The sequence below is a fragment of the Rana temporaria genome, chromosome 4, assembly GCF_905171775.1.
Source record: "Rana temporaria chromosome 4, aRanTem1.1, whole genome shotgun sequence".
NCBI lineage: Eukaryota > Metazoa > Chordata > Amphibia > Anura > Ranidae > Rana > Rana temporaria.
Window position 1 is genome coordinate 13,999,696 of NC_053492.1, and position 137,954 is coordinate 14,137,649.

The 137,954-nt window shown below is 49.2% G+C and overlaps 4 protein-coding genes across 8 annotated transcripts in view; 1 reads left to right on the forward strand and 3 right to left on the reverse strand.

Annotated features, from left to right (window-relative positions):
* Positions 1-4,938: 4,938 nt before the first annotated feature.
* LOC120935261 (uridine-cytidine kinase-like 1) lies at positions 4,939-7,196 on the reverse strand. Its single transcript, XM_040347414.1, has 3 exons — positions 7,172-7,196; positions 5,453-5,609; positions 4,939-5,321 (listed from the first exon to the last, which is right to left on the reverse strand). The coding sequence occupies exons 1-3, from the start codon at positions 7,193-7,195 to the stop codon at positions 5,242-5,244; spliced, it is 261 nt and encodes an 86-aa protein (XP_040203348.1). The 5' UTR covers position 7,196; the 3' UTR covers positions 4,939-5,241.
* A 6,393-nt stretch (positions 7,197-13,589) lies between these two features.
* On the reverse strand, positions 13,590-55,011 carry LOC120935953 (uridine-cytidine kinase-like 1). 5 transcript variants are annotated; one of them, XM_040347985.1, is made up of 15 exons: positions 54,904-55,011; positions 42,517-42,716; positions 41,950-42,056; positions 40,570-40,740; positions 40,405-40,476; positions 39,821-40,010; positions 37,804-37,865; positions 29,969-29,988; positions 21,606-21,704; positions 21,425-21,518; positions 19,848-19,910; positions 19,493-19,615; positions 15,823-15,930; positions 14,104-14,260; positions 13,590-13,972 (listed from the first exon to the last, which is right to left on the reverse strand). In XM_040347985.1, exons 1-15 carry the CDS (start codon positions 54,936-54,938, stop codon positions 13,893-13,895), a joined length of 1,581 nt encoding a protein of 526 aa, XP_040203919.1. In that variant the 5' UTR covers positions 54,939-55,011; the 3' UTR covers positions 13,590-13,892. The 5 variants fall into 5 exon arrangements, with proteins under 5 accessions (XP_040203919.1, XP_040203920.1, XP_040203918.1 ...); XM_040347986.1 differs by having other exon boundaries at positions 42,517-42,632; positions 54,904-54,969; XM_040347984.1 differs by lacking the exon at positions 54,904-55,011 and adding an exon at positions 44,565-44,743 and having other exon boundaries at positions 42,517-42,632.
* Positions 55,012-61,461: 6,450 nt separating this feature from the next.
* SLC30A3 (solute carrier family 30 member 3) lies at positions 61,462-114,656 on the forward strand. Its single transcript, XM_040347987.1, has 8 exons — positions 61,462-61,642; positions 73,787-73,992; positions 74,070-74,216; positions 78,747-78,900; positions 83,439-83,649; positions 87,070-87,175; positions 94,161-94,295; positions 113,939-114,656. Exons 1-8 carry the CDS (start codon positions 61,575-61,577, stop codon positions 114,082-114,084), a joined length of 1,173 nt encoding a protein of 390 aa, XP_040203921.1. The 5' UTR covers positions 61,462-61,574; the 3' UTR covers positions 114,085-114,656.
* Positions 114,657-127,063: 12,407 nt separating this feature from the next.
* Positions 127,064-137,954, reverse strand: part of GTF3C2 (general transcription factor IIIC subunit 2) — an 80,040-nt gene continuing 69,149 nt past the window's right edge. Inside the window, 5 exon segments of the mRNA XM_040347592.1 lie at positions 127,064-127,755; positions 134,559-134,666; positions 137,047-137,114; positions 137,117-137,213; positions 137,316-137,468. Coding sequence (XP_040203526.1) covers positions 127,549-127,755; positions 134,559-134,666; positions 137,047-137,114; positions 137,117-137,213; positions 137,316-137,468 — 633 coding nt within the window. The 3' untranslated portion in view covers positions 127,064-127,548.

Consider the following 137,954-nt stretch of genomic DNA (forward strand, 5'->3'; position numbering starts at 1 on the left):
GTACAGACCAGCGGATCAATCCGTTGGGATGGATTCCAGCGGATAGATTTGAAAGCATGTCTTCAAATTTTTATCCGCTGGAAATCCATCCCAGGGGATAAAAATCCACGGAAACAGATCCGCTGGATTGTACACACCAGGGGATCTATCCGCTGGAGCCGGTCCGCGGATCAATTCCAGCGGATGGATCCTCTCGTGTGTACGGGGCCTTAGAGTTACAGAGTAGGTCTAGTGCTAGAATTATTGCTCTCGCTCTGACGATTGCGGCGATACCTCACATGTGTGATTTAAACACCGTTTTCATATGCGGGCGCGACTTCCGTATGCGTTTTCTTTGCTGCGCATGCTCACGGGGAGGGGGGGCGCTTTAAAAAAATTTTTCCTTATTTTTTATAATATTAAATTGTGTTTTTTTTACATTTTGATCACTTTTATTGCTGTCACAAGGAATGTAAACATCCCTTGTGACAGCAATAGGTGGTGACAGGTACTCTTTATGGAGGGATCGGGGGTCTAAAAAACCCCCGATCCCCTCCTTTGCACTTCAAAGTATTCAGATCGCTGAAAACGGCGATTCTGAATACTGTGTACTTTTTAAAATCCGGCGCCATTGGCAGCCGAGAAACCCGGAAGTGACGTCATGACGTCGCTTGCGTGTTTTCAATGTGGACACTGAATCAAAACCGTTTACGGCTTTGCTTCAGAGCGCGCCTGGATGATGGAGGCGCCGGATCGGGTCTCCTGGTGGGACGGGAGGCCCGGTCAGAGCGGCGAGAGGCGGGGATGTCCCCTCCCGCTCCACCGGCATAACAACCGAGCGGCTTTTAGCCACATCGGTTGTTATGTTTGGATAGCCGATCGCCGGCTCTAAACAACGGTACCTGGATGATGCCTGCGGCTGCAGGCATCATCCCGGTATAACCCCCGAAAGCCGAGGACTAGATCTAGAGCGAAACGTGTCAGCTGTCCAGGTTTTTGGTTCGTGTGCTGTGACTTGTGCTGTTCCCAATTCAATAAAGGCAACCATTGTTCAGAGAGCGGCTGTCCAGAAACATCCTTTGTTCCAGCCCCCTCAATTGCTCATGGGGTTTGGGTACAGTCCTTCTTGGCCTACTAACCGTAGCAACCGATTTGGATAAAGACACCTAATGCCCCATCAGGGGTGTCAAGAAAAGGCCCAAAGCATGGAACTAAACCCTACGAAAGGAGATTCTTCAGGCACATCCCATCACCTACGGACACTAGCTAAAAAACTGGGGCTTAGCTGAACTAGGAGGGGTTGTCTGGGATTCCTGTGTCTGTCCCCCTGAAGGTGGCAGCATAACCCATATAGTCATGAATATGAAGTCCTCTCTGTCCTGTGGTTTAGGATTAGGATAATAGTGTGCGACTGTGCTGGGGCATTCGAGTGTAAGCTCCTCTGTCCTGACGGACTCCATGTTCTTTGTGCAGCACTACAGTATATGTCAGAGCTATGTAAATGTATAACAGTGAAAGAAAACTTTGTAAAGCAGACAAAATCAGCAGGAAGCCAGACATTTCTTAAAACATCTTTAATTCATCAATAGAAAGTTGCTGGAAAGGGGACAGTTATGGCAATGTATGATTGGAGGATGAGAGATGCCGCACCCCATGGGGCGATGCGGCACCACAAAATGGTATTATCAAAAGGCTGAAATCGGTGTATAACCAGGAGGAGAGCTGCAACGTTATATCACAGGAAGATGTGGAAGTATCGCTGGTTAGGCATCTCGCTGCCCTCCACAACATCGCTGAGGATTCTTGCCGAGGCATCGCCGATTTCCAACCAGTAAGAGAGACCTCTTGTGCTGCACCCAGAAACCACCGCTACACCTGCAGAACACCAGACTGCACCGGCAAAACCACATCGGTGGCTGCAAGGCTTTATAAAGGGACCAGTCAAAACCATCTGGTAGCTGACAAATCAGCTGACTACCAAACCCGTTTCTAGTGCCAAAGCACAGCACACCCTCTCCAGCCTGGGCACCCCTCTACAGCCCCAAACACAGTGCTGGCACGGAGACCGAGACCCCCCCTACAGTTCTCACCCTGATACCGACACCCTCTTACAGTCCCAAATATAGTGCCGCCCCTGAGACAACCGACTACAAGAGATGACTCTAGTGTTGCAGCACAGCTCTCTATTACAGCCCCCCCCCCCAACATGGCACCAAACCAGACACCGACACCCCTCCAGCAGCCCCGGACCAGACACTCCTCTTGCACCCCAGACGCCGACACCCTTCTGCAGCCCCCGCACCAGACGCCGACACCCTTCTGCAGCCCCCGCACCAGACGCCGACACCCTTCTGCAGCCCCCGCACCAGACGCCGACACCCTTCTGCAGCCCCCGCACCAGACGCCGACACCCTTCTGCAGCCCCCTCACCAGACGCCGACACCCTTCCGCAGCCCCCGCACCAGACGCCGACACCCTTCCGCAGCCCCCAGACCAGACGCCGACACCCTTCTGCAGCCCCCGCACCAGACGCCGACGCCCTTCTGCAGCCCCCGCACCAAACGCCGACACCCTTCCGCAGCCCCCAGACCAGACGCCGACACCCTTCTGCAGCCCCCGCACCAGACGCCGACACCCTTCCGCAGCCCCCAGACCAGACGCCGACACCCTTCTGCAGCCCCCGCACCAGACGCCGACACCCTTCCGCAGCCCCCGCACCAGACGCCGACACCCTTCTGCAGCCCCCGCACCAGACGCCGACACCCTTCTGCAGCCCCCGCACCAGACGCCGACACCCTTCTGCAGCCCCCGCACCAGACGCCGACACCCTACTGCAGCCCCCGCAACCAGACGCAGACACCCTTCTGCAGCCCCCACACCAGACGCCGACACCCTTCTGCAGCGCCCGCACCAGACGCCGACGCCCTTCCGCAGCCCCCAGACCAGACGCCGACACCCTTCTGCAGCCCCCGCACCAGACGCCGACACCCTTCCGCAGCCCCCGCACCAGACGCCGACACCCTTCTGCAGCCCCCGCACCAGACGCCGACACCCTTCTGCAGCCCCCGCACCAGACGCCGACACCCTTCTGCAGCCCCCGCACCAGACGCCGACACCCTTCTGCAGCCCCCGCACCAGATGCCGACACCCTTCTGCAGCCCCCGCACCAGACGCCGACACCCTTCTGCAGCCCCCGCACCAGACGCCGACACCCTACTGCAGCCCCCGCAACCAGACGCAGACACCCTTCTGCAGCCCCCACACCAGACGCCGACACCCTTCTGCAGCGCCCGCACCAGACGCCGACGCCCTTCCGCAGCCCCCAGACCAGACGCCGACACCCTTCTGCAGCCCCCGCACCAGACGCCGACGCCCTTCCGCAGCCCCCAGACCAGACGCCGACACCCTTCTGCAGCCCCCGCACCAGACGCCGACGCCCTTCTGCAGCCCCCGCACCAGACGCCGACACCCTTCTGCAGCCCCCAGACCAGACGCCGACACCCTTCTGCAGCCCCCGCACCAGACGCCGACGCCCTTCTGCAGCCCCCACAACAGACGCCGACACCCTTCTGCAGCCCCCGCACCAGACGCCGACACCCTTCTGCAGCCCCCGCACCAGACGCCGACACCCTTCTGCAGCCCCCGCACCAGACGCCGACACCCTTCTGCAGCCCCCGCACCAGACGCCGACGCCCTTCTGCAGCCCCCACAACAGACGCCGACACCCTTCTGCAGCCCCCGCACCAGACGCCGACACCCTTCTGCAGCCCCCGCACCAGACGCCGACACCCTTCTGCAGCCCCCGCACCAGACGCAGACACCCTTCTGCAGCCCCCGCACCAGACGCAGACACCCTTCTGCAGCCCCCACACCAGACACCGACACCCTTCTGCAGCCCCCGCACCAGACGCCGACACCCTTCCACAGCCCCCAGACCAGACACCGATACCCTTCTGCAGCACCCTTCTGCAGCCCCCGCACCAGACACCAACACCCTTCTGCAGCCCCCGCACCAGACGCCGACACCCTTCTGCAGCCCCCGCACCAGACGCCGACACCCTTCTGCAGCCCCCGCAACCAGATGCCGTCACCCTTCTGCAGCCCCCGCACCAGACGCCGACACCCTTCTGCAGCCCCCGCACCAGACGCCGACACCCTTCTGCAGTCAAGAAGGATTACTCTAAACCCCAGTCCTCCAACGCACACGCCCTTTTAGGAACTAACAGGTGCTGGCTCTGCAACGAACTAGGAAGAAAAAATCCTGGACGGCCTCACACCGTTGAAAGCATCTTTATTGATATCTTGTGTAGCAGATGAAATCCAATACAGTAACTTCATGTTACAGAAAACAGGAAAAGCTACCGACGCGTTTCACACCGTATGAAGGTGCTTAATCATAGCACCTTCATATGCTGCTATGATTAAGCACCTTCATACGGTGTGAAGCGCGTCGGTAGCTTTTCCTGTTTTCTGCAACATGAAGTGACTGTATTGGATTTCATCTGCTACACAAGATATCAATAAAGATGTCTTCAACGGCGTGCATCCATCCATGTTTTTATTTTTCTTCCTACCCTTCTGCAGTCCCCGGACCAGACGCCGACACCCCTTCTGCAGCCCTTGGACCAGACACTGACACCTTTATTCACCCCCAAATACAGTGCCGCACCTGATATTACCGACTTCTAGAGATTATTTTAGTGCCATAGAACCGCCCTCCTCTACAGCCCCCCAAACACAGTGCTGGCCCTGATACCAACGCCCCCCAAACATCGTGCCGGCACGGTTACTGAAAGCCCTCTAGCACACGGAACATAGAGTTGGCCCTGAAACTACTACTAGAAGGAATTCCAGTGCCAGTGCACAGCACCACTCTACACCCTCAAACAGTGCCAGACCCGAAACCGACAAAACAAGGGGCTGGAGCGAATACTACAAACTACTAGAAGTTATTCAAGGCCCATAGCACAGCATCACTCTATAGCCCTGAACCTGACACCACTTCCAGGAGTCAATGGGCACCTCTTTCAGGATGGCAGCCTCAGCTATTACAGGCATTCATTTGACAGGTTCTCTTTAAAGCCGATGTTATGAAGGTTCCGACCACATAAAAGGCCCACGGCATGACGGTTCTGGTATTTCTGTCCTCTCCGCTCCAGCTTCAAGATTCTCCAGGAGAAGTCAAGCAGAGTAATAAATAAGGGTGAAGCACAGGGCGAGCCTGGAGGGTGGCGGGGGGTACGGACTGCCCTGCTTCTGCGCTCAATAGTCCATTTCACACTCTTCACTGTCACACCATTCAGACGGAGTGTCTGTGCCGAAGAAGCGGTCCCCGAAATTACCTGCGGAAGAAACATTGTACGTTATAGAAGACTGGCCATAAACCAATCCACGCACTGTAGAGCAAAGAAAATGGGGGGGGGGAGGAGCTAAATCAACGACTACCCCCTCCCCCAAGCGAGTGGTCACTCACCGATGCCCGGGATGATGTGGAATTCCTGGTTGACGCGTTTATCCACAGCGGTGGTGATGATTCGCACTCGCGGGAAGGCGTACGCCACCGAGTGTACTCCCATCTCCGCCATCAGCAGTGAGAGTAAGAAGATCTTCTCCTCCTGTACGTCGTGATCCTGTGGACAAGACACACGTATGACATATAATACCAGACACTGGGATCTATACACCTCGACCAATCTAGGGAATATCGGTACCAATCACTAATTTCCCGGGATGATAAATATACCCATATTCCTATTTAACCACTTAAGCCCCGGACCAATATGCTGGCTAAAGACCCAAGGGGTTTTTACAGTTCGGGACTGCGTCGCTTTAACAGACAATTGCGCGGTCGTGCGACGTGGCTCCCAAACAAAATTGGCGTCCTTTTTTCCCCACAAATAGAGCTTTCTTTTGGTGGTATTTGATCACCTCTGCGGTTTTTATTTTTTGCGCTATAAACAAAAATAGAGCGACAATTTTTAAAAAAATGCAATATTTTTTCCTTTTGCTGTAATAAATATCCCCCAAAAACATATATAAAAAAAAATTTTTCCCTCAGTTTAGGCCGATACGTATTCTTCTACCTATTTTTGGTAAAAAAAAAAAAAAATTGCAATAATCGTTTATCGGTTGGTTTGCGCAAAATTTATAGCGTTTACAAAATAGGGGATCGTTTTTTTGCATTTTTATTTTTTTTACTACTAATGGCGGCGATCATCGATTTTTTTTTCGTGACTGCGACATTATGGCGGACACTTTGGACAATTTTGACACATTTTTGGGACCATTGTCATTTTCACAGCAAAAAATGCATTTAAATTGCATTCTTTATTGTGAAAATGACAGTTGCAGTTTGGGAGTTAAACACAGGGGGCGCTGTAACATTTAGGGATCACTGTGTATGTGTTTACTAGTGTAGGGGGGTGTGGCTGTAGGACTGACACCATCGATCGAGTCTTCCCTATAAAAGGGATCACTCGATCGATGCGCCGCCATAGTGAAGCACGGGGAAGCCGTGTTTACATACGGCTCTCCCCGTTCTTCAGCTCCGGGGAGCGATCGCGACGGAGCGGCTATAAACAAATAGCCGCGCCGTCGTCCCGGATCGCTCCCCGAGCGGACCCGACCTCCGCATGTACCGGGGGGGGGGGTCCTGATCGGACCCCCCACCCACGTCTGGGCAGGCATGTACAGGTACGTTGATGTGCCTGTCCGTGCCATTCTGCCGATGTAAATGTACATGAGGAGGTCGGGAAGTGGCCAAATCCTCATAGAGACCGCCCAGATATTTACCCCTATAAAATCAGACCATCTTTATGCAGCTTAGTTATGGACAGATGTTAATTGTAGAGAACTATTGACAATATTCTCTTAATTTGATTACTCAGGAATTAAAATATAAATGGGCAAGAAGAATATACAATATATAAACTAGATCCTTCATCCCCCTAATTATTGCTCTAGCCTTTTTCCCTGAGCCCCACAGCAACTAAGTAGCACACAGTGTTCTACACACACAGCTAGATCTGACGTCCATATCTGTCCCCTCCTGGAGTGGCGATAGAAGACGGGGCCATATTTATTCCAGAACACTGGAGGTCAGAGAAGCAGAGATCTAGGACAGCTAGTACTGGAGGGGAGGTTTGGACTGACCCTGTCACAGACGCACCACACACCCAGAGCGTCCCCTTACCAGAAGAACTCGGATTGCCATCATCGCCGCGATGGATTCTTGATCACAAAGGATTCTTGATCCTCCCTAGAGATGCACCCTCAGAGATTCCACCATAAAGGATTCCCGATAATCCATAGAGATATCTCCACAACAAAGGATTCCTGATCCTCCGTAGAGATGCCTCCTGGGAGGATTCCCCCACCAAGGATTCCTGATCCTCCCTCACAAAGGATTCCTGATCCTCACTAGAGATGCCTCCTGGGAGGACTCCACCACAAAGCATCAGGTCCGGCACTATATTTGTGGGTGAATAAGGGTGTCAGTGTATGGTGCGGGGGCTGCAGAAGGGGTGTCCGCGTCTGGTGCGGGTAAGGATTCCTGATCCTCCCTAGAGATGCCTCCTGGGGGGACTTCACAACAAAGCATTCCTGATCCTCCGTAGAGATACCTCCTGGGAGGACTCCGCCACAAAGGATTTCTGATTCTCCATAGAGATGTCTCCACAACAAAGGATTCCTGATCCTCCCTATAGATGCCTCCTGGGGGGACTCCACCCCAAAGGATTCCTGATCCTTCGTAGAGATATCTCCTGGGAGGACACCACCACAAAGGATTTCTGATTCTCCATAGCGATGCCTCCTGAGAGCACTCCACCACAAGGGATTCCTGATTCTCCATAGAGATCTCCACAACAAAGGATTCCTGAACCTCCGTCGAGATACCTCCTGGGAGGACTCCACCACAAAGGATTACTGATCCTCCCTAAAGATGCCTCCTGGGTGGACTCCAGTACAAAGGATTCCTGATCCTCTGAGGTTTCCTCCTATTGAGGATGTTGCCTGGACACCTCAACCTTCCACAAAAGGAGAGTAGGGGATCGAAAGCACCCATGTTTGAGTCACAAGCTTGCGAGAACCCATCCTCTCCCGCACCTTTGCGAGAACCCATCCTCTCCCGCACCTTTATTCCTGCACAAATCCACAGCTTGCTTAATCTGTAGGCCTGTTATACCCCAATGGAAATGGCCGAGAGGGGTATAGGCAATACAGAACGGGGAACTGTAGGGAATGCCTGGACATCTGACGCATTTCGCACTAGATCTAGTGCTTAACCATAGCTATGATTAACCGCTTCCCGACCGCCGCATGTATCTACGTCGGCAGAATGGCACGGACAGGCACATTGGCGTACCTGTCGGGGGTCCGATCGGGACCCCCCCCCCTGGTACATGCGACGGTCGGATTCCCGCGGGGAGCGATCCGGGACGACGGCGCGGCTATTCGTTTATAGCCGCTCCGTCGCGATCGCTCCCCGGAGCTGAAGAACGGGGAGAGCCGTATGTAAACACGGCTTCCCCGTGCTTCACTGTGGCGTTGCATCGATCGAGTGATCCCTTTTATAGGGAGACTCGATCGATGACGTCCATCCTACAGCCACACCCCCCTACAGTTGTAAACACACACTAGGTGAACCCTAACTCCTACAGCGCCACCTGTGGTTAACTCCCAAACTGCAACTGTCATTTTCACAATAAACAATGCAATTTAAATGCATTTTTTGCTGTGAAAATGACAATGGTCCCAAAAACGAAAATTCGGAAATTCGTGAATTATGAATTTTCAGATTTACGAATTTTTTATTTACGAATTTTCGAAAATTTGAATTTACGAATTTTCGTATTTCCGTTTTTTTTACGAATTTCGGAAATTCGGATTTTCGGAAATCCGAAAATTCGAATTTAGAATTTTTCGAAATTTCGAAAATTGAAAAAATGTTTCAAATTTCGAATTTTTCAATTTCCGAATTTCGAATTTTCGTATTTTCGAAAAATTAGAAATTCGAAAATTGAAAATCGTATTTCCGAATTTTCGTATTTCCGAATTTTCGTATTTCGAAAATTGAAAAATTTGAAAGTCGTATTTCCAAATTTTCGTATTTCCGAATTTTCGTATTTCGAAAAATTTGAAAATCGAAAATTGAAAAATTCAAAATTCGAAAATTGAAAAATTCGAAATTCGAAAACTGAAAAATTCGAAATTACGAAAATACAAAATTTCTCCATTTTCGAATTTAAATTTTTTTCACTTTTCCAATTTTTCAGAAATTTTTCAATTTGAAAATTGAAAAATTCGAAATTTCGAAAATTGAAAAATTCGAAAATTGAAAAATTCTAAATTCAAAAATTCGAAATTTTTTCGAAAATTGAAAAATTCGAAAATTAAAAAATTCGAAATTCAAAAATTGAAAAATTCGAAATTTCGAAAATTGAAAAATTCGAAATGTCAAAAATTCGAAATTTCGAAAATTCGTAAATTTCCGAAAATTCTTTTTTTTTTTTCGTTTCATTCGTTTTTTGCTTTTTCGGAAATCCGAAAATTTCCAGAATTTACGAAAAAAGCAAAAAATGAGAAAAAAATATTGTGTTTTCAAAATTTACGAATTTACGAAAAAATTAAAAAAACGAATGAAACAAAAACGGATTTTTTTTTTCGAATTTCCCGAATTTACGAAAAAATAAAAAAAACAAAAATAACAAACGAAAAAAACGAATTTTTTGGCAGTGCACATGTCTACTTTTAGCCACATCGGTTGTTATGTTTGGATAGCCGATTGCCGGCTGTAAACAACGGTACCGGGATGATGCAGGCATCATCCCGGTATAACCCCCGAAAGCCGAGGACTAGATCTAGTGCGAAACGCGTCAGCTGTCCGGGTTTTTGTATTGTGTGCTGCGACTTGTAGTGCTGTTCCTAATTCAATAAAAGGCAACCATTGTTCAGAGAGCGGCTGTCCAGGAACATCCTTTGTTCCAGCTCCCTCAATTGCTCATGGGGTTTGGGTACAGTCCTTCTTGGCCTACTGACCGTAGCAACCGATTTGGATAAGGACACCTACTGCCCCATCGGGGGTATGAAGAAAAGGCCCAAAGCATGGAACTAAACCCTACAAAAGGAGATTCTTCAGGCACATCCCATCACCTACGGACACTAGCTAAAAAACTGGGGCTTAGCTGAACTAGGAGGGGTTGTCTGGGATTCCTGTGTCTGTCCCCCTGAAGGTGGCAGCATAACCCATATAGTCATGAATATGAAGTCCTCTGTGTCCTGTGGTTTAGGATTAGGATAACAGTGTGCGACTGTGCTGGGGCATTCGAGTGTAAGCTCCTCTGTCCTGACGGACTCCATGTTCTTTGTGCAGCGCTGCAGTATATGTCAGAGCTATGTAAATGTAGAATAGTGAAAGAAAACTTTGTAAAGCAGACAAAATCAGTAGCAAGCCAGGCATTTCTTAAAACATCTTTAATTCATCAATAGAAAGTTGCTGGAAAGGGGACAGTTATGGCAATGTATGATTGGAGGATGAGAGATGCCGCACCCCATGGGGCGATGCGGCACCACAAAATGGTATTATCAAAAGGCTGAAATCGGTGTATGACCAGGAGGAGAGCTGCAGCGTTATATCACAGGAAGATGTGGAAGTATCGCTGGTTAGGCATCTCTCTGCCCTCCACAACATCGCTGAGGATCCTTGCCGAGGCATCGCCGATTTCCACCAGTAAGAGACCTCTTGTGCTGCACCCAGAAACCGCCGCTACACCCGCAGAACACCACACTGCACCGGCAAAACCACATCGGTGGCTTTAAAAAGGGACCAGTCAAAACCATGTGGTAGCTGACAAATCAGCCGACTACCAAACACGTTTCTAGTGCCAAAGCACAGCACCCCCTCTCCAGCCTGGGCAGCCTTCTGCAGCCCCCGCGCACCAGACGCCGACGCCCTTCTGCAGCCCCCGCACCAGACGCCAATGCCCTTCTGCAGCCCCCGCACCAGACGCCGACACCCTTCTGCAGCCCCCGCACCAGACGCCGACGCCCTTCTGCAGCCCCCGCACCAGACGCCGACGCCCTTCTGCAGCCCCCGCATCAGACGCCGGCACCCTTCTGCAGCCCCCGCACCAGACGCCGACGCCCTTCTGCAGCCCCCGCACCAGACGCCGACACCCTTCTGCAGCCCCCGTCGACACCCAGACGCCGACACCCTTCTGCAGCCCCTGCACCAGACGCCGACACTCTCCTGCAGCCCCCGTACAAGACGCTGACACCCTTCTGCAGCCCCCGCACCAGACGCCGACACCCTTCTGCAGCCCCCGCACCAGACACCCTTCTGCAGCCCCCGCACCAGACGCCGACACCCTTCTGCAGCCCCCGCACCAGACGCCCTTCGGCAGCCCCGCACCAGACGCCGACACCCTTCTGCAGCACCCGCACCAGACGCCGACACCCTTCTGCAGCACCCGCACCAGACGCCGACACCCTTCTGCAGCACCCGCACCAGACGCCGACACCCTTCTGCAGCACCCGCACCAGACGCCGACACCCTTCTGCAGCACCCGCACCAGACGCCGACGCCCTTCTGCAGCACCCGCACCAGACGCCGACGCCCTTCTGCAGCCCCCGCACCAGACGCCGACGCCCTTCTGCAGCCCCCGCACCAGACGCCGACACCCTTCTGCAGCCCCCGTCGACACCCAGACGCCGACACCCTTCTGCAGCCCCTGCACCAGACGCCGACACTCTCCTGCAGCCCCCGTACAAGACGCTGACACCCTTCTGCAGCCCCCGCACCAGACGCCGACACCCTTCTGCAGCCCCCGCACCAGACACCCTTCTGCAGCCCCCGCACCAGACGCCGACACCCTTCTGCAGCCCCCGCACCAGACGCCCTTCGGCAGCCCCGCACCAGACGCCGACACCCTTCTGCAGCCCCCGCACCAGACGCCGACACCCTTCTGCAGCACCCGCACCAGACGCCGACACCCTTCTGCAGCACCCGCACCTGACGCCGACACCCTTCTGCAGCCCCCGCACCAGACGCCGACACCCTTCCGCAGCCCCCAGACCAGACGCCGACACCCTTCTGCAGCCCCCGCACCAGACGCCGACACCCTTCCGCAGCCCCCAGACCAGACGCCGACACCCTTCTGCAGCCCCCGCACCAGACGCCGACGCCCTTCCGCAGCCCCCAGACCAGACGCCGACACCCTTCTGCAGCCCCCGCACCAGACGCCGACGCCCTTCTGCAGCCCCCGCACCAGACGCCGACACCCTTCTGCAGCCCCCAGACCAGACGCCGACACCCTTCTGCAGCCCCCGCACCAGACGCCGACGCCCTTCTGCAGCCCCCACAACAGACGCCGACACCCTTCTGCAGCCCCCGCACCAGACGCCGACACCCTTCTGCAGCCCCCGCACCAGACGCCGACACCCTTCTGCAGCCCCCGCACCAGACGCCGACACCCTTCTGCAGCCCCCGCAACCAGACGCAGACACCCTTCTGCAGCCCCCACACCAGACACCGACACCCTTCTGCAGCCCCCGCACCAGACGCCGACACCCTTCCACAGCCCCCAGACCAGACACCGATACCCTTCTGCAGCACCCTTCTGCAGCCCCCGCACCAGACACCAACACCCTTCTGCAGCCCCCGCACCAGACGCCGACACCCTTCTGCAGCCCCCGCACCAGACGCCGACACCCTTCTGCAGCCCCCGCAACCAGATGCCGTCACCCTTCTGCAGCCCCCGCACCAGACGCCGAAACCCTCCTGCAGCCCCCGCACCAAACGCCGACACCCTTCTGCAGTCAAGAAGGATTACTCTAAACCCCAGTCCTCCAACGCACACGCCCTTTTAGGAACTAACAGGTGCTGGCTCTGCAACGAACTAGGAAGAAAAAATCCTGGACGGCCTCACACCGTTGAAAGCATCTTTATTGATATCTTGTGTAGCAGATGAAATCCAATACAGTAACTTCATGTTACAGAAAACAGGAAAAGCTACCGACGCGTTTCACACCGTATGAAGGTGCTTAATCATAGCACCTTCATATGCTGCTATGATTAAGCACCTTCATACGGTGTGAAGCGCGTCGGTAGCTTTTCCTGTTTTCTGCAACATGAAGTGACTGTATTGGATTTCATCTGCTACACAAGATATCAATAAAGATGTCTTCAACGGCGTGCATCCATCCATGTTTTTATTTTTCTTCCTACCCTTCTGCAGTCCCCGGACCAGACGCCGACACCCCTTCTGCAGCCCTTGGACCAGACACTGACACCTTTATTCACCCCCAAATACAGTGCCGCACCTGATATTACCGACTTCTAGAGATTATTTTAGTGCCATAGAACCGCCCTCCTCTACAGCCCCCCAAACACAGTGCTGGCCCTGATACCAACGCCCCCCAAACATCGTGCCGGCACGGTTACTGAAAGCCCTCTAGCACACGGAACATAGAGTTGGCCCTGAAACTACTACTAGAAGGAATTCCAGTGCCAGTGCACAGCACCACTCTACACCCTCAAACAGTGCCAGACCCGAAACCGACAAAACAAGGGGCTGGAGCGAATACTACAAACTACTAGAAGTTATTCAAGGCCCATAGCACAGCATCACTCTATAGCCCTGAACCTGACACCACTTCCAGGAGTCAATGGGCACCTCTTTCAGGATGGCAGCCTCAGCTATTACAGGCATTCATTTGACAGGTTCTCTTTAAAGCCGATGTTATGAAGGTTCCGACCACATAAAAGGCCCACGGCATGACGGTTCTGGTATTTCTGTCCTCTCCGCTCCAGCTTCAAGATTCTCCAGGAGAAGTCAAGCAGAGTAATAAATAAGGGTGAAGCACAGGGCGAGCCTGGAGGGTGGCGGGGGGTACGGACTGCCCTGCTTCTGCGCTCAATAGTCCATTTCACACTCTTCACTGTCACACCATTCAGACGGAGTGTCTGTGCCGAAGAAGCGGTCCCCGAAATTACCTGCGGAAGAAACATTGTACGTTATAGAAGACTGGCCATAAACCAATCCACGCACTGTAGAGCAAAGAAAAGGGGGGGGGGGAGGAGCTAAATCAACGACTACCCCCTCCCCCAAGCGAGTGGTCACTCACCGATGCCCGGGATGATGTGGAATTCCTGGTTGACGCGTTTATCCACAGCGGTGGTGATGATTCGCACTCGCGGGAAGGCGTACGCCACCGAGTGTACTCCCATCTCCGCCATCAGCAGTGAGAGTAAGAAGATCTTCTCCTCCTGTACGTCGTGATCCTGTGGACAAGACACACGTATGACATATAATACCAGACACTGGGATCTATACACCTCGACCAATCTAGGGAATATCGGTACCAATCACTAATTTCCCGGGATGATAAATATACCCATATTCCTATTTAACCACTTAAGCCCCGGACCAATATGCTGGCTAAAGACCCAAGGGGTTTTTACAGTTCGGGACTGCGTCGCTTTAACAGACAATTGCGCGGTCGTGCGACGTGGCTCCCAAACAAAATTGGCGTCCTTTTTTCCCCACAAATAGAGCTTTCTTTTGGTGGTATTTGATCACCTCTGCGGTTTTTATTTTTTGCGCTATAAACAAAAATAGAGCGACAATTTTTAAAAAAATGCAATATTTTTTCCTTTTGCTGTAATAAATATCCCCCAAAAACATATATAAAAAAAAAATTTTCCCTCAGTTTAGGCCGATACGTATTCTTCTACCTATTTTTGGTAAAAAAAAAAAAAAATTGCAATAATCGTTTATCGGTTGGTTTGCGCAAAATTTATAGCGTTTACAAAATAGGGGATCGTTTTTTTGCATTTTTATTTTTTTTACTACTAATGGCGGCGATCATCGATTTTTTTTTCGTGACTGCGACATTATGGCGGACACTTTGGACAATTTTGACACATTTTTGGGACCATTGTCATTTTCACAGCAAAAAATGCATTTAAATTGCATTCTTTATTGTGAAAATGACAGTTGCAGTTTGGGAGTTAAACACAGGGGGCGCTGTAACATTTAGGGATCACTGTGTATGTGTTTACTAGTGTAGGGGGGTGTGGCTGTAGGACTGACACCATCGATCGAGTCTTCCCTATAAAAGGGATCACTCGATCGATGCGCCGCCATAGTGAAGCACGGGGAAGCCGTGTTTACATACGGCTCTCCCCGTTCTTCAGCTCCGGGGAGCGATCGCGACGGAGCGGCTATAAACAAATAGCCGCGCCGTCGTCCCGGATCGCTCCCCGAGCGGACCCGACCTCTGCATGTACCGGGGGGGGGGGTCCTGATCGGACCCCCCACCCACGTCTGGGCAGGCATGTACAGGTACGTTGATGTGCCTGTCCGTGCCATTCTGCCGATGTAAATGTACATGAGGAGGTCGGGAAGTGGCCAAATCCTCATAGAGACCGCCCAGATATTTACCCCTATAAAATCAGACCATCTTTATGCAGCTTAGTTATGGACAGATGTTAATTGTAGAGAACTATTGACAATATTCTCTTAATTTGATTACTCAGGAATTAAAATATAAATGGGCAAGAAGAATATACAATATATAAACTAGATCCTTCATCCCCCTAATTATTGCTCTAGCCTTTTTCCCTGAGCCCCACAGCAACTAAGTAGCACACAGTGTTCTACACACACAGCTAGATCTGACGTCCATATCTGTCCCCTCCTGGAGTGGCGATAGAAGACGGGGCCATATTTATTCCAGAACACTGGAGGTCAGAGAAGCAGAGATCTAGGACAGCTAGTACTGGAGGGGAGGTTTGGACTGACCCTGTCACAGACGCACCACACACCCAGAGCGTCCCCTTACCAGAAGAACTCGGATTGCCATCATCGCCGCGGCCCCCGTGGACACCGTGCTGTCCATCAGAATGACATAATCTTCACTGATCTCCTTGGGCAGTCGCAGGTAATGGAGCTGCAAAGAGAACACAGAGAGGTGATGAGAGGGAGAAAGGAGGAGAGGGGAGGAATGGAGGAGAGGGGAGGAATGGAGGAGAGGGGAGGAATGGAGGAGAGAGGAGAAGTAGGAAGAACTGGGGAGTGCAGAACAATATAAAAAAAATGGAAGGAGAAAGGGAAGATAAGAGACGAGAGGAAGAGAAGAGAAAAGAGACGAGACGAGACTAAGAGAAGAGAAAAGAGACGAGACGAGAGTAAGAGAAGAGAAGAGAGGAGACGAGACGAGACGAGAGTAAGAGAGGAGACGAGACGAGAGTAAGAGAAGAGAGGAGACGAGACGAGAGTAAGAGAAGAGAGGAGACGAGACGAGAGTAAGAGAAGAGAGGAGACGAGACTAAGAGAAGAGAGGAGACGAGACTAAGAGAAGAGAGGAGACGAGACTAAGAGAAGAGAGGAGACGAGACTAAGAGAAGAGAGGAGACGAGACTAAGAGAAGAGAGGAGACGAGACTAAGAGAAGAGAGGAGACGAGACTAAGAGAAGAGAGGAGACGAGACTAAGAGAAGAGAGGAGACGAGACTAAGAGAAGAGAGGAGACGAGACGAGACGAGACGAGAGTAAGAGAAGAGAGGAGACGAGACGAGAGTAAGAGAAGAGAGGAGACGAGACGAGACGAGAGTAAGAGAAGAGAGGAGACGAGACGAGACTAAGAGAAGAGAGGAGACGAGACGAGACTAAGAGAAGAGAGGAGACGAGACTAAGAGAAGAGAGGAGACGAGACGAGACGAGAGTAAGAGAAGAGAGGAGACGAGACGAGACTAAGAGAAGAGAGGAGACGAGACGAGACTAAGAGAAGAGAGGAGACGAGACGAGACGAGAGTAAGAGAGGAGACGAGACGAGAGTAAGAGAAGAGAGGAGACGAGACGAGAGTAAGAGAAGAGAGGAGACGAGACTAAGAGAAGAGAGGAGACGAGACTAAGAGAAGAGAGGAGACGAGACTAAGAGAAGAGAGGAGACGAGACTAAGAGAAGAGAGGAGACGAGACTAAGAGAAGAGAGGAGACGAGACTAAGAGAAGAGAGGAGACGAGACTAAGAGAAGAGAGGAGACGAGACGAGACGAGAGTAAGAGAAGAGAGGAGACGAGACGAGAGTAAGAGAAGAGAGGAGACGAGACGAGACGAGAGTAAGAGAAGAGAGGAGACGAGACGAGACTAAGAGAAGAGAGGAGACGAGACGAGACTAAGAGAAGAGAGGAGACGAGACTAAGAGAAGAGAGGAGACGAGACGAGACGAGAGTAAGAGAAGAGAGGAGACGAGACGAGACTAAGAGAAGAGAGGAGACGAGACGAGACTAAGAGAAGAGAGGAGACGAGACGAGACTAAGAGAAGAGAGGAGACGAGACTAAGAGAAGAGAGGAGACGAGACGAGACGAGAGTAAGAGAAGAGAGGAGACGAGACGAGAGTAAGAGAAGAGAGGAGACGAGACGAGACGAGACGAGAGTAAGAGAAGAGAGGAGACGAGACGAGAGTAAGAGAAGAGAGGAGACGAGACGAGACGAGAGTAAGAGAAGAGAGGAGACGAGACGAGAGTAAGAGAAGAGAGGAGACGAGACGAGACTAAGAGAAGAGAGGAGACGAGACCAGAGTAAGAGAAGAGAGGAGGGGAAGAGAGGAGACGAGACGAGACGAGAGTAAGAGAAGAGAGTAAGAGAAGAGAGTAAGAGAAGAGGAGACGAGAGGAAGAGAAGAGAGGAGAGGAGGGGAATAGAGGAGGAGACAAGAGGAAGGGAAGAGACGAGAGGAGACAAGACATGAGGATGGGAAGAGGAGAGGAGAAGGGAAGAGACGAGAGGAGACAAGAGAAAGAAAAGAGAGGAAGAGAAAGAAAAGAGAGGAAGAGAAAGAGGAAGAGAAAGAGGAAGAGAAAGAAAAGAGAGGAAGAGAAGAGAGGAGGCGAGAGGAAGAGAAGAGAGGAGGCGAGAGGAAGAGAAGAGAGGAGACGAGACGAGACGAGAGGAAGAGAAGAGGGGAAGAGAGGAGAGGAGGGGAAGAGAGGAGAGGAGGGGAAGAGAGGAGGAGACAAGAGGAAGAGAAAAGAGGAAGGGAATAGGAGAGGAGACAAGAGGAAGGGAAGAGACGAGAGGAGACAAGACATGAGGATGGGAAGAGGAGAGGAGAAGGGAAGAGACGAGAGGAGACAAGAGAAAGAAAAGAGAGGAAAGAGAAGAGAGGAAGAGAAAGTAAAGAGAGGAAGAGAAAGTAAAGAGAGGAAGAGAAAGTAAAGAGAGGAAGAGAAAGTAAAGAGAGGAAGAGAAGAGAGGAGGCGAGACGAGAGGAAGAGAAGAGACGAGAGGAAGAGAAGAGACGAGAGGAAGAGAAGAGAGGAGACGAGAGGAAGAGAAGAGAAGAGAGGAGACGAGAGGAAGAGAGGAGACGAGAGGAAGGGAAGAGAAGAGAAGAGAGAGGAGAGGAGACGAAGAGACGAGAGGAAGAGAAGAGACGAAAGGAAGAGAAGAGACGAGAGGAAGACAAGAGAGGAAGAGAAGAGAGGAGACGAGAGGAAGAGAAGAGAGGAGAGGAGACGAGAGGAAGGGAAAAGAAGAGAAGAGAAGAGAGGAGACAAAGAGACGAGAGGAAGAGAAGAGAGGAGACGAGAGGAAGGGAAAAGAAGAGAAGAGAAGAGAAGAGAGGAGACGAAGAGACGAGAGGAAGAGAAGAGACGAAAGGAAGAGCTGAGACGAGAGGAAGACAAGAGAGGAAGAGAAGAGATGAGAGGATGGGAAGAGAGGAGAAGGGAAGAGAAAAGGATGAGAAGAGGGGGAAGCGAAGAGAAGAGGGGGAAGGAAAGAGAAGAAGAGGGGAAAGGAAAGAGAAGAAGAGGGGGAAGGAAAAAGAAGAAGAGGGGGAAGGAAAAAGAAGAAGAGGGGGAAGGAAAGAGAAGAGGGGAAGGGAAGAGAATAGGGGGGAAGAATAGAATAGGGGGAAGGGAAGAGAATAGGGAGAAGGGACGAGAAGCGTGGAAGGGAAGGGAAGGGAAGAGAATATAAAAAAAAAAAAAATAGGAGAACATGTTCTCTTTCTAAGTCCGTCGGAATATCCAATGAAAAAAATTCCGATCGTGTGTACGAGGCATAAGAGAAAGAAAGGAGAGGAGAAAAGGAGGACAAGAGAGTGGGAAGAGGGAAGAGCCGGCCGGTTAATGGACGGTAACCCTGCTGACTAGACATATGACGCATATCTGAATCTCTGATCTGTGGGACAGACATCACTCAGAAGGGCAGAGTCTCACAAAATGGTCAATTGCCCCTCCCCCAACTCTGATTTTATGAGACCCCCATACAGGCTGAGATGTCTATACGATACACCCAGTACAACGAATTGGTTTATGATGGTACAGCATTGCATTCTTTATTGACAGCAACTCCAACAGAGGGCTTTTCTTCCCGATACCTGCAGGATATGTAATAATGCAGATGTGACAGGTTCTCTTTTCACCCCCCCCCCCTCCCCCGGGTCACATGTCTGAATATAGCAAAGTGCCATGTGTGAAGGGACGGTTTGCTGGCATACACCCACCTCGGGCTCTCCTGTGTTGTGATTGGTCTGGATGAGGATTTTGCCCAGGCGAATGTCTTTACACACTGCGGTCAGAGCCTGTTCCATGGTCTCCCCGGCCCGGAGGATGGACACCCCTGTGATCTGTAGGAGGACATAAAGAACAGTCAGAGCTCAGGGTGACCTATTGTCCAATGGGGAGCGGCTTCCAGGCCCTATGAGCTCCATACACTTACCATGTGGTCACTCCCTTTAGCACACACATACATTAAAGCCATTTCTTATACACACAAGGGAGGCAAACACTGAATATGGGGGTAATATGGAGCTCAGCAGTCACAACCCCAGTTTCTGGCTTGTGATTGGTTACACTCACCCTCTGACGATGGAACCTCTTCCCGTGATACGTGGTGCCCTGCGGGGTCTCCACCGTCACCAGCTGAGAAGAGAGACATTTGGCGTTATGCAACAAGATATGAGAAGGGGATAAACCCACCATGACACTTCCATACAATGATAGGGGGGTGCAGAGCCAGAGAACCCTGCTAGGGGGAGCCACACGCTGTGGAATTGGTGTTGGGGTGCGAACACCGCAAGCAAACTTATGCCCGCGTACACACGAGCCGAGAAAGTGAAGTTCAATGCTTCCGAGCATGCGTCAAATTGTTTTTCCGAGCATGCGTCGGAATTGCTACAGACAGATCGGATTTTTTTCCGTCGTAAAAATGGAGAACCTGGTCTCAATCTTTTGTGGGCGGAAATTCCGACAGCAAAAGTCCGATGGAGCGTACACACAGTCGTGATTTCCGACCAAAAGCTCACATCGGACTTTTCTTGTCGGAATTTCCGCCCACAAAACATTGAGACCAGGTTCTCCATTTTTCAGACAGAAAAAAAATCCGATCTGTCTGTAGCAATTCCGACACGCGAAATTCCGACGCATGCTCGGAAAAACAAATTTGACGCATGCTCGGAAGCATCGAACTTCACTTTCTCGGCTCGTCGTAGTGTTGTACGTCGCCGCGTTTCTTGACGGTAGAAAGTTCAGAGAACTTTTGTGTGACCGTGTGTATGCAAGCCAAGCTTGAGTGGAATTCCGTCGGAAAAACCAGCCAAGGTTTTTCCGACGGAAATTGCGACCGGGTATGCGCTCACACGTAGAATAGGGGGATGTACACACTGGCCCGGATTCAGAGAGCAATTGCGTCTGCGTAACCATAGTTACGCAGCGCAATTGCTTACTTGCGCCGGCGTAACGAGTTCTCCTGATTCAGAAAGCTCGTTACGCCGACTGCAGCCTAAGATATGCGTGGCATAAGGCTCTTATGCCCTCATATCTTAGGCTGCATTCTTACGTTGGCCGCTAGGTGGCGTTCCCGTTCTGCTCAGCGTATAGTATGCAAATTGCATACTAACGCCGATTCACAACGTTACGCGAGCCCTGCGTACGCAGTTTACGTCGTTTGCGTACGGCGGTTTTAGCGTAAGGCAGCCCCTGCTATTAGCAGGGGCAGCCAATGCTACGTATACCCGTCGTTCCCGCGTCTTGAAATTTGAAATTTACGTAGTTTGCGTAAGTGAATCGTGAATGGCGCTGGACGCCGTTCACTTTGAAGCAAATGACGTCCTTGCGACGTCATTTACCGCAATGCACGTCGGGAAAGTTTCCCGACGGAGCATGCGCTTTACGCTCGGCGCGGGAACGCGCCTAATTTAAATGATTCCCGCCCCCTACGGGATCATTTACATTAGGCGCCCTTACGCAGGGCATTTTTGAAGAGCGCCCACGCAAATTACGTGGCTACTGCTTCATGAATGAAGCGTAGCGCAAATAATTTGCGTAGGCGCAGGGGAAAAAGGGTACACTGCGCCTCCCGTAAGGAGCGCGCAGCTGTACCTGAATCTACCCCACTGTGGAAACGTAGTGCGTGTATTGCTCAGAGCACCACTTACATTAAGAGGTAGGAAGGAGAGAGCGTGCTCAATGAGAAGACGCATTAGGCGTTTGGAGTAGAAGATGAACTCATCTCGGTTGGTGTCTTTGTTCCTGGAGAAGGGGGGAGACAACAGGTAAGTACAAGGTGATAATGGGGGGGGGGGGGGTAATTTCTAGCACGGATGAACCGGTTCTCACCTGATGATGGTGTGCATTCCGCGCACTTGAGGCGTTTTCTGGAGGACACTTAGGGTTTCGGGAAGAGGCTGCCCCTGGTGGGCGGAGGCCAGAGCTGCCCTGATAACAGGAGAGACATGGAGGAGATTAGGCCCGATAACACACTGAAATCCACAGCAACCTCCCACCCACAGTCACCCTGCAAAGGGGAGGGGCTGAGAACACCCACGGTCTGTTACGCGGCCCCTGCGCCCACACGTGCGCAGAATGCTAACAGAGCGTCTAGCGCGCGGGAAGCAAGACAACGAGGCATGCTGGGAAATCCAACTATGCGCAGCTTTATCACACACTGCCCGACTCCACTGTACGCATTTCACACCCAGCGTCGTAGACGTGTACTCAGCAATCTGATTCACCCTCGTCATTCTCATACTGCACTGCAAATAAAAAAATTACCGTATATACTCGAGTATAAGCCGACCCGAATATAAGCCGAGGCACCTAATTTTACCACAATAAACTGGGAAAACGTATTGACTCGAGTATAAGCCTAGGGTGCCAATCTGCATGCCTCACTTTGCCTCACTGCGTCCATGTCCATGCCTCACTGCGTCCATGTCCATGCCTCACTGCGTCCATGTCCATGCCTCACTGCGTCCATGTCCATGCCTCACTGTGTCCATGTCTCACTTTGCCTCACTGTGTCCATGTGCATGCCTCACTGTGCCCATGCCTCACTGTGCCCATGTCTCACTGCGTCCATGTCTCACTTTGCCTCACTGTGTCCATGTGCATGCCTCACTGTGCCCATGCCTCACTGTGCCCATGTCCATGACTCACTGCGTCCATGTCTCACTGCGTCCATGTCTCACTTTGCCTCACTGTGTCCATGTGCATGCCTCACTGTGTCCATGCCTCATTGTGCCCATGCCTCACTGTGTCCATGTGCATGCCTCACTGTGCCCATGCCTAGACTTACATTTAACATGGGAGTCTATGGAAGAGGTGCCCGGCTTTGAATAAAAAAATTACCGTATATACTCGAGTATTAGCCGACCCGAATACCAGCCGATGCACCTAATTTTACCACAAAAACTGGGAAAACGTATTGACTCGAGTATAAGCCTAAGGTGCCCATCTGCATGCCTCACTTTGCCTCACTGTGTCCATGTGCATGCCTCACTGCGTCCATGTCCAACTTTGCCTCACTGTGTCCATGTGCATGCCTCACTGTGTCCATGTGCATGCCTCACTGTGCCCATGCCTCACTGTGCCCATGTGCATGCCTCACTGTGCCCATGCCTCACTGTGTCCATGTGCATGTCTCACTGTGCCCATGCCTCACTATGTCCATGTCCATGACTCACTGCGTCCATGTCTCACTGCGTCCATGTCTCACTTTGCCTCACTGTGTCCATGTGCATGCCTCACTGTGTCCATGCCTCATTGTGCCCATGCCTCACTGTGCCCATGTGCATGCCTCACTGTGACCATGCCTCACTGTGCCCATGCCTCACTGTGCCCATGTGCATGCCTCACTGTGCCCATGCCTCACTGTGCCCATGCCTCACTGTGCCCATGCCTCACTGTGCCCATGTGCATGCCTCACTGTGCCCATGCCTAGACTTACATTTAACATGGGAGTTTATGGAAGAGGTGCCCGGATTTGGAAAAAAAAATTGGTGCTCCCCAGCTGTAGGTCCCCCGGACAGCAAACTTTGCACACTTGTAGATGAGAACGACAGGATCCAGGGTACCTACGGCCGGTACCGGGTCCCCAAAATTACTGGAGAAATGACTGTTTAACATGGGAGTCTATGGAAGGGGAGCCAGAATTTGAAAAATCGGTGCTCCCAGGCCGCAGGTCCCCCGGACAACAAACGTTGCACACTTGTAGAGGAAGAGAGGGGCTACATGTGCGCCCAGTTCGGGGTCCAGGGGACCTACGGCCGGCACCGGGTCCCCAAAGTCCAGGAGATCAGGCGCAAAAAGATGACTCGAGTATAAGCCAAGGGGGGCAATTTTAAGCACAAAAAAAAATGTGCTGAAAAACTTGGCTTATACTCGTGTATATGGTAACTGGTTGATGGAACCATTGAGAATGCATTATTCTACAGGAGACTGTAAGGGGCAACATTTCATGGGGGGGGGGGCTTGACTAATGTTAGAAGAGATGACTACCTGCTCATTAAGTAGCAGATAAGCGTGGTATTACATAAAATGCACCACAGACTGGTAAGCTGCAATGTATTACATATTTTTTTGGTGTTGGGTTTAGATGCACTTCAAATGTTCAGAAGGTCCTACGTGGCATCTGTCCAGGATTGGCGCTTAACCACTTCCCTACCCGCCCATAGTCAAATGACGTCCACAGATGGAATCTCCCATCCTGGGTTGACGTCATATGACGTCCTGGGCTTCCCGGCCGTCTAGGGGGCGCTCGGGACCCGGTGCGTGTGCCCGGCCTCCGCGATTGCCCATGAAACACACAGATCCATGTCCTGTCAGAGGAGAGGAGACCGATGTGTGTTCCCAGTACAGAGGAGCACCGATTGGTCTCCTCCCCTTATGAGTCCCCTCCCCCTACAGTTAGAATCACTCCCTAGAGAACATACTTAACCCCTTCAGCGCCCCCTAGTGGTTACCCCTTCCCTGCCAGTCACATTTACACAGTAATCAGTGCAATTTTATAGCACCAATCGCTGTATAAATGTGAATGGTCCCAAAAATGTGTCAAAAGTGTCCGATATGTCCGTCGCAATAAAAAGTGCATTACTAGTAAAAAAAACTAAATAAAAATGCAATAAAACTATCCCCCATTTTGTAGACGCAATAACTTTTGCGCAAACCAATCAATATACACTTATTGCAATTTTTTTTTTACCAAAAATATATAGAAGAATACGTATCGGCCTAAACGGAGGAAAAAAAATAAATGAAAAAAAAAAAAAAAATTGTGATATTTATTAAATCAAAAAGTAAAAAAATATTGGCCCAGATTCAGGTAGCAATTGCGCCTGCGTAACCATAGTTACGCAGCGCAATTGCTGACTTGCGCCGGCGTAACGAGTTCTCCTGATTCAGAGAACTCGTTACGCCAACTGCAGCCTAAAATCTGCGTGGCATAAGGCTCTTATGCCACACATATCTTAGGCTGCATTCTTGCGATGGCCGCTTGGGGGCTTCCGTTGTGATCTGTGTATAGTATGCAAATTGCATACTAACACTGATTCACAACGTTGCGCGAGCCCTGCGTACGCAAATTACGTAGTTTGCGTACGGAGGTTTTCGCGTAAGGCTGCCCCTGCTATTAGCAGGGGGGCAGCCAATGTTACGTATACCCGTCGTTCCCGCGTCGCGAAATTTGAAAGTTACGTAGTTTAATTGTGTAAGGCGCTGGACGCCATTCACGTTCACTTTGAAGCAAATGACGTCCTTGCAACGTCATTTGCCGCAATGCACGTCGGGAAAGTTTCCAGACGGAGCATGCGCTCTACGCTCGGCGCGGGAACGCGCCTAATTTAAATGATTCCCGCCCCCTACGGGATCATTTAAATTGCGCGCGCTTACGCCAGGCATTTTGCCAGCGCGCCCACGCAATTTACGGAGCTACTGCTCCGTGAATCAAGGGCAGCGCAGTAAATTTGCGGGGGCGCAGGGAAAAAACGTTGCCCTGCGCCTCCGTAAAAAATGCGCAAATCTACTTGAATCTGGGCCATTGTGTTTTTTTCAAAATTGGCACTCTTTTGTTTACAGCGCAAAAAAAAAAAACGCAGAGGTGATAAAATACCACCAAAAGAAAGCTCCATTTGTGGGGAAAAAAAGGACGCCAATTTTGTTTGGGAGCCACGTCGCACGACCGCGCAAATGTCATTCAAAGTGCGACAGCGCTGAAAACTAACAATTGGTCTGAGCAGGAAGTGGGCAAAAATGCCCTGTATGGAAGCAGTTAAAAGCCTCCCGTTTTCATCAAGAGATCAGATTCTAACTCAAAACTTGGCTTGTTTAGGATCTTCACGTGTCAATTTATCGCTTTCTAATATTTATTTCATAGCTCCTCCTCTAAATAACCTTCACTATGAGCAGAGGTTGTTTTCCTTATCAACTGGTGGAGAATGCGGGCAAAATATGGCACACACTATACTCCGTATATTAGAACACAGCACACTGTATATTAGAGTACACACAGGATCATATCATTTTTGTTTTTATATATATGGCACACGGTATACTCTGCATAGCCAAACACACACAGTATCATATGCATTTCATATATATATGGCACACGGTATACAGTATCTCAAAAAAGTAAGTACACCCCCTCACATTTTTGTAAATATTTTCTTGTATCTTTTCATGTGACAACACTGAAGAAATGACACTTTGCTACAATGTTGTGTAGTGAGAGTACAGCTTGTATAACAGTGTACATTTTCTGTCCCCTCAAAAAAACTCAACACACAGCCATTAATGTCTAACAAAAGTGAGTACACCCCTAAGTAAAAGTGTCCAATATTTTGTGTGGCCACCATTATTTTCCAGCACTGCCTTAACCCTCTTGGGCATGGAGGTCACCATGGAGCTTCACAGGTTCCCACTGGAGTCCTCTTCCCCTCCTCCATGATGACATCACAGAGATGGTGGATGTTAGAGACCTTGCGCTCCTCCACCTTCCGTTTGAGGATGCCCCACAGATGCTCAATAGGGTTTAGGTCTGGAGACATGCTTGGCCAGTCCATCACCTTTACCCTCAGCTTCTTTAGCAAGGCAGTGGTCGTCTTGGAGGTGTGTTTGGGGTCGTTATCATGTTGGAATACTACCCTGCGGCCCAGTCTCTGAAGGGAAGGGATCATGCTCTGCTTCAGTATGTCACAGTACATGTTGGCATTCATGGTTCCCTCAATGATCTATAGCCCCCCAGTGCCAGCAGCACTCATGCAGCCCCAGACCATGACACTCCCACCACCATGCCTGACTGTAGGCAAGACACACTTGTCTTTGTTCTCCTCACCTGGTTGCCGCCACACACGCCTGACACCATCTGACACCATCTGACACCATAAATACGTTTATCTTGGTCTCATCAGACCACAGGACATGGTTCCAGTAATCCATGTCCTTAGTCTGCTTGTCTTCAGTAAACTGCTTGTGGGCTTTCTTGTGCATCATCTTTATTTTATTTTTATTTTTTTTTTTTTTTTTTTTTTTTTTCCTTTACTTCAGGTTCCGCCTCCTAGAGTTTCTTTAGAGCGCTCAGCTTTCATTTTGCCGGCCACATAGCGTCTCTATTTGGTTTTACATCATTAGTAAAGGGATACTTTTAATTTGTTTTGTACTCTTTTTTTTTTTTTTTTTTTTTTTTTTTTTTAGTTCCTTGTTTTTTTTTCTAGTTTTTATTTGTTAGTTTTCTTATTTTTGTTTATGTATGTTTTTTTTTTTTTTTTTTTTAGTTTATTATGAGTACAAACACAATGTATTTTTCTATTATATTTCCCCTTCCCTCCCTCCCCCCCTATTGCCCCCCCCCCTCCTCACCAGATATGGCCACTTTATAGGGTTATATCAGGGATTTCTGTACCAGCCCTCAGATTTTCAGCATAGCTCCATGACCTCTTAAATTCTCTCCAATCATCCCATTTTTTGCTTTTACTTGTATCGTTCCCTTCCAGCCCATTCCTTAGATCTTCCATCCTGTATGTCTCTTCAACGGCGTCAATCCACTCCCATATCATAGGGCATTCTGTCTCTTGCCATTTTCTGGGGATTAACCTTTTTGCCGCGTTCAATAGGTGTGGTACCATTGATTCCTTATATCTTCTGAGGCCTATATCACCTCCGTGGAATAGAACCGTCCAGGGATCTTTTTTTATTTTAATTTTTGTTATCTCTTCTATATATTTCAAGATCTTCTCCCAGAAAGTCTTTACTTTAGGGCATTCCCACCATAGATGTGCCATAGTTCCTAGGGTCTCACAGCCTCTCCAGCAGTTTTCAGACTGGTCCTCTTTAAATTTGCTTAATTTGTTAGGGGTTATATACCATCTGGCAATACATTTATAATTCGTTTCTGCCGTTCGGCTATCTACTGCTGAGGAGTGTGTCAGTTTCAACATTTTCTGTAGTTGGGTCCTGTCGTGCTGTGATTTGAGTTCCTTTTCCCATTTTTCAATGAATGGGGGTGTCTCCCTCTCGTCGGTCTGTAGTAGTATCTTGTATATTTTTGATATGGTGCCTTTGGCATTTTCCGTTATACATAATTTCTCCATTTCTGTTAGCTGTTCCCCTGTTCTCACTGGGGATGGTAATTTCTGTACAAACCGACTGAGTTGTTGATATCTCCACTCATTAATTTCCATCAAGGTTTCTTTCAATTTTAACTCCTCGTATGATATCATGTGTCCATCTTTAATTACATCTCCTAGTCGTGCTGTGTCGTTCTTTATCCAATTCCCTCCCACTTGTGTTTTCCCTGGTGCAAAGTATTCGTTATTTTTTAGTGCTATAAGGGGTGAATTAAACTTACTTTCCATTTTTTTATTTACTGTATCCCAAATTTTAAGTGCATTTTTTGTTATTGCGTGTATTTTCGTGCTGAATTTTCTGTGTCTAGGGGGATTCCATATTATCGTGTCTAATCTCACCTTAGATAGTGCGCTCTCTAGACTGACCCACCTTTTTTCTTTGTTGACTCTGGCCTACTCGGGATACCACTACTGCTTCATAATATTTTTTTATGTCCGGCACTGCGAGTCCCCCCTTATTTTTTGGTTGTTTTAAAATCTGTAGGGAGATTCTATGCTTCTTAAAGTTCCATATGTAGTTCATGATAAGTTTTTTTAACATATTAAGAAGCGGCTTTGGAAGGGCTATGGGAATCATTTGAAATTTGTAAACGATTTTTGGCAATAGGACCATTTTACAGAAGTTTATTCTCCCAATCCATGAGATTTGTCGGTTTTTTACCCTTTTGATTTCGCCCTTAATTTCATCCAGTAGAGGTATATAATTGATTTTGTAGATTTTCCTAATTGTGTTTGCCAGCCGGATCCCTAAGTATTTGAGTTCCTTTACCCATGGGAGTCGGAGCACCATTCTTAACAGCCTTTCCTCTGTTCTATTAATATTTACATTTAGGATTTCTGTTTTAGTGAGGTTTAATTTAAAATTTGAGATTTCTCCATATTTCTCGCATAGGTTCAAGAGCTTTGGGATTGATGTTATAGGGTTCACAACATAGAAGAGGACGTCGTCCGCAAATGCAGATAGCTTATGTTCTTCTTGATCAATTTTTACTCCCTCTATGCTTGGGTCTTTGCGTACCCTAGCCAGTAGTGTTTCTAGAGATAAAACAAATAGGAGTGGGGACAAGGGACAACCTTGCCTTGTGCCGTTTTTCATCATAAATGATTTTGACAGGCTGCCATTTACTTTTATTTTTGCCCTTGGAGACCGATAGAGGGCTCTGATCCAGTCCAGCATCCTCAGGCCGTGCATCATCTTTAGAAGAGGCTTCCTTCTGGGACGACAGCCATGCAGACCAATTTGATGCAGTGTGCGGCGTATGGTCTGAACCCTGACAGGCTGACTCCCCACCCCCCAACCTCTGCAGAAATGCTGGCAGCACTCATGCGTCTATTTCCCAAAGACAACCTCTGGATATGACGCCGAGCACGTACACCCAACTTCTTTGGTGGACCATGGCGAGGCCTGTTCTGAGTGGAACCTGTGCGGTTATACCGCTGTATGGTCTTGCCCACCGTGCTGCAGCTCAGTTTCAGGGTCTTGGCAATCTTCTTACAGCCTAGGCCATCTTTATGTAGAACAATTCTTTTTGTTCAGATCCTCAGAGAGATCTTTGCCATGAGGTGCCGTGTTGGATATCCAGTGACCAGTATGAGAGAGTGAGAGCGATAACACCAAATTTAACACACCTTAGTCACATGACTCCGGGGAGAGAAAATGGCTAATTGGGCCCAATTTGGACATTTTTCACTTAGGGGTGTACTCACTTTTGTTGCCAGTGGTTTAGACATTAATGGCTTTGTGTTATTATTTTGAGGAGACAGCAAATCTACACTGTTATACAAGCTGTACACTCACTACACAACATTGTAGCAAAGTGTCATTTCTTCAGTGTTGTCACATGAAAAGATACAAGAAAATATTTACAAAAATGTGAGGGGTGTACTTACTTTTGTGAGATACTGTGCTCTGTATATTAGAACCACGCACGCACACACGTTACTCTGTATATTAGAGAACACACAGTGTCGTATGACAACGGGTGTCATGCTTTTGTGAGAACACACATACTTTATCTCCGCAGTGACACCCGCACACACACACACACACACGTGCAGGACAAGACATGCAGTCGCCCTCACATGTCCCAACGCTGCATCCTCTGGAGTACGACAGGAGGGGAATACGGATGTACAGGAGTCGAAGGTTAAACCCAAGAGGAGAAGAAAGCGTGATAATCATGAATCAAGAAGGACAGGGTAGGACACACCGATTACTCAGAGGATGGGGGTCACTCATGGGGGATGGGCACATGGAGTACACACTGAGGAGTGGAGATGGCGGCACACAAAGTACAGGGTACATGGAGGCGAGGTAGGGGGACACACGAATGTGAAAGAACATGCAAAGTGAAAGAATGAGGCAAAGGTGTCGAGCAAGCCATAGGTAGGTGGTGGTCAGTGTGAGCCATGGTGGTGGCCAGGTGGCAATTTTGACCTATGTTGGTGGAGGGGGGCATGGAATGATCAGTGAGAGTGGTGGTGGGCTGGGGTCAGTGCAAGGCATGGAAGTGATCAGTGAGAGCCCAGGGGGTGGTGGGCAGACAATATGAGCCACAGGAGGGTCTGTGCAAGATTTGGGCATGGCAGTGATCAGTGCGAACCAGGGATAGCGGGTCAGTGATAGCTCAGGGGTTGGTGGTATAATAGTATGAGCCATGGGGGCATAAAGAGTTCAGTGTAAGTGGAGGTGGGCTGGGACAAATGTCTGAGCCATAGGGGGGATCAGTGGAAGCCATGGGCATGCGAGTGAGCAGTGCGAGCAAAGGAGGGATGTTAGTGAGATCCCAGGGGTTGGTGGGCAGACATTATGAGCCATAAGGGAGTCGGTTCAAGCCTTGGGCATGGGAGTGATCAGTGCAAACAGTGGAGGGAGGTCAGTGAGAGCCCAGGTGGTGGTGGGCAGACTGTATGAGCCATTAGGGAGTTGGTGCAAGCCTTGGGCATGGGAATGATCAGTGCGAGCCATTGAGGGAGGCCAGTGAGAGCCCAGTGGGTGGCGGGCAAACATTATGAGCCATAAGAGGGTCAGTGCAAGCCATGGGCATGGTAGTGATCAGTGCGAGCCGTGGATGGAGGGTCAGTGAGAGCTCAGGGGTTGGTGGTATGATAGTATGAGCCATGGGGGCATAAAGAGGTCAGTGTAAGTGGTGGTGGGCTGGGGTAAATGCAAGCTGCGGGAACCGTCAGTCTGAGCCATAGGGGGGGGGTCAGTATAAGCCATGGGAGTGATCAGTGCGAGCATTGAAGGAAGGTTAGTGAGATCCCAGGGGGTGGGAGGCAGACAGTAAGTCATATGGGAGTCGGTGCAAGCCATGGGCATGGGAGTGATCAGTGCGAGCCATTGAGGGTGGCCAGTGAGAGCCCAGGGGGTGGTGGGCAGACATTATGAGCCATTAGGAGGTCAGTGCAAGCCTTGGGCATGGGAGTGATCAGTGCGAGCCATTGAGGGTGGCCAGTGAGAGCCCAGGGGGTGGTGGGCAGACAGTATGAGCCATAAGGGGGTCAGTGAAAGCCTTGGGAATGGGAGTGATCAGTGCGAGCGGTGGTATGATCGTATAAGCCACAGGGGCACAGAGAGGTCAGTGTAAATGGTGGTGGGCTGGGGTAAATGCAAGCTGCCGGAGCAGTCAGTCTGAGCCATGAGGGGGGGGGGGGGGGGTCAGTGTAAGCCATAAGCATGGGAGGAGTGATCACTGCAAGCAATGGAGGGAGGTCAGTGAGATCCAGGGGGTGGTGGGCAGACAGTATGAGCCATGGGGGCAGCACAGTGCGGTCATTGAGTGGTGGTGGGTTGGGGTAAATGCAAGCTGCGGGAGCGGTCAGTCTGAACCATAAAGGGGTCGGTGCAAGCCATGGAAGGTGGTCAGTGAAAGCCCAGGGCGTGGTGGGAAGGTCAGCGAGATCCGTCATAGGGTGTGGGATATGGGGGTAATGGTGGGTCCAAGCTGTTGATAGAGGAACATTAATGTCCTGAGGCGCGACACATACATATTGTAATCTGCTCATACAGCTCACCAAAAAACAGAAACATACCAAGACCCCCACCCCCACCCCCACCCCACCCAGCCGTCCCCATCATCCTACCTCACCGTGATCTCCCGCTGACACAGCAAGGCCAACCCAGGGGTTAAAGGTCACAGCACGCAGGGTCACAAATGTTAGGAAGAGAAAAAGGAGAGAGACACGTGAGACAAGGTGATCAGTTATAGAAGGGGGGACATGCTGGAGGAAGGGGGGGGGGGTGTGATCCAGCATGCACAATACATCTACACTATATAACCTCAGAGGGCCTGTACACAACACCGGGGCCCATAACTGGCAGACCCCACTTCCTCACCAGAACTGGGGCTCCAACCTACATCTAGGCCAAATACCGACCCAAATAAATCAGCCAGGGGACATCAGGGAAGAATTCAGATGAAAAGAGTACCTGCCACCTACTAAAGCAGAGGCCGATACATTGCTATTAAAGAGAACCTGTGCTATTAAAGATATGGCATCTACCATTTCTGCCCTCCAACACTTCAACCCTTCACTACCCTGAGCCCCTACCATCAGATCACCCCTCCAACACTTCAACCCTACCCTACCCGATCTCTACCCTGACCCCCAACCATCAGATCACCCCTCCAACACTTCAACCCTTCCCTACCCGATCTCTAACCTGACCCCCTACCATCAGATCACCCTCCAACACTTCAACCCTTCCCTACCCGATCTCTAACCTGACCCCCTACCATCAGATCACCCCTCCAACACTTCAACCCTTCCCTACCCGATCTCTAACCTGACCCCCTACCATCAGATCACCCCTCCAACACTTCAACCCTTCCCTACCCGATCTCTACCCTGAGCCCCTACCACCAGATCACCCCTCCAACACTTCAACCCTTCCCTACCCGATCTCTAACCTGACCCCCTACCATCAGATCACCCTCCAACACTTCAACCCTTCCCTACCCGATCTCTAACCTGACCCCCTACCATCAGATCACCCCTCCAACACTTCAACCCTTCCCTACCCGATCTCTAACCTGACCCCCTACCATCAGATCACCCCTCCAACACTTCAACCCTTCCCTACCCGATCTCTACCCTGAGCCCCTACCACCAGATCACCCCTCCAACACTTCAACCCTTCCCTACCCGATCTCTAACCTGACCCCCTACCATCAGATCACCCTCCAACACTTCAACCCTTCCCTACCCGATCTCTAACCTGAGCCCCTACCACCAGATCACCCCTCCAACACTTCAACCCTTCCCTACCCGATCTCTACCCTGAGCCCCTACCACCAGATCACCCCTCCAACACTTCAACCCTTCCCTACCCGATCTCTAACCTGAGCCCCTACCATCAGATCACCCCTCCAACACTTCAACCCTTCCCTACCCGATCTCTACCCTGAGCCCCTACCATCAGATCACCCCTCCAACACGTCAACCCTTCCCTACCCGATCTCTACCCTGACCCCCTACCATCAGATCACCCTCCAACACTTCAACCCTTCCCTACCCGATCTCTAACCTGAGCCCCTACCACCAGATCACCCCTCCAGCACTTCAACCCTTCCCCACCCGATCTCTAACCTAACATCAGATCACCCCTCCAACACTTCAACCCTTCCCCACCCGATTTCTACCCTGACCCCCTACCATCAGATCACCCCTCCAACACTTCAACCCTTCCCTACCCGATCTCTAATCTAACCCCCAACCATCAGATCACCCCTCCAACACTTCAACCCTTCCCTACCCGATCTCTACCCTGAGCCCCTACCATCAGATCACCTCTCCAACACTTCAACCCTTCCCTATTAGATCTCTACCCTGAGCCCCTACCATCAGATCACCCCTCCAACACTTCAACCCTTCCCTACCCGATCTCTAACCTGACCTCCTACCATCAGATCACCCCTCCAACACTTCAACCCTTCCCTACCCGATCTCTAACCTGACCCCCTACCATCAGATCACCCCTCCAACACTTCAACTCTTCCCTACCCGATCTCTAACCTGACCCCCTACCATCAGATCACCCCTCCAACACGTCAACCCTTCCCTACCCGATCTCTACCCTGACCCCCTACCATCAGATCACCCCTCCAACACTTCAACCCTTCCCTATTAGATCTCTACCCTGACCCCCTACAATCAGATCTCCCCTACAACAATTCCCTACCCGATCTCTAACCTGACCCCCTACCATCAGATCACCCCTCCAACACTTCAACCCTTCCCTATTAGATCTCTACTCTGAGCCCCTACCATCAGATCACCCCTCCAACACTTCAACCCTTCCCTACCCGATCTCTAACCTGACCCCCTACCATCAGATCACTCCTCCAACACTTCAACCCTTCCCTACCCGATCTCTACCCTGAGCCCCTACCACCAGATCACCCCTCCAACACTTCAACCCTTCCCTACCCGATCTCTAACCTGACCCCCTACCATCAGATCACCCTCCAACACTTCAACCCTTCCCTACCCGATCTCTAACCTGACCCCCTACCATCAGATCACCCCTCCAACACTTCAACCCTTCCCTACCCGATCTCTAACCTGACCCCCTACCATCAGATCACTCCTCCAACACTTCAACCCTTCCCTACCCGATCTCTACCCTGAGCCCCTACCACCAGATCACCCCTCCAACACTTCAACCCTTCCCTACCCGATCTCTAACCTGAGCCCCTACCACCAGATCACCCCTCCAACACTTCAACCCTTCCCTACCCGATCTCTAACCTGAGCCCCTACCACCAGATCACCCCTCCAGCACTTCAACCCTTCCCCACCCGATCTCTAACCTAACATCAGATCACCCCTCCAACACTTCAACCCTTCCCCACCCGATTTCTACCCTGACCCCCTACCATCAGATCACCCCTCCAACACTTCAACCCTTCCCTACCCGATCTCTAATCTAACCCCCAACCATCAGATCACCCCTCCAACACTTCAACCCTTCCCTACCCGATCTCTACCCTGAGCCCCTACCATCAGATCACCTCTCCAACACTTCAACCCTTCCCTATTAGATCTCTACCCTGAGCCCCTACCATCAGATCACCCCTCCAACACTTCAACCCTTCCCTACCCGATCTCTAACCTGACCTCCTACCATCAGATCACCCCTCCAACACTTCAACCCTTCCCTACCCGATCTCTAACCTGACCCCCTACCATCAGATCACCCCTCCAACACTTCAACCCTTCCCTACCCGATCTCTAACCTAACCCCCTACCATCAGATCACCCCTCCAACACTTCAACCCTTCCCTATTAGATCTCTACCCTGAGCCCCTACCATCAGATCACCCCTCCAACACTTCAACCCTTCCCTACCCGATCTCTACCCTGACCCCCTACCATCAGATCACCCCTCCAACACTTCAACCCTTCCCTATTAGATCTCTACCCTGAGCCCCTACCATCAGATCACCCCTCCAACACTTCAACCCTTCCCTACCCGATCTCTAACCTAACCCCCTACCATCAGATCACCCCTCCAACACTTCAACCCTTCCCTATTAGATCTCTACCCTGAGCCCCTACCATCAGATCACCCCTCCAACACTTCAACCCTTCCCTACCCGATCTCTACCCTGACCCCCTACCATCAGATCACCCCTCCAACACTTCAACCCTTCCCTACCCGATCTCTACCCTGACCCCCTACCATCAGATCACCCCTCCAACACTTCAACCCTTCCCTATTAGATCTCTACCCTGAGCCCCTACCATCAGATCACCCCTCCAACACTTCAACCCTTCCCTACCCGATCTCTACCCTGACCCCCTACCATCAGATCACCCCTCCAACACTTCAACCCTTCCCTACCCGATCTCTACCCTGACCCCCTACCATCAGATCACCCCTCCAACACTTCAACCCTTCCCTATTAGATCTCTACCCTGACCCCCTACAATCAGATCTCCCCTACAACAATTCCCTACCCGATCTCTAACCTGACCCCCTACCATCAGATCACCCCTCCAACACTTCAACCCTTCCCTACCCGATCTCTAACCTGACCCCCTACCATCAGATCACCCCTCCATCACTTCAACCCTTCCCTATTAGATCTCTACTCTGAGCCCCTACCATCAGATCACCCCTCCAACACTTCAACCCTTCCCTACCCGATCTCTAACCTAACCCCCTACCATCAGATCACCCCTCCAACACTTCAACCCTTCCCTATTAGATCTCTACCCTGAGCCCCTACCATCAGATCACCCCTCCAACACTTCAACCCTTCCCTACCCGATCTCTACCCTGACCCCCTACCATCAGATCACCCCTCCAACACTTCAACCCTTCCCTACCCGATCTCTACCCTGACCCCCTACCATCAGATCACCCCTCCAACACTTCAACCCTTCCCTATTAGATCTCTACCCTGAGCCCCTACCATCAGATCACCCCTCCAACACTTCAACCCTTCCCTACCCGATCTCTACCCTGACCCCCTACCATCAGATCACCCCTCCAACACTTCAACCCTTCCCTACCCGATCTCTACCCTGACCCCCTACCATCAGATCACCCCTCCAACACTTCAACCCTTCCCTATTAGATCTCTACCCTGACCCCCTACAATCAGATCTCCCCTACAACAATTCCCTACCCGATCTCTAACCTGACCCCCTACCATCAGATCACCCCTCCAACACTTCAACCCTTCCCTACCCGATCTCTAACCTGACCCCCTACCATCAGATCACCCCTCCAACACTTCAACCCTTCCCTATTAGATCTCTACTCTGAGCCCCTACCATCAGATCACCCCTCCAACACTTCAACCATTCCTGATCTCTAATCTGAGCCTTACCAGCTCACCCCTCTCATACTTCATTTCTATACCCTACCCCTTACCACCAGATCACCCTTCTAACACTTCATTCTTCTCTACCTGATCCCTAAACCTAATGCCTTCCTATCAGCTTATCCCTCTAACACTTCATTATCTGGGCACCCACTGCCAGTCTGTTTCTGAAAATACTAGCTTCGCTGTCACTGAGCCAGTACGAAGAAGAAGAAGAAGAAGAAGAAGAAGAAGAAGAAGAAGAAGAAGAAGAAGAAGAAGAAGAAGAAGAAGAAGAAGAAGAAGAAGAAGAAGAAGAAGAAGAAGAAGAAGAAGAAGAAGAAGAAGAAGAAGAAGAAGAAGAAGAAGAAGAAGAAGAAGAAGAAGAAGAAGAAGAAGAAGAAGAAGAAGAAGAAGAAGAAGAAGAAGAAGAAGAAGAAGAAGAAGAAGAAGAAGAAGAAGAAGAAGAAGAAGAAGAAGAAGAAGAAGAAGAAGAAGAAGAAGAAGAAGAAGAAGAAGAAGAAGAAGAAGAAGAAGAAGAAGAAGAAGAAGAAGAAGAAGAAGAAGAAGAAGAAGAAGAAGAAGAAGAAGAAGAAGAAGAAGAAGAAGAAGAAGAAGAAGAAGAAGAAGAAGAAGAAGAAGAAGAAGAAGAAGAAGAAGAAGAAGAAGAAGAAGAAGAAGAAGAAGAAGAAGAAGAAGAAGAAGAAGAAGAAGAAGAAGAAGAAGAAGAAGAAGAAGAACGAATTGCCAGATCTAATCCCCCCTGAAATTGCTTGGTGCTGGGCTTCAGTCCTTGCATTAGTCGGTACAAGCAAGTAAAGCCAAATCAGCATGGCAGCCAGGGAATAAGCATTTTCAGCAATGGAAGCCATCATGTCTTTTTCAGTATCCTCTATTAACTCTCTAAGCCCAGCGTCACACTGAACCCCAGATAAGTACACACTTTCCTTACTCCTGCAGAAAGGGGCACTGAAAGACAGCAGTGCCCCCACACTGCCCCTGGAGGGATGGCACTGCACTGACAGAGGGGTGACTATACTGGGACAGCTATAAGAACACAACATGCACATGCCGGAGAGCAAACAATGACAAGACATTCACCTTCTCTAGCTGACTGTGAACGTGCTGAACAATGAGGTCCAGAGCCACAAAGTTCTCCCCACCTGGAAAAAGGTAAAAGAGAAGAGCCGTAAATGATATACACCGTGCAGATATGCCAAAATATCACACATAGACAGGAGCGGAGAGGACACAGCGGGGCAGGGTATATCAGACAGCGAGACACCTCCCTCTAGTGCAGTGGTCATCAACCCTGTCCTCAGGGCCCACTAACAGGCCAGGTTTTATGTATTACCTCGGGGAGATACAGACTAGAATACTGCAATCACCGAGCAGCAAATGATATCACCTGTGATGTATTTCAGTTATCTTGAAAACCTGGCCTGTTAGTGGGCCCTGAGGACAGGGGTGACGACCACTGTACTAGTAGGCAGAAGTAGCAGTGCACTGGAATTGCATTCCCCCAGATCGGAGATACGGTGTGAGAACGCAGAACACTTGGCAAATTAGACACAAATGTAGACAGTACGCCCGGCAGGGTCCTTCGGCCACCCGGTAAACACTATGCAGAGTCCTGTAGTGGGTCGGCACCCATGGACAGCCCCAGGAGGGCCGGAGCCCCGAATTGTCCCTCGAAAAGCACAGAGTCTATGGAATGATGCATTCTATTGTTGGCCCCCGAGCGCCGGGGGCCCAGGACCGATCTGATCGCGGCTGTGGCAAACTCCGAGTGCGGCCGAAAGTGGCCTAGTGCCATAGGTTCCGCCTTCTGGAGCCTGCAGCACCAATGCCAGGACCATGGGACGCGTGACGCGACGTCCATCATAGCCTGCAGTCTCCAGAAGGCGGGAATTTCAAAATGCAGCCGCCGAACAATATCCCTGCTCGGGCGGGCGGCTCTCCTCTCCTCCTCGGCTCCTCTCTGACAGTGATGAGTGACTGACTGCCTGCTCCCTGCTGTGACCGCACACCACGGCTGAGCTCAGGTAAGTCAGTGTGTGTACGTATGCCATTGTCAGTAGGTCAGTGTGTGTAGGTGAAGTGTATGCAAGTCAGGTAGGTCAGTGTATATAGGTCAGTGTAGGTAGGTCACCACCATCAGTGTATGTAGGTCATGCAGGTCAGTGTATGTAGGTCAGATAGGTCAGTGTATGTAGGTCAGGTAGGTAGGTCACCACCATCAGTGTATGTAGGTCAGTGTATGGAGGTGACCTACAGGTCAGGTCTGCACAGAGATCATTTAATAGATATCGTTGGGAATCAGACGGGGAAAGATGTTATTAGACACGCTCACCTCTCAATATCAAATACGGAGGGATCTTTACACAGGCATTTTGAGGAATCAAAGGTTAAGTAGGCACACTCACCTCTTAATATCGAATACGGTGAGAAATCAGAGGTAAGTAGGCACACTCACCACTCAATATCGAATACGGTGAGAAATCAGAGTTAAGTAGGCACACTCACCTCTCAATATCGAATACGGTGAGAAATCAGAGGTAAGTAGGCACACTCACCTCTCAATATCGAATACGGTGAGAAATCAGAGGTAAGTAGGCACACTCACCTCTCAATATCGAATAAGGAGAGATCATTACACAGGCATTTTGAGGAATCAAAGGTTAAGTAGGCACAATCACCTCTCAATATCGAATACGGTGATAAATCATAGGTAAGTAGGCACACTCACCTCTCAATATGGAATACGGAGGGATCATTACACAGGCATTTTGAGGAATCAAAGGTTAAGTAGGCACAATCACCTCTCAATATCGAATACGGTGATAAATCATAGGTAAGTAGGCACACTCACCTCTCAATATGGAATACGGAGGGATCATTACACAGGCATTTTGAGGAATCAAAGGTTAAGTAGGCACAATCACCTCTCAATATCGAATACGGTGATAAATCATAGGTAAGTAGGCACACTCACCTCTCAATATGGAATACGGAGGGATCATTACACAGGCATTTTGAGGAATCAAAGGTTAAGTAGGCACAATCACCTCTCAATATCGAATACGGTAAGAAATCAGAGGCAAGTAGGGACACTCACCTCTCGGCACCACAATGTCTGCCAGCTGCACAGTGGGCTCGATGTACTGCTCAAACGCTGGCTTCACATACTTATTATACTGCTTAATGACCCCCACAATGTCACGCCCCCGCTCCATGATGTCCCGCTTCAGCCGACGGACTAGCCGAATGTCAGAGTCCGTATCCACAAACACCTTCATGTCCAGCAGCTGAGGAGAGAGAGGAGAACCGTGTTATCAAGGGGAACAGAGGAGAGGCTGACCAAGATTTCAGTAAGAGGATGGCCTCAGGGGGGACAATAGGGAGAGGAGAGGCAGAGGATGACGTCGGGGAGGAGAAGAGGAGAATCACGTCGGGGAGGAGAAGAGGAGAATCACGTCGGGGAGGAGAAGAGGAGAATCACGTCGGGGAGGAGAAGAGGAGAATCACGTCGGGGAGGAGAAGAGGAGAATCACGTCGGGGAGGAGAAGAGAATCATGTTGGGAGGAGAAGAGGAGAATTATGTCGGGAGGAGAAGAGGAGAATTATGTCGGGAGGAGAAGAGGATTATGTCAGGAAGAGATATTGAGCAAGCATTGAGAGAGAAGCGTAGCAGAGTCTCACCTTCAAGAGCTCCTTGTTGGCAAATGACAGGATGCCTTCGAATATGACAACGTTGGCGCCATACACGGTTTTCTGGAAGAGACGAGTGAGAACAGATCTACCTCCATACACACACACACATATATCACATCTGAGCAATCCCAGGAATAAAACCCTCCCTCTCACCCAATCCTTCCTGCGGCTGTGAGTGGTGAAATCATAGACCGGCACCTTCACACTCTTCCCCTTCTTCAGCTTCCTCAGCACATTCACCAAAAGATCAAAGTCAAACGCATCGGGGTGATCGAAATTATACTCGTTCCTGGCGGCCAATTCCTGCTCCTCCTTACTGAGGATCTGCGGAAGGTGGAAAGAGAAAAGTTATAAGGCAAGACATGGAAGAGGGAGAGAGAGGGCGAGACGGGGGACTCGGGATATGGAGATCTTAGGTCTATGCTTCCCTCCCCCAAGCCGGGTCCCCAGGACTGATCCCAGCTCCAACTCCCTGGGACAAATCTCAGCTGTACACTCCTCCCAGCAAGGGATCTGGGGCCGCTCTACACCCGCCCAGCCAGATCTCTGCTTTACACTCCTCCCAGCAAGGGATCTGGGAACGCTCTACACCCGCCCAGCCAGATCTCTGCTTTACACCCCTCCCTAACCAGGACCTCAGGAAGATCTCAGCTCTATGCCATCTTCCCCAGTCGGGTCCCTGGGATACATCTCAGCTCTACGCCTTCCCTCCAGTTGGGTCCCTGGGATACATCTCAGCTCTACGCCTTCCCTCCAGTTGGGTCCCTGGGATACATCTCAGCTCTACGCCTTCCCTCCAGTTGGGTCCCTGGGACACATCTCAGCTCTACGCCTTCCTTCCAGTTGGGTCCCTGGGACAGATCTCAGCTCTACGCCTTCCTTCCAGTTGGGTCCCTGGGACAGATCTCAGCTCTACGCCTTCCTTCCAGTTGGGTCCCTGGGATACATCTCAGCTCTACGCCTTCCCTCCAGTTGGGTCCCTGGGATACATCTCAGCTCTACGCCTTCCCTCCAGTTGGGTCCCTGGGACACATCTCAGCTCTACGCCTTCCTTCCAGTTGGGTCCCTGGGACAGATCTCAGCTCTACGCCTTCCCTCCAGTTGGGTCCCTGGGATACATCTCAGCTCTACGCCTTCCCTCCAGTTGGGTCCCTGGGACACATCTCAGCTCTACGCCTTCCCTCCAGTTGGGTCCCTGGGATACATCTCAGCTCTACGCCTTCCCTCCAGTCGGGTCCCTGGGACAGATCTCAGCTCTACGCCATTGTCCCCAGTCCGGTCCCCAAGACAGATCTCAGCTCTACGCCATCTTCCCCAGGACAGTCCCAGGGACAGATCTCAGCTCTACCCACCCCCCCCCCCCCCCAAGATATAACTTGGCTCTACGATACGCCCCAGCTGGATCCCTGGGACAAATCTGAGCTCTACACCACCCCGGGACAAATATCAGCTCTACACTCCACCCCACCCCCCCCCAAAGATGACATTGGGCATTCAGCCATGTAAAATCTAGAAATAATCCTATAAGCAGACCTTATAGAAGGAGTCCATGGACAGAAGGACCACCCAGGGCACATCCAGGGCTTCAATTATTTTATTGGCTACCGTAGTCTTCCCAGACGCACTGCCGCCGCACAGACCTGGAACGGGAAAAGGAATGATGAGTAAAGACATATAGAGGAAATACTCTGAGTGATGAGAGGATACTCTGAAGGACTATCATATTATATACTATGTTGTACATCAAATAGAACATAGAATATGTTTTTACCAAGCTGTTGTCATTCACAGTCCTTATAAATCTACAGCTTTGAAATAATGTCTGGTAATCCTGCCATGAAGGTCTTTGTTCATGCACTTGCTGTTATAGGGTGACAACGCTCTGTTCCTGTCTCCCAATGGTGCTCCCGTGTTGTCACTAATATGATCAACAGTATTTTTATTTTCCAGCAAAGCAGTTAGGATTAGCCCGGTAAACAAATGAAAAAAATAAAAAAACAAGGCCTGGAGTTTAACCTGCGAAATATGAAACATTGATAATGCTTTCTTTCATATTTCCCTTGCCATGTAAATTGCCTGGTGACCTTCCACCTGACTCACCGATAACGAAGGCCTCCTTGAAAGGTGTGCCAGACTCATTGTACCAGGGTGGGCGCCCGGCGGTGTAAATGGTCCTCTTGCTGGTGCGCAGTAATGGCGGTTCGGTCTTGCTCTGGCTGGTTGTACGTTTTCGAGGAGACAGAGATGGTGTGAGAGGGAGACGTGTGAGCAAAGTGTCCAGCGAGTCTTCCCCGCTGTCACTGCAACGATATGGGAGGAGAGAGGGCGGTCAGTTTATGTTCAAAGATAGCTGCGTGCGGGTCATTTACCCCTCCCCCACTCAAAACATCCCTACACTACTCTAATACCTCCTTCCCTGGCTCCAAAAACAGCCAATACAGAACCTCAAAACATCCCACCGCCCCCACATAGTCAATGCTAAGCCCCAAAACATCCCAACACCGAGCCCCAACACAGCCCAACACCAAGCCCCAAAACATCCCAACACAGCCCAACACCGAGCCCCAAAACATCCCAACACAGCCCAACACCGATCCCCAAAACAGCCCAACACCGAGCCCCAAAACATCCCAACACCGAGCCCCAAAACATCCCAACACAGCCCAACACCGAGCCCCAAAACATCCCAACAAAGCCAACACCGAGCCCCAAAACATCCCAACACAGCCCAACACCGAGCCCCAAAACATCCCAACACTGAGCCCAATACCAAACCACAAAACATCCTGAAAACACCCACACGGTCCATAATGAGCCTCAAAACATTTCCAGAGTCTCACACGGCCAATACTGAGCCCCAAAACATCCCGAATACCCCCACACAGGTAATACAAATGCCCAACACCCCTACATGGCCGATGACGAACCTCAAAACATCCCAACACTCCCACACAGCTAATACCAAGCCCCAAAACATCCCCACACAGCCAATACTGAACCCCAAAACATCCAAACACCACCATGCAGTCAATAATATGGCCCAAAGCCTACCTACACCCCCATCGCTCCCACAGTGAATACTGAGTCCCAAAACATCGCAACACCCCTACACAGCCGATATTCAGATCCAAAACATCTCCCATCACCCCTATGCTGCCACTACCAAACTTTTGAATGCTACTGAGCACCAAAACTTCCCAACACCCCCACACTGCCAATACTGGAGCCCCAAAACCCCACAATGCCAATATCAAACCCCAAAACATCCTGAAAACGCCACAATTCCAATAATGATCCCCAAAATAATCTGAAAACCCCGCCCAGTTCCATACTAAGCTTCAGAACATTCATAGAGTCTCACACAGCAAATAGTGAGCCCCAAAACATCCCGAACACCCCCACACAGTTAATACAAATACCCAGCACCCCAACATGGCCAATGAGGAACCTCAAAACATCCCAACACCCTCACAAAGCTAATACCAAGCCCCAAAACATCACCACACAGTCAATACTGAACCCCAAAATATCCAAACACCACCACACAGTCATTAATGAGACCCAAAACCCACCTACACCCCCCAAACAGCTAGTAATCAGACCCAAAACCTACCTACACCCCCCCCCCTCCAGTGAATACCGAGTTCCAAACATTCCAACGCCCCTACACAGCCGATACTGTGTTCCAAAACATCTCCATGCTGCCACTACCAAACATTTGAATGCTACTGCCCCAAAACTTCCCAACGCCCCCACACTGCCAATACTGACCCCCAAAACAACCTGAAAACCCCACTGAGCCTGAGAACAAATCGCTGGAGTCTCACACAGCTAAGCTAAGCCCCAAAACCTGGGACTGACAATCCTGAGCCCCAAAATATCCAGAAGACCCCAAACAGCTAATACTGATCCCCAAAACCTCCCAAACACCCACACATGGCCAATAAAGAACCTCATAACATCCCAAAACCCCCACACACGCCTTGACTACCAAATCCTAAAAAAAAAAAAAAAAAAATATGACACTGCTATTAAGTCCCTGAATGCGAAAATTGCGATTACTGAGCCCAAAAACACGTCATCACAAAGCTTCACACACACACACACACACCAACAACAACAACAACCCTCCGACTTCTACAGGGTACCTGATCGGGGGCAGGAAAGCAGACCGGGCAGATATAACGGCCCCATAGAAGCAGTCAGAGCCGGACGGGTTCATGCTGGAAGCAGTGGAAGGCTCTGCAGCTCCAACATAAACAAATCTCACAACACAGCGACTCCGACTGCCAAACATAGGCAAGAGAGACATCTGCAACCACAGATAAAAATACCAGATGACCCTCCGCCTGTCACTGCCAAACCCCGCCCTACATGACACCAACGAGCACATGGCTGACTCTAATGACACTACACAGCACATGGCTGACCCCAATGACACCAGAAAGCCCATGCCTGACCCCGACGACACCAGAGAGCCCATGCCTGACCCCGAAGACACCAGAAAGCCCATGCCTGACCCCGACGACACCAGAGAGCCCATGCCTGACCCCGACGACACCAGAGAGCCCATGCCTGACCCCAATGACACCAGAGAGCCCATGCCTGACCCCGACGACACCAGAGAGCCCATGCCTGACCCCGACGACACCAGAGAGCCCATGCCTGACCCCAAAGACACCAGAGAGCCCATGCCTGACCCCAATGACACCAGAGAGCCCATGCCTGACCCCAAAGACACCAGAGAGCCCAAGCCTGACCCCAAAGACACCAGAGAGCCCATGCCTGACCCCAAAGACACCAGAGAGCCCATGCCTGACCCCAAAGACACCAGAGAGCCCATGCCTGACCCCAAAGACACCAGAGAGCCCATGCCTGACCCCAAAGACACCAGAAAGCCCATGCCTGACCCCAATGACACCACAGAGCCCATGCCTGACCCCAATGACACCACAGAGCCCATGCCTGACCCCAATGACACCACAGAGCCCATGCCTGACCCCAATGACACCACAGAGCCCATGCCTGACCCCAATGACACCACAGAGCCCATGCCTGACCCCAATGACACCACAGAGCCCATGCCTGAGCCCAATGACACCAGAAAGCCCATGCCTGACCCCGAAGACACCACAAAGACCATGCCTGACCCCAATGACACCACAGAGCACATGCCTGACCCCAATGATACCACAGAGCCCATGCCTGACCCCAATGATACCACAGAGCCCATGCCTGACCCCAATGATACCACAGAGCCCATGCCTGACCCCAATGATACCACAGAGCCCATGCCTGACCCCAATGATACCACAGAGCCCATGCCTGACCCCAATGATACCAGAGAGCCCATGCCTGACCCCAATGATACCAGAAAGCCCATGCCTGACCCCAATGATACCAGAAAGCCCATGTCTGACCCCGAAGACACCAGAGAGCCCATGCCTGACCCCGAAGACACCAGAAAGCCCATGCCTGACCCCGAAGACACCAGAGAGCCCATGCCTGACCCCGAAGACACCAGAAAGCCCAAGCCTGACCCCGAAGACACCACAAAGCCCATGCCTGACCCCGAAGACACCACAAAGCCCATGCCTGACCCCGAAGACACCACAAAGCCCATGCCTGACCCCGACGACACCACAAAGCCCATGCCTGACCCCGACGACACCACAAAGTCCATGCCTGACCCCGACGACACCAGAAAGCCCATGCCTGACCACGACGACACCAGAAAGCCCATGCCTGACCCCGACGACACCAGAAAGCCCATGCCTGACACCAGAGAGCCCATGCCTGACCCCGACGACACCAGAAAGCCCATGCCTGACCCCGAAGACACCAGAGAGCCCATGTCTGACCCCGAAGACACCAGAGAGCCCATGCCTGACCCCGACGACACCAGAGAGCCCATGCCTGACCCGGAAGACACCAGAAAGCCCATGCCTGACCCCCAACGACACCAGAGAGCCCATGCCTGACCCCCAACGACACCAGAGAGCCCATGCCTAACCCCAACAACACCCGAAAGCCCATGCCTGACCCCAATGACACCACAGAGCCCATGCCTGACCCTAATGACACCACAGAGCAAACTCCTGACCCCACCGACCCCTAGAGCATAATCTTGACACCATACACCCCAGGACACAATTCTGGCCCCGCAGACACCCTAGATCACAATCCTGACCCAAGTGGCACCAAAAAGCCCATTGCTAACCCCCCCCCAGGACACAATCCTGATCTCGCCGACACCCTAGAGCAGACCTGTGACCCTGCTTACACCCTAATGCATACATGAGACCCCGGCATCCCCCCCCCCCCCCAATCACAAAAAAAGATCCCCATGTGATGATTTGGTGACAGGTTCTCCTTTAACCCTTTGCTGACTAGGTCCTTTGACATTTGTTGCTTACAAGTTAAAACCTGTATCTTTTCCTACACAATTTCTTTGAACCCCCAAACACACACATATATATTTTTTTAGCAAAGACCCTAGAGAATAAATGGCAGTTGTTGAATTTTTTTTTTTTTATGTTGCATGTTTTTTTGCGCAGCGATTTTTCAAACACATTTTCTTTGGAAAAAAATACACTTTAATGGATAAAAAAAAAAAAAATTGAAAAAAAATCAAACACAGCATTACCCAATTTTTTGGGGTATAATATGAAAGATAATGTTACGCCGAGTAAATAGATACCCAACATGTCATACAACGCTGTACCCAAATTACATTTTTATAATTTTTTTCCCCACAAATAGAGCTTTCTTTTGGTGGTATTTGATCATCGCTGCGTTTTTTTTTTTTTTGTTAAAAACATTTAAAAAGACAGATTTAAAATAAATAAATAATATTTTAAATTTTTTTTTGCAAACAGGTAATTTTTCTCCTTCATTGATGTACGCTGCACTGATGCGCACCGATAAGGCGGAACTAGTGGGCACTGATAGGCGGCACTGAGAGGTGGCACTGATAGGTGGCACTGATGGTTGGCACTGATGGGCACTGGTAGGTTACACTGATAGGCAGCATTGCTAGGTGGCACTGATTGGCACCACTGGTGGGCATTGATAGGTGGCACTCGTGGGCACTGGCAGGCGGTATTTTTGGGCACAGATGAGGCTGAATTGCCTCTGCGGGACCAATGTCCCTTGTACACAAGCCAGGGATTGACTTTTTTTTCCCATCTCATGACGTCAGCGTGAGGAGAAAAAAAAAATTGCCGATCCTTTGTTTACATCATGTGATCATCTTTCATTGGCTGACAGCCAATCACATGGCAAGTAGCCGGGACAGACCCCTTACACAGATCTGTGATCACCCGAGTCTCAGTGGCTCGGTGATCACAGCAGGGGGCACGCGTTGCGCGTGCAAAGGGAAAGACGTCTATTGACGGCCTCCCGGCATTTGGGGCCCGCGCTGTGCCCGTCATTCGGCTATATCGCGGACCCCTAGTGGTTAAAATTGCACACACTCATAGAATGGGCCACCACTCATCTCTATGAAAAAACCATGCCGACGCCGGAGGGTTACCCAAAGCTACCGATCAGTAACGTTAGCCTGGGAAGCGGCAGACGGGGGCACCTTTCCTGCCGATTCTAAAAGTGATCCTGTGGCAATCCTGCCACTGGGATCACTTTTATGGGAAAGCAGACTCTGCCCGAGGTCGCCTTTAAAACTCATGACGTACGCTTACAGTTAGGCGGTGGGCAGGTTGTTAATGAGAGGTCTCTCCTGTGCTCCACTAAATGTAATGCAGATCCCATGGCATCACATTCTTTCACAGCCTTGGGTAGCCAGTCATCGGAGACCCCGAAGTGACGTCATACAGGTCCCTTCCTGGTCAGCAACAAGAAGGGGAGGAGAGCACATGTGTGTCCGCTCACCTCCCCTCTACCCGGTGGTACCCGCTATGTCGCTCCCAGGCCCGCAGGTGGAGCCCAGGATACATGGCAGGTGGTGGGAACAGCCATTTTGTCCTCAGTGCTCACCGTGCAGCCCAAGGTGGCGATGCTCCGTTCTCCTCCCGCCCAATCACCGGAAGATCAGAGCGGAGCGCCGACAGACCGATACACCCCGCACTGCCCAACGGATACAGGGAGCTGATTTTTTTATACAATGGACTATACCCAAGGTGGATCTGTTTGAGACCCCACCGGAAACCACTAGGCTAGCAGAGGGCTCTCAACTTTCAAGCCGAACTACAACGTCTGCTATTGTTGTCTGATCTTTAGCATTGGTTTTGAGCATGCGTGTTTGTACTTTGGACTTTAGTCTTGTGGACTTCTTGAACATCACTGGAGCGCTCCATCTACCCCCCCCCTCCCGAGAACATCACTTGAGCATTCCATCTACCCCCCCACCAAGAACATCACTGGGTGGCCCATCACTGGGAGGAAGGGTGGACCCGTCACTGGGAGGAAGGGTGGACCCGTCACTGGGAGGAAGGGTGGACCCGTCACTGGGAGGAAGGGTAGACCCGTCACTGGGAGGAAGGGTGGACCCGTCACTGGGAGGAAGGGTGGACCCGTCACTGGGAGGAAGGGTGGACCCGTCACTGGGAGGAAGGGTGGACCCGTCACTGGGAGGAAGGGTGGACCCGTCACTGGGAGGAAGGGTGACCCATCACTGGGAGGAATGTGACCCATCACTGGGAGGAAGGGTGACCCATCACTGGGAGGAAGGGTGACCCATCACTGGGAGGAAGGGTGACCCATCACTGGGAGGAAGGGTGACCCCATCACTGGGAGGAATGTGACCCATCACTGGGAGGAATGGTGACCCATCACTGGGAGGAATGTGACCCATCACTGGGAGGAATGTGACCCATCACTGGGAGGAATGTGACCCATCACTGGGAGGAATGTGACCCATCACTGGGAGGAATGTGACCCATCACTGGGAGGAAGGGTGACCCATCACTGGGAGGAAGGGTGACCCATCACTGGGAGGTATGTGACCCATCACTGGGAGGAATGTGGACCCATCACTGGGAGGAATGTGACCCATCACTGGGAGGAATGTGACCCATCACTGGGAGGTATGTGACCCATCACTGGGAGGAAGGGTGGCCCATCACTGGGAGGTATGTGACCCATCACTGGGAGGTATGTGACCCATCACTGGGAGGTATGTGACCCATCACTGGGAGGTATGTGACCCATCACTGGGAGGTATGTGACCCATCACTGGGAGGAATGGTGACCCATCACTGGGAGGAATGGTGACCCATCACTGGGAGGTATGTGACCCATCACTGGGAGGAATGTGACCCATCACTGGGAGGAATGTGACCCATCACTGGGAGGAATGTGACCCATCACTGGGAGGAATGTGACCCATCACTGGGAGGAATGTGACCCATCACTGGGAGGAAGGGTGACCCATCACTGGGAGGAAGGGTGACCCATCACTGGGAGGAAGGGTGACCCATCACTGGGAGGAATGTGGACCCATCACTGGGAGGAATGTGACCCATCACTGGGAGGAATGTGACCCATCACTGGGAGGAATGTGACCCATCACTGGGAGGAATGTGACCCATCACTGGGAGGAATGTGACCCATCACTGGGAGGAAGGGTGACCCATCACTGGGAGGAAGGGTGACCCATCACTGGGAGGAAGGGTGACCCATCACTGGGAGGAATGGTGACCCATCACTGGGAGGAATGTGACCCGTCACTGGGAGGAATGTGACCCGTCACTGGGAGGAAGGGTGACCCATCACTGGGAGGAAGGGTGACCCATCACTGGGAGGAAGGGTGACCCATCACTGGGAGGAAGGGTGACCCGTCACTGGGAGGAAGGGTGACCCGTCACTGGGAGGAAGGGTGACCCGTCACTGGGAGGAAGGGTAGACCCGTCACTGGGAGGAAGGGTAGACCCGTCACTGGGAGGAAGGGTGGACCCGTCACTGGGAGGAAGGGTGGACCCGTCACTGGGAGGAAGGGTGGACCCGTCACTGGGAGGAAGGGTGGACCCGTCACTGGGAGGAAGGGTGGACCCGTCACTGGGAGGAAGGGTGGACCCGTCACTGGGAGGAAGGGTGGACCCGTCACTGGGAGGAAGGGTGGACCCGTCACTGGGAGGAAGGGTGGACCCGTCACTGGGAGGAAGGGTGACCCGTCACTGGGAGGAAGGGTGACCCATCACTGGGAGGAAGGGTAGACCCGTCACTGGGAGGAAGGGTAGACCCGTCACTGGGAGGAAGGGTAGACCCGTCACTGGGAGGAAGAGTAGACCCGTCACTGGGAGGAAGGGTAGACCCGTCACTGGGAGGAAGGGTAGACCCGTCACTGGGAGGAAGGGTAGACCCGTCACTGGGAGGAAGGGTAGACCCGTCACTGGGAGGAAGGGTAGACCCGTCACTGGGAGGAAGGGTAGACCCGTCGCTGGGAGGAAGGGTAGACCCGTCGCTGGGAGGAAGGGTGACCCATCACTGGGAGGAAGGGTGACCCATCACTGGGAGGAATGTGACCCATCACTGGGAGGAAGGGTGACCCATCACTGGGAGGAAGGGTGACCCATCACTGGGAGGAAGGGTGACCCATCACTGGGAGGAATGTGACCCCATCACTGGGAGGAATGGTGACCCATCACTGGGAGGTATGTGACCCATCACTGGGAGGAATGTGACCCATCACTGGGAGGAATGTGACCCATCACTGGGAGGAATGTGACCCATCACTGGGAGGAATGTGACCCATCACTGGGAGGAATGTGACCCATCACTGGGAGGAATGTGACCCATCACTGGGAGGAAGGGTGACCCATCACTGGGAGGTATGTGACCCATCACTGGGAGGAATGTGGACCCATCACTGGGAGGAATGTGACCCATCACTGGGAGGTATGTGACCCATCACTGGGAGGAAGGGTGGCCCATCACTGGGAGGTATGTGACCCATCACTGGGAGGTATGTGACCCATCACTGGGAGGTATGTGACCCATCACTGGGAGGTATGTGACCCATCACTGGGAGGTATGTGACCCATCACTGGGAGGTATGTGACCCATCACTGGGAGGTATGTGACCCATCACTGGGAGGTATGTGACCCATCACTGGGAGGAAGGGTGACCCATCACTGGGAGGAATGGTGACCCATCACTGGGAGGTATGTGACCCATCACTGGGAGGAATGTGACCCATCACTGGGAGGAATGTGACCCATCACTGGGAGGAATGTGACCCATCACTGGGAGGAAGGGTGACCCATCACTGGGAGGAAGGGTGACCCATCACTGGGAGGTATGTGACCCATCACTGGGAGGTATGTGACCCATCACTGGGAGGTATGTGACCCATCACTGGGAGGTATGTGACCCATCACTGGGAGGAATGTGACCCCATCACTGGGAGGAATGTGACCCATCACTGGGAGGAATGTGACCCATCACTGGGAGGAATGGTGACCCATCACTGGGAGGAATGTGACCCATCACTGGGAGGAAGGGTGACCCATCACTGGGAGGAATGGTGACCCATCACTGGGAGGAAGGGTGACCCATCACTGGGAGGAATGGTGACCCATCACTGGGAGGAATGTGACCCATCACTGGGAGGAATGTGACCCGTCACTGGGAGGAAGGGTGACCCGTCACTGGGAGGAAGGGTGACCCATCACTGGGAGGAAGGGTGACCCATCACTGGGAGGAAGGGTGACCCATCACTGGGAGGAATGTGACCCATCACTGGGAGGAATGTGACCCATCACTGGGAGGAATGGTGACCCATCACTGGGAGGAATGGTGACCCATCACTGGGAGGAAGGGTGACCCATCACTGGGAGGAATGTGACCCATCACTGGGAGGAATGTGACCCGTCACTGGGAGGAATGTGACCCATCACTGGGAGGAAGGGTGACCCATCACTGGGAGAAAGGGTGACCCATCACTGGGAGGAAGGGTGACCCATCACTGGGAGGAAGGGTGACCCATCACTGGGAGGAATGTGGCCCATCACTGGGAGGAATGTGACCCATCACTGGGAGGAAGGGTGACCCATCACTGGGAGGAATGTGACCCATCACTGGGAGGAAGGGTGACCCATCACTGGGAGGAATGTGACCCATCACTGGGAGGAATGTGACCCATCACTGGGAGGAATGTGACCCATCACTGGGAGGAATGTGACCCATCACTGGGAGGAATGTGACCCATCACTGGGAGGTATGTGACCCATCACTGGGAGGAATGTGACCCATCACTGGGAGGAAGGGTGACCCATCACTGGGAGGAAGGGTGACCCATCACTGGGAGGAATGTGACCCGTCACTGGGAGGAATGTGGCCCATCACTGGGAGGAAGGGTGACCCATCACTGGGAGGAAGGGTGACCCATCACTGGGAGGAATGTGACCCGTCACTGGGAGGAAGGGTGACCCATCACTGGGAGGAAGGGTGACCCATCACTGGGAGGAATGTGACCCATCACTGGGAGGAAGGGTGACCCATCACTGGGAGGAATGTGACCCATCACTGGGAGGAATGTGACCCATCACTGGGAGGAATGTGACCCATCACTGGGAGGAAGGGTGACCCATCACTGGGAGGTATGTGACCCATCACTGGGAGGAATGTGACCCATCACTGGGAGGAATGTGACCCATCACTGGGAGGAATGTGACCCATCACTGGGAGGAATGTGACCCATCACTGGGAGGTATGTGACCCATCACTGGGAGGAATGTGACCCATCACTGGGAGGAATGTGACCCATCACTGGGAGGAATGTGACCCATCACTGGGAGGAAGGGTGACCCATCACTGGGAGGAATGTGACCCATCACTGGGAGGAATGGGACCCATCACTGGGAGGAAGGGTGACCCATCACTGGGAGGAATGTGACCCATCACTGGGAGGAATGTGACCCATCACTGGGAGGAAGGGTGACCCATCACTGGGAGGAATGTGACCCATCACTGGGAGGAAGGGTGACCCATCACTGGGAGGAATGTGACCCATCACTGGGAGGAATGTGACCCATCACTGGGAGGAATGTGACCCATCACTGGGAGGAATGTGACCCATCACTGGGAGGAATGTGACCCATCACTGGGAGGTATGTGACCCATCACTGGGAGGAATGTGACCCATCACTGGGAGGAATGTGACCCATCACTGGGAGGAAGGGTGACCCATCACTGGGAGGAATGTGACCCGTCACTGGGAGGAATGTGGCCCATCACTGGGAGGAAGGGTGACCCATCACTGGGAGGAAGGGTGACCCATCACTGGGAGGAATGTGACCCGTCACTGGGAGGAATGTGGCCCATCACTGGGAGGAAGGGTGACCCATCACTGGGAGGAATGTGACCCATCACTGGGAGGAATGTGACCCATCACTGGGAGGAAGGGTGACCCATCACTGGGAGGTATGTGACCCATCACTGGGAGGAATGTGACCCATCACTGGGAGGAATGTTTCCCATCACTGGGAGGAATGTGACCCATCACTGGGAGGAATGTGACCCATCACTGGGAGGTATGTGACCCATCACTGGGAGGAATGTGACCCATCACTGGGAGGTATGTGACCCATCACTGGGAGGAATGTGACCCATCACTGGGAGGAATGTGACCCCATCACTGGGAGGAATGTGACCCATCACTGGGAGGAATGTGACCCATCACTGGGAGGAAGGGTGACCCATCACTGGGAGGTATGTGACCCATCACTGGGAGGAATGTGACCCATCACTGGGAGGAATGTTTCCCATCACTGGGAGGAATGTGACCCATCACTGGGAGGAATGTGACCCATCACTGGGAGGTATGTGACCCATCACTGGGAGGAATGTGACCCATCACTGGGAGGAATGTGACCCATCACTGGGAGGTATGTGACCCCATCACTGGGAGGAATGTGACCCATCACTGGGAGGAATGTGACCCATCACTGGGAGGAATGTGACCCATCACTGGGAGGAAGGGTGACCCATCACTGGGAGGAATGTGACCCATCACTGGGAGGAATGTGACCCATCACTGGGAGGAATGGGACCCATCACTGGGAGGAATGTGACCCGTCACTGGGAGGAATGTGACCCATCACTGGGAGGAAGGGTGACCCATCACTGGGAGGAAGGGTGACCCATCACTGGGAGGAATGTGACCCATCACTGGGAGGAATGTGACCCATCACTGGGAGGAATGGGACCCATCACTGGGAGGAATGTGACCCGTCACTGGGAGGAATGTGACCCATCACTGGGAGGAAGGGTGGCCCGTCACTGGGAGGAATGTGACCCGTCACTGGGAGGAAGGGTGACCCATCACTGGGAGGAATGGGACCCATCACTGGGAGGAATGGGACCCATCACTGGGAGGAATGGGACCCATCACTGGGAGGAATGGGACCCATCACTGGGAGGAAGGGCTGGGTGTAAGACCCGGATATGGGGGAGGATATTTATTGAGGAGGGTGTCAGGTGACAGTACAGCTTCCATCGGAGCCGACCACTCGGACACACAGCCCGCCTACCTGTGTGAGCGCGCTCTGCCTGCCTCTCCCGCCATCTTCTTCCCAGTAATGACCCGCCCACCACCGCGTCATCTCTAAGCACCGTCACCTCCACCAACCGGATTCGCCGTCTCCTACAGCCCCGCCCAACTAGCGCTGTAATATTACAGCTCCTCCTATAAGCGCCGCTTTCTACACGCCCACCCTTCCGATCACCATTGACAGACCCGCCCACTTTTAACACATTTTTTTGTAAGCAGCCGTGTGTTCCCGCCCTCCTCAATGTGATAGCCCCGCCCTCTGACATCTGTCCACATCTCTGCTGGTGACAGGGCAAGTGGGCGCGGTTCGATGTATAAGTGGGCGTGGCTGCCCCTGACATGGACACGTGTACTGATAAAGAGACAAATCAGCCTGAGAGAACAAGGTGACCCCTCCCCCCGGAGTGTTCATCTGTTCCCCCACACAGCTCGGGGCTCCCCAACCCACCCATATAACAATGGGGCCCCCCCTCAAAGCCTGGGGCCCCTGTACAGCTACCCAACCAAATTACAATAACCCCAAGTGCCTGGGCCCCTGGACAGCCATCAAACCCACCCGTATTATAATGACCCTTCCAGAGCCTGGGGCCCCTGGACAGTCATCGAACCCACCCGTATTATAAGGCCCCCCCCAGAGCCTGGGGCCCCTGGACAGCCATCAAACCCACCCGTATTATAATGACCCCCCCCCAGAGCCTGGGGCCCTTGGACAGCCATCGAACCCACCCGTATTATAATGACCCCCCAGAGCCTGGGGCCCCTGTACAGCCATCGAACCCACCCATATTATAATGGCCCTGGATGGACAGTTGGATAAATGGCTCTATATTTAGGATGCAGAGCCGATTGGCCCTAAACGCTCATAACGCAAGCTGCATAGGGCCCCGCAAATTACTCGAGGCCCCGCCTCCCCCTTATGGGTGCAGGGGTGGCGCCGGTGGAATGGGAGTCCTTCTCCCAGCGATCGTGGAGGGGAAGAGAGAGAGAGAGATGCCTGGATGTTCAGAGCGCAGCGCACGCAGGGGACACAGCGATAACAGTTTTCATTTCAATTGCCGTGTTCCCCGCCACTCGCTGTCATATACAGCCCCGCCCCCTGATCCCGGGACTTTGATAGACAGATCACCCATCCAATCCTGGTGACGGGGGATCTGTCTATTAAAGTCCCGGGATCAGGGGGCGGGGCTGTATATGACAGCGAGTGGCGGGGAACACGGCAAATGAAATGAAAACTGTTATCGCTGTGTTCCCTGCGCTGCGCGCTGATCATCTGGCGGCTCTCCTGTTCCTCTCCTTTCCTCTCCTGCACAGGTAAGCTAAATGGTGGGCACAAGGCTGCATTTGGTGGGCACTGGGCACAAGGCTGCATTGGTGGGCACAAGGCTGCATCATGGAAGGCTGCATCATGGTGGGCACTGGGTACAAGGCTGCATTGGTGGGCACAAGGCTGCATCATGGAAGGCTGCATCATGGTGGGCACTGGGTACAAGGCTGCATTTGGTGGGCACAAGGCTGAAGTTGGTGGGCACAAGGCTGCACTGGTGGGCACAGCACAAGGCTGCATCATGGTGGGCACTGGGCACAAGGCTGCATGGTGGGCACAAGGCTGCATGGTGGGCACTGGGCACAAGGCTGCATTTGGTGAGCACAAGGCTGCATTTGGTGGGCACTGGGCACAGGCTGCATTTGGTGGGCACTGGGCACAAGGCTGCATTGGTGGGCACAAGGCTGCATCATGGTGGGCACTGGGCACAAGGCTGCATTTGGTGGGCACAAGGCTGCATTTGGTGGGCACAAGGCTGCATTGGTGGGCACAAGGCTGCATCATGGTGGGCACTGGGCACCAGGCTACATTTGGTGGGCACAAGGCTGCATTTGGTGGGCACAAGGCTGCATGGTGGGCACTGGGCACAAGGCTGGTGGGCACAAGGCTGGTGGGCACAAGGCTGCATCATGGTGGGCACTGGGCACCAGGCTGCATTTGGTGGGCACAAGGCTGCATTTGGTGGGCACAAGGCTGCATGGTGGGCACTGTGCACAAGGCTGCATTTGGTGAGCACAAGGCTGCATTTGGTGGGCACTGGGCACAAGGCTGCATGGTGGGCACAAGGCTGCTTGGTGGGCACTGGGCACAAGACTGCATTGGTGGGCACAAGGATGCATGGTGGGCACTGGGTACAAGGCTGCATTTGGTGGGCACAAGGCTGCATCATGGTGTGCAGAAGGCTGCATGTGGGCACTGGGCACAAGGCTGCATGGTGGGCACTGGGCACAAGGCTGCATGGTGGGTGCAAGACTGCATTGGTGGGCACAAGGCTGCATTTAGTGGGCACTGGGCACAAGGCTACATGGTGGGCACAAGGCTGCATGGTGGGCACAAGGCTGCATGGTGTGTGCACTGGGCACAAGGCTAATGGTTTACATAGCTCACAGCATCTCGGGACAGGTAGAGGGCCCCTTAGCAGGATTTTGCTTGGGGCCCCAGGGCGGTCAGGATCGGCACTGTTAGGAAGTATCTGGTCTATAAAGCAGAGGCTCTGGATGGACAGTGGGATAAATGGCTCTATATTTAGGATGAAAATGTTTCCCAGCGACCTTATTTTATTCTATGACTCTTCTGACAATGTGTCTGTGGGAAATTGTCACCGACCCACCAATTGTCACCACCAGAGTGAAAGTAGTCAGATGATTTCTGTGTGTGGAGACCTCTAGATAGAAGGACTTGTTTGCAGCATAAACCATCCACTGCTCTACCAGGCAACTGAGCTGCAGTTAGCATTTCTACCACAAGATGGCAGTGTGTGCATCATCCTAGAAATTCTTGTATAAAAACATTTGTAGCAATATGATGATGATGAGTTTCCTGTGTGTGTTACATTGTATAATTCTACATTGTACAGAGGATACTGACCCACCCAGTCACACACTTTTCATTACATATTTATATAGCTCTGACATATATAGTAGCGCTGTACGGAGAACACTGAGCCAGTCACCTCAGTCTCTGTACCAGAGGAGCTTACACTCTAATGTCCCCCCACAGTCACACACTATTATTATACATTATATAGCTCTGACATATACCGCAGCGCTGTACAGAGAACACTGAGCCAATCACATCTGTCCCTGTACCAGAGGAGCTTACACTCTAATGCCCCCCCCCCCACACACACACACACTAAAACACTGTTAGCCAGATTCAGGTAGAGTTACGCCGGCGTATATTGTATCGTAACTCCGAATCTGCTCCATCGTATATTTAAGCGTATTCTCAAATTGATATACGCTTAAATGTTGCTAAGATACGACCGCCGGCGCCGTCGTATCTTAGCTGTCTAGTTCCGCCGGCCGCTAGGGGCGTGTACGCTGATTTACACCAAGAATACGTAAATCAGCGAGATACGCCTATTCACGAACGTACACTCGCCCGTCGCAGTAAAGATACGCCGTTTACGTAAGGCGTTTTCAGGCGTAAAGATGAACCACCAAAAAGATGGCGTAGCCAATGTTAAGTATGGACGTCGGAACCGCGTCGAACTTTTCACGTTTTACGTAGTTTGCGTAAGTCGTCCAGGAATGGGGCTGGCCGTAATTTACGCTCACGTCTAAACCAATAAGTCTTTGAGGGTCTCTCAGAATAAAGTGGGGGAATCTGGAAGCCCTCATTAACAAAGGGGGTCCCTCAGAATAAAGTGGGGGAATCTGGAAGCCCTCATTAACAAAGGGGGTCCCTCAGAATAAAGTGGGGGACCCCCTGGCAAAGCACCTTGTCCCCATGTTAATGAGAACAAGGGTCTCTTTACAACTCAGGCACAATGGTTGTGGGGTCTGCGGGGGAGGGTCTTACATGAATCTGGAAGACCTCTTTAACAATGGGGGGTCTCTCAGAATATATATATCATTTTGATATCTCTTCCATTATAAAGACATGATAGGTTGACTGCTCTTACAGTAAAGAATCCTTGGTGGGTCTAGAATAGGCGGAGATCTGAAAAAACAGTTATAATATATAATGGGGGTAACATTAGTATTACATACAGGGATCAGTTATAATATATAATGAGGGGTAACATTAGTATTATATACAGGGATCAGTTATAATATATAATGGGGGTAACATTAGTATTACATACAGGGATCAGTTATAATATATAATGAGGGGTAACATTAATATTACATACAGGGATCCGATATAATATATAATGGGGGTAACATTAGTATTATATACGGGGATCAGTTATTATATAATGGGGGTAACATTAGTATTACATACAGGGATCCGATATAATATATAATGGGGGTAACATTAGTATTATATACGGGGATCAGTTATTATATAATGGGGGTAACATTAGTATTACATACAGGGATCAGTTATAATATATAATGGGGGTAACATTAGTATTACATACGGGGATCAGTTATTATATAATGGGGGTAACATTAGTATTACATACAGGGATCAGTTATAATATATAATGGGGGTAACATTAGTATTACATACAGGGATCAGTTATTATATAATGGGGGTAACATTAGTATTACATACAGGGATCAGTTATAATATATAATGGGGGTAACATTAGTATTACATACAGGGATCAGTTATATTATATAATGAGGGGTAACATTAGTATTATATACAGTGATCAGTTATATTATATAATGGGGGTAACATTAGTATTACATACAGTGATCAGTTATATTATATAATGAAGGGTAACATTAGTATTACATACAGGGATCAGTTATAATATATAATGGGGGTAACATTAGTATTACATACAGGAATCAGTTATAATATATAATGAGGGGTAACATTAGTATTTCATACAGGGATCAGTTATAATATATAATGGGGTAACATTAGTATTATATACAGGGATCAGTTATAATATATAATGGGGTAACATTAGTATTACATACAGGGATCAGTTATAATGAAAATATAATGTGTAAAATCAGATAATGATGATAACACAGCGATGATAATTTACAGAAGTATATAACAGAGTATATATATCATATAATGGTAATATAAGATAATAATATAAGAATATGAGGGGTGATATTACTCGGTGTATATAGATCAATGATTGGGGAGTAATAATGATCAACTATTATATAACAATAACAATTATCAGTAATAATCAATTATAATTTATGAGAATAGTAATGTAATGATAATGTACGAAGATGGATAACAGAACAATAAAAATCAATAGAAGAGTAATATAATAATAATAATAATAATAATAATAATAATAATAATAATAATAATAATAATATTAATAATATAATAATATGATGTCGTTGTAATTGGTATTACATACAGGGATCAGTAATAATGGACAGTGATCAATGAATATATAACGAGTAATATAATAATAATGATAATAATACGCTGTCGTTGTAATTGGTGATATAATAATTATAGTGAAAAGAGAATTATATTATATCCTCTATAATGTGTAATGTAATTAGAAGCATAATACACAGAAAGATGATAATAATTATAATGTACAGAAAAGAGTAATATATCTATTACAATGTACAATGATGAATGATAATAAAAAACTAAAAATAATAATAATAATTATTATTATTATTATTATTATTATTATTATTATTATTATTATTATCGTTATATTATTATTATGTGCAATGATAGAAAATGAAATTCTAGTGAGAGGCTAATAATAATAATAATAATAATAATAATAATAATAATGATAATAATAATGATGATATTACACAAGGATAAGAAATACTAATGATTATAATGTGTAAAAGAGGTGATAACATTTATAATTATAACGTACAGAGAACATATACAACAATGACAATGTACAGTGAATAATAGTGATAATAATATATATTTAATAGATGCATTTTACAATGATAGCTAATATAAACAATGTGCAGTGAGGGGATAATAAATATAATATACAATGATTTGTAATAATTATTAGGTATAGAAAGACGTGATAATAATAACAGTATTTATAATGTACAGAGAATAGTATCTAAAATCTATATGTGTAATGACGGAGAATAAAATAAAAACAATAAATAATATAATACAATTATAGATAATAAAAATTGTAATGTATAGAGGGGGCTGATGATGATAATATTATTATACAATGATATGTAATAATAATTAGAATGTATAGAGGGGGTGATGATGATCATATAATACAATGATATATAATTAGAATTAAAATGTATAGAAGGAGGGGGGGGGGGGTGACAATAATAATAATAATAATAATAATATACAATGATGTATAATAATAATTGTAATGTATAGAGGGGGTGATGATAATAATAATAATATAATACAATGATATATAATTAGAATGTATAGAGTTGGGTGATGATAATAAGTATAATGATGAGGAGTGATATGTAATAATTGTGGGGTGATGATGAGGGTGTCCGGGTCCCGGGGGGGGGGGGGTGTATGAGGCTCCCGGTGTCTCCCCTCCCCCCATGTACTCTCCTGTGTCCTCCTCTCCTCGCTCTCCCGATCACATCGCCGCGATCTCCCCTCCGCACTGATCCGAGCCGCGATCTGATCTCCGCAGTCCGCGATCTTCTCCTCCTCTGCAGATCTCACTGCGGGAGTCCCGATCATCACCCGACCGCATGGAGCCCGGGGAGAGCCACCGACTGGTGGAGCCCAACAGGACCAACACCCGGCTGAAGATCCAGAGGTGAGACCGCACCACCCTTCATTACACCCCGATATGGGGCAACACACACCCTTCATTACACCCCAATATGGGGCAACCCCCCTCCCCCCTTCATTACACCCCGATACTGGAGAACACACCACCCCTCATTACACCCCGTTATGGGGCAACCCCCCTCCCCCCTTCATTACACCCCAATACTACTGAACACCCCACACCTGAGTATTGGACACCCCCTTTATAATACTTAAATACTGGACCCCATACATCCTTCTATACACCCGATTTATGGACACCCCACTCCTTTTATGACACCTACATATTGGACACCCCACATCCCAATTCTGGACACCCGACACCTCCATACCGGACACCTCATTATACCGAATACCGGACACCCCAAATCTTTCATTACACAGAGAACCTCAACACCCGACACCCTTGATTTCACACCGGGCACCCCAATACCAAACACCCCATTCCCCCCATTATATACAGGACACCCGACACCCTTCATTTCACACCGGGCACCCCAATACCAAACACCCCATTCCCCCCATTATATACAGGACACCCGACACCCTTCATTTCACACCGGGCACCCCAATACCAAACACCCCATTCCCCTCATTATATACAGGACACCCGACACCCTTCATTTCACACCGGGCACCCCAATACCAAACACCCCATTCCCCCCATACACACTAATACAGGACACCCGACAACAACCCTTCATATACCAGATTAAGCACCCAGATATCCTGTACCCCCGATTATTTGTACCCCCCATCACCATCCACACATCCCCCAAACATCAGCAAACAGTCGAATACTACATCCCACAATCATTGACATTTCCTACACACCCGAATCCTCTCTTTACACCCCATTATCACCCATTGCTCACCCCATCCAAATGTCCTGTACATCCAATGCACACCCCATCCAAATGTCCTGTACACCCGATTTATGTACACCCCATCCACATGTCCTGTACACCCGATTTATGCACACCCCATCCAAATGTCCTGTACACCCGATTTATGTACACCCCATTCAAATGTCCTGTACACCCGATTGCTGCTCAACCCCGCAGTCCTGCAAACACCCAACAACCCCCTCAAATGGCAATGACCTCAACAACACCCGAATCGAGATCACCCCATAGCCCACCAACACCCGGATCCACACCCAACCTACACAAGGTGGTCTCATCCATATTATCATCATCCCTCCACCCAAATATATTACACATCACCCGACTATTATCCATGACACCACAATCACCCCACACACCCCAAATGTGCCCTCCAATACACCATATTCCTCCATCAATCACCCCACACACCCTATAATCCTCCTTCACCACCCTACACACCCTATAATCCCCCTCCATCACCCCACACACCCTATAATCCTCCTCCATCACCCCACACACCCTATAATCCTCCTCTACCACCTCACACACCCTATAATCCTCCTCTACCACCTCACACACCCTATAATCCCCCTCCATCACCCCACACACCCTATAATCCTCCTTCACCACCCTACACACCCTATAATCCCCCTCCATCACCCCACACACCCTATAATCCTCCTTCACCAGCCCATACACCCTATAATCCTCCTCCATCACCCCACACACCCTATAATCCTCCTTCACCACCCTACACACCCTATAATCCCCCTCCATCACCCCACACACCCTATAATCCTCCTTCACCAGCCCATACACCCTATAATCCTCCTTCACCACCCTACACACCCTATAATCCTCCTCCATCACCCCACACACCCTATAATCCTCCTTCACCAGCCCATACACCCTATAATCCTCCTCCATCACCCCACACACCCTATAATCCTCCTCCATCACCCCACACACCCTATAATCCTCCTCCATCACCCCACACACCCTATAATCCTCCTCCATCACCCTACACACCCTATAATCCTCCTCCATCACCTCACACACCCTATAATCCCCCTCCATCACCCCACACACCCTATAATCCTCCTCCATCACCTCACACACCCTATAATCCTCCTCCATCACCCCACACATCCTATAATCCTCCTCCATCACCCTACACACCCTATAATCCTCCTCCATCACCCCACACACCCTATAATCCTCCTCTACCACCCCACACACCCTATAATCCTCCTCCATCACCCTACACACCCTATAATACTCCTCCTTCACCTCACACACCCTATAATCCTCCTCTACCACCCCACACACCCTATAATCCTCCTCCATCACCCCACACACCCTATAATCCTCCTCCATCACCCCACACACCCTATAATCCTCCTCCATCACCCCACACACCCTATAATCCTCCTCCACCACCCCACACACCCTATAATCCTCCTCCATCACCCCACACACCCTATAATCCTCCTCCATCACCCCACACATCCTATAATCCTCCTCCATCACCCTACACACCCTATAATCCTCCTCCATCACCCTACACACCCTATAATACTCCTCCTTCACCTCACACACCCTATAATCCTCCTCTACCACCCCACACACCCTATAATCCTCCTCTACCACCTCACACACCCTATAATCCTCCTCCATCACCCCACACACCCCATAATCCTCCTCTACCACCACACACACCCTATAATCCGCCTCCATCACCCCACACACCCTATAATCCTCCTCCACCACCCCACACACCCTATAATCCTCCTCCATCACCCCACACACCCTATAATCCTCCTCCATCACCCCACACACCCTATAATCCTCCTCCATCACCCCACACACCCTATAATCCTCCTCTACCACCTCACACACCCTATAATCCTCCTCTACCACCTCACACACCCTATAATCCTCCTCCATCACCCCACACACCCCATAATCCTCCTCTACCACCCCACACACCCTATAATCCTCCTCCATCACCCCACACACCCTATAATCCTCCTCCACCACCCCACACACCCTATAATCCTCCTCCACCACCTCACACACCCTATAATCCTCCTCCATCACCCCACACACCCTATAATCCTCCTCCATCACCCCACACACCCTATAATCCTCCTCCATCACCCCACACACCCTATAATCCTCCTCCATCACCTCACACACCCTATAATCCTCCTCCATCACCTCACACACCCTATAATCCTCCTCCATCACCCCACACACCCTATAATCCTCCTCCATCACCCCACACACCCTATAATCCTCCTCCACCACACCACACACCCTATAATCCTCCTCCATCACCCTACATACCCTATAATCCTCCTCCATCACCCTACACACCCTATAATCCTCCTTCATCACCTCACACACCCTATAATCCTCCTCTACTACCCCACATACCCTATAATCCTCCTCCATCACCCCACACATCCTATAATCCTCCATCACCCCACACACCCTATAATCCTCCTCCATCACCCCACACACCCTATAATCCTCCTCCATCACCTCACACACCCTATAACACCCCACACACGCTCCTCAGTCACCTCACACACCCTATAATCCTCCTCCATCACCCCACACACCCTATAATCCTCCTCCATCACCTCACACACCCTATAATCCTCCTCCATCACCTCACACACCCTATAATCCTCCTCCATCACCCCACACACCCTATAATCCTCCTCCATCACCCCATACACCCTATAATCCTCCTCTACCACCCCACACACCCTATAATCCTCCTCCATCACCCCACACACCCTATAATCCTCCTCCATCACCCCACATACCCTATAATCCTCCTCCATCACCCCACACACCCTATAATCCTCCTCCATCACCCCCCACACCCTATAATCCTCCTCTATCACCCCACACACCCTATAATCCTCCTCCATCACCCCACACACCCTATAATCCTCCTCCATCACCCCACACACCCTATAATCCTCCTCCATCACCCCACACACCCTATAATCCTCCTCCATCACCCCGCACACCCTATAATCCTCCTCCATCACCCCGCACACCCTATAATCCTCCTCCATCACCCCACACACCCTATAACACCCCACACACGCTCCTCCGTCACCTCACACACCCTATAATCCTCCTCCATCACCCCACACACCCTATAATCCTCCTCCATCACCTCACACACCCTATAATCCTCCTCCATCACCTCACAAACCCTATAATCCTCCTCCATCACCCCGCACACCCTATGATCCTCCTCCATCACCCCACACACCCTATAATCCTCCCCCATCACCTCACACACCCTATAATCCTCCTCCATCACCCTACACACCCTATAATCCTCCTCTACCACCCCACATACCCTATAATCCTCCTCCATCACCCCACATACCCTAATCCTCCTCCATCACCCCACACACCCTATAATCCTCCTCCATCACCCCACACACCCTATAATCCTCCTCCATCACCCCACACACCCTATAATCCTCCTCCATCACCCCACACACCCTATAATCCTCCTCCATCACCCCACACACCCTATAATCCTCCTCCATCACCCTACACACCCTATAATCCTCCTCCATCACCCCATACACCCTATAATCCTCCTCCATCACCCCACACACCCTATAATCCTCCTCCACCACCCTACACACCCTATAATCCTCCTCCACCACCCCACACACCCTATAATCCTCCTCCACCACCCCCCACACCCTATAATCCTCCTCCATCACCCCACATACCCTATAATTCTCCTCCATCACCCCACACACCCTATAATCCTCCTCCATCACCCCGCATACCCTATAATTCTCCTCCATCACCCCACACACCCTATAATCCTCCTCCATCACCCCACACACCCTATAATCCTCCTCCATCACCCCGCATACCCTATAATCCTCCTCCATCACCCCACACACCCTATAATTCTCCTCCATCACCCCACACACCCTATAATGCTCCTCCATCTCCCTACACACCCTATAATCCTCCTCCATCACCCCATACACCCTATAATCCCCCTCCATCACCCCATACACCCTATAATCCTCCTCTACCACCCCACATACCCTATAATCCTCCTCCATCACCCCACACACCCTATAATCCTCCTCCATCACCCCACACACTCTATAATCCCCCTCTACCACCCCACACACCCTAATCCTCCTCCATCACCCTACACACCCTATAATACCCCTCTACCACCCCACACACCCTATAATCCTCCTCCATCACCCCACACACCCTATAATGCTCCTCCATCACCCCACACACCCTATAATTCTCCTCCATCATCCCACACACCCTATAATCGTCCCCCATCACCCCACACACCCTATAATCCTCCCCCATCCCCCCACACACCCTATAATCCTCCTCCATCACCTCACACACCCTATAATCCTCCTCCACCACCTCACACACCCTATAATCCCCCTCCACCACCCCATACACCCTATAATCCTCCTCCTTCACCCTACACACCCTATAATCCTCCTCCATCACCCCACATACCCTATAATTCTCCTTCATCACCCTACACACCCTATAATCCTCCTCCGCCACCCAATACACCCTATAATCCTCCTCCATCACCCCATACACCCTATAATCCTCCTTCACCACCCCACATACCCTATATTCCTCCTCCATCACCTCACACACCCTATAATCCTCCTCCATCGCCCCACATACCCTATAATCCTCCTCCATCACCCCACATACCCTATAATCCTCCTCCATCACCCTACACACCCTATAATCCTCCTCCATCACCCTACACACCCTATAATCCTCCTCCATCACCCCACATATCCTATATTCCTCCTCCATCACCTCACAATGCCAAATCCCTTCTCCATCACCTCACACACCCCATATTCCCCCTTTATCACCTCACACACCCCATATCCCTCCTCTTTCACCTCACACACCCCATATTCCTCCTCCATGACCTCACACACCCCATATTCCTTCTCCATCACCTCACACACTCTATATGCCTCCTCCACCATCTCGTACACCCAATATCCCCCCTCCTTCACTTCACAGACCCCATATTCCTCCTCCATCACCCCATACACCCCATTTTTCACCTCACACACTCCAGATTCCTAGTAGGGATGAGCTTCGAGTTCGAGTCAAACTCATGTTCGACTCGAACATTGCCTGTTCGGCGAACAACGAACAATTAGAGGTGTTCGCGGCAAATTCGAAAAGCCACAGAACACCCTGTGGCTATGGGAGAAATCTAACGTGTTAATTTTAAAGGCTAATATGCAAGTTATTGTCCTAAAATGTGTTTGGGGACCTGGGTCCTGCCCCAGGGGACATGTATCAATGCAAAAAAAAGTTTTAAAAACTGCAGTTTTTTCAGGAGCAGTGAATTTAATAATGCTAAAAGTGAAACAATAAAAGTGAAATATTCCTTTAAATTTCTTACCTAGGGGGGGTGTAAAGTTAGCATGTGAAAAAGCGCATGTTTCAAGTACTTAGAACTGTCCCTGCACAAAGTGTCATTTCTGAAAGGAAAAAAATCATTTAAAACCGGACTTGCAGCTCTAATGAATTGTCGGCTCCCGGCAATTCAGAGAGGATTCATTCATAAAAAAAAAGCGTGGGGGTCCCCCCAAATTCAATTACCAGGCCCTTCAGGTCTGGTATGGATATTAAGGGGAACCCCGCCGTCAATTAAAAAAAATGACGTGGGGTTCCCCCCAAATATCCATACCAGACCCTTTAGGTCTGGTGTGGATTTTAAGGGGAACTCCACCCCAATTTCTTTTTAAAAAATGGCGTGGAGTTCCCCCAAAAATCCACACCAGACCCCTTATCCGAGCACGGCCGGCCACAGAAAAGAGGGGGGGGGACAGAGTGCGCCCCCCCTCTCCTGAACCGTACCAGGCCACATGCCCATGTTGATGGGGACAAGGGCCTCATCCCCACAACCCTTGCCCGGTGGTTGTGGGGGTCTGCGGGCGGGGGATTATCAGAATCTGGAAGACCCCTTTAACAAAGGGGACCCCCAGATCCTGCCCCCCCCTATGTGAATTGGTAATGGGGTAGATTGTACCCCTACCATTTCACGAAGCAAGTGTAAATAGTTGTAAAAAACACACAGACACCGTAAAAAAAAGTTCTTTATTAATAAAAAAAATAAAAAATAAATCCAGCGGTGGTAATCCACTAGGTCCCGGCTCCCTGCTCCAATGTTGTCTGTATCCAGCGACGGGTTATCTCCTCTCCAGCGATGAGAAGATCGTCCAGGATCCAGAGCGCAGCATCGCCGGCGTCCTCTCTCTGCCGGACACAGCCCGGCGAATGACGCGGCTGAAGCTATGACATTTCTTTTATTGGTGAGGTGGGGCCACCCGTCACGTGACCCCGCCCCCTCTGATGCAAGGGGAAAGCCAGGCTTCCCCAGTGACGTAGCAGAAAGTGCGTCAGAGGGGGCGGGGTCACGTGACGGGTGGCCCCGCCTCACCAATAAAAGAAATGTCACAGCTTCAGCCGCGTCATTCGCTGTGCTGTGCTCAGCGGAGAGAGGAGGCCGGCGATGCTGCGCTCGGAAGATCTTCTCATCGCTGGACAGGAGAGGAGATCACCCGTCGCTGGATACAGACAACGTTGGAGCGGGGAGCCGGGACCGAGTGGATTACCATCTTTTTTTTATATTAATAAAGGACTTTTTTCTACGGTGTGTGTGTGTGTGTTTTTTACAACTATTTACACTTCCTTCGTGAACTGGTAGAGGTACAATGTACCCCATTACCAATTCACATAGGGGGGCAGGATCTAGGGGTCCCCTTTGTTAAAGGGGTCTTCCAGATTCTGATAAGCCCCCCGCGCGCAGACCCCCACAACCACCGACAAGGGTTGTGGGGATGAGGCCCTTGTCCCCATCAACATGGGGACATCCTCCCCATGTTGAGGGCATGTGGCCTGGTACAGTTCAGGAGAGGGGGGGGGGCGTACTCTTTCCCCCCCTCTTTTCTGCGTTTTCAGGTTAACGTGCCCGGATAAGGGGTCTGGTGTGGATTTTTGGGGGAACCCAAAAAAAGTGGGGTGGAGTTCCCCTTAAAATCCACACCAGACCTAAAGGGTCTGGTATTGATATTTCGGGGGAACCCCACGTCATTTTTTTTTAAATTGATGGCGGGGTTCCCCTTAATATCCATACCAGACCTGAAGGGCCTGGTAATTGAATTTGGGGGGACCCCCACGCTTTTTTTTAATGAATGAATTCTCTCTGAATTGCCAGAGCCGACAATTCATTAGAGCCGCAAGTCAGTTTTAAATGTCTTCTTTTCTTTCTGAAATAACACTTTGTGCAGGGACAGTTCTAAGTACGGGAAACATGCGCTATTTCACATGCTAACTTTACACCCCCCCTAGGTACGAAATTTAAAGTAATATTTCACTTTTATTGTTTCACTTTTAGCATTATTGAATTCACTGCTCCCGAAAAAAACAGCCGTTTTTAAAACTTTTTTTGCATTGATACATGTCCCCTGGGACAGGACCCAGGTCCCCACACACTTTTTAGGAGAACAACTTGCATATTAGCCTTTAAAATTAGTACTTTAGATTTCAAATGTTCGAGTCCCATAGACTTTAACAGGGTTCTAAAGTTCACACGAACATTTGGTGTGTTCGCAAGTTCTGATGCGAACCGAACAGGGGGGTGATCGGTTCATCCCTAATTCCTAGCACATTACCCCCCAAATTGTTCTTTCATCACTAGCCACACCAAAAATTCACCCCTCCATCACTTTTTACACCTCATATTCCTCCTCCATCACCTCACACACCCCATATTCTTACCCATCACTTCAGAGGAGTGATGAGGAGGAGAAGGAGAGGAGACATGGTTCTGGTAGTACAGATCTGGTTGTGGGGAGGAGACATGGTTCTGGTAGTACAGATCTGGTTGTGGAGAGGAGACATGGTTCTGGTAGTACAGATCTGGTTGTGGAGAGGAGACATGGTTCTGGTAGTACAGATCTGGTTGTGGGGAGGAGACATTGTTCTGGTAGTACTAGTACAGATCTGGTTGTGGGGAGGAGACATGGTTCTGGTAGTACAGATCTGGTTGTGGAGAGGAGACATGGTTCTGGTAGTACAGATCTGGTTGTGGAGAGGAGACATGGTTCTGGTAGTACAGATCTGGTTGTGGGGAGGAGACATTGTTCTGGTAGTACTAGTACAGATCTGGTTGTGGGGAGGAGACATGGTTCTGGTAGTACAGATCTGGTTGTGGAGAGGAGACATGGTTCTGGTAGTACAGATCTGGTTGTGGAGATTAGACATGGTTCTGGTAGTACAGATCTGGTTGTGGAGAGGAGACATGGTTCTGGTAGTACAGATCTGGTTGTGGAGAGGAGACATGGTTCTGGTAGTACAGATCTGGTTGTGGAGAGGAGACATGGTTCTGGTAGTACAGATCTGGTTGTGGGGAGGAGACATGGTTCTGGTAGTACAGATCTGGTTGTGGAGAGGAGACATGGTTCTGGTAGTACAGATCTGGTTGTGGAGAGGAGACATGGTTCTGGTAGTACAGATCTGGTTGTGGAGAGGAGACATGGTTCTGGTAGTACAGATCTGGTTGTGGGGAGGAGACATGGTTCTGGTAGTACAGATCTGGTTGTGGGGAGGAGACATTGTTCTGGTAGTACTAGTACATATCTGGTTGTGGAGAGGAGACATGGTTCTGGTAGTAGAGATCTGGTTGTGGAGATTAGACATGGTTCTGGTAGTACAGATCTGGTTGTGGAGAGGAGACATGGTTCTGGTAGTACAGATCTGGTTGTGGGGAGGAGACATTGTTCTGGTAGTACTAGTACAGATCTGGTTGTGGAGAGGAGACATGGTTCTGGTAGTACAGATCTGGTTGTGGGGAGGAGACATGGTTCTGGTAGTACAGATCTGGTTCTGGAGATGAGACATGGTTCTGGTAGTACAGATCTGGTTCTGGAGAAGAGAAACGCTTCTGGTGGTACATCTCTGGTTCTAAAGAGGAGAAATGGTTCTGGTAGTACATCTATGGTTCAGGAAAGGAGACATTTTTACTAGTAATGGTAGCGAAATGCAATTTTTATTGGGACTGCGACATTATGGCGGACAGATCGGACACCTTTGACACAGTTTTGGGACCATTGACAATTATACACCGATCAGTGCTATAAAAATGCACTGATTACTGTGTAAATGTCACTGGTAAGGAAGGGGTTAACACTAGGGGGTGATCAAGGGTTAACTGTGTTCCCTATGTGTGTGTTCTAACTGTAGGGGGGAGGGACTAACTATAAGAGATGACAGATCCTCTCCTCACAGAACAGGGACGTGTGTTTACACACACACGTGTCCCTCTTCTGCCTCTTGTGCCTGCGATCGCGCGCGGCCGGCGGTCATCACAACCGCCGGCCATGAGCTTAGGCACCCCAACTGTGCAGCGGGCGCATCGGGCAGCGACGTACAGCTACGACAGTTCGCGGGATCGTGCCGACCTGCCGCTGTATAATGACGGCGGCTGGTCGGCAAGAGGTTAAGATAACAATGTAATACATATATATATATAGGGCCGGATTCAGAAAGGACTTAGGACGACGTATCTCCAGATACGCCGTCGTAAGTCCAAATGTGCGCCATCGTATCTATACGCGTATTCTGGAAATCAGATACGCCTGAATTTTGCCAAGATACGACCGACGTAAGTCTCCTACGCCGTCGTATCTTGGGTGCATATTTAAGCTGGCCGCAAGGGGCGCTTCTGTAGATCTACGCGTCGAATATGCAAATGACCTAGATACGCCGATTCACGAACGTTCAGGGGGGGAACTCAGCTGTCAGCGGGGGATCCTGCTGACAGCTGATGAGTCATCAATTGTTAAGAACGTGGTGGCTGCCCGCTCCTTAACCACTTAACCACTTCCTGCCCGCCATATGCAGAATGACGGCCGGGAAGGGGTTCCGTTATCCTGACTGGGCGTCTTATGACGTCCAGCAGGATAACATGCCGGCGTGTGCCCGTGGGGCACTGTCGGAGGCTTCTTACCACGTGATCAGCTGTGACCAATCACAGCTGATCACAGCATGAACCAGGAAGTGCCGATAAACGGCCTTCCCCGTTTTGCGCTGACAAGGAGTGCCGCTTGACGGCTCTCCCTGTCAGAGGGGGGGGGTCTGTGCTGATAATCAGCACATTGATTATAAGCACAGCCCCCTTAGATGTGCAGATAAGCTACCAATCAGTGCCCAGCATTCCCCCAATAAAAAAGCCTTCAAGTACCCACCACAGTGCCAATCAGTGCCCAGCATTCCCCCAATAAAAAAGCCTTCAAGTACCCACCACAGTTCCAATCAGTGCCCAGCATTCCCCCAATAAAAAAGCCTTCAAGTACCCGCCGCAGTGCCAATCAGTGCCCACCACAGTGCCAATCAGTGCCCACCACAGTGCCAATCAGTGCCCAGCAGTAACACCTGTCAGTGACACATCAGTACCTCATCATCAGTGCTACCCATCAGTGCCACCTGTCAGTGCCAATCAGTACCACTTATCAGTGCCAATCAGTGCCGCCTGTCAGTGCCCATCACACCCGCCTGTCCTTGCCCATCACACTCGCCTGTCAGTGCCCATCAGTGCCGCCTGTCAGTGTGCTGCATATCAGTGCCGCAAATCGGTGCCCACCAGTGCTGTAATATCAGTGCCGCCTATCAGTGCTGCATATTAGTGCCCATCAGTGCCCATCAATTCTACATATCAGTGCCTCCTTATCAGTGCCTCATCAGTGCCGTCTCATCAGTGCCGCCTCATTAGTGCCCGTCAGTGAAGAGGAAAACAAAATGCCTGGTATGTAAGTGGTTAACAATCCAAGCGTTTTTTTATCCAGCATTTTCCTTTTAAGCTCCTGGTGGGCATGGAGCCTGGTAGATGATTGAAGATGGTGAAGGCCAAATTTCGTTCTCATTGAAGGTTTAGTTCTAGTTAGATAATACCTGTATGTGTTAGTTGTGTGGAGGAAACCATAAAGGCCGGGGGTTCCTCCTATACCCAGACAAAGGTTAGCACAATGATGTATAAGGTACTCTGTTGCCCACATTTCTGCAGCTGGTACGGGATTGGTTGAGGGACACATTATTTCATGGCACACGTTGATTGGAGGTGGCACAAGTTGGTATCCCCCTGACTCCTATTTGGGTTTCAGTGTCTTCTCAGGAACCAAGGACCTCTTCCCAGGATTTCCCTTCACCAATGGCAGCCCGGCCGTGTCCATTGAGCTGGAGAGGCCCGTGTCCCAACACTGCCATGGCACATGCCTACCGTCAGACTGCCAGCAGAAGCTTCAAGCGCGGAAGAAGCTGTACTTTGCCTGCATTATATGCTTCATCTTCATGATCGGGGAGGTGGCAGGTAACTTTGTTATGGAGATGTAGATATGTGTGTCAGTAGGGCAGTGTACATTCCATGGTCCTTCTGTGTCCTTCCAGGGGGTTACCTTGCCCACAGCTTGGCCATCATGACAGATGCAGCTCATCTCCTCACTGACCTGGGCAGTATGTGTGTCAGTATCTTCTCCTTGTGGATCTCAACGCGACCTCCAACCAAACATATGACCTTCGGTTGGCACCGCTCCGGTAAGTCTAAGATTTTCATTGGTCAGAAATGTCTATGTAAGCGTGGGCCAGGCGGGCAGAGCCTTCTTTATGCCAATGAACTGAACTAAAGGCTTTCTGAAACTGTGTGCAATTTGTTTCGTTCACAAATTCGTGTTTTAACAAAATTTGACGAATTTGTTAATTACGAAATTTCCGAATTTTTCAATTTATGAATTTTTTGAATTTCCGGAAATTGGAAATTTCGGAAATTGGAATTTCAGAACATTTAAATTTCGGAGATTTGGAAATTCGAAAATACGAAAATTACAAAATTCGAAAATCAGAGATTAAAAAAATCGGGAGATTTAGAAATTCCAAAATTTTAAACGAGGAAACTCAAAATTTAGAAAAATCAAAATTCCAAAATTTGAAATTTCTAAAATCAGAGGCCCGGATTCAGGTAGATTTGCCCCTTTGTCACGGAGGGGCAGGGCAGCGTTTTTTGCCCTGCGCCCCCGCGAATTTCCTGCGCTACCCGCGATTCATGGAGCAGTAGCTCCGTAAATTTTGTGTGCGCTGTGTAAACTTGCCCCGCGTAAGGGCGCCTCATGTAAATGATCCCGTAGGGGGCGGGAATCATTTAAATTAGGCGCGCTCCCGCGCCGAGCGTAGAGCGCATGCTCCGCCGGGAAACTTTCCCGACGTGCATTGCGGCAAATGACGTCGCAGGGACGTCATTTGCTTGCAAGTGAACGTGAATGGCGTCCAGCGCCATTCACGAATCACTTACGCAAATTACGTAAAATACAAAAACATTGCGACGCGGGAACGGCGGGTATACGTAACATTGGCTGCCCCTGCTATTAGAAGGGGCAGCCTTACGCTAAAGACGCCGTACGGAAACTCCGTAACTTGCGTACGCAGGGCCCGCGCAACATTGTGAATCGGTGTTAGTATGCAATTTGCATACTATACACTGAGCACAATGGGAGCGCCCCCTAGCGGTCATCGCAAGAATGCAGCCTAAAATCTGCGTGGCATAAGAGCCTTATGCCACGCAGATTTTAGGCTGCAGTCGGCGTTACGATGTTCCTGAATCAGGAGCATTCGTAACGCCGGAGCAAGTCAGCTATTGCGCTGCGTAACTATTAGGGTTGTCCCGATACCACTTTTTTAGGACCGAGTACAAGTACCGATACTTTTTTTCAAGTAGTCGCCGATACCGAATACCGATACTTTTTTTAAATGTGTCCCCAAATGCAGCCATGTCCCCCACATATGCAGCCATGTCCCCCACATATGCAGCCATGTCCCCCACATATGCAGCCATGTCCCTCACATATGCAGCCATGTCCCTCTAGCCATGTCCCTCACATATGCAGCCATGTCCCTCTAGCCATGTCCCTCACATATGCAGCCATGTCCCTCTAGCCATGTCCCTCACATATGCAGCAATGTCCCTCTAGCCATGTCCCTCACATATGCAGCCATGTCCCTCTAGCCATGTCCCTCACATATGCAGCAATGTCCCTCTAGCCATGTCCCTAACATATGCAGCCATGTCCCTCTAGCCATGTCCCTCACATATGCAGCCATGTCCCTCACATATGCAGCAATGTCCCTCTAGCCATGTCCCTCACATATGCAGCAATGTCCCTCTAGCCATGTCCCTCGATGCGGCGGCGCGATGCGGCGGGGGGGGGAAAGTATTCTATTTAGGTATCGGGGGTATTTGCGCGAGTACGAGTACTCCCGCAAATACTCGGTATCGGTCCCGATACCGATACTGGTATCGGTATCTGGACAACCCTAGTAACTATGGTTACGCAGGCGCAATTGCTCTCTGAATCCGGGCCAATGAACTGAACTAATGGCTTTTTGAAACTGCCGTTAGACGCGTGCAATTCGTTTCGTTCACAAATTCGTGTTTTAACATATTTTGACGAATTTTGTTAATTACGAAATTTCCGAATTTTTCAATTTATGAATTTTTCGAATTTCCGGAAATTGGAAATGTCTGAAATTGGAATTTCAGAATATTTAAATTTCGGAGATTTGGAAATTCGAAAATACGAAATGACTAAATTCGAAAATCAGAGATTAAAAAATCGGAGATTTAGAAATTCAAACATTTTAAACGAGGAAACTCAAAATGTTGAAATTTCAAAAATCAGAGATCAGAATCAGACATTTGGAAATTTGAAAATTCGGAATTAGGTAATTCGAAATTTTGAAAATTCCAAAATTAGAAATTCCAAAATTAGAAATTTGACTAATTAGAAAATTAGAAATTTGAAAATTTTAAAATTTGAAATTCTGAAAATTCCAAAATTCTAAATTCTAAAATTCTAAATTCTAAGGCCCGGATTCAGATACATTTGCGTATCTTTCGGCGGGCGTAGCGTATCTCAGATTCACTAGGCCGCCGTAACTTATAGCAGCAGGTCCCGTATTCAGAAAGAAATTGCCCTGTAAGTTATGGCGGCGTAGTGTAACTGGGCCGGCGTAAGCCCGCCTAATTCAAATGTGGAGGAAGTGGGCGTGTTTTATGTTAATTACTCGTGACACCACGTAAATGACGCTTTTTACGAAAGGCGCATGTGCCGTCCGTGGACGTATCCCAGTGCGCATGCTCCAAATTACGCCGCAAAGCCTCATTGGTTTCGACGTGAACGTAACTTACGCAAAGCCCTATTCGCGAATGACTTACGCAAACGACGTAAACAACGCAAAATTCGACGCTGGCCTGACGTCCATACTTAACATTGGCTACGCCTCATAGAGCAGGGGTAACTTTACGCCGGAAAAAGCCTTACGTAAACGACGTAAAAAAATGCGCCGGGCGGACGTACGTTTTTGAATCGGCGTATCTACCTAATTTACATATTCGACGCGTAAATATATGGAAGCGCCACCTAGCGTCCAGCGTAAACATGCAACTAAGATACGACAGCGTAAGTGACTTACGCCGGTCGGATCTTAGGGTAATCTATGCATAACTGATTCTAAGAATCAGCCGCATAGATACGAGCCCGCTACTCAGAGATACAGCGGCGTATCTGGAGATACGCCGTCGTAACTCGTATCTGAATCCGGGCCTAAAAACTCTAAAATTCGAAATTCTGAAATTCCAAAAATTCTAAAATTCCAAAAATTCTAAAATTCGCAAATTTGAAAATCGGAAATTAGAAAAATTAGGAAATTAGGAAATCTGAAAATTTGGATTTTTGAATTTATGAATTTCAAAATGTTCGCATTTCCGAATTTCTAAAACTCAGAATTCCAAAGTTTGAAAATTCGGAATTTCGGAAAATCTAAAATGAAAAAAATTCGGAAATTCAGAAATGTGAAAAATCGGAAATTCCAAAATTCGGAGATTCGGAAATTCAAAAATCCAAATTTTCTGTTTTCTTGAATTTCCGAAATCAGAATTTTCGAATTTACAGAATGTGCTGACCTCAGGGCTGTCTTAATGAGAGGGCACACCTGGGCACTACCCAGGTACCCCAGCTGCATGGGGGGGGGGGGGGCCTGCACTTTCCCCAAAGCAGCTGGTCCTTGAGCTGACTGACCTCAGTGGGAATAACAATGCCCCATCATTGCTATTAGGGGGAGTAATAGTACCCCATCATTGGTATCAATGGGAGGAATAGTGCCTCATCTTTGGTGTCTGTAATGTACCATCTAATGTACCTTTAGATGTTGAGAAAGACAGTCCCCAACCTTCATAGACTTTTCTGCCTTCTATAGACATATATCTGGGTGGAGACTTTTTCATATTTGGTCTTACATGTAGACCTCTGCTGATCCCCTGTTCAGTAGTTAACCCCCAGCTCTGCTGATCCCCTGCTCAGTAGTAACCCCAGCTCTGCTGATCTCCTGCTCAGTAGTAACCCCCAGGTCTGCTGATCCCCACTCAGTAGTAACCCCCAACTCTGCTGATCCCCCGCTCAGTAGTAACCTCCAGCTCTGCTGATCTCCTGCTCAGTAGTAACCCCCAGGTCTGCTGATCCCCTGCTCAGTAGTAACCCCCAGGTCTGCTGATCCCCTGCTCAGTAGTAACCCCCAGCTCTGCTGATCCCCAGCTCAGTAGTAACCCCCAGCTCTGCTGATCCCCTGCTCAGTAGTAACCCCAGCTCTGCTGATCTCCTGCTCAGTAGTAACCCCCAGGTCTGCTGATCCCCTGCTCAGTAGTAACCCCCAGGTCTGCTGATCCCCTGCTCAGTAGTAACCCCCAGCTCTGCTGATCCCCAGCTCAGTAGTAACCCCCAGCTCTGCTGATCTCCTGCTCAGTAGTAACCCCCAGCTCTGCTGATCCCCTGCTCAGTAGTAACCCCCAGCTCTGCTGATCCCCTGCTCAGTAGTAACCCCCAGCTCTGCTGATCCCCTGCTAAGTAGTAACCCCCAGCTCTGCTGATCCCCCGCTCAGTAGTAACCCCCAGCTCTGCTGATCCCCTGCTCAATAGAAACCCCCAGCTCTGCTGATATACAGTTGATTCTTCTTGTATTCCATGATTTTGTGTTTGGTGGATTCTTGCTGATGACGGTAATCTCTCTCCATTGATGTAGAGATTCTCGGGGCTCTGGCGTCGGTCCTCTCCATCTGGATTGTGACGGGGGTGTTGGTGTACCTGGCTGCCGCTCGGATCATCAATAACGACTATGATATTGACGGACACGTCATGCTGATCACGTCTGGCTGCGCCGTGGTTGTCAACATCCTGTGAGTGAGGAACGTTCAAACTTAACATTTGTAAACTTGTAATGTAAAAAGTCAGGTCAGGTCCTTGATCGGGCACTTCCTGTTGTAGGGTGACAACGCTCTGTCCCTGTCTCCCAACTGTGCTCCTCCGTTGTCACCAAGCTATATTCCATGAGGCAGCATTGGGGCTCATTTACACTTGCTTCGACTTTAACACACATTAAAGCGCCTACCAATGCAACATGATTTTTTAATGTGTTTTTGATGCTTTGGTGATGCTTTTTTGAAGCTTTAATGGAGCTTGGCAAATGCCTTGTGAGTTTTCTATTTGTTTTAAAGAAGCCCAGTAGAACCCCAGCTCAGTAGTATCCCCACTCAGCAGATCCCTAGCTCATTAGTACCACTGCTCGGCAGATCCCCAGAATATTAGTACCCTCATTCTGCAGATTCCCAGATCATTAGTACCACCCGCTCTGCTGATGCCCCACTCAGTAGTACCCCCAGCTTTGCTGATCCCCTGCTCAGTAGTAACCAGCAGGTTTTCTGATCTCCTGCTCAGTAGTAACCCCCAGCTCTGCTGATCCCTTGCTCAGTAGTAGCCCCCAGGTTTGCTGATCCTCCACTCAGTAGTAAGACCAAGCTCTGCTGATCCCATGCTCAGTAGTAACCACCAGCTCTGCTGATCTCCTGCTCAGTAGTAACCACCAGCTCTGCTGATCCCCTGCTCAGTAGTAACCACCAGGTTTTCTGATCCCCTGCTCAGTAGTAACCCCCAGCTCTGTTGATCCCATGCTCAGTAGTAACCACCAGCTCTGCTGATCCCTTGCTAAGTAGTAACCCCCAGGTTTGCTGATCCTCCACTCAGTAGTAAGACCAAGCTCTGCTGATCCCCTGCTCAGTAGTAACCACCAGGTTTTCTGATCCCCTGCTCAGTAGTAACCCCTAGCTCTGCTGATCCCCCGCTCAGTAGAAACCCCCAGGTTTTTTGATCCCTTGCTCAGTAGTAACCCCCAGTTCTGCTGATCCCTTGCTCAGTAGTAACCACCAGGTTTTCTGATCCCCTGCTCAGTAGTAACCCCTAGCTCTGCTGATCCCCCCGCTCAGTAGAAACCCCCAGGTTTTCTGATCCCTTGCTCAGTAGTAACCCCCAGTTCTGCTGATCCCCTGCGCAGTAGTAACCCCCAGCTCTGCTGATCCCCTGCTCAGTAGTAATCCCCAGGTTTTCTGATCCCCTGCGCAGTAGTAACCCCCAGCTCTGCTGTTCCCCGCTCAATAGTATTCCCCAGGTTTGCTGATCCCTTGCTTAGTAGTAACCCCCAGCTCTGCTGATCCCCTGCTCAGTAGTAATCCCCGGGTTTGCTGATCCCCTGCTCAGTAGTAACCAGCAGGTTTTCTGATCTCCTGCTCAGTAGTAACCCCCAGCTCTGCTGATCCCTTGCTCAGTAGTAGCCCCCAGGTTTGCTGATCCTCCACTCAGTAGTAAGACCAAGCTCTGCTGATCCCATGCTCAGTAGTAACCACCAGCTCTGCTGATCTCCTGCTCAGTAGTAACCACCAGCTCTGCTGATCCCCTGCTCAGTAGTAACCACCAGGTTTTCTGATCCCCTGCTCAGTAGTAACCCCCAGCTCTGTTGATCCCATGCTCAGTAGTAACCACCAGCTCTGCTGATCCCTTGCTAAGTAGTAACCCCCAGGTTTGCTGATCCTCCACTCAGTAGTAAGACCAAGCTCTGCTGATCCCCTGCTCAGTAGTAACCACCAGGTTTTCTAAACCCCTGCTCAGTAGTAACCCCTAGCTCTGCTGATCCCCCGCTCAGTAGAAACCCCCAGGTTTTTTGATCCCTTGCTCAGTAGTAACCCCCAGTTCTGCTGATCCCTTGCTCAGTAGTAACCACCAGGTTTTCTGATCCCCTGCTCAGTAGTAACCCCTAGCTCTGCTGATCCCCCCGCTCAGTAGAAACCCCCAGGTTTTCTGATCCCTTGCTCAGTAGTAACCCCCAGTTCTGCTGATCCCCTGCGCAGTAGTAACCCCCAGCTCTGCTGATCCCCTGCTCAGTAGTAATCCCCAGGTTTTCTGATCCCCTGCGCAGTAGTAACCCCCAGCTCTGCTGTTCCCCGCTCAATAGTATTCCCCAGGTTTGCTGATCCCTTGCTTAGTAGTAACCCCCAGCTCTGCTGATCCCCTGCTCAGTAGTAATCCCCGGGTTTGCTGATCCCCTGCTCAGTAGTAACCCCCAGCTTGGCAAATGCCTTGTGGGTTTTGTATTTGTTTTAAAGAAGGCCAGTGGAACCCCAGCTCAGTACTACCACTGTTCAGCAGATCCCTAGAATATTAGTACCCTCATTCTACAGAGCCCCGGATCATTAGTATCGCCCACTCTGCTGATGCCCCACTCAGTAGTACCCCCAGCTTTGCTGATCCCCCACTCAGTAGTAAGACCAAGCTCTGCTGATCCCCCGCTCAGTAGTAACCCCCAGCTCTGTTGATCCCCCGCTCAGTAGTAACCCCCAGCTCTGTTGATCCCCCGCTCAGTAGTAACCCCCAGCTCTGTTGATCCCCCGCTCAGTAGTAACCCCCAGCTCTGTTGATCCCCCGCTCAGTAGTAACCCCCAGCTCTGTTGATCCCCTGCTCAGTAGTAACCCCCAGGTTTGCTAATGTTGCACACCTCATGTGCCGTATGCTAGCTGCTCTGCTCTGGACCACACTCACCCTCCTGTCTTCACGTGGTGCACCAAATGTGACGTCTGCACCAGATACTCCCAGAATATATACACATGAATGGAGATTTTTAAGGGTAAAGGGTAAAGGTTTATCGCCATTCCAATTTACTCGGCGTAACATTATCTTTCACACAATGAAAAAAAATTGGACTAACTTTACTGTTTTTTTTTTTATTATTAGTAAAAAGAAAAAAAAATTCCAAAAAAGGGCACTTGTAAGACCCCTGCGCAAATACGGTGTGACAAAAAGTATTGCAATGGCCGCCATTTTATTCTCTAGATTTTTTTAAATAATATTTGTGGGTTCTAAGTAATTTAATTCGCCTGGGGGATGTGTCCGCTCTGCAAACGTATTATTGGTTTAGCGGATGTGTGCTTTTGTCGCCTCTGTGTCTGATCAACATAAATATGGTGACATGAGCATGAACCTGCAGATAAGCTTCCCTCATCAGGAACTGTGTTCATTGGTTATTGTATTATTATTGTATCGTATCGTATCGCATTGTTGTTGTATTGTATTGTATTCATGTATTGTATTAGCCAGATTCATAGAGAGTTACGCCGGCGTATCAGTAGATACGCCGGCGTAACTCTGAATCTGCGCCGTCGTAAATTTAAGCGTGTTCTGGAAACCAGATACGCTTAAATTAGGCTAAGATACGAGCGGCGTAAGTCTCCTACGCCGTCGTATCTTAGGGTGCAATTTTTCCGCTGGCCGCTAGGTGGCGCTTCCGTTGAGTTTGACATAGAATATGTAAATGACTAGATACGCCGATTCACGAACGTACGTGCGCCCATCGCAGTAAAGATACGCCGTTTCCGTAAGAGGTACGCCGGCGTAAAGATAAAGCTGCCCCCTAGGTGGCCTAGTCATTGTTAACTATGGCCGTCGTTCCCGCGTCGAAATTTGTAATTTTTACGTTGTTTGCGTAAGTCGTCCGTGAATGGGGCTGGACGTAATTTACGTTCACGTCGAAACCAATACGTCCTTGCGGCGTACTTTGGAGCAATGCACACTGGGATATGTACACGGACGGCGCATGCGCCGTTCGTAAAAAACGTCAATCACGTCGGGTCACCACCCATTTACATAAAACACGGCCCCTCATCCTCATTTGAATTAGGCGCGCTTACGCCGGCCCCATTTACGCTACGCCGCCGTAACTTTGGAGGCAAGTGCTTTGTGAATACAGCACTTGCCTCTCTGACTTACGGCGGCGTAGCGTAAATACGATACGCTACGCCGCCGGAAAGATGCACCGCCGTACCTGAATCTAGGTATATGTATTTAAATATCCCTGTTGGAAGGGTTATCATGTATTATCACATCCTGTGTTGTCAAATCCATATATGGGCATCTGCTGGGTGGAGCTCACACCCTGTGAGCTCACTTCCTATGGAGAAGGTCACATGCTGTGACATCACTTCCTGGGGGGATTTCTAATAAAAGGACCCTGTGAGGGCGTCGGCGGGGAGTGATTGCTGTGATGCTGAGATGATAAGAACAGTGTGGTGATGTCTCTTGACTTGAATGAATGGCAAATCGAATGAATGGTGAGTGAATTTTACCTTAAGATGCATTATTAAATTAAGACGAAATCTGTGATTATTTAGCACAGGCAAAATGGCGGTGTGCTCTGTGTACAACCTATTTTGCCATGTCAGATGGCGGGCCAGACGGATTGTTCATGGCCTTCCTAGCATCAGTTCGAGATGGTGGAGAATGGATGCACGTTCTGATGCACAGGCAAAATGGCGGTGTGCTCTGCATACAACCTATTTTGCCATGTCAAGCCTCTTCTCCAATAATGACTGTGGATCTCTTCGTTTCCCCCAGCATGGCCTACATCCTTCACCAGTCCACCACCTTCCACGGGCACAGCCACGGCTCAGGGTATGAGAAAATCGGAGAGAGTCCTACCGGTGGCCTTCCCCTGCAACTGGGACCCCACGGCAATACAAGCGTCAGGGCTGCCTTCATCCACGTGCTCGGAGACCTCCTGCAGAGTATTGGGGTGATGGTGGCCGCCATTATTATCTACTTCAAGGTGAGCGAAGGGTCACTATGAGGACCGAATGCGTATTATGCTCTACGTGCCAATTTTTACAAAGTGCTTATGGAGGTGATTTAAGAAGCTGCAAGGCGGCCACAAGGGACGACCATAAGGATTATTTTCTTAGGACCTGGCAGTTAACGGAGAAAAGCTTCCAGTGAAATCTCTGCTGTAAGTGCGTCCCGTTCCTCCTCTTACACCGTATAATTGTGTATAAGAAATGTTGGGTCTTTTATATGAAATAAGAGCCATCTGAGAAGGTGAGAAAGGAAAATTACATTACGGGAAATGCAGGCTGGGTGTGGGGGGGGGGGGGGGCGACAGAGGAATACACAGAACGGGGGCTGTTATTTGCGGAATGTTCCAGGCTGTGCTCTGGAACAGATCATGGGGCCCCATTGCAACATTTTAATGGAGCCCCCGGGCAACCTCCTCACTCCTCACCTTAGCTACAAAAATTTCTTAGAACCCCAAAACATAAAAAAAAATTAAAAAGCAGAGGCCCTAGAGAATAAATTGTGGGTTTTTAAATTTTTTATGTCACACAGTATTTGCGAAGCGGTTTTTCAAGCGCAATTTTGGGGGAAAAAATACAATGTTTTAAATTTTGATGTAAAAGAACACAATAGATAACCCAAATGTGGTGAAAATCCTCAATCGCTAATTTTTCCTCACTTCCTGTCAGTGCCAGGACAAGGTCATCTAGAGCCCAGAGCGAACATGCCAAACTGCGCACTTAGCGACCCTGTCCTCCCCCATTTTCCCCTCCTAGAACAGTACTTACCCTCTGCCGCCCCCCAAATTCACCCTTCCAACACAAACAACTCTCCCCCCAATCTCCTTGTGGTCCCCCCCTACCCCACTTCAACATGATACCACAGTGCTCAGGGCAGCCCCTTGTCCCAGACCTGCTTCCTGTCCCGGTGACACCTGTACAAAAAAAACGGTGGTTTCACTTGGACAGAGAAAAGGAAACAGCAATAAAAACATTGTGTAAATCTAGAATCTTCCCCCAATTTTGAAGCGTTCGTCCGTCATTTCCTGTCCTGACAGGAAGTGAACAAAAAAACAGCTTGAGGAGGGGACACACCCCACCTAACAGAGGCTCCAACCACTCCAAGACTTGGGCTTTAGGACCTTCATATTTTCAATAGCTGAATGCATTCCTGCATCAGTTGGTCCCAAATCTCTGAGGGGAAGATGTATCCTTCATAGAAGAGAAGGGAACGTGACAATCTCCTGTATGGTGTGACACTTCTCTGGTCTGGAAGTTTGGGGTGACGCAGGACCATGGCTGCCCCTGATGTTCCAATCATTGAGACAGTGGCACAGAAATAGCAGCCCACACCTCTGCCTATGGGGCCTAGGGTGGAAGTAAGTCAAACCCCCAAAAAAATTGTTATACATATAGTTTGCTAATAAATACAATTTCTAATCATATGAAGTTAATAACAAGAGTCCCCTTTACATCAGAGTCATCAGACATCAGAGTCCACAGAGTTCCACTTTTACATCTGAATCCACAGAGTTCCACTTTTACATCTGAACCCGCATATGTCCCCCCTTTTACATCTGAACTTAATGATGTACACTATTCCTCCCATTGATACCATCGATGGGACACTATTCCTCCCATTGATACCATCGATGGGACACTATTCCTCCCATTGATACCATCGATGGGACACTATTCCTCACATTGAAAACGTCGATGGGACACTATTCCTCCCATTGATACCATTGATGGGACACTATTCCTCCCATTGATACCATCGATGGGACACTATTCCTCCCATTGATACCTGTAGTGATATCATTTATAGTGGAGTCCGGTTAGATAATTGATATTTAGGTATTAGTATGATGACTATAAATTATGTTCCGCAGCAATACCCAAGTTCTCCAGAGAGTGCATTTTATTTGACTTCCAATACAGAACAAAGTCCAAAGTCCACAGACGATACAAATCGAACAGAGTATATAATTCAGAGTCCCATCTTTTCCTAGACCTGTGCCTTCATATTCAGAGAATATACAGAGAATATTCTGAGTGACAAGACTGACCTCCAGAATTATATTGCCTATCCACTGAATGGCTGAGCAATTTGATTGGCTGTCTTTGATCTACATCCTGTCTTTCAGAGTGACAGATAATGACCCCAGCCGGAGACATGCCCTAATTTGCATTCTTGCATATTAACAGGATTCCTCTGATATGTGTAATTAGATTACAGATAACAAAGGTGGCCTGAGCACATCAGAGTCATTATCTGTCCCCTTTGATATGTGTAGTAAATCTTGGCCACTAACCCCTTTTGATTTGTGTAATTAGATTACAGATACCAAATGTGGCCTAAATACAGGTTTGATGTGTAAAATAGACTTATCCTGGATCTTTGCATTTTGACAATCGTCAAGCCTCTTTTGATATGTGTAATATGTAATTATTTTAACAGTTACCAAATGTCAACTGAAATCTGGCCTGGTCAATTTTGGACTTATAATATTATATCCCACATAAATCGGCCAACATATTACAACAATACCATCCATGGGACACTATTCCTCCCATTGATACCATCGATGGGACACTATTAATCACATCCATACCATCGATGGGACACTATTAATCACATCCATATCAATGATGGGACACTATTCCTCCCACTGATACCAACGATGGGGAACTACCAATGATGCTGCACTATTCTATCCATTGATACCAACAATGGGGAACTATTCCTCCCCCTAATACTAATCATAGGGAATTGTTTACTCCCACTGATGCCAGGACATTTTCTACTCCCACCATCCACAGTCTGGCCCCCTTAAAGTCTGAAGAACAGTAAACTGTCCCTTTGCTTAGAAAGTATGGAAAGAAGACCCCTGGTCTGGAGGAGTGACCATTCCTAAGCAGACTGTATTTGCATGAAGATGACTCTAGGTAAAGCTCACATGTAATGCTGGGCCTCCATACTTGAAAGATCTGACCTAGCATGGTCAGTTCCTCTAGCATGAAATCCAATGAATGAAAGGGACGGGGCAGGTACAGTCAGACTGGGGAGGAAAGGGTGACATGATGCTGGAAGTCCTCCACCCAGCAAATGAGGCAAGCTCTATCTGACTTGTTGCAGCTTATTCACATTGTGAGAAGCTTACAGTGCTGGCCCCAGCCAGTGTTATGAGATGGGGCCCATTTTTTTTTCTGTGGTGATGCTGAAATTAACTTGGCTTTGGCTCAAAACTGATACCTGTCCATGTGCCTGGAAGATAAAAGGTGGGTTGATACCTCTACCCTCCACCAATCCAGGGTGGGACCTGGTTGGCAGGTTCCCTGTGTGTAGTCATTTACCATTGCAGCTGAGAACCAATCACTCCCTGTATAATATGTTGCCTTGTGTCTTCTGCCTCCAGCCACAGTACAAGATTGCTGACCCGGTGTGCACCTTCCTCTTCTCCATCTTTGTACTGGCCACCACCACCACCATCTTAAGGGACGTCTTCTGGGTGCTGATGGAAGGTAACATCATACAGGGGTATCTTATGTATGTGATGCAACACTCTTCTGTCCCTCATAGTAAACATTTAACATCCTTCAAGTTAGGATAACTCGTTGAAGGGCTTCCTGTTTGATACTGACCATGCTAGGCACAGTAGGTTCATTCTACTGTGACCAAAATCCTTCACTGTTCTCTGGGGCATAAAGGGTGCCTGTAGACCTGTAGTCAGCCAGTGACGCCATGGGCTGACACCCAATGGCGGGGTTATAATGTCCCCGGCAGGTGACACAGGCTCACCCAAAGTACCTAGTCTAGGTGGCAGTTGGTCTTCACCAGAGCTCCTGGTGCTGGAGATGACTGGGGAACCCAAGTGGTCCTGGTTTTCTTTGCTGAAAACTGGCACCAGGTTGTGGTTTCAGGACTACCCACCCAGCAAGGGGGTGTCTGAAACAGAAAGGCTACAGTGCTTCACAGTGCTCCAGTCAAGTTAATAATTAGGTTGAGGCAGAGGTTGAGGCAGGCTACAGGTGAGAACGTAATCAAGATCAGACAGGGGTTGAGGCAGCTGCAGGTAAGAGAGTAATCAGGTCCAGGCAGGGGTTGAGGCAGGCTGTAGGTGAAAGAGTAATCAGAATCAGGCAGGGGCTGAGGAAGGCTGCAGGTGAGAGAGTAGTCAGGTCCAGGCAGGGGTTGAGGAAGGCTGCAGGTGAGAGAGTAGTCAGGTCCAGGCAGGGGTTGAGGCAGGCAGCAGGTGAGAGAGTAATCAGGATCAGGCAGGGGTTGAGGCAGGCTGTAGGTGAAAGAGTAATCAGGATCAGGCAGGGGTTGAGGCAGGCAGCAGGTGAGAGAGAAGTCAGGTCCAACCACGTGTTGAGACAGGCAGCAGGTGAGAGAGTAGTCAGGTCCAGGCATGGGTTGAGGCAGGCAGCAGGTGAGGGAGTAGTCAGGTCCAGGCAGGGATTGAGGCAGGCAGCAGGTGATAGAGTAATCAGGATCAGGCAGGAGTTGAGGCAGGCAGCAGATGATGGCGTAGCTGCAGGTAAGAGAGTAATCAGGTCCAGGCAGGGGTTGAGGCAGGCTGTAGGTGAAAGAGTAATCAGAATCAGGCAGGGGCTGAGGAAGGATGCAGGTGAGAGAGTAGTCAGGTCCAGGCAGGGGTTGAGGAAGGCTGCAGGTGAGAGAGTAGTCAGGTCCAGGCAGGGGTTGAGGCAGGCAGCAGGTGAGAGAGTAATCAGGATCAGGCAGGGGTTGAGGCAGGCTGTAGGTGAAAGAGTAATCAGGATCAGGCAGGGGTTGAGGCAGGCAGCAGGTGAGAGAGAAGTCAGGTCCAACCACGTGTTGAGACAGGCAGCAGGTGAGAGAGTAGTCAGGTCCAGGCATGGGTTGAGGCAGGCAGCAGGTGAGGGAGTAGTCAGGTCCAGGCAGGGATTGAGGCAGGCAGCAGGTGATAGAGTAATCAGGATCAGGCAGGAGTTGAGGCAGGCAGCAGATGATGGCGTAGACAGGTCTAGACAGGGGTTTTGGCAGGTGGCAAGCAAGAGAGTAGTCAGGTCAGTCCAGGTCAGCAACAGACAACTGGCAGTTTGGCTCTAAGTTAGCTTCCAATACGACACAGTACCAGCACTTCAAAGGCTGGAGCTTACTGTAAATACACCTCCAACATTTCTGGGAACTTTGGAAGTCCTGAAGGTAGAGGAGGTTCTAAGACACCTGGAACTCCTAAAGACCCAGCAAGGATCTGGTGATTACTGGAAATCCTAGGAATCTGCAGACATTCAGTAAGTAGCACTGGATGTTCTAGAAATCTAAAAAAAATGGAAGATCTGGCAGGGATTTTCTGAGTACTGGAGGTTCTCTGAACACTGGAAATCTTGGAAGATCCAGCAAGAGTGCTGGAGGACTCAGCAGGGATCCTGTGAATACTGGAGGTCATGGGAACCCTGGAAATCCTTGATGATCCGGCAGGGATCCTGTGAGTGCTGGGGGCCCTAGGAACCCTGGAAATACTCAAAATCTGGCAGGGGTCCTGTAACTACTAAAGGTCCTAGAAACATTGGAAATCCTGGAAGACTCGGCATGGATTCTATCAGTACTAGAGGTCCTAGGAATCCCGAAAATCATGGAACACTGGGAAGGGATCTTATAAGTATTAGGACTAGGATAAGGTCCTAGGAATCCTGGAAGATCCAGCAGGAATCCTGTAATACCAGTAGCCCTAGTAATCCTCAAAATCCTTGAAGGCCTGGCAAGGATCCTGTGAGCACTAGAGGTCATAGGAACACTGGAAATCCTGGAAGACCTAGTAGGGGATCATGTGACTCCTGGAGGTCCTAAGAACACTTGAAATCCTGGAAGACTTGGCATGCATTCTGTAAGTACTTGAAGTTCTAGGAATCTGGGAAATCCTGGAAGACCCAGGAGGGTTATGTGAATACTGGAGGTCCTAGGAATCCTGGAAGGTCTTTCCAGGCATTCTGTAAGTAGTACTAGAAGTCCTAGAAATTTGGGAAATCCTGGAAGACCTAGCAGGAATCCTGTGAGTACTTGAGGTCCTAGAAACACTGGAAATCCTGGAAGACCAAGGGGGAATGCTGGAGGACCCAGCAGGAATCCTGTGGCTACTGGAGGTTCTAGGAATCCTGGAAGACCCAACTGGGATCCTGTGAGCACTGAAGGTCCTAGGAACTCTGAAAATCCCTTAAGATCTGTCAGGAATCGTGTGAATACTGGAAGACCAAAGAATCCTGGAAATCCTGGAAGACTCAGCGGAGATCTAGTGAGTACTGAAGGTCTTAGTAACCCTGGAAATCCTGGATCCTGTGAGCGCTGGAGGTCCTAGGAACCCTAGAAATCCCCTAAGATCTGGCAGGGATCCTGTGAATACTGGAGGTCCTAGGAACCCTGTTAATCCTTGATGACCCAGCAGGGATCCCGTGAGTGCTGGAGGTCCTAGTAACCCTGGAAATCCCCCAAATCTGGCAGGGATCCTCTAATTACTAAAGGTCCTAGGAACACTGGAAATCCTGAGAGACTCTGCATGGATTCTGTGAGTGTTAAAGTCCTAGGAATACTGGAAGATCCAGCAGGGATTCTGTGAGTCCTAGTAATCCTGGAAATCCTTGAAGACCTGGCAGGGATCCTGTGAGTATTGAAAAGCCCTGCTAATCCTGGAAGACCAGGCAGGGATCTTGTGAGTACTAGATGTTCTAGGAACACTGGAAATCCTGGAAGACCCAACAGGGGATCCTGTGACTACTAAGGGTACTAGGAACACTTGAAAATCTGGAAGACTCAGCATGGATTTTGTGAGTACTAGAGGTCCTAGGAATCCTGGAAGACTAGGCAGGGATCCTGTAAGCATTCAAAGGCCCTAAGAATCCTGGCAGGGATATTGTTAACACTGGAGGTCCTAGGAATCTTGGAAATTCTGGAGACCCATCCTGATCCTGTGAGTACTCTGGAAGTCTTAGGAACACTGGAAATCCTGGAAGAGTTGGCAGGAATTCTTAGAGTACTGGAAGTGCTAGGAATTTTGGAGATCTTATTCTATTATTTTCTATTCTATCTATCCTATTTTGTTTTATTCCATTCTACTCTTTTCTATTATTTTATATTCTATTCTATTATCTTCTGTTCTTTTATATTCTATTCTATAAGGCATCCTTTTTCACTTTATACCTCACAGTATTTTTTTTTATATATTTTTAATTTCGAATTTGGATAATTTGTTTTGTTATAATTTATTTTGGATTTGTTGAAAATCGTCAGAAATTTGGATAAATCCAAATCTCCGAATAACAAACGACTAGCACATGTCTAGTATTTGGCAGCTTTTTTTGACTCAATGGATTGAACATTTAAATAATGCGACGTGTGTATTATGGGATGGCCTGCTTGTTAATAGCAGACTTCACATAGGCATCAAAAGAGGAAATTAAAGGAGAGGAAGTGGAGGATGAATGTGAAGATTGTTCTGAAAATCTCATCCAGTGGAAGGGTTAAAAAAAAGAGAAAGCAACTCAGACACAAAGTATCGGGATTTACATTTATTGAATGAGATAATAAAACACTCATCTGTGGTCACGTCAATCTGGCAAGGAGCCCGAGAAAGTCTATTTCAGGGATCGCCGCCCATGACCTCAGGCACGGTCTGTATCCTCCAGTAATAGTAGTAGTAGGTTCCCTCCTTATATACACTCCATAGGAAGCAGGTGTTACTTACTCTTAGCCAATTATAACTGATAATTAAACTTTTGACATCGTGGGGCTAATAAAGTGGCAAAATACATTAAGGAGAACAACTTTATCAAAGTAGAAGATGTATGGGATATATAGACGACGTACATTGGTGAAAGTTCATACTAGTGGTTCTCCTTAACTGTATTGTACTCTATACTCTATAGAAAGGTCCAAGGTACCGAATTTAGAAAAGACCAGGGATGAGTGAATTTCATGGGTTTGGGGAACCCAATGAGAAGTCCATGAACCCTAAACTTAGTGGCCAACCCCATTGAAGTCTATGGGAACCACCAATGTTGCTATTTTTTTCTGGCCATTTTCAAGGCTAATAAGCAAGCTATTGTTGAAAAGATTGCATGGATCACCACCATGACCCATCCAACAAGGGAGGGGCCCTTACTGTGGCTTAAAGCGGAGGTTCACCCGGAAATAACATTTTTTAACCTTAGATTCCTGCTCATTTTGTCTAGGGGAATCGGCTAGTTGTTTTAAAATCGAAGCTATACTTACCGTTGTAGAGAGCGATCTTCTCCGCCGCTTCCGGGTATGGGCTGCGGAACTGGGCGTTCCTATTTTGATTGACAGGCTTCCGACGGTCGCATCCATCGCGTTACGATTTTCCGAAAGTAGCCGAACGTCGGTGCGCAGGCGCAGTATAAAGCCGCACCGATGTTTGGCTTCTTTCGGCTACTCGTGACGCAATGGATGCGACCGTCGGAAGCCTGTCGGAAGACTGTCAATCAAAATAGGAACGCCCAGTCCCGAAGACCATACCCGGAAGCGGCGGAGAAGATCGCTCTCTACAACGGTAAGTACAGCTTCGATTTTAAAACAACTAGCCGATTCCCCTAGACAAAATGAGCATGAATCTAAGGGTAACATTTTTTTTATGGGTGAACTCCCGCTTTAAGAGGGCAACATTGGAAATACATTAATCCTTTAAATTACATGCTCGAGGGTACCTTAAAGGGGTAGTAAAGCCTTATGTTTTTTCAACTTAATGCATCTTAGGCATTAAAGCGGAGGTCCACACAAAAAGTGAACCTCCGCTTTTCAGAACCCTTCCCCCCTTCAGTGTCACATTTGACACCTTTCAGGGGGGAGGGGGTGCAGATACCTGTATAAAACAGGTATTTGCACCACATCCTGGTATAGACTCCTGCGGCAGTCCCGCCCCTTTGCGTCACCCCCCGTTGTGTTCTGGGAAACACACGGCTCAGTTAGGAGGCCGAAGCGTGACTTGCACATGCGCAGTAGGGAACCGGGCAGTGAAGCCGCAGCGCTTCACTTCCCGATTCCCTCACGGAGGATGGCGGCGGGGGAAGCCGAGCGGTTGCTCGCCCTCGGCTGCCGACGTCGCGGGCGACCTGGACAGGTAAGTGTCCATTTTCTAAAAGTCAGCAGCTACAGTTTGTAGCTGCTGGCTTTTTAAAAAAATGTCAGCTGAACCTCCGCTTTAAGGTGAAAAAAAACCTTGCACTGTCCTTCCCCCCCCCCGAGCCCCCGTTTAACTTACCTGAGCCCCAAACTTCCATGGGCGCATTCCGGCTTCGTTCTCCCACAGATTCTCAGCTCTTCATTGGATAGACTGATAGCAGCGCAGCCATTAGCTCCCGCTGCTGTCAATCAAATTCAATGACGCGGCCACCAGGGGGCAGGGCCGAGTCATACCCTTGGCGGCTATGTAAGCAGAGTGTATGACACGGGAGGTAACTCCCTTGGGAAATCGCTTTTTCAGGGGGGTTAGCTGATGCGGGGAGGAGCCAAGACAGCTGCCGAGGGACCCAAGAATACGAGGATCGGGGCCAATCTGTGCAAAATTAGCTGCACAGCGGAGATAAGCATGACATGTTTGTTATTTTTTTTTAAAAGGAACCTTTACAACCCTTTTAAAGCTTTAAAGCTGCATGTGGTATTAGATATGTTATAGTCCTTTAAAAAATGACATGGGGTTACTCTTAAAATTCCACCCAGACCCTCAGCCAGCACTAGATGACCAAAAATGGAGGACTGGGAACATGCGGCCCAAGATATTCTCTCTGCAGAGGCGGCTCTTTAATTAGGCGGTCGCCTAAGGCCTCACACTCACAGGGGCCTCATGGCCACCCAACTTAGCCAGTGCATTACCCCAGCTTTGAGGGACAGGGAACCTTAACGTTGCTGTGCTCAGGCAGCTTTTAGAGCCCTGACTCAGGAGCGGGGGCCGCCAGCGTCCCTAACAACCAGTGAATATCGGTGACGCCACCCCTTGTGACGTCAATGACCCAGCATGCCCTCAGTCAATGATGTCATAAGGGGGCGGGTTCAGCAGGTGACATCACTGGGTGGCTCCCGCCCCTTAGTTGTTAAAGAGCAGGATCTGGGGGCCACCTTGATAAAGGGGGCTTCCAGATTCTGATAAGCCCCCTGCCCGCAGACCCCCCCACAACCACCGGTCAGGGTTGTGGGGAAGAGGCTCTTGTCCTTGAATTATTTTTCCCATCATGGGTGTGAGTGGGGCCAAGTTTTGCCTAAGGCCTCACAATGCCTAGAGCCGCCTTCTGTCTCTCTGTCCCAGGGGGATTACTAGTTGGAATTGTTTGCCAAGCGTTGATGCCCAATAGTCATAAGGAGATGGGTCTTAATGGGGAACAATACATGATTGGAGCAGAGGATATAAAGAGATGATGATGGGTGAAATGGAGGGCAAGGTGCTGGATATAAGGGAAGAGTAAACTCTACATATCTTTTGCTGGGTCTTTGTAATGAATATTGTCCGTTTCTCAGGTTCCCCTCGCACCATTGCGTACAGCTCAGTGAAGGAGGTTCTCCTGACCGTCCAGGGGGTTCGCTCGGTGCACTGTCTGCGGCTCTGGGCTCTCACCCTCAGCCAGAACGTGGTGTCTGTACATCTGGCTATTGGTAAGTCTGAAATCCACGTTACCACACAGACTAGGAACGGTCAGAGAGCGTGATACTGATGTGAAATTTCTATTGAAATACAGTAAATCCAACACATTTCAGGGGAAGGCCTCTCCCTTCTTCAGGGATAATAATAGGAAGACAATAAGAAGCATAATACATCATTCTGTTTTTATAATAAATATATTATATATTAGTTGAATTATATGCAGTATATCTGTTTAATTATACTGTATAAATCATTTTAATATACACTATATTGTCAAAAGTATTGGGACGCCTGTCTTTACATGAACTTTAATGGCATCCGAGTCTTAGTCCGTAGGGTTCAATATTGAGTTGGCCCCACCCTTTACAGCTATAAGAGCTTCAACTCTTCTGGGAAGGCCGTCCACAAGGTTTAGGAGTGTGTCTATGGGAATGTTTGGCCATTCTTCCAGAAGCGCATTTGTGAGGTCAGGCACTGATGTTTGACTAGAAGGCCAATCACTGATCGCCAATGTAAGGAACATTCTTCCCACTGATCACCAATGTAAGGGGCATTCTTCTCACTGATCACCAATGTAAGGGACATTCTTCTCACTGATCACCAATGTAAGGGGCATTCTTCCCACTGATCACCAATGTAAGGGACATTCTTCCCACTGATCACCAATGTAAGGGACATTCTTCTCACTGATCACCAATGTAAGGGGCATTCTTCCCACTGATCACCATTGTAAGGAACATTCTTCCCACTGATCACCAATGTAAGGGACATTCTTCCCACTGATCACCAATGTAAGGTACATTCTTCTCACTGATCACCAATGTAAGGGACATTCTTCCCACTGATCACCAATGTAAGGTACATTCTTCTCACTGATCACCAATGTAAGGGACATTCTTCCCACTGATCACCAATGTAAGGAACATTCTTCCCACTGATCACCAATGTAAGGGGACATTCTTCTCACTGATCACCAATGTAAGGGACATTCTTCCCACTGATCACCAATGTAAGGTACATTCTTCTCACTGATCACCAATGTAAAGAACATTCTTCTCACTGATCACCAATGTAAGGGACATTCTCCCCACTGATCACCAATGTAAGGGGCATTCTTCTCACTGATCACCAATGTAAGGAGCATTCTTCCCACTGATCACCAATGTAAGGAACATTCTTCCCACTGATCACCAATGTAAGGGACATTCTTCCCACTGATCACCAATGTAAGGGACATTCTTCTCACTGATCACCAATGTAAGGGACATTCTTCCCACTGATCACCAATGTAAGGAACATTCTTCTCACTGATCACCAATGTAAGGGACATTCTTCCCACTGATCACCATTGTAAGGAACATTCTTCCCACTGATCACCAATGTAAGGGACATTCTTCCCACTGATCACCAATGTAAGGTACATTCTTCTCACTGATCACCAATGTAAGGGACATTCTTCCCACTGATCACCAATGTAAGGTACATTCTTCTCACTGATCACCAATGTAAGGGACATTCTTCCCACTGATCACCAATGTAAGGAACATTCTTCCCACTGATCACCAATGTAAGGGGACATTCTTCTCACTGATCACCAATGTAAGGGGACATTCTTCTCACTGATCACCAATGTAAGGAACATTCTTCTCACTGATCACCAATGTAAAGAACATTCTTCTCACTGATCACCAATGTAAGGGACATTCTCCCCACTGATCACCAATGTAAGGGGCATTCTTCTCACTGATCACCAATGTAAGGAGCATTCTTCCCACTGATCACCAATGTAAGGAACATTCTTCCCACTGATCACCAATGTAAGGGACATTCTTCCCACTGATCACCAATGTAAGGGACATTCTTCTCACTGATCACCAATGTAAGGGACATTCTTCCCACTGATCACCAATGTAAGGAACATTCTTCTCACTGATCACCAATGTAAGGAACATTCTTCCCACTGATCACCAATGTAAGGAACATTCTTCTCACTGATCACCAATGTAAGGAACATTCTTCCCACTGATCACCAATGTAAGGGACATTCTTCTCACTGATCACCAATGTAAGGAGCATTCTTCTCACTGATCCTCAATGTAAGGAACATTCTTCCCACTGATCACCAATGTAAGGAACATTCTTCTCACTGATCACCAATGTAAGGGACATTCTTCCCACTGATCACCAATGTAAGGGACATTCTTCCCACTGATCACCAATGTAAGGAACATTCTTCTCACTGATCACCAATGTAAGGAACATTCTTCTCACTGATCACCAATGTAAGGAACATTCTTCTCACTGATCACCAATGTAAGGGACATTCTTCCCACTGATCACCAATGTAAGGGACATTCTTCCCACTGATCACCAATGTAAGGAACATTCTTCTCACTGATCACCAATGTAAGGAACATTCTTCTCACTGATCACCAATGTAAGGGACATTCTTCTCACTGATCACCAATGTAAGGAACATTCTTCCCACTGATCACCAATGTAAGGAACATTCTTCTCACTGATCACCAATGTAAGGGGCATTCTTCCCACTGATCACCAATGTAAGGAACATTCTTCTCACTGATCACCAATGTAAGGGGCATTCTTCTCACTGATCACCAATGTAAGGAACATTCTTCCCACTGATCACCAATGTAAGGAACATTCTTCTCACTGATCCTCAATGTAAGGAACATTCTTCCCACTGATCACCAATGTAAGGAACATTCTTCTCACTGATCACCAATGTAAGGGACATTCTTCCCACTGATCACCAATGTAAGGGACATTCTTCCCACTGATCACCAATGTAAGGAGCATTCTTCCCACTGATCACCAATGTAAGGGACATTCTTCCCAGTGATCACCAATGTAAGGGACATTCTTCCCACTGATCACCAATGTAAGGGACATTCTTCCCACTGATCACCAATGTAAGGGACATTCTTCTCACTGATCACCAATGTAAGGAGCATTCTTCCCACTGATCACCAATGTAAGGAACATTCTTCTCACTGATCACCAATGTAAGGATCATTCTTCCCACTGATCACCAATGTAAGGAACATTCTTCTCACTGATCACCAATGTAAGGGACATTCTTCCCACTGATCACCAATGTAAGGGACATTCTTCCCACTGATCACCAATGTAAGGAGCATTCTTCCCACTGATCACCAATGTAAGGAACATTCTTCTCACTGATCACCAATGTAAGGGGCATTCTTCCCACTGATCACCAATGTAAGGAACATTCTTCCCACTGATCACCAATGTAAGGGACATTCTTCTCACTGATCACCAATGTAAGGAACATTCTTCCCACTGATCACCAATGTAAGGGACATTCTTCCCACTGATCACCAATGTAAGGAACATTCTTCCCACTGATCACCAATGTAAGGAACATTCTTCTCACTGATCACCAATGTAAGGGGCATTCTTCCCACTGATCACCAATGTAAGGAGCATTCTTCTCACTGATCACCAATGTAAGGGACATTCTTCCCACTGATCACCAATGTAAGGGACATTCTTCTCACTGATCACCAATGTAAGGAACATTCTTCCCACTGATCACCAATGTAAGGATCATTCTTCCCACTGATCACCAATGTAAGGATCATTCTTCCCACTGATCACCAATGTAAGGAACATTCTTCCCACTGATCACCAATGTAAGGAGCCATTCTTCCCACTGATCACCAATGTAAGGAACATTCTTCCCACTGATCACCAATGTAAGGATCATTCTTCCCAATTTTGTTTATTAAAAGTCTTGCAAACAAAAAGCATAAAATCACTATATATAAAAAATACATAAATATATACATATTTACATAAATAAAAATAAATATAGCAAATCTGCTCTCAAACAAAAGACTTTACAGCAAAGCAAAAATCATGTAACCACTGGTGAAATAAATCCTACTACAACACACACCACTACACCAGACAAACCTACAAGGTCAAGAAACAAACCCGCACCCATTATGCATGCAGCCCTTCTTCAAAAAGATACTAACCAACAAAAGCTAAGGGAGTGAAAGAGACAGAAAGGGAAAAGAACTCCTCACTCAGAGACGGGCAGCTCACCAAAGGCAGGTCTGATATTCCTCCACTCCCTTTTCCAGACCGCCCTAGGTTCCCTGCCCTTCTCAAGACCCCGAATTTTCCCAACCTCACCCAGAATATCGTGCACCACCACCTCGACAGAGAGGACTTTCTTCCGCAGGGTAATCTGACACCGTGCATTCCATGTGAAGTAACGGACAACTATACTAACTAGAAAAAGTGTATTGAAATCAAAATCCCAGTGAGTCGGGAATGCCCCATACACCCACTCCGCATAACTCATGCGATAGAAAAAGGGAATGCCTAGAGCCCTCCCCACCCTTTTATACACCTCTATGTTAAAGGGACACTGCAGCAAAAAGTGGTCCATAGACTCCACTTTACCAACACACTCTGCTCTCGGACAATCCCGATCATCCACAGAGCGATTCTTCAGGTTCCCTCTCACATAGAGCCTTCCATGGAAAGCGAGCCAAGCTTGATCCCTAAACTTCAGAGGGATTCTTTCTAAATTGATTAAACGCAATCCCTCCCTCATTACAGAGCCTGGGCAATCCCTTAAGGCCAGTGACACACTGAAAGCCGAGCTCAAAATTCTCTTCTCCAGAAGCTTCCTGGGGAGGGACTTGATATCCTCCGCTGTCACCTGCCACTGCCGAAGTATTTTCAGACACGGGGCAACATAAGCCGGGAGCTTGCCATGTTGGACTCTCAGACTTTTCACTGGCCCGCCATCTTCCCAGCATCGCAGAAAAGGCCTAAAACAAGACTGAAAAATACCCACCCATCCCGGCGGGTTCTCTGCTAGCATGTTACCAAGATTGTACTTTAAAAAGAGCAGAGAAAAGAAAACTATTGGGTTGACCATTCCTAGGCCACCCTCCCGCCTAGACAGGTAAGTTACATTGCGTTTAATCAGGTTTAGCCTATTTCCCCATAACAGTTGGAAAAAACAGCTGTACACCCTTGCATAGAGAGATGATGGCAAGATACAGACGAAGCTGACATATAAAAAGATTGGGACCAGGTACGTTTTGATCAAGTCAACCCTCTCCCTCAAGGAAAGCCTCCATTTCTTCCAGCTTGCTACTTTGGCATTGGCACACACCAACCTGCTTTCCCAATTTCGATGACCATAGTCACCAGGACCAAATTTGATGCCCAACACTTTAATTTCCTGCTGGGGCTCTGGGAAGGCATCCGGAAGTTCGAAGCTTTCACCCTCCTCACCCATCCAGAAAACTTCACTCTTTTCATGGTTGACTTTAGAACCAGAGGCCTCCGTGTACTGCTCTATCATAGAGACCACCTCCTGCGCCTCCTCCGTCCCAGAGACAATAACAGACACATCATCGGCGTAGGCCACGACCTTCAAGGGCGGCACACTAGCAATGCCCAAAGGCACCCCGCACAACGATCCACACTCTAGCCTTTTTATGAAGGGGTCGATTGCGAATACATATAGCAGGGGGCTCAGAGGACATCCCTGGCGCACACCAGAGCCAACCCCAAAAGGCCGTCCAACCCAACCATTAACCAGTGGGAAGCTCTCAGCCCCTCTATATAATGTCTTCAGCCAATCTATAAACCTCCCCTGCAGGCCGTATCTACCAAGTAGCAAATACAGGTACTCGTGATTGACTCTATCAAAAGCCTTCGCCTGATCAAGTGCCAGCAAGTACTTTCTCCATCCAGCAGCCCTGCATCGTTCCAAAGCCTCCCGGACAGCTAAAATCGCTGAAAAGGTGCTTCTACCTTGGACTGAGCAGTGCTGATGACTGGACAACAAATCGCCTGCCACTGACGACAAGCGCCAAAAAAGAATCTTCGCCAAGATCTTTCTATCAACATTGAGAAGACTGATGGGGCGCCAGTTCTCAATCATTGAGGGGTCTTTACCTTTTGACAGAAGAATCACAGCGGATTGCCTCATGGAGGGAGGGAGCGAACCCTCTTCTAGACAGCTGTTATAAACCTCTGCTAAAAAAGGAGCCAGAATGGACTTAAAACACTTGTAGAATTCAGCTGTCAACCCATCTGGCCCAGGCGATTTTTTGGTAGCCAGCTTGTCTATAGCATGAACTACCTCATCCGCTGAAATTGGTTCTGTCAAATCCATCAAAGGCAATGTACCATTTCCCAATCCTGGAGTAGAATCCAGAAAGCTTTCCATCTTGTCCCGACAAAGGTCCTTTCTTCCCAGAAGGTCAGCGTAATATGATCTGAAGATCTCCAGGATCCCTGATCTGGACTTCACCAGGGAACCCGTACCATCCCTCAGGCCTATGACCGTCTTAACTGCTATGCCTTGCTTACAGTTCTGGTAAGGATCAGGCGAGTGATATTTTCCATAATCCCTCTCCAGAACCAAGGAGGCACGCCGGTCGTATTGACACTTCCTAAGAAGAAACTTCACCTCAGAGATCTCCCCTGGATCTCCTCCATACGAGACAAGACGATCAAGCTTCCTCCGCAAATGCTGGTAGGCAATGTACATACCAAGCTGCTTCTTCTTACCTATGGCCTTGAAAAGTCCAATTGCCCTTTGTTTCACAAGCTCCCACCACTCTGACTTACTGCTGCAAAAGTCCAGAATAGAAACCTGTGCCTGAAAAAAATCCTCAAAGGATTGTCTTACCTCTACATCTTCCAGGAGAGCCGAATTCAGTTTCCAGGTACCCCTTCCCCTGGGTGGAGTGTCCGAGGCATTCAGAGTCACAGACAGCATACAGTGGTCAGAGAACTCCACCGCCCTCAACTCAGGAGCCGAGAAAGCAGAGTTCTCCTTTAAAAAAAACCTATCTATCCTACTCTGACTATTCCCTCTCTGAAATGTGAATCCCGTGCAGCCAGGGCATTGCTTAATATGCACATCTACCAGGCCTGCTTGTCTCACCATATCTCTAAGAAAAACGCTATCGTATCCCAGCCTGTCTATGGAGCCTCTCCTGTCTTCAGGCCTAATGATGGTGTTAAAGTCACCTCCAAAGACAACCTGCTGGGACGTAAAAAGGAAGGGCTTGATCTCTGTGAGGAGGCATTTCCTGCCCCACCTTGACTGCGGCCCATAGATATTGATCAGGCGCAGGTCATGCCCCCTAACAGAAACGTCCAACACCATGCATCTACCTATTTCTACCTCAATTACCCGCCGGCACGTTACCATATCGGTTTTAAAAAGTACCGCAACTCCGCTGCAGGGCTCAGCCGCAAGAGACCAAAAGGAGGGACCGCATCTCCACTCCCTTTTTGCCAGATGGACATCGGCCAAAGTATGGAGCCAGGTCTCTTGCAAAAATAAAATCTCGGCATCAAACTCGCTGAGCAAAAATAAGGCCATATCACGAGCTCTTGCAGATTTAATGCTGGCGACATTAATGGTCGCCACCTTTATCGGAGGGGGAACTGCCATCAGGATGATTGGGGTAGTCGTTTCTTGACCTTCACCACACTCTCATCACCAGAAACCGCTCTCTTCAAACTACGTGACTCCCCCTCATCCATAGATGAAAAAGAGGAAGACAAAGACATCTCATCACCCGACAACACAGAAAAGGTGTTACCAAGGGGAACCCCTCTTGGATCCGACTCTGAGGAAGAGACGACTGGTTTTCTAGCCTTTCTCTTCTTTTTTTTCTTCCTCCTGATCGTCTCCCACCCCTCCTCATCCGAATCCCCATCAACTGAATGTGAGACATGGGGTATGGACACCCCTCCATCGGCCCCACCCCCATCCAGCACCCCCACATTCCCCTGACCACGCTTGCGCTGCCGAGGGGCAGGGACTGGAGGCTGAGTGGGAAGATCCGCTAAACCTGCCCCCCCAGCAGCCTCCGCCAGTCTGGAGGATCTACGAATAGATGGATTAGGGACAGGAGGGACAGATTTAGGGACCACATCTCTATGGGGAACAGAAACAGATGACACAGAAGGGACAGACTCAGGGACCACATCACTAGGGGGAACAGAAACAGATGTCACAGACACAGAAGGGACAGACTCAGGGACCACATCACTAGGGGGAACAGAAACAGGTGTCACAGACACAGGAGAGACAACAAGGGTTTCAGTGGCCTCATCCTCCTTATCCAGCCTCTGCAGCTCAGCCTCCAACCCTGGCAGGTTATGTAATGCCTCCGGGCATTGACTGTAGGGGTGACCAAGTTTTTGGCACAAATTGCACCGAATGTCAGTGCAGTCTTTAGCCAAATGGCCGAGCTCCTGGCACAAAGAGCATTTCTTGCGGGTGCAGGTGGAGGCAAAATGGCCCTTGTCACCACATTTATTGCACACCTTAGGCTGACCCTGGTAAAAAATGGTCAGCCTGTCCCTCCCCAGAAAGGCTGAACAGGGCAGATGTTGAACAACATTTCCCTGTACCCCCAATTTTAGTGACACTGTCCAGGCCCCTGTCCATATCCCATGCTGATCAAGGACCTTCCGCAGTGGAGCGAGGACCTCACCATATCGGCGTAACCATACTACCAAATCAGCCTCTGGGATGGATTCGTTACGCACAAGGATCGTCACTGATTTTATTAGAGGCTGCCTGGAAACCACCTTTGGCATCCAACCATTCCACTGCGGAAGGTCCCTGCGCCCCCTAAAACGTTCCCAAAATAAATCCAGACCCTCAGGTTTTACAAAGGATAAATCAAATTCCCAACTGCCAACAGGACAAATCAAAGCAAAAATGTCAGCGACTTTGAACCCCATTTCCAGGATCAACTCTGCCACCCTCCCCCTTACTGGTGGGGTCCCCTCCCCCTCCCACTTCAACTGGACCACATTTCTTCTCTTATACCCACCAACCATCCCACCACTAAACCCCCCCAAATTGTGACCACCAACATTTGCACCATTCCCCCCACCCTCCTTGGTGCGATTCCCCAAAACTGCTGCATAGCTGCCGTTGTTCACAAACCTCCCTGCAGAGGGTCCAGTTGTGCGTTTGGCAGATGATTGCACAGCCGAGTCTTTCCTCTGCTGAGCAGGAGGAAAAATGTCATTGTTAACCCCTTCACCACCACCCACCACATCCATTGCTTCATCAATAATATTACGGTCATTATTTCCTGGCACATTAATAATTCCTGCCGTGTCCACATTCACAGCGGTATCCACACATACTTCACCTCCAGGCAGACTCTTCTCCATCAGGGCAGGATTGTCAACTGAGCAGGGTGAAGGTTGTTGTAATCCAGTACCAGGTGAACCAGTGCAGGAGGCTTCCATCGCTGCTTCCACTCCACTTGCTGCACTGTGCTGCTCCCCTCCCCCACCTGCATCAGTCAGCCCAGGTGAGGCTGAAACTGGCTCTTTGGAGCTGGCAGCCATCTTGGTTGTAGAACCAGAGATCCCAGCAGTCACAACAGAATCCATTTGCAGGGCGCATGATGTAGATCCATCCATACTGCTCTGGTGGGCTGGTGACACCTCTGCCAGGGGTTTTCCCTTCATGTCTGCAGAGGATTTCTCCACAGCAGAAACACCACTCACTTTAGCCGGGACACCGTCCACTTTAGCCGGGACACCACTCACTGCAGCTGGAGGGGCAGACATGTTGGAAAGCGGCTGCACAGTACACTGGGATTTCTCCACCAGTGCTGGTCTGCGACCCCTCTGCGACTCCACAGCGACTTCTGATGCCTCACCAGCAGACCTGTCTGTCCTTAGGGGTGACTCCATCTGCTGGATGAAACGTAAGGTGCCATGTTGACCCTCAACCCCCTGGCTGGTTGCCGCTGGCGATTCCCCAGCCTGACATGGGGGGAGAGGCGCAGAGGCAGATGGACCCGGGTTGTCTGTAACTTGCGACTGCCGCTGATCCACAGAGGTCTGGCTGGCAAATCTCCTCTCATTTTTAAATTTTTCTGAAAAAGCTCCACTTTTATCTTTTAACTTCTCCAATAGTAAAGATTGTACCTTCACTTTCTCCTCCATCTCTTGTAGCTCAGGCTTCATGGCTGAACGGTTCTTACTCCAGGCCTGGAAGTACTTAGTTTTGAAGTTTTTATGTTCAGCTTTCAAACTTTTAAGTTTCTCCTCTGCTCTTCCGATCGCCCGAAAACGATCAATTACCTTTTGTCTGAATACATCCGTATTCTCACCAGGGCCTGGACCCACAGTCAGATCCTGCACCACCTCCTCCTCCTCACTAGGCCCCGTATCATCAGGGGCATCCGTCCCAGGGCCTCCCCCAGGATCAGGCATTATTCCTGGGCCAAGCTAGCAGGCAAGGCCCAGGCTTGAAAAAAGGTTGGATCTCTCAGAGAGCTCCTTGGGTGTGTCCTCCTCCTCCTTCCCACTGATCACCAATGTAAGGAACATTCTTCCCACTGATCACCAATGTAAGGATCATTCTTCCCACTGATCACCAATGTAAGGAACATTCTTCTCACTGATCACCAATGTAAGGGACATTCTTCCCACTGATCACCAATGTAAGGAACATTCTTCTCACTGATCACCAATGTAAGGGACATTCTTCCCACTGATCACCAATGTAAGGAACATTCTTCTCACTGATCACCAATGTAAGGAACATTCTTCTCACTGATCCTCAATGTAAGGAACATTCTTCCCACTGATCACCAATGTAAGGAACATTCTTCTCACTGATCACCAATGTAAGGGACATTCTTCCCACTGATCACCAATGTAAGGGACATTCTTCTCACTGATCACCAATGTAAGGAACATTCTTCTCACTGATCCTCAATGTAAGGAACATTCTTCTCACTGATCACCAATGTAAGGAACATTCTTCTCACTGATCACCAATGTAAGGGACATTCTTCCCACTGATCACCAATGTAAGGGACATTCTTCCCACTGATCACCAATGTAAGGAGCATTCTTCCCACTGATCACCAATGTAAGGAACATTCTTCTCACTGATCACCAATGTAAGGATCATTCTTCCCACTGATCACCAATGTAAGGAACATTCTTCTCACTGATCACCAATGTAAGGGACATTCTTCCCACTGATCACCAATGTAAGGGACATTCTTCCCACTGATCACCAATGTAAGGAGCATTCTTCCCACTGATCACCAATGTAAGGAACATTCTTCTCACTGATCACCAATGTAAGGGGCATTCTTCCCACTGATCACCAATGTAAGGAACATTCTTCCCACTGATCACCAATGTAAGGGACATTCTTCCCACTGATCACCAATGTAAGGAACATTCTTCCCACTGATCACCAATGTAAGGAACATTCTTCTCACTGATCACCAATGTAAGGGGCATTCTTCCCACTGATCACCAATGTAAGGGGCATTCTTCCCACTGATCACCAATGTAAGGAACATTCTTCCCACTGATCACCAATGTAAGGATCATTCTTCCCACTGATCACCAATGTAAGGAACATTCTTCCCACTGATCACCAATGTAAGGAACATTCTTCCCACTGATCACCAATGTAAGGATCATTCTTCCCACTGATCACCAATGTAAGGGGCATTCTTCCCACTGATCACCAATGTAAGGAACATTCTTCCCACTGATCACCAATGTAAGGGACATTCTTCTCACTGATCACCAATGTAAGGAACATTCTTCCCACTGATCACCAATGTAAGGATCATTCTTCCCACTGATCACCAATGTAAGGATCATTCTTCCCACTGATCACCAATGTAAGGAGCCATTCTTCTCACCAGGGGCGTTGCTAGGTGCCAAAAAGACCAGGGGCTTCAGCCCGAAGCCAAGCTGACACCCGGGGGGGCGCGTTCGCGCGCGGTCGGTGGAGTGGCATGGGGTTACCTGCTTGACACACATACCCTGACCTACGTGTGTGTGTGTGTGTGTATACACACATACGCTGACATAACCTACATACACTGACCTGACCTGCATACACTGTCCTCAGTGACCTGACCTGACCTACACTGACCGACCTACACTGACCTGTCCAGACATACATACACTGACCTGTCCTACATACACTGACCTGTCCTGACCTACATACACTGACCTGTCCTACATACACTGACCTGTCCTACATACACTGACCTGACCTACATACACTGACCTGACCTACATACACTGACCTGTCCTACATACACTGACCTGTCCTACATACACTGTCCTGACCTACATACACTGACCTGTCCTACATACACTGTCCTGACCTACATACACTGACCTGTCCTACATACACTGACCTGTCCTGACCTACATACACTGACCTGACCTACACTGACCTGTCCTGTCCTACATACACTGACCTGTCCTGACCTGCATACACTGACCTGTCCTGACCTGCATACACTGACCTGACCTGACCTACACTGACCTGTCCTACATACACTGACCTGTCCTGAACTACATACACTGACCTGTCCTGAACTACATACACTGACCTGTCCTGAACTACATACACTGACCTGTCCTTACCTTCTCTACACTGACCTGTCCTTACCTTCTCTACACTGACCTGTCCTTACCTTCTCTACACTGACCTACATACACTGACCTGTCCTGACCTACATACACTGACCTGTCCTGACCTACATACACTGACCTGACCTACATACACTGACCTGTCCTGACCTACATACACTGACCTGTCCTGACCTACATACACTGACCTGAACTACATACACTGACCTGTCCTGACCTACATACACTGACCTGTCCAGAACTACATACACTGACCTGTCCTTACCTTCTGTACACTGACCTACATACACTGACTTGTCCTGACCTACATACACTGACCTGTCCTGACCTACATACACTGACAGTACTATGTAACTTGGTGCAGCTCATATTAAAAGTAGTAGTACATGCAGTGTTTTGCATTCCAGTGCAATTTGCAGCCCACTAAAATTAATAGGTACATGTGTGAATCACAGGGGAACATGGAACACATTCCTGTGCAATCTGATGTGAATCGGCCCTTGGGCAGAATAACACAATCCTGTAATTCTGTGTCGCTCTAAAATTGCAGGAAAACACAACATTAATCCTAATGGCCCCACAAATGTGATATAAAAATGGGCAAAAAAACGTGCCAAATTCAACTCCAAAAAAGGGTACAGGAGCTACTTTAACACATTTTTGGAATGGAGCCCCCTCAATTGAATGGTGTCAATCCAAAAACAGTGCAAAAAAACCCTGCACTGTTCTTGCATCACTGGATGTGGATGGGGCCTTATACTTTAAATATGCAAGACTGAAAGCCTTGTTTTTATAGGACCACTAATCCCTTGTTAAATACAAATGTTCTTATCATTTATAGCATTACATATATGAATGTAGATTATCAAACCTGTTGCCTGCAATTTTCTCTTGACAAAAGCAACATCTGAGTTATTATTTTGGAAATGATATGGTGGTCTGCACTGAGTTGCTTTTATGGATTATGCTATTCAAAGAGGGAAAAACTTGTGTGCCTAAACTGTTCTAAGTTGATTTACCTATGTTTTCTTAACCTGCCATCACAGATTTCTCCCAGAAACTTCAGCTTCAAATGCATTTCAATAATTCATCATGCCACCATGTCTTCCACAAGAAGGCAACAAGTGTAAATAAAAGCAGCAGCATAATTCCTTCAAGATTTAAAAAAAATTCTGTTTGGGGAGTATGAGAAGCAAATACTCCCTGAAGAAACTGACAATCATAAAAAAAAAAAAACATATTAAGAACATAAAATACTACATCGCAGAGATGATAAACCGTAGTAGCTTACTTGGCCGACACGTGGTCCTAAGTTGTCCGGGTGGTGTCCTGCCGGCTCTCCCCCCTGAGTCACTCACGCTGGCTGGCTGCTCTAGCCGTCCTCCAGTCTCCAGCCGTTCTCCATGCCGACGCCACGGTCCGCCGGCGCCGCCTTCTCCTCCTCACACAGACTCCAGTCTGTTTGCTGCGCCTGACGTGAAGTCACGCTTCGCGCGCTTTGTCTCCACTTTTGAAGGGTCCGGCCACTGTGATGTCCATCATAACAGCACAGCACGCCTATGATGGACATCTCACTGGCCAATCCTGGGATCGCGGGCGGGACCGTGATGTCGATGGATGCGTCGCACTCGCACGGCACAGACAGTGACAAGCAGCACTTGACTAGGTTAACTGTTTTTCAGGGGACCCGCCGATTCGGGGCTAATAATGTTAAATTAAACGGCCGAGACTCGGGGCTTTTCGGGGGACCATTCGGGGCTCCAGCCCACCAAGCCCCGCCCTAACGACGCCCCTGCTTCTCACTGATCACCAATGTAAGGGACATTCTTCTCACTGATCACCAATGTAAGGGACATTCTTCCCACTGATCACCAATGTAAGGGACATTCTTCCCACTGATCACCAATGTAAGGGACATTCTTCCCACTGATCACCAATGTAAGGAACATTCTTCTCACTAATCACCAATGTAAGGATCATTCTTCCCACTGATCACCAATGTAAGGGACATTCTTCTCACTAATCACCAATGTAAGGATCATTCTTCCCACTGATCACCAATGTAAGGAACATTCTTCCCACTGATCACCAATGTAAGGAGCATTCTTCTCACTGATCACCAATGTAAGGGACATTCTTCTCACTGATCACCAATGTAAGGAGCATTCTTCCCACTGATCACCAATGTAAGGAGCATTCTTCTCACTGATCACCAATGTAAGGGACATTCTTCTCACTGATCACCAATGTAAGGAACATTCTTCCCACTGATCACCAATGTAAGGAGCATTCTTCCCACTGATCACCAATGTAAGGGACATTCTTCTCACTGATCACCAATGTAAGGGACATTCTTCCCACTGATCACCAATGTAAGGAACATTCTTCTCACTGATCACCAATGTAAGGAGCATTCTTCTCACTGATCACCAATGTAAGGAACATTCTTCTCACTGATCACCAATGTAAGGGACATTCTTCCCACTGATCACCAATGTAAGGAACATTCTTCCCACTGATCACCAATGTAAGGAACATTCTTCCCACTGATCACCAATGTAAGGGACATTCTTCTCACTGATCACCAATGTAAGGAGCATTCTTCCCACTGATCACCAATGTAAGGGACATTCTTCTCACTGATCACCAATGTAAGGAACATTCTTCTCACTGATCACCAATGTAAGGGACATTCTTCTCACTGATCACCAATGTAAGGGACATTCTTCTCACTGATCACCAATGTAAGGGACATTCTTCCCACTGATCACCAATGTAAGGGGCATTCTTCCCACTGATCACCAATGTAAGGAACATTCTTCCCACTGATCACCAATGTAAGGGACATTCTTCTCACTGATCACCAATGTAAGGAGCATTCTTCTCACTGATCACCAATGTAAGGGACATTCTTCCCACTGATCACCAATGTAAGGGACATTCTTCTCACTGATCACCAATGTAAGGGACATTCTTCTCACTGATCACCAATGTAAGGGACATTCTTCCCACTGATCACCAATGTAAGGGACATTCTTCCCACTGATCACCAATGTAAGGGACATTCTTCTCACTGATCACCAATGTAAGGAACATTCTTCCCACTGATCACCAATGTAAGGAACATTCTTCCCACTGATCACCAATGTAAGGAACATTCTTCCCACTGATCACCAATGTAAGGAACATTCTTCCCACTGATCACCAATGTAAGGGACATTCTTCTCACTGATCACCAATGTAAGGAACATTCTTCCCACCGATCACCAATGTAAGGAACATTCTTCCCACTGATCACCAATGTAAGGAACATTCTTCCCACTGATCACCAATGTAAGGGACATTCTTCTCACTGATCACCAATGTAAGGGACATTCTTCCCACTGATCACCAATGTAAGGGGCATTCTTCCCACTGATCACCAATGTAAGGAACATTCGTCCCACTGATCACCAATGTAAGGGACATTCTTCTCACTGATCACCAATGTAAGGGACATTCTTCCCACTGATCACCAATGTAAGGGACATTCTTCTCACTGATCACCAATGTAAGGGACATTCTTCTCACTGATCACCAATGTAAGGAGCATTCTTCCCACTGATCATCAATGTAAGGAACATTCTTCTCACTGATCACCAATGTAAGGGACATTCTTCCCACTGATCACCAATGTAAGGAACATTCTTCTCACTGATCACCAATGTAAGGGACATTCTTCCCACTGATCACCAATGTAAGGGGCATTCTTCCCACTGATCACCAATGTAAGGAACATTCTTCCCACTGATCACCAATGTAAGGGACATTCTTCTCACTGATCACCAATGTAAGGAGCATTCTTCCCACTGATCACCAATGTAAGGGACATTCTTCTCACTGATCACCAATGTAAGGGACATTCTTCCCACTGATCACCAATGTAAGGAACATTCGTCCCACTGATCACCAATGTAAGGGACATTCTTCTCACTGATCACCAATGTAAGGGACATTCTTCCCACTGATCACCAATGTAAGGGACATTCTTCTCACTGATCACCAATGTAAGGGACATTCTTCCCACTGATCACCAATGTAAGGAACATTCTTCCCACTGATCACCAATGTAAGGGGCATTCTTCCCACTGATCACCAATGTAAGGGACATTCGTCCCACTGATCACCAATGTAAGGGGCATTCTTCCCACTGATCACCAATGTAAGGGACATTCTTCCCACTGATCACCAATGTAAGGAGCATTCTTCTCACTGATCACCAATGTAAGGGACATTCTTTGCATTGGCCATTACACTAATGTACCATAAGCAGTAGATAAAAGTAATTATTAGCAAGGGTTCCCTGAGACTAGAAAGTTATTTTAAGGGCTCCCGCATTTTAGAACGGTTGATAAAGTCGGATTTAGAACCCATTTTGCTATTTCTGCCATTTGTTTCAATACAAATCCCAATCATGGTTGGAGGGTGCGCTGTATTTTCAGTATCGTGTCACCTTCAATCTTTCCGTTTTTTGTTTGACGGCTGACAAAGTCTTCGTTGCTGTTGTCAGCAATAATCCAGCCGGGGGATTCAGCTGCTGAAAGCCATTATTGGCCGGATTAAAGCATTCATTCATTAGCATTACCAGGGGCTCCGGGGAGAAAGGAAATCACAGATAAATGCCCGCATTCTCCACCTCCTGCCCCCAGGGAGACCTCTCAGGCACTCATTGAGCTTTGCGTGTCTCCTCCTTCCATTGTGTGTCCAGATTCATTTTGCTTCCAAGGAGAGAAGAATAATTGATTTTAGATATTTAAATGAAATGTTATTTACTTCTTGTCCCCCCCCCCAGGGATGTATAAACTTTAATCGACTAGCTAAGTGACTACTAGAGTGGGTTTTACGTTAGTCTGTATCATGGTGTGACCATCAAGATATTTATGTGTATTGGTGTCTATACATTATCATAATGACCTCCTGAAAACAATTTAGTAACACTTGAATTGCAATAACCCAAGTCAATAGGATCGATGCCACAGACCAGACCCCCCCCCCCCCCCAGATAAATTACACATCATTTACCAGTTCCAGTCTGGCCATTTCTCTCATACGTGTAAAAATCTGCATTTTCTACCTAGAAAATTACTTAGAACCTCCAACCATGAATAATAATGAATTTTAGTGACCACAAACACAATATGATACCCAATTTTTCTTTGTAAAACATAAAAGGTGATGTTGCGCCGAGTAAATAGATACCTAACATGTCACGCTTTAAAATTGCCCGTGGAATGGTGTAAAACTATGTCACCTAAAAATCTCTATAGGCGTCATCAGTAACCAGTTTAATCGGGTGTTAGAATTATTTTTCTCGCTTTGACATTCCCGGCAATACCTCACGTGTGTGGTGCAATCACCATTTACATATGCATGCGCATTTATGGGGGGGTCGCTTTTAATTTTTTTTTTTTTTTTACTTTTACGCTGTACATTTAGTGCTGAACAACATCCCTTGTGATAGCAAGGGCTATTACAGGTCCCCTATATGGAGAGATCTAGGATCTGTTGGACCCCATATCTCTCCTCTGGGCTCCAAAGCAGCCGATCAAACAGATCAGTATGATCAGATGCTTTCACGAGCCTACTTACATTAGTGGTCATTGCAGAAGTGTCTCCTTACTAGTGTCTTATTTTCACTGGTGGCCATAAGTGAAGTGTCCCATCAAAATGGTGGACAGTGGGAAAATGACTCAATATTGGTGGTCATTAGGATTTTTTTTGTTCCATTTTTCCATCCATTCATTTTACAATCCTAGTCATTGGAAAAGTGCCCCTTTTTTTTTATCAAGGGTCAGTGGATACATGTCCCTCTATATTGGTGGTCAGTGTAAAAGTGCTCCTCTAGATTGGTGGTCAGTAGAGAAGTGTCCCCTTTTATTGGTGGTCAGTGGAGAAGAGCCCCTCTACATTGGAGGTTAGAGAAGTGTCCCCATTTATTGGTGGTCATTGGAGAAGAGCCCATCTACATTGGGGTGATCAGTAGAGAAGTGTCCCCTTTTATTAGTGGTCAGTGGAAAAGAGCCCCTCTACATTGGAGGTTAGAGAAGTGTCCCCATTTATTGGTGGTCATTGGAGAAGAGCCTATCTACATCGGGGTGATCGGTAGAGAAGTTTCCACTTTTAGCCCCTCTATATTGGTGGTCAGTAGAGAAGTGTCCCCTTTTATTAGTGGTCAGTGGAATAGAGCTCCTCTATATTGGTGGTCAGTAGAGAAGTGTCCCCTTTTATTAGTGGTCATTGTAGAAGAGCCCCTCTACATTGGTGGTCAGTAGAGAAGTGTCCCCCTTTATTGGTGGTCTGTGGAGAAGAGCCCCTCTACATTGGAGGTTAGAGAAGTGACCCCTTTTATTAGTGGTGATTGGAATAGAGCCTCTCTACATTGGAGGTTAGAGAAGTGACCCCTTTTATTGGTGGTGACTGGAGAAGGGCCCCTCTACATTGGAGGACAGTCGAGAAATTACCCCTTTTTTTTAGTGGTCAGTGGAATAGAGCCCCTCTACATTGGAGGTTAGAGAAGTGTCCCCTTTTATTGATGGTCACTGGAGAAGGGCCCCTCTACATTGGAGGACAGTAGAGAAATTACCCCTTTTTTTAGTGGTCAGTGGAATAGAGCCCCTCTACATTGGAGGTTAGAGAAGTGTCCCCTTCTATTGGTGGTCATTGGAGAAGGGCCCACTTTCAGTGATGGTCACCTGACCGGTTTGCTCTTATATTGGTGGCCAGTGAGAGGAAGAATGCCCCTTACATTAGTGGTCAGTGGGATGACACTGCTAAGGAGATCTTTGGTGTAATTAGTAACTTATATAAAAAAAATGAGAGGAGGCTCCACTGCTGGCTCTGCCAAGTGACATTAGCTATGGTACTGTACAGGCCTCATCAAGCGGGATAGGCCGCTGCTCAAGGAACCCCTAACAACCTTGGTTGGGAAAGATTAGTTCAAAATAACGTGTTAATAGACTTCTGAAAGCCCCCACATCAATGGGTCACCATCATATTTGTGGCATTAGGTCTTGGTAGGTGGACTTGCAAAATTCTGTGGGCCAGTATAATACTAATTAAAAATGATGAATCTCGAGGTGTACACAGGTCTATATGATGTTTCTCTTTGTATTTCCATTGTCAGATGAGAGCTGTGATGCCGATACTGTCCTCAAAGAGGCCACCGAATTACTGCAGACAAAGTTTGAGGTCTTTATTAGCACGATCCAGGTGGAACAATATATAGAAGACATGACGGTGTGCCCACGTTGCCAGGACCCAACTGGATGACCAGAAAGCCTTACCTAAAAATTGGCCACCCATCATCCTGAGTGGAACCGGAGAATGGGAGGAGCCAAACGTAACGGTGGGGGTCAGATCATTCATCATATGGTCATGTGTCTTTTTTTAGAGGAACACGTGTCTCCCTGTCCCATGCTTAAAAAAAAAGACCCACACGCCAACCACACATTCCCATCTTGGAAACATTCCATGCTCTGAACCTGAAGAAGAGTTGACTTTATGGCATTGGAGAGAACATTGATGGACAGGTAATATGGTAGCTGTTGCTAGAGGTATATAACGCCATGGAGATATAATGTTCACCTCTGAGGCATGGCAGCCCATTCAGACTTAAATGACATGGGGGGGGGGGGGGATCTAAGATCATCCAAATAATGGGACCATCACCTACATGTTTGTTCTTAGCATTTGGAAAAGTCCAACGAAACAAATGTAACTAAGGTGGCAACCCATATCTATAAATGCCTTAGGTGACTGTGGTTTCGGGTGTAGTTGGAAGGGTTCAAGGACTGTGATGAAGCTGCTAATCCACGGTTTTCTTGTCGGATTTTCCGATCGTGTGCATTAGGCCTCGTACACACGACCGAACGTGTCCGCGGACCAGTTTCCGCGGACATGTCCGACCGTGTGTACGGCCTATCGGACAGGTTTCCAGTGGACAAAAGTTTTTAGCAAGCTAAGAAACTTGTCCGCTGGAAACATGTCCGTCGGACGTGTCCGATGGTTAGTACGACTCATCGGACATGTCCGCTGGTTATGACGTATAACCAGCGGCCCAAAATCCCGCGCATGCGTCGAATTGATTCGACGCATGCGTGGAAGCATTGAACTTCCGTGTTAGAGAACGTCGGTGTCTTCTACGTCACCGCGTTCTCTGTCTGGTGTGTACACACATCAGACCAAAAGCTCCCAGCAGACATGTCCGATGAAAACGGTCCGCGGACCGTTTTCATCGGACATGTCTCCTCGTGTGTACGGGGCCTTAGAGGTGTCATGGGGGGACTTTAAAGACCAAAGAGAGTGGCAAAAGATTGTGCCAATAGTTGTTACGGGCTTGTTGGAGATCTATGGCGGGAAATGCTGTTGTGTTTTTTTGTTGGAGACACGAGTGGAAAAATTGCTTCCACCAGTAGGCCACCGGGACAGTTGGTATGGGCTTGGTATGCTCCTTGTGGGTACTTGTATCTTGGACTGCTTATATTTTTATAAACGTTGTTTTACTGCCACACATGGTCCCTTCCACTGTGAATGGTAACAGGAGACCATGTTCCAACAAAGCCATATTTTGTAGCATTCCATGACTGATATCAGGTATCTTAGGATATTCGATCATAAGGGGGTGATCTGCTGCTTTCACAAGGAGCTCACTCATTTTCATAATAGACATCATGGCCATTAAGAAAATTAAAAACAAGCGCTTTCATTCATGTCATTTGCCCCCTCTACCCATGGCACCATGACCAATGGTTCTCCACCCGTCTCCGGTTCTACCGCCTATGCAGCGTTCTTTCGACATTCCAAAGTGAAGTGTGATGCCCCATCACCAACCCCATAACGTGAGCGTCAACCTTGGTTGGATATCGTGCAATTTATTTTGTCCCGTGATGTGAGAGCTTTAACCCGTTTGTCTTAAATGTTTGTGTATGGCCAAACCGCCAGCAACGATGTGACCCCCATTCATGGTTAGCCTGTGCTCTGCTCCGACCAACAGAAGAACGGGCTGGTCTTTAGGTGGGATGAACCCGGGAAAGAAGTCCACTGGGATTTATGATGGTGGATGTGACCCTTGACCACCATGATGGTCGTCACCTCCTTACTGGCGGGCTTGGGGTGTCTCAATGTTGTGACGAATGTGTTTACAAAGCCGGGATCATTCCTTTGTGCTGCCAGAATCCACACCCTGCATAGATCCTGTATTGGATATTCTGAGACAAGGACAGAATCATGAGGGTCAGAGGCAAGGTAAGCCTTGATCACAATATTCCAGACGTAAGGGAAAATCGAAATGATAAAAAAATAAATAAAAATAACAGTAAATTAAATTCTTCCCCATGACTAAGGATGAGCTCTGGCGTGTTCGCACAGGACACGTGCAGAGCCCGCCAGGCGGTCGACACCCGCGTTGCGCTAATCACAGCCAGACAGACATTTCCCGATCTCTGCAGCCGAGCATCGGACAATGTCTCCCTGGCTGTGATTAGCGCAGCGCGGGTGCTGACTTCCTGGCGGGCTCTGCACGTGTCCTGTGCGAACACGCCAGAGCTCATCCTTACCCATGACCCTACAATAGTGCTTGGGGGTCGCCACTAAGACTGTTGGTGTCCTATTGGATTGATACTGCTAAAACCGTAATGGTGCAGGCTGGGGATGGGTTTGTCCAGACCTAAAACATGCAGGCAATGTAAAGAAGAGGTTTACCGGCTGCCCAGGGCCGGCCCTACCATGGGACCCGATGGTACCATTGTACCAGGCAGCACTTTCAGGGGGGCAGCAAATTTTCTGCCTGCACGCCATCCCATTCCACCAGCTTCACTCTCCACTTTACTGTGGGGCTAATTGCCGCCCGACCGCTCCTCCCGTTCCGCTCTCCGCTCCACTGTGGGGTTAATTGCATGAATAGAGCCATAACAGGTCCTTTTTATACTCCTATATACATGTATAGAGCCATGATAGGTCCACTTTAGTAATCATGATATAAAATAATGGATGTGGGGGCATTTTGGTGGGCGTAATTTTTTTTTCGGGGTGGCAGCATTTCATTCTTGGTACCAGGCAGCACAATGTCTTGGGCCGGCACTGCGGCTGCCACACACCTCACCCAGCCGCGAAGTCTAAAACTAAAAAAAAAAGCAGCCTCGGTTCAGTCCATCGAGTCCATGCCCCACCGCATTTTGGCCCACCCCCAGGGGGTGGTGAAATGCTTTGGGGCATGGCCTTGATGGACCGAGCTGAGGCTGCTTTTATATGTCTACTACATGGCTGGGTGAGGTGCGCGGCCGCCAGGGAACCTTTTCACTTTGCCTTCAATTCTTCCCCGCTCCCTTCATAATTGATAGTATTTGATACACTGGCGATTTTGCAGGTTTTTATACTTACAAAGCATGTAGAGGTCTGTAATTTTAATCATAGGTACTCTTTAACTGTGAGAGACGGAATCTAAAAAAATCCAGAAAATCACATTGTATGATATTTAACCACTTAAGGACCGCCTCCTGCACATTTACGTCGGCAGAATGGCACGGCTGGGCACATGTACGTACAGGTACGTCCTGTGCTAGTACCCAGCCGTGCGTCGCGGGCGCGCGCCCACGACCCGGTCCGAAGATCCAGGACCGCAGGACCCGCGGACCCGATCGCCGCTGGAGTCCCGCGATCGGTCCCCGGAGCTGAAGAACGGGGAGAGCCGTGTGTAAACAAGGCTTCCCCGTTCTTCACTGTGGCGCCGCGATCGATCATGTGTTCCCTTATATAGGGAATCGCAATCGATGACGTCACACCTACAGCCACACCCCCCTACAGTTGTAAACACACATGAGGTCACACATAACCCCTTCAGCGCCCCCTTGTGGTTAACTCCCAAACTGCAATTGTCATTTTCACAATAAACACATTTTTTTCTTTGAAAATGACAATGGTCCCAAAAATGTGTCAAAATTGTCCGAAGTGTCCGCCATAATGTCGCAGTCACGAAAAAAATCGCTGATCGCCGCAATTAGTAGTAAAAAAAAAAAATTGAATAAAAATGCAATAAAACTACCCCCTATTCTGTAAATGCTATACATTTTGCGCAAACCAACGGATAAACGCTTATTGGCATTTTTTTTTTTTACCAAAAATAGGTAGAAGAATACGTATCGGCCTATACTGAGGGAAAAACATTTTTTTTATATATTTTTTGGGGATATTTATTATAGCAAAAAGTTAAAAATATTGCATTTTTTTCAAAATTGTCGCTCTATTTTTGTTTATAGCGCAAAAAATAAAAACCGAAGAGGTGATCAAATACCACCAAAAGAAAGCTCTATTTGAGGGGAAAAAAGGACGCCAATTTTGTTTGGGAGCCACGTCGCACGAGCGCGCAATTGTCTGTTAAAGCGACGCAGTGCCGAATCGCAAAAACTGGCCGGGTCTTAAGTGGTTAAAAATCATACAATGTGATTTTCTGGATTTTTTAGATTCCGTCTCTCACAGTTGAGTACCTATGATTAAAATTACAGACCTCTACTTTGTGAGCAGGAAAACCTGCAAAATCGGCATTGTATCGAATACTCGTTCTCCCCACTGTACATTAGTTTATACATTTCCAGACCTTTCTTAAAATGAGGACCTGTCTAGCAGTCATACACATTCCACAGTTCTGGAATCACCGTCTTGGGGGAACATCGGAACTTGGCCAAGAATCCCAACTTAAGAGGATTCCCCCTCCCCCACGAGACTCAACTGTAGGTAACACCAGTTTCCCAGCACAGACTCTCTGTGGTCCCTGAATTCTCTTCCCCGCACACACACATCAAAGTAAACTTGGCTTCCGTATAAAAAGCGACAAAACAATCACATTCCCAGCGGGGTCCAGAGAACCAATTTCCAAACCCGCGACCTGAAATTTCGGAATCAGCGGGAAGCATTGCGGACTGAGCACAGGAACTGCTTCTGACCCCGTGGGACCCTGGCTGGCACGGGCATGTGCGGATTCTGGCGGCACACAATCCGGCTCAAAATGTGAAGATTGTGTAGTGTTGTCCGTGTATATCACACCGTGTGTGTAACGTCTTATGTTCCTGTACTGGTGGAGCTACGTACAACATGAATCCCCCTTCTGCAAGTACGCCATGCCGGTGGGGTGGAAATAAGTCATTCTCTGAGGTGGTGGGTCAGGAACCTTTCCTTCAACACTAATCAAGATTGTATTTCTAGACCTGTCTCTATGGAACACCTGTATGTAATAGGAATAGACCACCGAAAAGGCCTCTGTTGGGGGGTCAACAAGACCCTATTCTGTTAGAGAGTCAATGAATTATCTTTATGTACCTTATATCCTAATTAATAAGCTGTGTCCGCCTCTTAGGGTTACCGTTGTCAGCTGGAACAGGGGGTCTCCAAACTACGGCCATCCGGTTGTTCAGGAACTACAATTCCCATCATGCCTATGAATGTCAGAGTTTTACAATGCCTCATGGGATGTGTAGTTCCACAACAGATGGAGGGTCGGAGTTTGGAGATCCCCCAAGCTGGAAAATATTCCCTTGTGTACCTTTCTGAAACCAAGGATCGAACTCAGATAATAATCAAACACATGCCGCCCACCTCCTCGGGCCTAGTTCTGAAGTGTCTCTTTCAGAAAGGCACACAGGAGGTGTTTTCTGGCTATGGATGCCAACAGCAGGTGTATTTAGGGTGCCCGTTTATAGAGAAGACTTCTAAATTGGAAAATGGCCTACAAGGTTACTTTAAAGCTGAATTACAGCTACTTTGCTAAAAAGCAGGGAAACCATGAGTCAGTGGCGTTGCTAGGTGGCAAAAAGACCAAGGGCTTCAGCCCGAAGTCCAAGGCTGGGGAGGGTTGTGGTGTATGTGGCGCAGGCTTTTTTTTTTGGAGCTGGGTGATGGGGTTGTGTGGCTTACCAGTGCCCATCAATGCTGACCACTAAACTCACATGCCTGACACACTGATCTGCCTGACCTACATACACTCACTGACCTACCTCGGCTGTGGTGTTGTGTGCGGTGTGCCCATCATCACAGTCAGCGCCGAGGAGGGATGTGGCGCGGCGGCCGCATTGCAATTCCTGCCTTCTGGATCTTGCAACACCTATGATGGACGTCACACATCCCGCAGTCATGCCATTAGACCAGTGGGACGTCCATCGTAGGCGCTGTAGGCTCCAGAAGGGCAGGACCTTCTATGTCACTCGTCAGCGCTCGGGAACAGAATGGTCCCCGCTCGGGGCCAATAATTAAATACTGCATGCCTGAGACTCAGGGCATTTTGGGAACCCATTCGGGGGCCCCTGCCATGAGTGAGGTCTAATGAGGTGTCTCCTGCCTTGTTGAATTATCTCTATTATTCACATCTGACGGGTGTATGAAGTTAACTGCTGGCATTCAGACACTGCTCACTGTGGTCTCGGTTCCTTCAAGTCTGGAACTGCTATGCCCACCATTCTGCTTCGTCTGCCCATTCACAGAAGCCTTTGTATTATGTGAATTCATTCACCAAATACAAAGGCTTCTGTGAATAGGCAGCAGAGAGGAGGGGTGGCTATGGCTGCTCTGTGTGCTTCTCTCCTCTCACAGCTAGAGTTTATCCTCCAGGAGTACAATAAACCAGTGGTCATCAACCCTGCCCTACAGGGCCCACTAACAGGCCAGGTTTTATGTATTACCATGTGGAGATGCAGACTAGAATACTGCAATCACTGAGCAGCAAATGATATCACCTGTGATGTATTTCAGTTATCTTGCAAACCTGGCCTGTTAGTGGGCCCTGTAGGACAAGGTTGATGACCACTGCAATAAACCCATCACATTTAGGCAAGACAGAGAAGTCCTGGAGGGGACATGCACCTAATTGGACAAAAATCAGTGTGCCTGCATTTTCTGCAAAGTTGCTGAATTCCTGGAATTTAGCTTTAAAGTAAGCCTTGGCCCAGGTTATGAACATTAAACTGCTAACGTATTCTTAACAAGCAGTCAGTCAATGAGCTTTGGAAGTTCTCACTGACCTCTGTAGCAGAAGGCACTGTGGAGAAATAAATCCTCAAATCTCATAGCAGAAGCAGAGTAGTTCTGTGATTCATTCCTACAAAAAGGTCAGTGAAGGGTTGTTTTACTACACAATTTGTAAATACTTCAGAGCCCATTTACACTAAAGTTTTCATGGAAGGCTTGACCAACGCACATTACATATGTTGGGAAGACCAATGCTTTTTAACCTACATGGCACTCCAAAGCCTCTTGCTGATGGATGTGCATTACCAGAAATTTGGCATGGACTATGTGTGGTGCCTTGGCAGCCCATTCTTTTCGATTGGTCACCTTAAGGCAGGGATCTTCAAACTATGGCCCTCCAGTTGTTCAGGAACTACAATTCCCATTACAATGCCTCATGGGAAGTGTAGTTCCACCACAGCTGGAGGGCCGTAGTTTGAAGATCCCTACCTTAAGGCAATGTACGTACGTCTGTGTGCCAATGCACTGCAATGGTGTGAATGGGCCCTCAACATCCATAATCTGGACAGTAGAACTTTGAGATGCAACTTCTGGAGGACAGCACTTGGATGTCCAGCCACTCACAGACCCACCACCCCCCCACAAGGGTAGGCGTACACTGGGCAGATGGGCCCCTTTCATGTCGCTCCTCGCTGGTTGTATAGCTGGTGTTTGTGACACTGTTGTCTTGTCACGTTGTGACTGTATATTTGTACCCAGATTCTTGTGCTGTACAGAATGCTTTTCTACAATAAAAAATTATGAAAACACTCAGATTATTTTATGTGATGGACATGTCTTGCGTAATGTAAATGTGGTAAACAGTCTGCCGCGCCATGCCATGCCAGCTGAGAACACGTGTTGTGTGTGGACCAGGTAGGAAGGTCAAAGCAGGGCCGCCATCAGGGGGGTACAGGCAGTACACCTGTAAGGGGCCCAGATGGCAACCCCCTTTAAAAAAAAAAAAAAAAGGTCTGGAGGTCCCCAGGGGACAACCCCCCCTTTTTTTCATATTTTTCTTTATAATATAATATTTATTATTAAAGGGCCCAGAGGTCCCAAGGGCCCCGGATGGCATGCCCCCTTTTTTTTTATAATTTTTTATATTATTTTATATCTATAGATAGATATATATATATATATATATATATATATATATATATATATATATATATATATAAATATAAAAAGGGCTCAGAGGTCCCCAGGGGCCCATGTGGCTAACCCCCCCCCTTTTTTTTATTTTTTATAAATGTTTATTTTTGTTTATATATTTGTTTTTTTATTAAAGGGCCCAGAGGTCCCCAGGGCCCTGGATGGCAACCGCCCTTTTTTTTTATAAATGTTTATTTTTATTTTTTATATATAATTATTTTTTATTTAAAGCGGGGGTTCACCCTTAGAGGGCACTTTTCCCCCTTAGATTCCTGCTCGTTTTCTCTAGGGGAATCGGCTATTTGTATTAAAATATGAGCTGTACTTACCCGTTTTCGAGCTGCATCTTCTTCCGTCGCTTCCGGGTATGGGCTTCGGGAATGGGCGTTCCTTCTTGATTGACAGTCTTCCGAGAGGCTTCCGACGGTCGCATTCATCGCGTCACGATTTTCCGAAAGAAGCCGAACGTCGGTGCGCAGGCGCAGTATAGAGCCGCACCGACGTTCGGCTTCTTTCGGCTACGAGTGACGCGATGGATGCGACCGTCGGAAGCCTCTCGGAAGAATGTCAATCAAGAAGGAACGCCCGCTCCCGAAGACCCATACCCGGAAGCGACGGAGAAGATGCATCTCGAAAACGGGTAAGTACTGCTCATATTTTAATACAAATAGCCGATTCCCCTAGACCGAACGAGCAGGAATCTAGGGGAAGAAAATTTTTTTTTTTAGAAATGGGTGAACTCCCGCTTTAAGGGCCCAGAGGTTTCTTATTTTTTATTTTTATTAAAGGGCCCAGAGGTCCCGGATGGAAACCCCCGTTTTTTTTGTAATTTCTTTTCATTAATAATTAATTAAGAAATTACAAAAAAAGGGGGGTTGCCATCCGGGACCTCTGGGCCCTTTAATAAAAAAAAAAAAAAAAGAAACCTCTGGGCCCTTTAATACAAAGAAAAAAAGAAATAAAAAATATATATAAAAATGATATATTTATTTTTTTTAAAAGGGGGGGTTGTCCCCTGGGGACCTCTGGGCCCTTTAATCATTATTATTTTTTTTTTAAGGGCCCAGAGGTCCCCAGGGGACAACCCCCCCTTTTAAAAAAAAAAATATATAATTTTTACATATATTTATTTCCTTTTTTCTTTGAATTAAAGGGCCCAGAGGTCCCCAGGGGACAACCCCCCCTTTTAAAATAAATAAATATATAATTTTTATATATATTATTATTTTTTTTTCCTTTGTATTAAAGGGCCCAGAGGTCCCCAGGGCCCCAGATGGCTAACCCCCCTTTTTTTTTCTATATATTTTTCTTTATGTCTTCTTTTTTTTTGTAAAGGCCCCCCCGCTTCTCAATTTCAGGCAGCACGCACCCCCCCCCCCGGTTCTCTGCTCCAGGGGGCCAATGCCTGAAGCTGTGTAAGAGACCCCATAATACCTGATGGCGGCCCTGGGTCGAAGGAATCAAAACAATGGCCATCCAATAGAACCTATCCCTCCAACTACTGCTTGCATCAGGGCTGAGTGGAGTACCAAGTCAGGCTGCGATCGTTTTTAGCAAGGTATGGCAAGGAGGAACCAGGGAAGAAAACCTTTAGGGAGCTTTAAGCTAATTTTGAAGGGCATGTCTTTTCTGGCTGATGTAGCCATATACACAGGGTATGGGGGGGTCCTCCGTCCTAGAGCATATTTATCAATCAGGTCAGAACGCCCTCATTCTCAAGTGATGTGGCCACACAAAGTGTCTCCCATCTCAGAGCATGATTACTGATCAGAACTAAATGGATTTGTTCTCCCCTGATGTAGCCATACAGCCAGAGGACCTCCCATCCCAGGATGGGCTTACCAGCTGGGACTGAATGGACTTGTTCTCTGGTGATATAGTCACACACCCAGTGGATCTCCAATCCCAGAGCAGGTTTACTGATCAGATTTGAACCATCTTGTTCTCCAGACATGGAGCCATACATCCAGAAGGTCTCTGTCCCACAGTGGGTTTAAGGAATAGACTTGTTCTCCCCCCAATAAATCCATACAAACCAGAGGGTCTCTCACTCTAGGATGTGTCTACTGGTCAGGACTGAATGGACTTGTTCTCTGGCGATATGGCCATACACCCAGTGGATCTCCCATCCCAGAGCAGGTTTAGTGATCAGATTTAAACAATCTTGTTCTCCAGACATGGAGCCATACATCCAGAAGGTCTCTGTCCCAGAGGGGGGTTTACTGAAAAGACTTGTTCTCCCCCCAATAAATCCATACAAACCAGAGGGTCTCTCACTCCAGGAAGTGTCTACTGGTCAGGACTGAATGGGCTTGTTCTCTGGTGATATGGCCATACACCCAGTGAATCTCACATCCCAGAGCAGGTTTACTGATCAGATTTGAACCATCTTGTTCTCCAGACATGGAGCCATACATCCAGAAGGTCTCTGTCCCAGAGTGGGGTTTACGGAATAGACTTGTTCTCCCCCCAATAAATCCATACAAACCAGAGGGTCTCCCACTCCAGGATGTGTCTACTGGTCAGGACTGAATGGGCTTGTTCCCTTGTGATGTGGCCATACACCCAGAGCAGGTTTACTGATCAAGATTGAATGGACTTGTTCTCCCCTGTTATAGCCATGCAACCAGAGGGCCTCCCATCCCAGAGGTGGGTTTACTGGTCAGGACTGAGTGGACTTGTTCTCTGGTGATGCGACCATACAATCGAGAGGGTCTCCTGTCTAAGAGCAGGTTTACTCATCAGGATTGAACAGACTTGTCCTCCAGACATAGAGCAATACACCTAGAGGGTCCCCCATCCTAGCAGTTTACTGATCAGGAACATAAACTATATTATCAAAAGTATTGGGACACACACTGAACAAGTCCATTCATTCCTAATCGGTAAACCCATGCTGGGATTGGAGACCCTTTGGGTGCATGGCTAAATCAGGGCAGAACAAGTACACATGTATTAACCAAAGTATTGGGACACCTACCTTTACACACATGAACTTTAATGGCATCCCAGTCTTAGTCTTGGGTTCAATATTGAGTTGGCCCACCCTTTTGCAGCTATAACAGCTTCAACTCTTCTCTGGAGGCTGTCCACAAGGTTTAGGAGTGTGTCTATGGGAATGTTTGACCATTCTTCCAGAAGCACATTTATGAGGTCAGGCACTGATGTTGGAGAGAAGGCCTGGCTTGTAGTCTCCACTAATTCATCCCAAAGGTGTTCCATCAGGTTGCATCAGGTGCAGGTTAGTCAAGTTCCTCCACCCCAAACCTGCTCATTCATGTCTTTATGGACTTTGCTTTGAGCACTGGTCCAAATCAAATCATTTGGTGGTTCCAATGAAGGGAACTCTTAAGGCATCAACAAAGACATTTTGGACACTTTCATGCTCCAAACTTTGGAAGAACACTTTGGGAATGGCCCCTTCCTGTGCCAACATAAACTGTGCACCAGTGCACAAAGCAAGGTCCATAAAGACATGGATGAGAGAGTTTGGTGTAGGAGGAACTTGACTGGCCTGCGGAGTCCTGATTTCAACCCGACAGAACACCTTTGGGATGAATTAGAGCCGAGACTACGAGCCAAGCCTTCTCCTCCAACATCAGTGCCTGGCCTCACAAATGCGCTTTTGGAAGAATGGTCAAACATTCCCATAGACACACTTCTAAACCTTGTGGACAGCCTTCCCAGAAGAGTTGAAGGTGTTATAGCTGCAAAAGGTGGGCCAACTCAATATTGAACCCTACGGACTAAGACTGGAATGCCATTAAAGTTCATGTGTGTAAAGGCAGGCGTCCCAATACTTTTGTTAACCACGACTGCCGCATGTACATATACGTCCACAGAATGGCACGTACAGGCAGATGGGCGTACATGTACATCCCTGCCAAGACGTGGGTCGGGGGTCCGATCGGGACCCCCCCCCCCCCCCCCCCGGTACATGCGGTGCTCGTAAATCGTCTGGGAGCGATCCGGGATGAGGGGGCGGCTATTAGTTTCTAGCCGCCCCCAAGTGATCGCTCCCCGAATGTATGTAAACACGGCTTCCCCGTGCTTCACTGTGGCGGCGTATCGATCGTGTGATCCCTTTTATAGGGAGACACAATCGATGACGTCAGACCTACAGCCACACCCCCCTACTGTTGTAAACACACACTAGGTGAAACATAACTCCTACAGCGCCCCCTGTGGTTAACTCCCAAACTGCAACTGTCATTTTCACAATAAACAATGCAATTTAAATGCATTTTTTGCTGTGAAAATGACAATGGTCCCAAAAATGTGTCAAAATTGTCCGAAGTGTCCGCCATAATGTCGCAGTTACGAAAAAAATCGATGATCGCCGCCATTAGTAGTAAAAAAATAAAAATAATAAAAATGTCATAAAACTATCCCCTATTTTGTAAACGCTATAAATTTTGCGCAAACCAACCGATAAACGCTTATTGTGATTTTTTTACCAAAAATATGTAGAGGAATACGTATCGGCCTAAACTGAGGAAAAAAATAGTTTTTTTATATATTTTTGGGGGATATTTATTATAGCAAAAAGTAAAAAATATTGCATTTATTTCAAAACTGTCGCTCTATTTTTGTTTATAGCGCAAAAAATAAAAACCGCAGAGGTGATCAAATACCACCAAAAGAAAGCTCTATTTGTGGGAAAAAAAAAGGACGTCAATTTTGTTTGGGAGCCACGTCGCACGACCGCGCAATTGTCTGTTAAAGCGACGCAGTGCCGAATCGCAAAACCTGGCCTGGGCCTTTAGCTGCATTTTGGTCCAGGGCTTAAGTGGTTAATATAGTGTACTTGTTCTGCCCTGATGTAGCCAAACAACCAGAGGGTCTCCAATCCCAAGCATGGGTTTACCGATTAGGACTGAATGGACTTGTTCTCTGTTGATGTGGCCATACACCCAGAGGGTCTCCCATCCCAGAGCGGGTTTACTGATCAGAACAGACAATGCTGTTGATCCGGAATATTGCAGGAACAGGTCAGTAAACTGGACACAAGAGTTTATTCAAACTGAAGGTTTTATCATGTCTTATGGTGTAAAGGCCAATTGGCTGACTATTAAGAACATTTTTGGTAAAAATCAGACAGACATGGGTATAAAAATGCAGATTTTTAATAAAGAACCAGAAATTCACCTTCTAAAGTAGCTCAATGTGAGCGAGTGTACATTAAAGGTAAATTCACAACAGACATCGTCTGCCTATCCCCCACTTCCCCTCCAACCATCCCTTTGGCCGTGTTCACGTCACATGTGTTAGATGGCGCTCGTCAGGGACAGAGAATCTTCGTCATCCTCAACATTTCTCATTGGATGAAACTGAGCTGAATTCAAATCCCCCACAATGTCCATCCTTGGGGTGGCATCTGTGACCCCCAAAAGCCTGGCAGGGTTGTGGTACATAAGTGCTGTCATGAAGGGTTGGGGGACTGGGGGTATAAAATTCACCAACATTTAAAAAAAGGGATAAAAACCAAGAAGTGATATAAATATCTCTGAAGATGGACCACGTCTTGGCGGGACGACGTTCCCCGGTGAAATGCTCACTCTCCTGAGAGGTCTACAGACATTACTGTCACTATACAAGCTGCTGCCATCGCTGACCTTCAGGACTACAGTCACTCTCACAAGTACCATTTGTAGCCTGGAACTGTGTGGTCTTCTCCTGGATCATCCCTCGACCCATTGAGGACACCAGGCCACGGATACAGTGCACCCGAACCAGGCCAGAGTGACCCGCTGAAACGATCCATGTGTACGTATCCAGATTAGGGCTGAAACGAACCTTGAAATGACAGAAATAATGAATTAGTCATTGACTGCATAACAAGATACAAGTTCACAAAAAGCAGATAAAAGGCTGGAAGATCAAGTCCCATCCTCTCACGTTGTGATTATAGACAAAAGGATTCACACACTTACCTTGAAATCCATTTTCTGAACTCCATTGAGGGGGGGGGGTCCCCCAAGGCCAAGAGATTAGGGGGGGTGTTGGAGGTTTCAAGGGCCTTGAAGACCATCGGGGTGGGTGGGGGTTGTAGGGAAGAGTGGTCAAGGGCCTTGGAAGTCCAGTGGGGGTGGGTGGTCAAGGGCCTTGGAAGTCCAATGGGGGAGGGGGTGCGGTTGGGGGCTTGTGACACCATGGGACAAAAGCCTTGGGAGGCCATCAGGGAACAAAGGCCTTGGAAGTCCAATGGAGGGGGGGTGGGGTGGGTGTCGGTTGGGGGCTTGTGACGCCATGGGACAAAGGCCTTGGAAGTCCAATGGGGGAGGGGGCGAAGTTGGGGGCTTGTGACACCGGGGACAAAGGCCTTGGAAGTCCAATGGAGGAGGGGGGCGGTTGGGGGCTTGTGACGCCATGGGACAAAGGCCTTGGAAGTCCATTGGCGGGACAAAGGCATTGGAAGTCCAATGGGGGAGGGGGGCAGTTGGGGGCTTGTGACACCGGGGGACAAAGGCCTTGGAAGTCCAATGGGGGGGGGGGAAGCAAAGGCCTTGGAAGTCTAATGGGGGGGGGGGGGAAGCAAAGGCCTTGGAAGTCCAATGGGGGGGGGGGGGAAGCAAAGGCCTTGGAAGTCCAATGGAGGAGGGGGGCGGGTGGGGGCTTGTGATGCCATGGGACAAAAGCCTTGGAAGTCCATTGGGGGGAAAAAGGCCTTGGAAGTCCAATTGAGGAGGGAGGGCGGTTGGGGGCTTGTGACGCCATGGGACAAAGACCTTGGAAGTCCAATGGGAAAGGGGCGGTTGGGGGGCTTGTGACGCCATGGGACAAAGGCCTTGGAAGTCCAATGGGGGGGGGGGGAGTTGGGGGCTTGCGACACCATGGGACAAAGGCCTTGGAAGTCCAATTGGGGGGGGGGGGGTGTCGGTTGGGGGCTTGTGACGCCATGGGACAAAAGCCTTGGGAGGCCATCAGGGAACAAAGGCCTTGGAAGTCCAATGGAGGGGGGGTGGGGTGGGTGTCGGTTGGGGGCTTGTGACGCCATGGGACAAAGGCCTTGGAAGTCCAATGGGGGAGGGGGGGCAGTTGGGGGCTTGTGACACCGGGGACAAAGGCATTGGAAGTCCAATGGGGGAGGGGGGGCAGTTGGGGGCTTGTGACACCGGGGACAAAGGCATTGGAAGTCCAATGGAGGAGGGGGCGGTTGGGGGCTTGTGACGCCATGGGACAAAGGCCTTGGAAGTCCATTGGCGGGACAAAGGCATTGGAAGTCCAATGGGGGAGGGGGGCAGTTGGGGGCTTGTGACACCGGGGGACAAAGACCTTGGAAGTCCATCGGGGGACAAAGGCCTTGGAAGTCCAATGGGGGGGGGAAGCAAAGGCCTTGGAAGTCTAATGGGGGGGGGGAAGCAAAGGCCTTGGAAGTCCAATGGGGGGGGGGGGGGCAGTTGGGGGCTTGTGACACCGGGGACAAAGGCATTGGAAGTCCAATGGGGGAGGGGGGGCAGTTGGGGGCTTGTGACACCGGGGACAAAGGCATTGGAAGTCCAATGGGGGAGGGGGGGCAGTTGGGGGCTTGTGACACCGGGGACAAAGGCCTTGGAAGTCCAATGGGGGAGGGGGGGCAGTTGGGGGCTTGTGACACCGGGGACAAAGGCATTGGAAGTCCAATGGGGGAGGGGGGGCAGTTGGGGGCTTGTGACACCGGGGACAAAGGCATTGGAAGTCCAATGGAGGAGGGGGGCGGTTGGGGGCTTGTGACGCCATGGGACAAAGGCCTTGGAAGTCCATTGGCGGGACAAAGGCATTGGAAGTCCAATGGGGGAGGGGGGCAGTTGGGGGCTTGTGACACCGGGGGACAAAGACCTTGGAAGTCCATCGGGGGACAAAGGCCTTGGAAGTCCAATGGGGGGGGGAAGCAAAGGCCTTGGAAGTCTAATGGGGGGGGGGGGAAGCAAAGGCCTTGGAAGTCCAATGGAGGAGGGGGGCGGGTGGGGGCTTGTGACGCCATGGGACAAAGGCCTTGGAAGTCCATTGGGGGGATAAAGGCCTTGGAAGTCCAATTGAGGAGGGAGGGCGGTTGGGGGCTTGTGACGCCATGGGACAAAGACCTTGGAAGTCCAATGGGACAGGGGCGGTTGGTGGCTTGTGACGCCATGGGACAAAGGCCTTGGAAGTCCAATGGGGGGGGGGGGGGTTGGGGGCTTGCGACACCATGGGACAAAGGCCTTGGAAGTCCAATGGGGGGGGGTGTCGGTTGGGGGCTTGTGACGCCATGGGACAAAGGCCTTGGAAGTCCAATGGGGGGGGGGAGTTGGGGGCTTGCGACACCATGGGACAAAGGCCTTGGAAGTCCAATGGGGGGGGTGTCGGTTGGGGGCTTGTGACGCCATGGGACAAAGGCCTTGGAAGTCCAGTGGGGGAGGCGGTTGGGGGCTCGTGACACCGGGTACAAAGGCCTTGGATGTCCAATGGAGGAGGTGGGCGGTTGGGGGCTTGTGACGCCATGGGACAAAGGCCTTGGAAGTCCAATGAGGGAGGGGGGGCAGATGGGGGGCTTGTGACACCGGAGGACAAAGACCTTGGAAGTCCAATGGGGGGGGGAAGCAAAGGCCTTGGAAGTCTAATGGGGGGGGGAGATAGGCCTTGGAAGTCCAATGGGGGGGGGGCAAAGACATTGGAAGTCCAATGGAGGAGGGGGGCGGTTGGGGGCTTGTGACGCCATGGGACAAAGGCCTTGGAAGTCCAATAGGGGGGGGGGGTTGGAGGCTTGTGATGCCGGGGGACAAAGACCTTGGAAGTCCAGTGGAAGAGGGGGGGCAGTTGGGAGCTTGTGATGCCATGGGACAGAGGCCTTGGAAGTCCATCAGGGGACAAAGGCCTTGGAAGTCCAATAAGGGGGGGGGGGTTGGGGGCTTGTGACGCTGGGGGACAAAGACCTTGGAAGACCAATGGGGGAAACATGGATAATCAACAGGTTGCTTCAGACCAGGATGGAGAAAATCCCCCAAAAAAGGAAATTACTTCACAAGAAGGGTAAACCATACACACGCCAGTGAGACGCTGTTCAGCCAGAACCCAGACAAATCTCCCTAGGAAAGAAGACTCTAAACTCGAAATGGTCAGGACAAAAAAAAAAAAAAAACGGTCCCAAGGCAACCCAAGGTCGAACATGCCCATTTGTAGGGTTCGAGAGTATAAGAGTCCATGACTAAGCCTGACCAGACAGCCAACCTTGGTTAGCGGAATGTACAGTAGTAGTACAATCTAGTAGCCCAAGAGGGGTGTAAAAAGGACCCCAAAGCCCACTAGAGAACTCAAGGGTCTGGTCCGACAAAGTGAACAAGACCGAGGAAAAAGATGCCCAAAAGACACCACCAGGTGGTTTAGACCAGTATAAGAAGAAGGTCACCAGACTGGTAAGATGGATGCACCAAGGATGCAGAGAATGAAACTAAACCACCCATTCAGACACCTCTAGATGACACCAGGGCCTGCAGAAAAATGTTGTGAAGCCAGCCTAAGCTCAAGTCATGATATAAGACAGCTTCTGATGCCCTTGGGTCCAGCAAGTAATCAACCCACCATGGAGCAAGGGGCAGGAATCTCTGCCAAGAGGTGAAGATCATATGTCTAAATAAGGACAGGACAAAAAGGGAAAGAACTCAGGAGGACCTTCCCTGAAAGGCTGTGGATCAGCCAAGGAAGGAGGTCAATCCCTTAATTAAGAGGTTCTCTAAAAGCTCTGTTCCTAGCAAATAATACCTGCAGCTGAATGTTAGAACGATCCGCTTACTGACGATGCGGGGAAGGTATAGGGCTCTTCAGTGATGACTCCCCCCGCTTACCAGGATCTGATGCACATCAAGGTGCACAAACATCCCCCCTCACAGGCGTTACTGGTCGGGGAGAGGTAGTTTCCAAGATAATGCCCCCAAGACAGTACAAGGGCAATAAACACGATCAGCATCGTTCAGTGCATGGGTCCCCAACACAGGGAAGATTCCCACTACATCCAGGTGGTGAGGACACTGCAACACCTAAATGGTGTCCAATGGAGTCCAGAACTCATTAAAGTGCTATGGGTAAACAAGGTTTGGCCCTTTTTTTGAGAAAGCTTAATCTGGACCATCACACCCATCAGTGACAGGTTGTCACCAATACTGGAACATCACACCCATCAGTGACAGGTTGTCACCAATACTGAACCATCACACCCATCAGTGACAGGTTGTCACCAATACTGGAACATCACACCCATCAGTGACAGGTTGTCACCAATACTGAACCATCACACCCATCAGTGACAGGTTGTCACCAATACTGGACCATCACACCCATCAGTGACAGGTTGTCACCAATACTGGACCATCACACCCATCAGTGACAGGTTGTCACCAATACTGGAACATCACACCCATCAGTGACAGGTTGTCACCAATACTGGAACATCACACCCATCAGTGACAGGTTGTCACCAATACTGGAACATCACACCCATCAGTGACAGGTTGTCACCAATACTGAACCATCACACCCATCAGTGACAGGTTGTCACCAATACTGGACCATCACACCCATCAGTGACAGGTTGTCACCAATACTGGACCATCACACCCATCAGTGACAGGTTGTCACCAATACTGGACCATCACACCCATCAGGACAGGTTGTCACCAATACTGGAACATCACACCCATGGGGGTACTGGGTTCCAGATTACAGGTGGTGGTTCCTAAAGTAAATTCAAAAGAAGAATTCAAAGAAGATCCAAAGTAGGTCCCATGGGGGTACTGGGTTCCAGATTAAATCTACTTTTAGGAACTGTCACATGTAAAGTAGATCCTATGGGTGTACTGGGTTTCAGATTACAGGTGACCGTTCCTAAAGTAGATCTGAAGTAGGTGCCATGGGGGGTACTGGGTTTCAGATAACAGGTGACTGTTCCTAAAGTAGACCCCCGTGTAGATGCCATCAAAACCCCTAGGGAATTATAATGTTGGGTGCTTAGCGGTAATGCAGCTAGACCCAAATCTGCTGAGGGTTGAGTGGCTGGAAATGAGCAGGAAAGTACAGGCAGCCAGTGGTAGAAGACTGGAGACCCATGAAGGGTTTGTAGGCCAGTGGTAGAAGACTGGAGACCCATGAAGGGTTTGTAGGCCAGTGGTAGAAGACTGGAGACCCATGAGGGGCTTGTAGGCCAGTGGTAGAAGACTGGAGACCCATGAGGGGCTTGTAGGCCAGTGGTAGAAAACTGGAGACCCCATGAGGGGCTTGTAGGCAGTGGGATGGGGTTGTCTCTTTTTCACTGTGCTGCATGTTCTATTTCCCACCATACAGCATATCAGTGCTCCAATATCATCTCTTACTGCGGTGAAATAGGCATTGGTGGGGAATTTAAAAAAGGTAGTCATTGGTGCAGATAGTGAGTATCTCCGATGCTTTAGCCGAATTGGCCTTACTCACTGAGTCTTCAGAGAAAGGGCCACATTTGGGGATGTGCCACAACTCTGGACCAGAAAGCAGTATGCAGCTAACACACACATAGTACACAATGTAGAGCCCAGGGCCTGAAGGCCACATTCCAGGCTAGCCAATCCACTGCAGTGGGGTCCGGGCATGTGCAGAGGAAATGTCTCAATGGACCAGAAAGAAAATGGCTTATCAGAGAGACAGAGCCGCATACAGAGGAATATATATACAGAGAGCGAGGAGAGAACCACACTGTGTTCTCATTTCACGCATCATTAACTCTCAGCTCTGCAGGCAGAAATCACAGAGAGGAGCTCTGCACCATTCCTGCAGAGGAGGATCAGTTCGCCCCTCCATGATTCCCCACCTCCCCTCCCCCACCATATCCTGAGTATAGCAACACCGACCTCTGATCCCATATCACAGCATCTACCAAACAATCAGCTCTTCAAGACTTCTACTCCCGATCACCGCTCTCTAGCCTGGATTGTATTGGGCCGACCCCACCCAGGACTCTTATTTTACTCTTCGCAGAACGTGGAAAACTCTGCAGTTTATTTAATCTCTTCACCGAATTCACAGATCTGCACAGGATGTGCCCATTATGAGGGGTTCCCATCATCGCTGTGCCAAGTGCCGGGGTATGCAAACTTGCTGTGCCCAATATAAGGGGTTCCCACAATCCCTGTGCCGAGTTCCCAGGACTGTACACCTGCTGTGCCCATTATGAAAGGTTCTCACCATCCCTGTGCCGAGTTTCCGGGTCTGTACACCTGCTGTGCCCATTATGAGGGGCTCACACCTTCCCTGTACTGAGTTTACGGGTCTGTACACCCGCTGTGTCCATTATGAGGGGTTCCCACCATCCCTGTGCTGAGTTCCCAAGTCTGTACACCTATGATGCCCCTCATCCCTGTGTCGGGTTTCCGGGTCTGTACACCTGCTGTGCCCATTATAAGGGGTCTCCACTATCCCTGTGCAGAGTTTCCAGGTATGCAAACCTGATGTGCCCATTATGAGGGGTTCTCACCATCCCTGTGCTAAGTTCCAGTGTCTGTAAACCTGCTGTGCCCATTATGAGGGGTTCTCACCATGCCTGTGCTGAAATCCCAGAGGAGCCCTCTCCTTACACCAACAATCCCGCCACCAAATTTTCATGCAACAGAGCGCCTCACCTTGTGTATAGACTCCAGCTGGACGCGCTCCATGTTCACATCGCCCTTGGTCTCATTGCTTATCATCCTCCTTGTGGGCTCCCTGCTGTAAATACGATGGAAGTCTCTCTGCGGAGGGGAGGAGGGGTGGTCAGTATGATGTGCACAGAGGAGATGAAGAACACAGTACAACATGGCGTTATGTCCCACCCATCACAGATCAATTCCAGCCAAATCATTTTTTTTGCCTAGTTTTTACTGTCCAAAGAGCCCATTGGGGACATTTTTCATCTGCTCCTGTCCTGGTGACCACAGTTCCTGCCAGGGAGTGTAACTTCCCAATGGAGGAAGGGGGGGGGGGGGGGCCTTTAGGGGTCAGCACTTCTGCCACGCAGCACTGGCATCACTAGTTCCAATGCCACCCAGGACACTATCTTCATAGAGTTTGCATGTTCTCCCTGTGCAGGTTTCTTCCTCCACACTCCAAAGACATGCTGGTAGGTTAATTGGCTCTAGTATGTGTATATGCTGCAAAAAGTGAAGGAAAAGCCACAAACTGTTACAATCACAGCGTAGAAAGTTAATTACTGGCTTCCAAAACAGCCATATACAGGGGTGAAACGCGTCAGTGGGGGGGTAGGGCCTAAGGCGGGGGCTGTGCTTTGGAAGCCAACTACAGTGAATAACGTCCTACGGTGGGATATCAGTGTGCATGCTTTATCTTCACGTTCTACAATGAATGCCAAGCAGGACAAGTAGTGAGCCAGCGTGACTAAGGCCCCTTTCAGACGTCCGCTCCGCCTGTCCGTTTTTACAAGTCCGTTAACGGACTTGTAATACATCCCTATGGGATTGCGTCCGTTAGCGGATGGAGCATCCGCTAGCGTCCGTCGGGATCCGGTTTTCGGACGGAAGAAAACCCTATTTTTCTTCCGTCCGGCGGAACGGAACTGATGCAGACGGACAGACGGTCCGTCTGCATCCGGTTCCCCATAGGGCAGAGCGGAGCTGAGACAGGGAGGTCCCTGCACTGTGTGCGGGGACCACCCTATCCGCCGACAGCTCAGCGGGGATCCCCGCTGAGCCGACGGAGACACACGGAGCGGACCCAGAAACGGTCCGCTCCGTGTGAAAGAGCCCTTAGGATTTAAACAGAGAGGTAGTAGTATGGAGCCTCCTGCAGTCTGTGCTTCCCAGGATACAAAGGTAAGAGGTACTGAGGCTCCTGCTGTCTGTGTGTGTCCCAGGATACAGAGGTAGGGTGTTATTGAGGTCTCCTGCAGTTCGGGGGGGCGACGGGATATAGACAGCGGTAGGTGGTACTAGACCTCCCGCAGTCTGTGTGTGTCTGGATACAGACCAGAGGTAGGTGGTACTGGGCCTCATGCAGTCTGTGTTGTGTCAGGATACAGACAGAGGTAGGTGGTACTAGGCCTCCTGCAGTCTGTGTGTGTGCCAGGATACAGAGGTAGGTGGTACTAGGCCTACTGCGGTCTGTGTGTGTGCCAGGATACAGACAGAGGTAGGTTATACCGAGTCTGCTGCAGCTTGGAAGGGTGACGGGATATAGACATAGGTAGGTGGTACCGAGAGTCTGCTGCCGTTCAAAGGGTTGATGGGAGACAGGACAGAGGTAGGTGGTACTAGGCATCCTGCAGGAGTGTGTCAGGATACAGACAGAGGTAGGTTGGTACTAGGCCTCCTGCGGCCTGTGTGTGTCAGGATACAGACAGAGGTAGGTGGTACAGTGTCTGCTGCAGCTTGGAACGGTGACGGGATATAGAATAGGTAGGTGGTACCGAGTCTGCTGCCGTTCGAGGGGTTGATGGGAGACAAACAGAGGTAGGTGGTACTAGGCATCCTGCGGGAGTGTGTCAGGATACAGACAGAGGTAGGTAGTACTGGGCCTCCTGCAGTCTGTGTGTGTGTGCCAGGATGCAGACAGAGGTAGGTGGTACTGTGCAGTCTGTGATCTCTGAGCCCCATCGCTATCCAGCAATGTTGTAGAATTGTATCGGCTACTTGGGACTCCCCTCCTCATTGGCTGAGGACAGCAGTGCAGTGCCATTGGCTCCCGTTGCTGTCAAAATCAGTCTGCCAGCCAATGAGGAAAGGGGGCCAAGCTGCTTGCTGTGGGGACACTCAACAGGAGGGAGGGGTCAGGAGCTCCAGGACAGGGACCCCTAGAAGAGGAGGATCCGGGCATTACCTACAGCGAGAAGGGTGGGCCCATTTCACAAGAGGGTTTGTTACCACTGGAAGGACGCCCCATCCTTTACTGCTGTATGTAAGTAATGAGGTTGTCAATCCAGAGAGGAAACCTCTCTAAGCTATTAAAACTACAAGTCCCAGCAAGCCCCTGAATATTTAGTCTTTTACAGCTGCCAGGGCCAGACTGCTGAAAAAAAGAAAAAAGGATTTTAGTGATTGGGTGTACATGGACTTTAAATTAAAAGCTGAGAAATTCCCAGAGACGTCATCCCGTACCAGAAGGAAGAGCGAGTCTTACCAAATCCGTGTCCTGGAAGAGGAGGCGGGCACGGCTGGCTGCCGCTCGGAACGACTTTGGCTTGAAACGTTGTAGTCCGTGGTCTTGGTTAGCGGCTTGCCAGATGGGCTCTGGGGGTCGCTGTCTGAGGAAGGAGCGGAGGACTGGAAATCGGCTTTATAAATAGGCTACATGGAGAAGGAGGAGGACAGGAGATGACCATTACTGACCGATGAGGACTGACATCTCCAGGAAAGTGTCAGATGTGCAAAAGCTGCGGTCATACTCACAAATCTGCGGTCAGCCGGCCGTTTGGTGTTAATAGAGTGGACATTGAGAAAGGGCATCATGACGGCCATCACCTCGCCTGTAATATCCCCCGCAGTCACCGTCCCCAACCAATCCGAGCCGGACACGCTCTGCAAAACAGTATGGAGTGGTAACTACATCGTTACCAGTAGAGTGGATTCTTCCCAAGCTCTGCCTAGTCCGTTCAGTCAGAGCCTTCCAACCCTGGAGGTCTAGTCAAACTATAGAGTCCTCCATACTATACCTCAGCCTCTGTCCAACCTATCCAATCAGAATTCTCCATCTTGAATCCCAATCTCTGTCCAACCCACCCAATCAGAAGAGTTCCCCATACTATATCTCAGGTACAGCCCAACCCATCCAATCAGAAGAGTTCCCCATACTATATCTCAGGTACAGCCCAACCCATCCAATCAGAAGAATTCTCCATCTTGTATCCCAATCTCTGTCCAACCCATCCAATCAGAAGAGTTCCCCATACTATATCTCAGGTACAGCCCAACCCATCCAATCAGAAGAGTTCCCCATACTATATCTCAGGTACAGCCCAACCCATCCAATCAGAAGAGTTCCCCATACTATATCTCAGGTACAGCCCAACCCATCCAAATCAGAAGAGT

Coding starts and splice junctions, on each gene's coding strand:
- LOC120935953 (XM_040347981.1), bottom strand. CDS start 44,728: ATGTCTCTCTTGCCTATGTTTGGCAGTCGGAGTCGCTGTGTTGTGAGA. Junction 21,705..29,968: donor AGGATGCAGCGTTGGGACAT/GTGAGGGCGACT, acceptor TCCTGTTATCAG/GGCAGCTCTGGCCTCCGCCC. Junction 13,973..14,103: donor CCACATCATCCCGGGCATCG/GTGAGTGACCAC, acceptor TTTCTTCCGCAG/GTAATTTCGGGGACCGCTTC.
- LOC120935261 (XM_040347414.1), bottom strand. CDS start 7,195: ATGATGGCAATCCGAGTTCTTCTG. Junction 5,610..7,171: donor TGGCAATCCGAGTTCTTCTG/GTAAGGGGACGC, acceptor TCTTGTCCACAG/GATCACGACGTACAGGAGGA. Junction 5,322..5,452: donor CCACATCATCCCGGGCATCG/GTGAGTGACCAC, acceptor TTTCTTCCGCAG/GTAATTTCGGGGACCGCTTC.
- SLC30A3 (XM_040347987.1), top strand. CDS start 61,575: ATGGAGCCCGGGGAGAGCCACCGACTGGTGGAGCCCAACAGGACCAAC. Junction 61,643..73,786: donor ACCCGGCTGAAGATCCAGAG/GTGAGACCGCAC, acceptor TTTGGGTTTCAG/TGTCTTCTCAGGAACCAAGG. Junction 74,217..78,746: donor CTTCGGTTGGCACCGCTCCG/GTAAGTCTAAGA, acceptor CCATTGATGTAG/AGATTCTCGGGGCTCTGGCG.